This window comes from Vombatus ursinus, unplaced genomic scaffold (genome assembly GCF_900497805.2).
Source record: "Vombatus ursinus unplaced genomic scaffold, bare-nosed wombat genome assembly UNPS02012709.1, whole genome shotgun sequence".
In the NCBI taxonomy this organism is placed as follows: Eukaryota; Metazoa; Chordata; class Mammalia; order Diprotodontia; family Vombatidae; genus Vombatus; species Vombatus ursinus.
Genome location: NW_020952487.1, coordinates 1,021,287 through 1,165,465, shown reverse-complemented (window position 1 = coordinate 1,165,465; position 144,179 = coordinate 1,021,287).

The window sequence follows — 144,179 nt, the reverse complement described above, 5'->3', positions numbered from 1 at the left end:
ACCCAAGGCCATGGGTTCAGTTAATGGGAGAGCTGGCAATCCAAACATTCTTTAGAGCAATCATCTCTCTCCACAGTGAGATGTTTAATTGGTGGGCAGTGTTTTAGAAAATTAGTCTTATGATTTAGTAAGCACACCCAAGTGATACACTCGCTAAAGCCAAGTGTTAGAATAAACTGAATTTAGAACCGGACCTTTCAAATGCTATATGTAAAATGTTAAAGATTTTCAAAAATAGTGAAATGTATTGAATCACATTGCTCTCACACACAAATTATTCATATTAATACAATTAATTGGTACTAATTATTAATAGTAATAGTTGAATGAGTACAAAAAGGCCTTTCATAATATTCATAAGCAAGACAGGGATAGGGCCTGGATCTATGAGTTCATTGGCATAGGGAACTCCCGGATGAGAAAATTTCCTCTACCAATTGAATCTTCCCTGTAATTTATAGTTTTGCCCAGGGTCATTCTGTCACATGAATCCAGGTCTTCCTGGCTCAAAAGAGTTTTATATTTGAGCCTGGAGGTGATGGGTAGCCACTGTCAAAGGTGAAAAACAAAGGAGTTTGTGAGGTACAAAGTCATAGAATCATATTCAATTAAAAGGGTCCATAGATGGCATTGACACACACACACACACACACACACACACACATAGATGTCTTACAGATAAGGCTATTGAGGGTCAGAGACATTAAATGACTCATAATGAGAGGCTTTACATGTAGAGAGGCCTTATGTGTAGACAGGGCTGTCCCCACTGCCCACAGCATAAAGGGGAGTGTCACTGTGTGAAGGGAGGCAGACAGATATCTCTAGCCTCTTCTCCCCAAGCCTTCTGCAAGGGAGACTAATTCCTGCTGGGGGATAGGGAGGAGCAAGAAATTGGGGCTGAAAGACACTCTGCTCTCCTCAGAGAGGATACTAGGCTAGAATTATACTTATCTGCTCTTTGAAATATTGTTAGTCTAGGGGGTATGATTAGAATCAATCTAACTTCTGATTGCTTTGGCATTATTGGGGGAAAAGGGGACCCCAAGCTCTAAATCTAAGGTTGGACCCCCTTCCCACCAAATATCAATTCCACAATGAAAACACACAGGAAATAGTGAAGAAAACCATTTATCCAAATCATAGCGAAACAGAAATCAAAGAAGGTATACACAGGAAAATGTGTGTGTGTGTATGTGTTTGGGACTGTGTATACATACACATGTTAGACAATACAGAGTGAAGGAGGTCTCCCATTGGGAGAGAGATAACTCAGTGGAGAGAGAGTTCCAGATCTCACCCAAAGGATAATTCCCCAGTCTCTAGAGTAACAAGTTGGAGATAGGGACATGATGGAGACTGCCAGCCCCACTCACTTCTTCCCAGAGTCTTTTTTTTCAGCAACTTGAAGTGGGGTTGGCCCCTTCCATTTTTCTTTTGAAGCTGGAAGCCAAAGGCACCCAAAGTTTGAAGAGTTCCAAAGAGGTCTGAGCAAGACTGGAGTTGTCTTGCCTCTCACCAATTCTACCTCCCCTCTCACAGTACAGAGCATTCATCTCCACCAATAAGGAGACAGGCCTATACTAATAGGCCTTGGACCAGGGGTTATAACTCAAGTAATATTAGTATGTAAGGTATGTCTATGTATGTGTTGCTATGTTGCCCATATAGGTTAGGTGTGTCCACATGGGTTTGTCTAACTGGCTTGTAGGGAGGCAGGAATAAACATTTCTACTGTCTCCTCCCCTATTCAAGAAGGGAGGGAAGGGAGAAGGAAGGAAAAGAGGGAGGGAGCAAGGAAGGAAGGAAAGAAAGAAGAAGGGAAAGAAGGAAGGGAGAAGGAAGGAAGGACTAATTAAGGCCCTACCACTTCTTATACAGTTTGAACTGTAAGGCTGCTGAGAGTTCTCCTAACTCTGAAGTTCTATAATTCTTTGATTCCAGCCCTTCTGAAGCCTAAGTTATTGATACAGGATATTCTTTAACAAATCTCATTCAAGGGGCAACTAGATGGCACAGTGGATGGAGTACCAGCCCTGGAGTTGGGAGGACCTGTGTTCAAATCCAGTCTCAGACCAGACACTTGACACTTACTCACTGTGTGACCCTAGGCAAGTCACTTAACCCCAATTGCCTCAAAAATGAAAAAAAAAGAATAAATCTTATTCAAACATATCAGCTTTGTAGATGAGTTTTCTCTTTTTAACCTCCCTAGTGTAGACATTTAATTATTGAATGAAAAAGCATCTATGTTTCAAGCACTGTACTAAACACTGGGGGTACGAATAGAAAAATGAGATAGTCCTTGCTCTTGAGAAGCTCTCATTCTAAATGGGGAGACAACATATAAATGATGTTATAAGTAGATGTTGAATGATATATATTAAATATAAATTAGATATTAAATAAATGAAAAAACCAGGGGTCTGTATTAGTAAGGCAGACTCAGGGATCTGGAGGGTATAGTGGCAGGGCAATTGGTAAGGCCCAATGGTTTTCCATCTTACCAGAAGGACTGTTGTTGGTAACTTCCTGCTTGCCCAAATGGGTTTTAGTAACCATGTCCAAAGAGAGATAGGATAGCTAGGAAGGAATGAAGAAGGAAGGGGATAGAGGACGTTTAAAGGGGGCTGACCTACAATGATTGAGAAGGGGGGAATTAGACCTGAGGAATAGAAGGATTCAGGGTCTGTGAAGGGGTAAGAGTGGGTCAGAATCCAGCTGGGAAGAGGAAAATGGATAGGGATGTTGGCAGAAAAGTTTGGGGTGGGTGAAGAGCTCCAGTTCTTGCTGGGCCCTCTAACCACTCATTTAGAAAGAGGCCTTTGTCATCAAAGATAGGAACAGAAATGAGTAAACTGAACAAACCTCCTTCTCTTTGTAAAATTCCTAGAACTCACAGAAATAGCCCATGAATGGTCCTAATTCAAGGAAATATCTTGTGCACATACAACCAGATTCAAAATGTGTCCAAAGTAAATATACAATGAAAAAAAGGTAATTTTGGTGTGGAGGGAGGCACAAGCAGCTGAGGGGATCAGGAAAGGCCTGAGGTAGGAGGCGGAGTTTGAGTTAAACCTTAAAGGAAGAAAGCTATTCTGAGAGATGGAAATGAGGAAGAAGTGCATTCTAGGTGTATGGGAATCTGGCCTGTGTCTGTGTGGCAATGGAGGTGTACACACTTTTCCAGGATCCCACTAGCAATGCTAGAGTCGTGAACTATATATGAAAGCTTCTAGGATTGTTTGAGAAGAATTCTGAAAGAAAGATGTTGGAAGGAGAAGGAAGAAGAGGCATTTCCAGTGTTTGGGATATGTCTTCATCTTGGGTATGTGAGGAGGTCCTGCTTCCCAGACTTGTTCCTCCAAGCTCTTTTATTCATAGAGACTATGATGATATAGTGTAGTGGTGTTCATAGAGCTCTGAGATGCCAAATTCAGTCATTTAATAACACTGCCCCCTCAAAGACATTTCCCCTTCCCCCACAACCGAGAGAAACAAGGAAACCATTGTATTAGCTACCCTCCTTCTGATGGAAGGAAATCTGTTTCCTGTACCCATAGTCAGAAGTTTAGCACTGGACAGGTTATTTGCAATTGGACCATGCCATCCCTGATCCTCTTCCCCATGTGCATCTTATTTATTTCTTTGATGCTGGATTATTGTTGTTGTTGTTCAGTTGTTTCAGTCATGTTCAATCTTTTGTGACCCCATTTGGGGTTTTCTTGGCAAAGATGCTGGAGCGGTTTGCCGTTCCTTCTCCAGCTCGTAATATAGATGAAGAAACTAAGGCAAACAGGGTTAAGTGACTCGCCCAGGGTTACACAGCTAGTAAGTGTCTGAGGCTATTTTGAACTCAAGGAGATGAATCTTCCTGATTCCAGGTCACTGTACCACCTAGCAGCCTATTGAAGCTGGATATTCCCTACTGGATAGAAATAATTTTTCATATCAACCTGTGTTTGAGTGGTCATTTGAACTATTAGGAATTGGATAAAAAGGTTCTGAAGCCACAGCAGAAGATGCATTAGTTCTCCCCTTCTCCTCAGTAAGAAGTGTGGACGACAGTTACTTACAGACCCATACATTTCTTTACTTTCAGAGCGCACCTCTGGTAGGCTATCACCCCTGATCTGGCCACTCCATCAGAGACAAAGGCACAGATGAGTCTGGCACAGTGGAATGAACATTGTATCTGTAGTCAAAAGATCTTAGTTTGAACCCCAGTTCTGCTACCTGAGTGATCTTAAGTAATTTAACTACTCCAGGCCCCAGGTTCTTCACCTGTAAAATAATATTGGACTACATGATCTCTACAATCCCTTCTAGGTCTAAATTTTAGATTCTGGTAAGTCCAGAGAAGGCTGACTTTCTTCCATTTGGTGGTATCAGATTAACCCTGGGGTAAAATCCCAAAGGTCATGGATCATAGAATGTCATGGCTATAATGGAGGAGTTGTTAACCCAGTGGTTGTCATCCTATGGACCAAGGAGTTATTATAAGAAGCTCATTAAATGACTGAGAATAATAAATAGTAAACTTACCTTCTGTTTACTGAATCAATCATTCCCCACATATCCTTTCAGTAGATCTGTGATCTTATTGATATTGGTATTTAAAATTAGGAGGTTTGAAACCCATCCATATCTACCCATCTAGTGCAACTCTTGCTCATGTCTTTCTGCCAATTCCCCTCAAGGGATTGACCCATCTGCTGGGAGCCTTCTTCTGGTTCTTTTGGTATCTTATTATTTTTTAATATGAAGTGTATGTAGTGTTCAGAAGGACTAGCATCTCTGGTGTGAGGACTTGCCAGGCCCTTTTCAGGGCTGCTCATCCACTTTTGGTCTCACCTGATTCACCCAATTCTCACCTGTGGTTCCAAGAAGCAGTAGCATGTGCAGTAGCCACACCCCCAAAAACAGTCTTGGCAGATGGGCTAAACCAGGTTGAGGGTAACTGATAAGCCTCAAACCTATTGGTGAGTTAGGAGATGTCTACCCCAAGCATGTGAAGACTTCCCCATTAGAATAGGAGGAAGAGAACAATTTGTTTCAGTGGCCATAAAGGTAGTTGAAGTAAGATCTGTGGAGCACTTAAAGCTTGGCTAGTCATCAAAGACACTAAGGTCATCCACTGCATTTTAGGCCATAGCCAGTCATCCTGACTTTTGTCTTGCCACTGGACTTCAGCAACTCAGAAAAAGAGAGTGGGACTGATGATTTTGTGCAACTTGGCCTTGCTTAAATCCAATTCGTGCTCAAGTCAAAATATCATTCATGATGTTGTTGGGTCTCTTCAAAAACAAAGGACAAAGAACAATAATTTTCAAATATATGTAGACACAGTTGTAATTAATAAAAATTTAAAAGCAATAGTGAATTCCTATTAATTTTGTCCCATTTTTTCAATCAATTCCAACAGAGTAACTACTATCATGTTGCAGAACCCATATTTTTAAAATAAAAAATAAATTGAAATTGAAAAATAAAATTGAAGGCTGTGTAATTTTAATGACCAAGCTTAACCCTGGAGAAGAGTTGAGAAAATGGGACTTCTTTACTTTTTTACAAAGGTGGAGGACTATTACATATACAGTCAGATATAGTTAGGTAAACTAAAAGAAAAAATAATATAAAAAAAGATATTTTAAAGAGTTTCTCCTACTTGAAAAAGTCAGAAACAATTGATTTGGTCCAACTCCCATTCATTTTTCAAATAAAGACACTAAGGTCTGAAGTGATGAAGGGGCTTGGCCAAAGTCACACAACAAATTAGTACTAAGACCTGAGTCATTAGACTCCCAGTCTGGTGCTTTTATATGTATTGGCTATATAAGGCATGGACTCAATCCTCCAGCTCTCTCTAGGCTCCCTCTCTTTCTGGGTTAAAGCTGGTTCACTCACTCCAACCTGCTTCAACACTAACAGGTATGATGGTTCTCCAGAGGGTCAGTCATGTGGTTACCCTCTTATTGTGGGGAAAATAAACATACTCATAACTATAGTTCCTAAGCCCCCATCAGTGTGCTTCATGGCAACACCATTAACTCTAAATAGAATTTACTAAGCCAAACATTAACTAACCAAAAAGGCAAAAGCAAGATTAATCATAACATAGCATTTATTCAATAGAGGGGAAAAAACAGGAATAATTAAAAAAAAAACAGTTCACTTACAAACCAGGTTCACACTCTCCAACCAATGCACACAATGTCTGTGGAAGAGAGTGAGTACACACTTACACTGCTAGTTTTCTACCTAGCAATGAGGCACATAAGCAAGGAAAGCCATGTGCTATGTGCTACTCACTTGGTTGACAGGTCTAGCTGACTTTTTGGGAAACAGTCTGCACCATAAGTCATTTGCTCCTGTTCTGAGCTTCTCTGAACTCTCTCTGCTACTGAAGCACCTGTTAAGCCATTGTAGCAGTGTTAAGCTCTTTTAGCTAATATCCCTGATCCTGGTATCTGCAGAGTTTCACAAGCATAATACCTTGGCTAGGTCCTAAGGCACTGACACACTCCTTTAATGAAAAGTAATTCCCTTTAATCCTGGGATCTGAACACTATTTAGGTCAGCTCTCTAAGGGCTTTAAGGGGATTTCCCCTCTAGAGCGAGAGAGCAGTAAAGGATGAGATAGGCAAGACTTGATGGGTATTCTTCTCTTTCAAGCTGTGGATGGTGCTAAAAAGGAAGATAGCCTTTACCTAACCAGCTCTTCACAGAGTATGGGATGCTGCTTTCTCAGATCAGCTCCCAGTATCAAAGCTTTCCTCCAATCAGATCAGGTCCCAGCATCAACTTCAGAGCTTACCTGACTAATCAACTATACTTAGCTCCTGTCAGCTTCTCAGCTCCATTAGTCTCAATCATATTCTCTTAGTTGTCTACTCCTGGCTTCTAAGCCCTATTGGTTTCTGCTTTGTCTTCTGGAAGCAGCTTCTCTTATTGGCTTCTCTCACTAGCTTCAGTTGCCTTCACAGATGGCCCACAAGAGGCTCTTCTGCTTGAAACTGGGGCTTCCTCACGGAGTAATCCAGGCTGAGAAACCTCAGATCCACATTTCTGTCACATGTGACATGAATAATTCACATAAAATTATCCCATAGACCTCAGAGTCCTAAAAACAGTCATACAAAATTAGCTCCTGGGAAACAATGGCCTGCAGTCATCACTACCATCAGTTAGTACCATACCCTCTGAGAAAGAAGCCTTCAGTCTGGTCTCTCAGAACTTTTTTTTTGTTTCTCCTCAACATCTGTTTCATCTGAAGAGTTAATTTTCTCTCTCAGGTTCTCTCATGACTATGTTTCTCCTCAAACTGTTTTCTACGTGTTTCTAATACAAATATCCTTCCACTGCCTTTTTTAGTAAAGAATATGTCCCAATAAGAAAGGTGCAGTGCCTTCCATCCAATATAACACATTGGTCAGTTGCAGATCCTAAGAAATCTTAAACTCTCTCCTGTAATATTACAGTGATTATGACATAGAGATCATTTCTCTTAGAAGCAATACATTTGAGCATTGATTGACTAACTGAAGACTTAGCACACAGAGCCCATGCTATTCTTCATCTTGTCTCAAGATTCATCAGGTGATAAAGAGATACAATAGGAAGGGTTAAGGTTAGACATTGAGAAGGACTCTTTGAGGACTATTCTTCCAGAATGTCAGACCCTAGGGACAGTTTACCAAGAAAATGACGAAATAGTCTTCCCCAGTGAGCCAAAGTGAATGAAAAATTATCTGAAGTAGGCCAAGGGGTGGAAGGTACCTTGAATCACTTCAAAAAAGTCTTTCCATCCCAAATAGACTATAAATCTTTTGACAAGCATGTGTTCTGTGTATGTTTCCTTTCCTGGAAAGGCAATAGAAGGTGAACACATTTGTTCCAAGAAGTATGATGGAAGAGTAATCCAATACTCAGATGGAGTACATCATATTCCTTTGGAAAGAGAGATAGAAAATGGTGACCAAGATACTAATTTATCTCTCATTTTGAGTTATTGCTGTTGTTTTTAAAGTGCCTTCAAGCTTAGAGATCATCTATAACAGTGATATCACTCGAAGACAAACAGAGGTCACTAATTCATACATAGGGATCATTGTAGGCCACAATTTGACTTAGTTTAAAAATACATGTTTTGTTGTATTCTAATTTATTTTGTTAAATTTTTCCCAATTACACTTTAATCTGATTTGGGCTGTAGCTGGGAGGGTTGTGGGCTGCATGCAACTTATGTGCCATGTGCTTTACTCCTCTGATCTAAATAAACCATTTCTCTCTCTTCAGACAGGACTGAACCATCTGAGAAAGATGGATGTTCACTCGTCTCTTAAAGATTTCCCAAGGAGGGAATGCCACAGTAACCTTGAATCAAATCAGTGTCTCACCACCCTTATCACCAGTGTATTAATGTTTGACTTAATACCCACTGCCAGCAGTTTTAAGAGTGATTGACACTGACAAACTGGAGTATCCAGAGGGGGTGACCAGAATATTAAAGTGTCTAGAAAGCATTGTAAACTGGGAATGCTTAGCCTGGGGAAGAGAAAGCATATGTGAAGGATATGATAACTGTCTTCAAATATTTAATGAGTCATCAAGCAGAAGGGAGATTATGTGAACCCAAAGATGGCCTGTGCCACTAACATTTGAAAACACTACCAGTGTGTTTGGAAGTCAGAAGTAATGGAAATATGGTACCACTGGGATTCAAACCCACCAGTGGTGTAGCAGCTATGTTCATGTTCCATGCGTGATACCATGTATGTTCCATGTGTGATACCATGTATGATCAGTGAGGTTCCTCCATCAACAGGACCATTTCACGCCTGGGCCTCAAGGTGCACAGGCTTTACAATCTGAAAGGGTTCTATGTCATCATAGATCCTGAAACTCAGTACAACAAAGACAAAGGTAAGTGGAGAATGAGCAATGAAGATTTGCTTCTGTGGATTCAGACAGTGGCTGCTGAATGCCTGTTCCACCTCTAGGATATTGTCAGAGTGTGTCTCTTCTCCCACTATCTTGGGACCAGGCTCCTTGGTGAGTGTGAGTTATGAGATCATTCCAGGCCTTGAGGACCCAATCACCATATTAATATTCCTTCTCTGCTACGAAGTCTTAAAACTATAAGACATTCTAGGCTACTGGGAAATAAATTAGAAAGCCACAGGGACTATGTAAAGTCATTGAAAGACTCTTGGAGGTGATAGCCACAATCAACTAATTATTCCCCATGCTACATAAAAAATTTCCAGCTCCTACTCACCTTATCCCAATTATCCAAAGTCAACATCTGTGGAGGTGAAACTCCTCTGCCCCTTCTACTCTTGTCAATGGCCTCATCCCCCTCCACTTTAGCCTTAATCCTTCACAATCCATATCATGCTCTGTCTTTGCAGTGCAGTGTGCCTTCTGGAAGCCCTACTCCTTTGTTTTTTGATGAATCAGTGGAGTTAAAATACCTATGTCTCTGCTATTCATAGCTCTGTACTTTAGGTCAAGATCTCCCAGAAAACCAAAAAGAAAGGAAAAAGGGATGTGATATATGTCTTGGCTACCAGAAACCTGAAGTGAAGGAATTATGGTCAGACATATTAGGGATGTCAATGGAAGTGACATGATAGAAGCAGGGTGAATTAGTCTATGAACTGAAGGTCTAAAGCTTGTCTGTCAGCAAGCATTTATTAAGCACATATGTGCCAAGCATTGTGCCAAGCACTGGGGTTACAAAGAAAGGCAAAGATAGTCCCTACTCTAAAGGAGCTCAGTCCAATGGGAGAAACAAAAAGCAAATATTTATAAAAAAGCTTTGTGTAGGATAAACAGGAAATAATTAAAAGAAGGAAGGCACTATAATTAAGAAGGATCGAGAAAGGCTTCCTATAGAAAATGGGATTTTAGTTGGGACTTAAAGGAAACCAGGAAAGTCAGCTGGTAGAGATGAGGAGGGAAAGCATTTCAGGCATAGGGATAGCCAGAGAAAAAATGCACAGAGTATTTATATTTCCATGTGGTTTAATGCTGTTAAAGAACGACACACAACTGGGTTCACTAAAAATTTATGATATATAATTTTGACTAGGGCATCTAGGTGGCACAGTGGATAAAGCACCAGCCCTGGAGTCAAGAGGACCTGAATTCAAATTTGGCCTCAGACACTTACTAGCTGTGTGACCTAGGCAAGTCATTTAGCCCTCTTTACCTTAGTTCCACGTCTGTAAATGAGCTGGAGAAGGAAATGAAAAATCATTCCAGCATCTTTGCCGAGAGAAGTCATGAAGAGTTAGATATAACTAATCAACTAAACAACAACAACAACAACAACAACAAATCTCAACTAGATTCTCACTGATGTATAACAATCATTCTATTACTCCCTGGTTCAAAGCACCCATAGAACTAGAGCTAATGGGGATCTAGAGGCTTTTGAGTCCAATCTCTCATTTTACAGATGAGAAAACTGAGGCACATTGGAGTAGACTTAAGCCCAGTTAAGTAGATTGCCCAGACACAGCTAGTAAGTGTCTAAGATCAGATTTGAACCCAAATCTTCCTGACTCCAAGTCTAGTGTTATATCCATTATGTTATATCCATGTTGCCTCTTCTTCACTATACTCTCCACAGAATCTATTCCAAATTTCTTTCTCTTCAGGTCTGCTATGATACCTCCTCCTCGTCCCTTCAGAAGAGGACCTGGCCTTTACTATCACTGAGAAAATAGAAGCCAGGGCAGCTAGGTGGGGCACAGTGGATAGAGCAGCAGCCCTGGATGCAGGAGGACCTGAGTTCAAATCTGGCCTCAGACATATAACACTTACTAGCTATGTGACCCTGGGCAAGTCACTTAACCCCATTGCCTAACCAAACCCACCCCACCCCCGAAAATAGAAGCCACCTCTTTTCTACCATACTCTATACTTTAAAACCTGTTTTCTTTCCTCATTTGCTCCATGATGAAAATTTATGAAAGCCTATGATGCAAATCCCTTTTCCCTTAAGGAACCAATCATTTTACTGATGCTCGTGATCTCCTCACCTTCTGTCTCATCTGGAAGCTTACTTTCTGCCATTTGTGCCATTATTTCTTTTTTCTCTCATCAACAATTTCTCCTTATCCACTGACTCTTTGTCTTTTAAAAATGTTCCCAGGTCTCTTCCATCTTTAAATCACCTTCATTAACTCTGTCATCCTCTCAAATTATCCTTCTACCCTTCTCCCTTATATAGCTAGAGTTCTGTAGTGTCTGGAGCCACGATTCTGAGATGAGAAAATTGAAAAATAAAGAAAGAAGTGACTTTCTCAAGGTCACATTGTTGATGACACTTTCCATCCATTTCCAAACTATGCTGCCTGCTCTGGATATCCTCCTCTTCCCACCTCTAGAGCCTGGACTCTGACCCTGAGAAACTGGGCTTTTGCAAGTGTGCTTATCTTGCCCAAAGTCAGGGGACTAAGGCACTTCAAAGCAATTTCCAAATCATGCTATTTCTCCTGCTGAAAACATTGGAAGTAGCATGGTATTCCTAGAACCATGGATTCTTCTCTGGCCCAGAAGCAAACCACCATGCCACTTCCTGACCATCACCACACCTCACTCCTTCTTCATTTTCAGTTCCAGCTCCCCTCTATGTATTATCTTGCTGTATTGAAACATTAAGAACTCTGAGGACAGAAGACCATCTGCTTCCATGTTTTCTGTATGTCCACTGCTTAGTACAGTGCCTGACATATCATAAGAGCTTACTAAGTACTTTTTATTTCATTCATTATGCTGTAAGACTGGCACTAGTCATGAAGAACTTCCTGGAAGAGATATATTTCACACGACAATTTAAAAGAAGTTAAGGAATATGAGATGGCAAGCTTTCATCTTGCATTCAACATGTCTGTAATCCTTAAACCATAGTCAGTAGAACTTTATAAGGTCAACTCCATACGGAAGGAGTTGGCAGCCCATAGATAGAATGAAGGTAAGTATGGCTATAAGAGGTGGCAGAGGCCTCCACACCAATACTGAAATTCTACTTTCAAATGATAATCATATGAGTTGTCCCAGGAAGGCAATTAAGTTTTGTTGCCCATTTCTTTTACTGTTTGAGTTTAACTATCTTATTTAAATTCTTTACCATGTGATTTATATCTCTAGCATTATTTGTGTGTGGAGTATCATATAAAGTATTCCCTGTACAACAGGGTAATCTCAGTACAATTTTAACCTTTGTCGTTGTTCAGTCATTTCAGTCGTGTCTGACTCTTCAAGACAGTATTTTGGGTTTTCTTGGCCAAGATACTGGAGTAGTTTGCCATTTCCTTTTCCAGCTCATTTTATGGATGAGGAAACTGAGGCAAACAGGGTTAAGTGACTTGCCCAGGGTCACACAAGTGTCTGTGTGTCTGAGGCCAGATTTGAACTTCAGAAGGTGAGTTTTCCTGACTTCAGGTCCAGCACTCTATCCACTGTATCACTTAGCTGTCTACAGTTTTAAGCTACCAAAGCTTATAACTGCACTACCACTTTTTGGGACACTCTGTACTAGTGGTCAATCAAGCTATGGCCTCCAGAAATGACCACCTAAATCACTTCATACTGAATATGCATGCTAAATGATCATAGGATCATAGACCTAGAGCTGGGAGGGACCTTGGAGACCATCTGGTCTGACCCTTTCATTTTATAGAGAAGGAGACTAAAGCCCAAAGAGATTATATGACTTGCCTAAAGTCATACAGGTAGTAATGGCCATAGGTAAAATTTGAACCTAGCACCTCTGACTCTAGAACCAGTGCTCTTACTATGTATAAATAGGTTTTGAAAAGAATCCTTATAAGTTTGGAAAGACAGATAAGCTGGAGAGTACCCAATACTAAAATATGGAAGAGCTTTGAGCTCATGTCACATGAGGACCAGGTGAAGAAATGGAGATGTTTAGCCTGAAGAAGATCAAACTCAAGGTAGATGTAATAGCTGTCTTTAAGTATTTGAAAGAACGTCACGTGGAATAGGCTAGACTTCTGTTTCACTTGAGAGCATGGAGCAATGCATGGAAGCTGCAGAGTAAGTATCAGATTTAGGAAGGAGAAACTTCATATTACACAAAAGTAAAATGGGGTATCCTGGGAAATAAAAGTTTTCCCTTTACCAGAGGCCTACCAGCCAAGCCTGGATGGCCACTTCTGAGACTGATGTGAAGAGGATATTTGTTCTTCAAGTCTTGTTGGAATATATGGTCTCTGAAGTTCCAATTCTAGATTTTCTCATTCTATTTCTCAGATGGTGGTGGGGAGTGGTTGGGAAATCTGGAGGGCCCCAAAATAATGGTTGCCATGTTGCTGCTGGTAGGATATCATGATGATGCTGAGGGTGATGGGCTTCCATTAGGCTAAATCTAAATGAGGTGGACATGGGAGGGGGAGAGTGTGGGAAGAGGCGAGGCGTCTCATATGATTTGCTTAAGTGGAAATGGAGAGGAGGAGGGTTAGGAATAGCAAGTTTCAAATACCTAGGCCCAACCCTGACTAGAGACTCCAAGGAATTAGAAGGAATTGCTTTGAACACATATGAAAGCTCTTGGATCTCATAGAACTTGTGTGGAACTATGATATGATCAGCTAGCAAAATTCCTCCAAGTAGTTGGAAATCAGACTCTAGAAGAGTACCATAGAGGCCCAGGGCTCAATGTCCATCCACAGTCCTTCTTCTCTTTGTACTTTTCCTTTCTTCTCTATGTGGGTACAACCCCAGTGTCTCCAGTCCCATCTCTATGCCCTGGCTTCTAATGAAGATAAGGCTATCTAAGAAATATTGCACACAGACTGAGACTTTTTTTTTCCTTTCCATCACCAGGTGAGTTTTATTAAATGTCATAGACTTTGTCCCCAGCTCCATAGGTGGTCAGAGTGATGGGATGGGTAGAAAGAGGGAAGACGACAAGAAAGGGACATCATGCCTATGGTCTCTGTTGCCTCTCCTGGGTGTTCCTCCAATTAGACTTCACAAAATCCTCTATGTAGCGAATGATTCGTTCAATGTAGTTTTTTATAACCTTCACAATGTCTGGAAAGAAAACATCAGCAGAAAACTTTATCCCTACCATCATTATCACCTTTATTGTGAAATCTCCTCCAACAAAGGGGCAGGATGCTCCTCCCCCCCCCCTCCAGAATGAGATACCACCAGGTGGCAGGAGAACAGAAAGGGGACAAGGAAGAAGGATGGTGCAGCCAAGATTCAAACCTCAGACCATGACCCTTGTCAACATGACCAGCATACTTTGGGGTGGGGATGGGGGTGCAGATAAGGGATGTATGAACCTGCCCTTCCCTCCCTCCTTTTACCCAATGAAACATGCTTCTTCAAAGTGGGGAGGGTGAGATTAGACAACCTTTGTAGTGCTTCCATTCCCCATCTTGAGGGACCCCTGAACTATGGAAGAAGGTCTCCCTTAGTCACCCCCTTAAACACTCATCCATGTCACATTTTTCTTAGATCAGTCATAGTAGAGAGCCTTGGGACTCACTGTCCTAACCTAGGCCTCATAATAAGGAGAGGCAGAGGAAGGAGGAAGTTCCAAGGACATAGTTCCAAGCTGAGTTCCCTGGGAGGCTTGGTATATCTTGCTTTAATAGGAGCCTGTGCTGAAACCTGAGAAATTGAGGGACTAAGACAGAAAATCCACTCTCCGTGGGTAGACAGATAAAAACATACTGGATGATGAAGTCTCTGAGGTGGTGTCAGGAGCAATGATGGCACTGTCCCTGGCAGTGGTGCTGGTTCTGGCAGAGTCATTGACTATGATCTCTTCCTTCCAGGGAGTGCTGTCCCCTACTGTCTCTGAAGGGACTGGTGAGACAAAAGAGCCCTGGATCAACTCGCTGTGTTAAAGGCAGCAACCTAGTCTTGTTTTTTCAACCTTTTTTTTTCAATTGCATGTAAAAACAATTTTTAACATTCATTTTTTTTTAAATTGAGTTCCAAATTCTTTTCCCCCTTCCCTCCTCTGCCCCCACTTTGAGAATTTGATATAGGTTATACATGTATAGTCATGAAAAATATATTTCCATATTAGTTTTGTTATGAAGGAAAACAAAGACCCCCACTCCCCAATAAAAAATACCAAGAAAAATAGACTATGTAGATATAGATACATATGCTTCTGTCTGCATTCAGACTCCATCATTTTTTTTTTCTGAAGGTGGATAACATTTTTCATCGTAAGTCCTTTGGAATTATCTCAGATCACTGGATTACTGAGAATAGCAAGTCATTCATAGTTGGTCATTGTACAATATTGCTGTTGTGTACAGCGTTCTCCTGGTTTTGCTCACTTCACTTTGCATTACCTCATGTCAGTCTGTCCAGGTTTTTCTGAAAGCATCCTGCTCATCATTTCCTATAGCACAATAGTATTCCATCACAATCACATACCACAACTTATTTAGCCATTCCCCAATTGATGTGCATTCCCTCAATTTCAAATTCTTTGCCACCACAAAAAGAACTACTATATTTTTGTACATGTAGTCCCTTTTCCTTTTTCTTTTCTTTTTTTTTTTGTCTTTTTGGGATACAGACTCATTAGTGGTATGCAGCATGCTTATCTTGAAAAAATGAAAGATTCAGAAAAGCAGTGAGGTCCTCTTGAACTAGATACCAACCATACCTTTGTCCTCTCTCACCTCCAAAAATAATTTGGCTTCCCTCTCCCTTGCCTTGCCCTGCCCTGTCCTTTATTCTGGGATTGATCTAATTTCATTTCTGATGACATTGTCAGATTGTTAACTACTGATGCACAATACTCTTTGTACAGAAGAAGAAGAAGAAAGTGCTTGATCAGGGTCCAAAGTGAGGATCAGGACCTGATATACCCTTCTTTCCAGAAGACAGCAGCTTCTGGAAGTTCATCCTCTTGGAGTGGATGATCAAGGGTTTGTCTTGGATTGTAGTTAGATGTACTCTTGTTTTGTCCTCACTCTTCCTTCTATCCCTTCCCCCTACCAACCTCTCCTCCACCACACACACACATACACACACACACACACACACACACACTCACTCACTCACACTTGCCCAGTAACAGCTTTTGTTTCTGTACTTACTATGAAATCTAGTACCTAGTACAACTCTGAGCCAAGAGACATGATGAAAAGATTCCACATTTGGAGCCAACAGATCTGGATTCAGAAACTGGCTTTTAAATTGCTAGTGTAATCTTAGGTTATTTCACTTCTAGGTCTCAGTTCCTGTCTGCAAAATGCAAAGGTCAGATTCGATTCTTCTAACGTCCCTTCCAGCTCTGTGTCTTATAACTCTAACCACTCATGCAAAGCAAATTTGACTTCATTCAGTAAACGTTTGTTAAGCTCTCAATGCAATTAATAGATGACTTCATCTTTTCCTAAAATCAATGTCCAGGGTTAAGGAACATTTGATACTTTGTCCAGTCTTTAATTATCTTTATTATCAGAAAAATTTGTCCTTCTGTCTAGCTTAAATCTAGCTTAAATCTTTCCATTTGCATCCTATTTCAACTACTTGTCAATAACCATGGAGAATACCTTGTCAGCATCTTCCATCTAATGATCTTCCAAAAAAATATATAAACTCTGCCCCAAAGGACATCAGAGATTAGATCTAGGAGTTCTTAGCCCAGGGTCCATAAACTTGTCTTTTTAAAAATATTTTGATAATTATATTCAATATAATTGTTTTTCTTTGTAGTCCCATGTATTTTATTTTATGCACCTAAAAATATTATTTTGAGAAAGGGTCTGTAGGTTTCACCAGACTTCCAAAGAGTTCTATAACACAGGAAAGTTTTTCAAATCTTTCAAATGATCTAGGCCGACCTCCTCATTTTACATAAAAGAAAACCAAGATATAAAAAAGGAAGGGAAGACAATAAGTATTTTTTAAAGCACCTACTATATGCCAGACACTGTGCTAAATGCTTTACAAATATCATCTCAGTTGATCCTCACAACAACAGTGTGAAGTAGGTGCTATTATTATGCCCATTTTACAGTTGAAGAAACTGAGGCAAATAGATGTCTAAGTGACTTGCCTGGGGTCACTCAGCTGATATATGTCTGAAAAAAGATTTTAACTCAGTACTTCCTGATTCCAGCCTCAGAATTCCATCCACTACCCTGATAACCTAGCAAATCACCTGATCTTGCTAACCTCTACTCTTTCCTTTCATGGTCAAAATTGTAGAAAGAATAGTAGTCATCATTCACTTTCCTCACCACCCACTCCTTCCTTTACCCCTGGTAATATGGCTTATATTCCCACCATTCTAAGTCGGGTCTCTGCAGATATAATCCCTTACCTCGAAGAGTTTAGAAGATGGTAGGGGAGAAGAGAATTGAACATTACAAAGAAGAAATCTGGATAAGATGTGATGAGAAATTCAAGGAAGAAGAGTCCTTTCAGCTGGGGGAAATCAAGGAAGCTTCCTGGAGGAGATGGTACCTGAGTTGGGCCTTGAAGAAAGAAAAGGACTTTAGTAGATATAAGTGGGAAGTGAGGGGAGGGATTGAGAAGCTACTCTAGGCATGATTCTTTGACTGGAGATAGGCACAGCAAGATGAGAAAGGCGAGTCACACATTTTGGGATTAGTATGAGATAAGGCTGATGAGGTAGATTGGAGCTAGCTTTTGAGGGGCTGTGAGTGCTAAGATAATGAGTTTATACTTTGTTAGGCAATGGAGAACTTCTTGTTGTTGTTGTCCTTTCTTCTTGAAGAGGATCAAGACATCATAAGGGTGATTAGAGTACGGTAGAGCTACCTAAGAGTTTTAAGCACAGGAGTGAAGTTATTGGAGCAGTTCATTAGTAAGTATAGGAGTGTAGAGGATGAGCCTGGAAGCTAGAAGACCAGTTAAGAAGGTTATTACAATAACCCAGCTGAGAGGACATTGTTGGCCACCCTCTTTTTCTTTTTTCTTCCTTTCCTTCCTTCTTTCTTTCTTTCTTTCTTTCTTTCTTTCTTTCTTTCTTTCTTTCTTTTTTTCTTTCTTTCTTCAATCAGGGTTAAGTGACTTGTCCAGGGTCACATAGCTAGTAAGTGTTAAGTGTCTAAGGCAGGATTTGAATTCAGGTCCTGCTGACTCCAGGGCCAGTGCTCTATCCACTGTGTCACTTAGCTGTCCCACACCCCTCTTTTTTTTTTAATCCTTTGACTTCTGTCACATTGAACCTATTTGGTTTTCTTTTTACCTCTTTAACTGCTCCTTTTATGTTTCTTTCACTTCCTGTCCCCCTAATGTAAATATTCACAAAGCTCCATCCTTAGCTCTATATCCTTCTCTCTATGTATTGTCTCCTTGGCAGTCTGGTCCCCTACAATTGATTCAACTATCATCTCTCTGGTTGGCTTCCAATCTAATGCCAGCTCCAATGTCTTTTCCAATATCCATAGCTACATTTCCAAGAATGTCTCCACCTGAAAGCCAATACCTTGAACTGAACATATTGAAAATGTTCTCCCCAAATCCTTCCCTTCTTCTAACTTCCCTCTTTCTGTTCATGGTGCCATCGCTCTGCTGACATCACCCAGGCATTAAACCTGGGTCATCTAACTTTCCTCTCCCTCACTTTCTAAAACCATCGATGGCTAAATCCTGTTGATTCTATCTCCATAATATTTCTCATATTTGTGCCCTCTTTTCAGAGTTCTTGTGAGGAAAGAGTTCTACAAATCTTAAAATTCCACATAAGTATGAATTACTATTATTGTTGTCATTAAAACATAGCCACACTCCTAGCTCTTATTATCTTACTCCAAGATGGCTCTGGAGAAGAAAGTGAGGCTGGTGACTTTGCACAGCCCTCCCTCTCTTAAATCCAATTTGCTAGCTTGTCATGGCATCACCTCCCTAATATCATGGTTCTCTTCAAGAATGAAGGGCAAACAGCAATTTTTCTCCTGAATTATGGTAATAAACTTCTGACTGATCACTCTATCTCATTCTCTTCTCCCCTACAATATCTCTTTCACACCACTGCCATATTTTTCTCCCCACTGGACAATTCCAATCACACCATTCTCCTATTCAAAACTTTTCAACGGTTCCCTGCTGTCTAAAGTACAAACTCCTTAGCCTGGCATTCAAATCCATCCTCATCTAGGTCTAACTTACCTTTTAAATCTTTTTCTAACTTTTAAGAGCAACAATAACAGTAATTCAAACTTACCTAGCATTTTAAGGTTTCCTCACAACTCCATGAAGTAGATAAGAAAAGCATTTTAGTACCATTTTACAGATAATGAAATTGAGGTTCAAAGAAGTCATACAGCAAGACCCTGGATCAAGATTCATACCCAAGACTCTGCTGACCCCAGCATGGCTTTCTACTACACTACACTGTTGTGAGGCTTTTCTGACCTCACCTTTCCTCTTTTTGTTGTTGCTGTGCAGTTGTTTCAGTTGTGTCCAACTCTTCATGACCCCATTTGTGGTTTTCTTGGCAAAGAAATGGAGCGGCTTGCCATTGCCTTCTCTAGCTCATTTTACAGATGAGGAAACTAAGGCAAACATGGTTGAGTGATTTGCTCAGGGTCACACAGCTAGTAAGTACCTAAGGTTGGATTTGAACTCAGCTCTTCCTGACTCCATGCCTGACATCAACTTACAATCAGAAGAAATCTCTCTCTATCTTATGTGAGCTCCCATACTGCTAAATTTAATTTATTGGATTCAGATAAGCCCTAAGTGATTTCTTCGTGGATATACAATAAATAAATAGCACAGCCAGAACCAGAACTAGGTTTCCTGACACTTGGATTAGTGGTCCTTTACCTAGTAGATAGAATGGTGGACTTGGAGTCAGGAAGAGCTGGGTTCTAATCCCACCTCAGATGTTTGCTAGCATCTTGTAACCCTGGGTAAGTCATATAACTTCTCTTGACTTCAGTTCCTTATCTATTCAAAGAGGATTAGAAGACCTCTAAGGCCCCTTCCAACTCAAAACCTAAGATTGAATGATCCTTTGATAATCAAAACAATCTTTAAGTTGTACTTCTACCCACTTGGTAACCACTCCATACTCTTCCCTCAGCTCCTGGCCTTCCGAAGCTTTGTTTTTATCTTTCTTCCAGTTAAATCCCTTTTGTTATAATAGAAGGAACATTGGCTCTGGAGTTAGAGGTCCTGAGTTCAAATCCCATCTCTGACATTTACTACCTGCGTTATTGTTGTCCTGGTTTCACATTTTACTCCACTCCTAATTCTTTGAACTCCAGATAGTTGCACTTCTGAAAAAATAATAGCTATAATAATGTCTTAAGGCGAATATGACTTTCTCAGAAAAACAATAAATAGTCTGAAAGAGAGTTACATTTCTAACCAAAGACTGAATGCCTAACTTTTTATAAAAATAGCCACAAATGCCACATTTGATCACTTTGAAAGGGCACAAATGAAACTTTGTGGAGGCTTTATATAATATTGGCTGCCAATTATGGCTCTTTCCTCTTGGGCCTAAAAGCCCCATTTTCCAGCACAGACATACAGAGGATTTCTTCAGAGTGAGACTTTGTGGGAGTTTGACTTTGGGTGGTACTCTATCCATCTATCATCATTTCACAATAACCTTTTCTCTTTGGAGCTCCATACCATCTACTCATGCTACTCTTTCCCATAGAAAGGTCCTAGAGACACCCACATATCCGCAGCAGTATGAGTAACAAACAGAAGAACAAAACTAGAAAAGTCAGTGCTCTGTGACTGAAAAAAAGCTGAAAAAAATGTGATATAGAAAGGTCATGGAATATTTCTGTATTGTAATGAGGAATATGAGGAATTCGGGTAACCACAGGAAGACTGGTATGAATTGATATACCTTCTAATGCCAAATGCAATGATCTATGCTTAGTTCTCAGCTTCTAAGATATCAATGAGCCTTTTAACATAACTGGTCACTATTCTTACTCACTCTCTTTTCCCTCAACTTCAAAAACACTCTCTTGGTTTTCCTCCTACCTTTTAAATCCAAATTCTTATCCTTTTCTAATTCCATTACCTCCCCTTGAACCATTTGTGTGAGTATGCTGCAACAATCTGGCCTTGGCAGTCTTCTCTTCCTTCTTTATGCTCTATCCCTTGGCAACCTCAATCACTCCCAAAACTTCCATTGGCACTTATATGGAGTAATTTATAAATTATTATTTGTACTCTTGACCTCTCTTCTGAACTCTGGTCCTGCTTACTTCCCTCAGTTCATATATGCCTTCACAAGCTTCTCTGTATTCATTATGGTAGCTTTTGAGAGCACAGTAATATTCCATTTATGGACCACAACTCATTTAGCCATTCCCCCATCAATAAGAATCTACTTTGCTTTCAGTTCTTCACTAGAAAAAAAAAGTGTTGCTGCAAATATAGTCTTAGTTAATCCTCCTGAAGTCTCTATGAGTGTAGACTGGTTAAATAATTGGATTTGGTTCTCTGATATTCCTAGCCCAACTCCAACCCCTTAGGGACAAAGCAAGACTGATTTCCAGCTTTCAAAGGCTGGTAGGGGCTTGGAGAGGTTGTCTTGTCTCTGGCCAATCCTCCCATCCAGCTACCTTATAAAGGCTGCTGCAATCTTCCCTTTATTACAGAAGCCTCTGGATGGAACCTGTCTGGACTGGGAAAGGGTGATTCTCTTCTACCTCTACCCTGTCCTGGGTGGGGAAGTAGGGGTGGATGAGGGTGAGGAAGTAAGGGGACTTACAGCTAGAGCCCACAGCACAGGCCACACTGACCAAGAACAGGATGGTGAAGAACTTCATGGTCTTAGAGTTGTGGATGACAGCCTAAGAAAAGCAGGTGATCCTCAACTTGAGGAGAAGGCAGGCCCTTTTAACCATGGCTACATCCAGTGGGAAGTAATGGGAGGGAGAGAGGGGCATGGATTCCAGGAATGGGGCTCAGCAACTCATAGAACAGGAACAAAGACAGATGTGTCTTCAGGCTCTGTTCTGGGAGGGCAAGAGACTTGGGGAAGAGAACAATGGCCTCTCTGTCCACTTAGAGTTGCAAATGGGTAAGAAATGGACTTGCCCAAAGACAATTGGGTGCATTCTGATGATGATAAGCCTGACGGTAGAATTTTCAGGGACTCATCTGATCCCAGGGCCCTCTCCCTGAAGAAGAAGCTCCCCAAATCAGGAAGAGATTTATCTGGGAGTGGGAGATGTCCCACCAATGGAAGTGACTTTAGAGAATACCTAGCCTGCCCATTCCCCTTCTCTTGTCCCATTTTACACAGGAAGGAACAAGAATTTTTGATCTCAGGCCTAGGGGAAGGACTGTGACCCACATCCAGGTAGGGCTCCTGTTTCCTTGCAACCACAACCACTTCTCTCCACCCTAGAATTACAACCCAGAGTTGGGTAATGGTATTGGAGTTGTCAAATGGCACCAGGTCCTGTGTTCACTGCTAGTGCAGGGGTCCCCTATAATCTCTTTCTGACCACAAGTTCAATCCCCATACCATCTCAGGGTACTGAGTGCTCTGAGTATTGCCACTGCCACCACCTCCAAGGACCACATCTGGTGTCCTTTCCCCAACACTGTGGTCCTGGACAGCCCGCACTCCACTGTCTACAAATTTATCTTTCTAACCTCCTAAATTGTTCTGGATTAGAAAAATGACTCACTGTGACTATTTTTTTTTTCAGTTATATTGCTTAGAATTCAATTTGATAGTTTTAAAAGTTGTATAGAAGGGAATGTTGTCACTTGGCAAAAATGCTCACTTTACTCTGCCATCTTGACCCTGTTTTCCATTCCCCCTCCACATACTTCTTGATGCCTCTTGCCCCCAGGAATTCAGATTCTACTTATCCTGAGTCAGTGTGCTATACATGAAAGCACTTTCTCAAATGTAGTGGTCTTTCTAAGAACCATATCCCTGCAAATTATATCCATTTAAGGTCTTTATCTCCTGTTACTGAGTATCACTCTCTCCCTATGAAAGTACTCTTCAATAGGACTCCTTAACATCACTGAATCAAAATTTCCTAATTTCCTTCCTTCATCTCAACCCCTCACTTTGCCAACTCACCCATTTGCCAATATCCCCTCTTCTTCCTGAGAGATTATGAGTTATTTTCCCTCCATTTTTTGCCATTCTCATGATTAGGACATGTCACACATTTTCCACTATCTTTTCCCTCCCATCTCTTTTCTTTACCTCCCATTCTACAGTTTCAAGTAGATCCACAAAAAAAATTAAGAAAGGTATTTTGAGGTTTAGTTGATGGTGTGTCAGACCTATCCCTCCACAATCACTTCTCTTTAAGTTCTACTTTTGCCCTTGTCTCCTTCTGTACTTTTAGAAAGAGATATCTTACTGACCCCTTCGTTATTGTTATTATTATTATTTGTTGTTGTTGTTGTTTTTAATCCCACAGCCATCTTTATATTTCAATTTGTTTTTCTTTATTTCTAGGATAATTTATTTCATTACTTGTGCCTTCCTTGGTTGCTATATTTCTTTACTTTTCTTGTGTTTTTGACATTTGGGGTATTTGCAAGGCAAATAATCAGCTGTGCCTAGTTTTGTTTTGTAGGAATTATTTTAAAAAACCCTCTTTTATTGATCATCCATTCTATTTCATTGATGATTAAGCTTATGTTTGTACAGTATGTCACCTTGGGTTCCATCCTGAGTTTCTTTGCTTTTTGGAATACATTATTTCTGTGTTTTCTAGTAAGTATAAAATGGTCTTGTATCATTAAAATTTCCTCTGTATTCAAAGATCTTTTTTCCTGGTGGCTTGCAGAATTTGTTGTTTTTCTTTGGAAATGTTAAGCTTAATGTGTCTTGAGGCTTGTAGTATAGGTTTTGTTTTGTTTTGTTTTCTGGAGGTGCTCTGTGTATTCTTTGCATTAGCACTTTGTTTTCTGTGCCTAGAAGTTCTGGGCAATTTTCTTATATTATTTTTTGCATTGTGCTGTTCTGGTTCTTGACTTAGCATGTTCTTCTGAAAGACTATGATCCTTAGTTTATCTCCATGAATCATGTCTTCAAGATCAATATGTTTTGCTTGTATGTATATATATATATATATATATAATATATATATATAGTGTTCTTTAAATATATATATATATAGTGTTCTTTAAATATTGGGGGTTTTTTTGCTTCTCTTTTTCTAGATAATCCTTTACTTCTGTGTATTTATATTCCCAATCAATTGTTCTACTTTTGGTTTCTTTGGAGAGACCTGCCGCCATAGCTTTTGTTTGTTTGTTTGTTTGTTTGTTTTGCTTGTTTGTTTTAATTTCTTCTGTATGGTAAAAATTTCTATTTTCATGATTCTTGTTTCTCTCTTCAACCATTTGAGAACATCTAGCTGTGGTTCTATGCTGTCTTGGAAGAGCCTCATCAAGTGTTGATTCATTTTCATTTGACTTGAAATATTTATTTGAGATGTTTGGACTTAGTCAAATGTCCTAAAGGTGGTCCCTTCTGTTATCCATCTTCCCTATCTGCTTATGCTCAAGATTTTAAATTGAGTTTTCTCTCTCCTGAGATCTTTGTTAATTTCAGTTTTTTTTCATTATTTTTTCCTATCACTAACTTTCTGACTCCTTCTTTGATGGAAGATCTCCTGAAAACTGTACCTCAAAATGATCTCAACCTCTTCTCACATTAGGATATTCACTTTTCACCATTCTCAGTCCCTGACCTAAATGACTTCTGGAGGGACTGAAAACTGATTCCAGTTGGATGCTAGTACCCTTTCCTTCAGGTCTGGTAGAGCTCTATACACATATTGGTATACTGTTGCTATTCTTTATGTACTTTAGTTCTTTGGCTGAGCATAACTACAGTGCAACAAGTGTGCTACCATCATGGGCACAGCAAGCTTCCTAATGTACTGTGTCTTTAGCCTATGGAAAGAGTTGTAATTTTTTTTACATTTTGTACATAATTCCTATTTTGGAGAGTTTTGAGAAGTTGTGAATATCAAAGAAAATGTCTAGTCATCCATCTTATTGGTCACATGACTCTCCTTCAAAATGCCATCACTTCATTTTCCTTTAGAGCTCTATCTTTTGCTTATGTTCCTATATTAATTCCTGGTTTTATTGTAGGATGGCCCATAAAGAATATCTTTAACATTTCTGCCTTTTACATTTAGTTTTATATTTTGCCCTGGCACATGATCAATTTTTATAAAGGTACCCTCAATCCTGAGATATATGGGCATTTTTTAATAGTTCCATCCAGAAGATTCCGTACATCTTTCAGATCTATTTTTTCTAGTATCTGTTTGGTTCCACAATTTCCTTTTTGTTTATCTTCCTGATGGATTTATCAGGATCTCAAAGAAGAACTTTATAAACTTATAACTTTCAAGACCGTTTTCTCCTTGTATCTTTATGCAATTGGTCTTTTTTATTATGAATTTAGAGGCTATGCCTTTTAATGCATATAAATCTAATAATGATATTGTTTTATTATGGTACCTTTAGGCATAATGTAAGATAATGGAGGACATAGTCTAGGATAAATTTTCTATTTATCCTCCTTGACAGTGTAAATTTTTATTGTTGTCTGGCATAAAATAGTGAATATGATTCCTGTCTTTTTGGAATAGCATGATAAATAATAAATTTTGTTCTAGTCTCTCATTATCATTCTTTAAGTGTTTTTAAGTTTTGTTTTGTTTTGTTTTTGGTATGCAGGAAATTATTGGCGTTTGGGTTGTTTTATTCATTCCTCCATTCTCCTTTAAGGGGGAGTTCAATATACTCACTTTTTAAGGTTATAACTGTTAGGTTTGTGCTTTCCTCTATTTAATTCTTTACACTGACTTCCTTCCCTCCAGCCCCTCCCCCAACCCCAAACTTCTCTAATTCATCACGTGGTCAGTGTGATTGGTTTTGCTTACCTTACTTAGTCTCTACTCCTACAGGCTCTCCTCCTGTTTCTCTGTATTTCTCCAAGCTCCTTAAATTTATTTATGCAAGTGAGTTGATCATTCATAGACCTAATCAATGAAAAGTGGCTATATCAGGTGGTGTTAAATAGCTGCAAAATTTGCAACCATGCTGGGTGATCCCCTTAAGAAATGTGAATAAATCTCTTGAGTAAATCAAAAAGGAAGCGACAAAGGGTAATAAAAGATGGTCAATGGCTCCAGATAACCTTTAATAGACAGTTCAGGGAATTTAGGAGAGAGACGTTAAGTGAAACCCCATTCTCAGCAAGTATAGGAGAAGATTACTTGGAGTTGAAGAAGAGGAGACCATTAGTAGCCAGTGAGGCTGGCTCCTAAACAGAAACCCAGGCAGAGGCAGCTGTCAGAAAAAGAAAAAAAAAGATTCAGGACTCTGGCTGCAAATCTGCTTGGTCAGACCAGGCCCCAGGGCTTGATTGAGTCAGAAGGTGTGTTGCTGAAATCACTCTGCTCTACAGACCCCAAAGTAGTTATTCTCTGTCTCTGTTTTACCCTTAGGGCTCCTTCATAGATACCTGAAATCATTCCTTCTGGGAAACTCTGCTTACTTTTCTGTTTTAAAACATTTAGTTTGTGTTCACCACAGATCTCTTAGCTAGATTGTGTACTTGTTGAAAATGCAGTTGTAAAGAGGTAATTGAGGGAAGAACAACCTCTGAAAAGAGGGCTAGATTTAACACTGAGGGATTTTTCTAGTGTTTTTTATCTTGGAGAGAGAGAGAGAGAGAGAGAGAGAGAGACAGAGACAGAGACAGAGACAGAGACAGAGAGAGACAGAGACAGAGAGAGACAGAGACAGAGAGAGACAGACAGACAGACAGAGAGAGAAAGAGAGAGAGAGGGAGGGAGACCAAGGACAGAGAGACAGAGAGACAGGCAGAGAGAGAGAGACAGGCAGAGAGAGACAGGGACAGAGAGAGACACACACACAGAGACAGAGACACAGAGAAAGAGACAGAGAGAGAGACAAAGATGGAGAGAGAGAAAGAGAGAGACAAAGACAGAGAGAGAGACAGAGAGAATGAGGGACAGAGAGAATGAGAGACAGAAAGAGAAAGACAGAGACAGAGAGAGAGACAGAGACAGAAAGAGACAGAGAGACACAGAGAGAGATAGAGAGAAAGAGAGAGAGAGAATGAGAGAGAGAGAGAATTATATAGGTCTTTTGATATAATTTCTCAAAGCTGAAAAAAGGAGGAATTTGCTATTGTCAAGGAATCTTCCCCCTCTTTCATTTATAAGAACATCTGTGGAAATGGCTATGCTATTTTTATTATGCACCCCTCTTCCTTTGTATGCACTTTCTCTTTCTTGGACTTACAACAAAGGAAGGTGAAGAACCTCTCTCCTCCCTGCCCTAGGCAATAGTGACTTGGTTGAGAAGCACATGGCCTGCACATGCCTAGGCAAGCTGGTGACATGTTCAAGTCTCTGACTATTGCTTGTTTCTTTCTGTTTTTTTTTAATCTGAGCACAGATTATCAAATAACAATTCTAAGAAATTGATGATACTAGCCTTTACTACACATAGATTAGGAGTTTCTGAATTTCTGATTTGGCCAGCAGTTGATCAGATGGAGGAGAAAATGGAAAGATTATGTTTGTAAGAAGACAGAATGACCACTTTCAGGATCCTTCTGTAGGAGAGAGAAAGAGAAAGGAATCAAGGAAGGAAGGAAGGAGGAATCCATGCATTAGCTGGCCATAACTGATCTGAGTTACACAAACAGTGTAGATCTTAGGTAAATTCAAAATACCTATTCAACAGTCCCACAAAGTTATCTTATTTTCTATGGGAAGTATGACTGCTATGGACTAATTGAATGATTAATGTTTCTTGAACTTGTTCCTCTAGTATTTTGAATCTTGTGTAATTCCTATGGTGAAGGAAATAAATAATTATCATATACCTGATAGTCATATTGTACACTGAGTAACTTTTCTACAAGAACTAGTCATTCAGGTAATGAGGATTGGCATATGTGCAGAGTGTTTCTGCTGTTATTCCCCGCAGTGGAGATTCTGGTGAGTCTGTTATCAGAGGAATCACGTAATGTGGAATGTGGGAAGTCATTGGAACATGTGCAGACATTTTGTGACTGGTTCTGGTCTACTAACCACATGGTGAATGGTAACTTCTTTGGTTGACTTCATAACCAAAAATAAAGGTGTTTTTAAAAAAGATATTAGGGACAATAGCCTTTAACATTTTTTTTTCTTCAGTTGCTCACTCTTAGTTTGACTCCTTCATTGCTGGCAGACAATATTGCAAAGAGGGAAGGATTCATTAAACCTTCTCCCTCATGAGGTCAACACATGGCCCCATGAAGTGGATCTCAGTCTTTCGTCTCTGTTTTTTATTTTTATCTGTTTTAGATGAAGAGATCGGAAACTCTGACCTTGTGGCTTTCCAAAAGTCAAGAGAGAGGCATCCCTGATTTTACAGCCAGCTCAGCATCAAGGCCCCAAGTAGCAAAGTGGACCTTTGAGTTTCAGCCCAATAGGAGCTGAAACAAGAACACATCAGGTAGCCAGCAATGTTTAGACTTGAACTTGGTGGAACCAATGCAATGTAGGAACTGATCCCACTCCCTCCAGAGACAGATGTTTATATTTTTATTACTGTGAAACCCTGAGGGAAGATGCAGCAAACCTCACTGTGGAAGAAGGAGACCAGACCATACTTGCTACATCCCACATTTGAAAAGGACAGGCCATCCCAGGATAGATTCAGATCTGTCTAAGCATTGAGTTCCTTATTATTCTACTTTTCTTCTTTTGCAATTCCCTCTCCAGGTAAGTGCAATTGAGAATCTTCCAAGCCCTGCCCTTCATAATTCACCAATTCATCCTCTTAACTGGAATAAGATTTATTTCCTTTCTCCCAGTCTTGACTTCCTTCTGTTCCTACCTCATTTCTTAACCCATTTAGTCTAGAAATCTACTCTCCTACTCATATACTTACACATCATTTCTTTATTCTTTCTATGTGGCACATGCAAGATATGGCTCTTTCGCTCTGCAATCTGTCCCATTCTATTAGCCCAACTGCAGATCATACTCACTTTTCACTTTTCTGTGTTTTCCTTGATGGTTTTATTTTTCTAAGGACTTTCTTCTGATATACCTACCTCACTTCCTCTGGCTTGTCACCAGTTTTCTGGACCTATGTCTTGCCACTGGACTCCGATGATTGTGGAGGAGAGAGTGAGGCTGATGACCTTGCACAGCTTTGCCTCACTAAAATCCAATTCACTTGCAAGTCAAGACATCACCTTCCTGATGTCATTGGTCCTCTTCTAGGACAACAACAACAACACCTCATTCCCTATGATGTTAATTAATGAAGGGAAAGATCACTATGGTGTTGGAAACTCAGTTTCCTAGCTTACTAGACTTATTTTTTACTCCATGCCCTTACAGTCTCTCCTTACCTAAACTAAGAACAATATATTTTCTGTCTCCCTGACTACCTTGAATGTTGACTGTCCCTGGGAGCTCATAAAACCTTTCTGATTAGATGTTATGTTTTTCTAGGAAATGCAGCCTTTGTTAAAGAAGGAATCATCTGAATCAACTAGTTTCTTTGAATGAAACCCATTATGAGGCACTGACTATTCCTATTCTTCATGGGAGTGTGTACTAATTTATCCCTCAATGAGAAGGAGACATGCTGCCTGGTCTCCAATCCAGGTTTTTTCACTATAGTAATTTGCATTTTTCTCCACATTCTCCAAGGTCCAAAGAAGGAAGGGAACACTTCCTCCTCCCTTTTTAGAAGGTCCAGTTCAGGAATGACTTTCATCACTTCCCCCTATTCTTTCTGCCTGGGCAATTTCCCTCTCATTTATTTATTTGTGTAGTAAGGTGGGTCCTTAATCCATGAAATAATAATTTAATTATTTCTTCATCCCTTCTCATGATTCTTTTATCTCCTTAAAAGCATTAGCCCTTAGTCCCTTTTGGTTCTTGATAATTTCTCTTCTTCTTCTTCTTCTCTTTTTTCTTTTTGGACCCTCTTTCCTATTCATTATCAATTTGGCGAGTGGAATGCTTCTTTCTCTTCCTTTAAAATATTGGGAGTGGGGAGTTCAACACTGCTGAAAAGAGAATAATAAAAGCCATTGCAGACATAGTTTTTTTTATAAAGACTTCTGCTTTCAGTCACTCAGGATTGTGCAATGGGATATGGTTAAGGGATATGAGTTCATCCCTAAGGTCTCTGCTGTTACCTTATATACCCTATAGTCTTATGTAAAAATATTTCTCATTTTATCTTACTTTTACTGCAATTTTAATTACTAAATGTCTGAAAAATTCTTGATTCAAGGTCATGGAATCTGTGAAAAGTACTCTGAACTTTCTTATTCCGCCATATGAAATTAATATGATTTTGTGTAAACAAAATGGATGGAACTAGTATAAAAAGAGAAGCAGCATATCATGTGTATTCATTTCATAGTGATCTGCACCCCCTTTGAAAAGTTGGCAAGCTCATTAATGCTTTGGGGAAGCTTTTCATCTGCTTTAATAGTTCATTTAAATTGTATTTATTTTTTACATCACCAAAATTTCCCACTGGATCCCTCCTTTAATCCTCTCCCAGAGAGTCATCATTTATAATAGAGAATTTTTAAAGGAAGAAGAAAAGAGTCCAGGAAAACTAAATGAAATAGTGACAAACTCTTATGTAATATGCAATATTCCATTCCACACCTGTGGTCCCCTACGTAAGCATAGAAATTGGGGGAAGTATCTTCTAATATCTTTCTTTGGGGCAACCTTAATGAACACAATTTTGCAGTGTTTAGTTTCAATTATGTCATTGCTATTCTTCTTGATTTTGTTTCTGTTTTGTTTGTGTTTGCTTCAATTTACATTCCTGTAGTAACTGCATATATTACTTACCTGGTTCTGCTTATTTTACATTGTAAGAGTTTATATGTCTTCCCTGATTTTCTATATTCATTAATATTCATCTTGTCCTACAGCATAATACTATACTATTACATTTATGTACCATAATTTGTTTAGCCATTCCTTAATCTATGAACATTTACAGTATTAGCAATTCTTTGCTACCATAAAAAGTGTTGCTATAAATATTTTGGTGTTATCGGATCTTTCCTCTTATCATTAAACTTCTTGGGCTATATTTCTAGTTATAGAATCTCTGTCAAAGAAAATAGACATTTTAGTTACTCTCCACACAATTCCAAATTGCTTTCCAGAATGGTTAGACCAATTCACAACTGTATCAGTAATGTAGTCATAACTTTCCATGACCCTTCCAACATTAATTATCTCCATTTTGGTCATCTTTGCTGAATTTGTAGGTAAAACCTCAGAACTGTTTTTATTTAGTGATTTGTAACTTTTTTTCATATTCTTGTCAACAGTTTACAATTCTTCTTTTGAGGATAGCTTGTTCATATCTATTGAATTCTTATCTATCAAGCAATGGCAATTGATCTCATATATTTGTTAGCTATCTATATATCTAAGGTAATAGCCTCATATCAGAAATGTTTGATATTAAAAAATTCTCAATATGCTGCTTCTCTTTTTAATACTAGTTCCATCCATTTTGTTCACACAAAATCACATTAATTTCATATCATGAAACTTATGAGTTTTTTTCTAATGTAATTACCTCTTTCCTTCATTTAGGTAAAAATTCTTCCCCAACTATAGTTGTGAAAGTTATATGATCTGCCTCTCTTCTAATTCTTTATGGTATTATCTTAAATATTCAGGTCATGTATCCATTTTGAATTTATTGTAGTATATGATGAAAGCTATTGGTCTAACCTTAATTTCTGCAATACTACTATCCAGTTTCACCAATAATTCTTGTCAAGTAAAGAGTTCTTTCCTAGGTAACAGGTTTTCAATTATGTTGAATACTATGTTATTGAAATGAATTATTTCTTATGATTCCTTGTCTAATATGTTCCATTGATCTAGTTTTTTTTCTATTTTTACCCAATACTATTTTTGATGATTATGAATTTATAATATGGTTTGACATCTGGAAGGGCTGTTCCGTCTTCTTTACTACCTTTCCTCCCATTATTTCCCTTGATATTCTAGATCTTTTTTTTTCCTCCAAATGAATTTTATTTTTCTTCTGTTTTGGTACAGCACTAAATTTGTGAATTAATTTCAGTGAGGTTGTCACTTTTACTGCATTTTATGGGCAAATCATGAGCACTGGATATGCTATGAATTATTTGTTATTCTTTATATCTCTAAAGAGCTTTTTTTATTATTATTATTGTACCTCTACAGGAATTGCACATACTTTGGAAGATTGACTCTCAGATATTTTATATATTTGGGAACAGCAATAGCTTTGAACAGGACTTTCCTTTTTATTATTACCTCTTTAATTTTGTGCATACATACATACATACATATATATATATAGATAGATAGATAGATAGATATGATTTTTGTGAGTTTATTTTGTAGCCTGAAATTTTAGGAAAGCTATTAATTATCTCATATCAGCCTGTTTGCTGATTCCCTAGGATGACATTCCCAAGATGTCATCAGCAACTAGAGATAATTTTGTTTCCTTTTTACCTATCTTTATGATGATAATTTCTTTTTTTATATCACTATGGCTAGCCCATCTAGATGTGTGTCAAATATAGTGGGGGAAATGGAGCATTCTTGGTTTACAATTATATTTGTTGGGAAACTTCTATTTTCCCTCATTTACTATAATGCTACCTTTTGGCTTTAGATAAAAATTTTGATCATATTAAGAAAGAGCCTTCTATGCTTAAACAGAGTGTCCCAAAAGTTTTAGTGCGGTTTTAAGCTTCTTTGTAAGGTTTTTCACATGATTGAGTGTTATTTGCCAAAAGTTTTTTTGTAACTATTGACATAACCATGTGACGTGAGATGATTTTTTTGGGGGGGAGCACTAGGCAATGGGGTTAAGTGACTTGCCCAGGGTCATACAGCTAGTAAGTGTTATGTATCTGAGGACTGATTTGAACTCAGGTCCTCCTAAATCCAGGGCCAGTGCTCTATCCATTGAACCACCTAGTTGCCCCAAGATTTTTTTTTTGTTTTTAACATGATTAGTTACATTAATTACCTTAGTAATTCAGTTGGTCACCTAGCATATAGATAGTACATAGTATATGCTAGGCACTGTGCTAAGTGCTGAGGTAGTTTTCAGTCTCTGAATGTTGAACCATTCTTAGTTCCCAGGTATAAATTCAACTTAGTCCATTAAAAATGAATGAATGAATGAATTGATTGCTGTAAGGATAGCATCTTCCATCTCAGCATTGCATTTGACCAACTCTTTCATGTTACCCTTTTGGTTATAATGGAAAAAGCTGTGTTTGATGATAGGATGTTGTTCTTACCATTTAGTTTAGTTGTTTCAGTCATGTCCAACTCTTTGTGACCCCTTTTTGGAGTTTTCTTGTCAAAGATACTGGAGTGGTTTACCATTTCCTTCTCCAGCTAATTTTACAGATGAGGAACTGAGGCAAACAGGGTCCATATCTGTAAGTTTCAGGGTCACACATCTAGTAAGTGTCTGAGCCAGATCTGAACTCAAGAAGATGAGTCTTTCTGACTTCAGGCCCAGCACTCTATCCACTGCATCACCTAGCCCTACGTAGTATAGTTAGGGAGATTTAGAACTAGTTGAATGAAAGATTAATAGTACTCATTAATAGGTCTATGTCAACTTGAATGGATCCTCAGCTTTATTCAACATTTTTTTTTATTATGGCTTGGACAAAGGTAGAGATGGCATGCTTATCAGATTGTCAGATGTCTTGAAGCTTGGAGAGATAGTTAAAATGTTGGTTGAGAGTCCAGATCCCAACTTATCTTGACAGGCTAGAACAATGGGCTGAATAGAAAAAAAATACTTTTAATAAATTCTACATGGGAATTCTAGAAATCATCTTCATTACTTCAGGATGGAAGGAGAAATGGTTAGTCAACTGTTCTTGGGAAAAATCCAATAAAAATCAACATTGTGACATAGCAGCCAAAAAAGCTAATGTTATCCTTGTCTACATTGTTAGAGACATGGTCTTCAGTTCTACTGTATTCTGTCCTGATCAAGCTACATTTTGGAGTAATGTGTTCAATTCTAGACACATTTTAAGAAAGATAGAGAAAGGCTACCACATGTCCAGAAGAAAGTAAATAGAATTGTGAGAGAATTGGGAAACATACCATATAAAGATCATTTAAAAGAACAGGGAACAATTAGTATTGAGAAGAAAAGACTTAGAGAGAACCTTACAAAATGGTCTTCAAACACTTGAAAAGGTCTATTGTGGAAAATGTATTTGACCTCTTCTGCTTGGCCTCAGAAAAGAGAACCAAAAGCAATGGGTCACAGTTGCAGGGAGATAGATTTAGTCTTGATGTGAAGAAAAACTTATTAGCAATTAGAGCTATGCAAAATGGAATAGGTTGTCTAAGGAGATACTCTCTTCCCTCTCATTGAACATCTTCAAGAAGCTGATCACTTCTATAATATGCTTATAGAAGAGATTTTTGGTCAAGTAAGGATTGGACTAGATGGTCATTGGTGCATCACCCTTCTCTTATGTTCTAAGATTCTGTAAATCTATGACTCCATGGAGAATTCCAGCCCTTGTTAAAGTAGGCTTGAAGAGAAAGAAGACAGTTTGAAATAGACTCTGTGGAGATTATAGTGAAGGAGAGGCAGCATGAATATTACATAGTGGTTATAACACTGGATTTGGAGTCAGGAAGATTTGGATTCAAATCCTATCTTAGATACTTACCAGCTGTGTAACACTGGGCAATCTACTTAAATGGGCTTAAGTGTACCTCAGTTTTCTCATGTGTAAAATGAAAGAGTTAGATTCAATGGCTTCTAAGTTCCCTATTAGCTCTAGTTCTATGGTGCTTTGAACCAAGGAGTAATAGAATAACTGCCATGCAGTAGTGAGATTTATTGTTTTGTTGTTGTTTAGTCAATTTATTTAGTCAACTAATGTAGTCAAATAATTAGCCATGTCCAACTCTTCATGACTTCATTTGGGGTTTTCTTGGCAAGGTTACCGAAGTGGTTTGCCTTTTCCTAGCTCATTTTACAGATGAGGAATTTAGGCAAACAGGGTTAAATGACTTGTCCAGAGTCACACAGCTAGTAACTGTCTAAGGCTGGATTTGAACTCACAAAGCCTGGTATTCTATCCACTGCACCACCTAGTTGCCCCATATATTATACCTTGCATATATTTTGTATTTATTCTATATGTATGTATGTAGATAGATAGTCTCCTTCAGTAGAATTAACTTTGAGATTAGGGATTGTTTCATTTTGGTGTATTTGTGCTTCCAATGCCTAGACAGTGCCTAACACATAGAAGACACTACATTATTGTTCCTCAGTCGACTGAAAAAAGCTTTAAAGTCAAAAGTATTTATTTTTTTCAGATTTTGTTAATTTATTTATTTTTAATTTTCAACATTCACTTCCACAAGATTTTGAGTTTCAAATTTTCTCCCCATGTCATACCTCCCCCACCCCAAGACAGCATGCATTCTGAGTACTCCTTCCCCTAATCTGCCCTCCCTTCTCTCCCCCCCTTTCTTTTGCCCTCCCCTTGCCCTTCTATTTTCCTGTAGGGTAGGATAGATTTCTATACCCCATTGCCTGTATATTTTATTTCCCAGCTGCACGTGAAAACAATTTTTAACATTTATTTTTAGGACTTTTGGTTCCAAATTTTCTCCCTTCCTCCCTCCCCACCCAACCTCATTGAGAAGGCAAGCAACTCAATACAGGTCATATATGTGTAGTAATGCAAAACACTTCCATAATAGTTGTGAAAAACTAACTATATTTCCCGTCATTCTATCTCACCCCACATTCATTCTATTCTCTCTTTTGACCCTGTCCCTCCTTAGAAGTGTTGGTTTTTGATTACCCCCTCCTCCAATCTGCCCTCCCCTCTAACATCCCCCTGCTCTCTTATCCCCTTGCCCCCTATTTTCCTGTAGGTTAAGATAGATTTCCATATCCAATTGAGTATTTATGTTATTCCTTCCTTAAGCCAAATCCAATGAGAATAAGAAAGAAGCATTTATTAAGTACCTACTGTGTGTCAGGCATTGTGCTAATGCTGGGCATCCCCCCCCCAAAATGCCAAAAATGACAGTCCCTGACATTAAAGAGCTTAACAGTGTCAAATGCAGCAGAAGAGTAAAGGTTTAGGACTGAGAAAAACTGTTAAATTTAGTGACTACTTATTGACCTGAGCAAATGTATAAACTCCTCAGCCAGGCATCCAGGGGTCTCCAGTGTCTGGCTGTAACCTGCTTTCTAAAAAAGTAAATAAATGTTATTTTTTATCATGAGTTTAATCATAAACAAATAAATATGTCAATATACAAATTAAGTGATGGCTCATGGTTGGAGGTGTTTAGTTTAGCAGAGAAACTTTCTTCTTCCTCTTTGAGCACCCCTACCCCTAGATGGGCAGGACTGCTCCTCCTGTCCTCCTCCTGTCCTCCTCCTTTCAGCCATGAGCTCTCTTTTGTTATCAGCTTAAGGGAGGTGTTTCTCTAAACCAGTCCTAGGAAAAGCAAAGGAACTTAGGAAGGAATCAACTCTGTGACCCTACTTACCACAAACTTCTGTATTCATTTTGATATGCATTTTAGAGAGCTTAATAATATGCTTCAATGATGATATCTTTGGTTCCTTAGGTTCCTTCTGTGTATACAGAGCTGACCACTTTCTTACTTGGCTGATTTTACATTTTCCCTAAGCATTCACATGTGACACAACAAATGGTATCTTAGATAAATGGGCTTCTTTTGAGAACATATAGCCATAAAAGCCAACGTATTTTTAAAGAAATTTTAAATGAGATATACTGGCTTAGTTCTAGAGATATAGAGGAAGGTAAGAAACTGGGGAGAGGGGTAGAGTAGAAGTTTCATCAACTGGATTTTCTGCAAACCAAGCCAGTTACTCCATTATTCTGTGGGGGCTCGTGGTAGTTCCCCATCACTCAGCTACAATATCTTCTTCTTGTCATCTACCCTGATATAGAAAACAGCAGCACTGAGGGCTATCTCTCCCTCTTGTTCTTGAGTTTAGCCTATCATCTAGTTGAAGCCTATGTTGGGAGAGAGAGAGAAGCTGAAGTCTCCTTTGCCTACACACACACACACACACACACACACACACACACACACACACACCATCCTCACACAGGAGACATCTGTTCTTCCCCACTCTTTATGAGAGGGGCTGAGATTACAATCATAGTCTATGGCTTTCCAAGCAAACAAACATAGTTGTACCCCAGTTACACAAAGAAGAAAGATGCTTGTATAAAATGTGAACTTATCACATATAAGAATATTTTTTGAGGGGGTATTTTTAAAGAAGAATATTTAACAAGGTAGTAGCAAAACTATTCTATTTGTATCTCCTTCTGCCCTTTTTATTTGTCTTCCGTATATTTTTAAATATTGATACTCTCTTTTTTTCATATCTACCATGTCCTAGAAACTCTGAAATCCAGGCTCAAAACTCCCTGTTATGCCCCAGTCATAAGATTCATAAAGAAAAGCCCCATCACTTTTAAACAAAAGCATCATTCAGTCAACAATCATTTATTAAGTGCTTACTGTATGCTAGGCACTGTACTAAGCTCTGGTATACAAAAACAATTGAAAAGAAATTCAGTCCCTGTCCTCAAGGAACTCGTTTTCTAGTGAGGAAGACAATACATGAAGAGAAGGAGAAGGTATCCAAGGTAGTGGCATGATGGAGAAGTACAATGGATTGCAGCCTAATGAGAAATGAAGAGATGACTAGCTTGAGTGCTTTCTGGGAGGAGCCATCCAATCAAAGAGAAAGACCTTAGGAGCTGAGGGTACTTCTGGGGTGTGAATTTCAAGGCTGAAGTGATCTTCCAGGATGAAGAGGTTTCTGAAGAATGATAGAGAAATCCAGAAAAGTGCAACTTGATGGGAAATGAAGAGGTGGGTGAGAAAAGGAATTTTGCAAGGAGATGGGATGGAATTTGGGCTGTCTTGAAGGAAGTCAGGAAGTGAAGATGAGGAAGGAGGCAATCACAGCCGTTTCCCATGCCTAGAAAGCTCACTCTCTTCACATCTGCCTCTCAGCTTCCTTCAAATCAAAGATAAAATCCCAACTTTCTGCAAAAAGCCTTTCCTGATCCCCCTTACTCCTAGAACCTTCTTCTGTTGATAACTTCAAATTGATTCTGCATATATCTTGTTTTCATGTCACCTGCCTCCCCTGTTCAACTGTGAGCTCCTTAAAAGCAGGGACTTTCTTTTAACTTTCTTTGCATCCTAGGTGCTTAGCACAGTACCTGGCACATAGTAGGCACTTAATAAATGTTTCTTGATTGACTAGCTAAAAAGATAGGGGGCCTGATTGCATCCTCTGCGTCAGTTCACACAAGTTTTTCCATATTTCTCTGAATCCAGCATGTTTATCATATACTCCATCCCATTCTTCAAGTCTTACATATCTTAGTGTGAGAGTGAGCTTATATGGACCAGAGCTGATCCTGTGGGCTGAGCCCCTAAAAACTTCAGTTTCTCTTTTGACTCTTTGCCCCACCCTCCCATGCATGCACGCACATGCCACAAAGATGTTTATTGAACAATATTCCATATATGATAGCATTTATATCATTCCTCAGAGATTAAGTATATAGCCCATCAAGGATCCACAGGAGACCATGAACAAATACAGAAACATAAAGTGTACAAATAGTGCTCTCATTAGTGTTCTCCCAAGAAGGAAATTGAATTGACGGTTGTTGTCAGGGCAACTTTCATCATTCCAGTAAACCTTTTTTTTTCCTTTTTTTCTTTTTCTTTCTTTCTTTTATTTTTGTGAGGCAATTCTGGTTCAGTGATTACCTAGGATCACACAGCTAGGAAGGTCAAATATCTGAGGTCAAATTTTAACTGAGATCCTCTTGACTCCAAGGCCAATTCTCTATCTACTGCACCACCTAACTGCCCCTAAATCCTTATTTGTTGAAGGGCTACCTCAAGATTTGCAGCAATACTTTGTGTTTAAATTCTTCCTGGGAAGTAAGCAAATTCCTTGACATTTGACTTACCCTGTTTGAGTAAGGCAGCTAGGTGTCATATTGATAGAATGCTACCCTTGGACTCAGGAACACATGCACTGGAATTCTGCCTCAGACATTTATCAGATGTGTGACCCAGGGCAAGTCATTTAACCTCTATCAGTCTCAGTTCCCTACTCTGTAAAATTTAAATAATAATAATATCTACCTCAAAGGACCGATGTGAAGATCAAATGAAAAGACAAAACCCTTAACAAACCTTAAAGCACCATATTAAGTGCTAGTTACCACAACCACCACCACCACCATCATCAGTATCATCCTCAACATTATTACTAACTGGCTTTGCCCTCCATGTAGCATGCTGTACAGCGACTGTGAATTATCTCGGTCTTTCTCCAAGGAGTATGATGCATTAAGAAATTATCTCTCTGAGTAGGTGTGGCTTCCAAACCATGAAGTCACCATTCAGACAACTGTCAAAACTGGTGATACCTAGGAAATTCCTGCCCCCACTCCTTTGAATAGAAGGCTAGATTCGAGGCTCACGCTGCCTAGAGAATTCAACATCCCCTTTTTCTCTACAGGTTATAAAAGTTCAGGAACAGTATTCATGCATTCCTTGCTCAGGCACTATATAAGCACTGTCCACCAAATATCTATTCATATTCTGTGGCTATAAGTCACCCTTGGGGGAAGAGGAGGCCAGAAGGAGAAAACTCTTTAGAATCCCCATTCCTTCCAACACTCCAGAGTAAAAGGCTAGGCAAAAGTCAGAGGGAATCCTGGACAAACAGAAGAATCAAAACAATGTGACCAACTTGTTGTTATAGGTCACAAGGAGGGGTAGCTGATGTTCAGGAATTCCTTTCCCTCTCTGTTGCTGCCAAATATTGTCTCACCTTCTCATCAGATAGATTGGGGAGCTCCTCAGATTGATAAGGAAATTTCCTGAGCCACCTCATCCTCTCTTCTACTTATTTCACATTACATGTCACCACACATTTTTAGTCCAGTCAAAGTTCATGACAGATACAGCTGAGGCTGGGGCAGGAGGTAACCTAGTTCAGCCATCCCCCCTTTCCCTCTATACAAATGATAGCTGTTAGAAAAAGCTTTTGACAAAATGCAGCACCTATTCCTATTAAAAACACTAGAAAACATATAAATAAATGAAGCTTTCCTTAAAGTGATAAGTAGCATCTATCTAAAACCATCAGCAAGCATTATCTGTAATGGGAATAAGCTAGAAGCCTTCCCAACAAGATCAGGGGTGAAACAAGGATGTCCATTATCACCACTATTATTTAATATTATACTAGAAACGTTAGCTTTAGCAATAAAAGAAGAAAAAGAAATTTAAAGAATTAGAATAGGCAAAAAGGAAACCAAACTATCACTCTTTGCAGATGATATGATAGTATACTTAGAGAATCCTAGAGAATTGAATGATAGCTGTTCATTTAGTTTTTTTTTTGTTTTGTTTTGTTTTGGCTAGGCAATTGGGTTAAGTGACTTGCCCAGGGTCACACAGCTAGTAAGTGTTATGTGTCTGAGGCTGGATTTGAACTCAGGTCCTCCTGAATCCAGGGCCAGTGCTCTATCCACTGTGCCACCTAGCTGCCCCTCATTTAGTTTTGAACTTCATTCTGCTAGGAGACTGGGGTGGGCAGTGGTTGGTAATGAGCATCTAAAAATGGTTAGGTGTTCAATGCATATTACGGGGTGAATCAAAAGAAACAGAACACAATCACAAACCTTAGGATTAGAAGGAAAGTCAAGATAGCAAGGAGCCAAGGATACTGACAAGCATTTTATCGACCTGTCCAGTTCAGGTCAAGGTGTATGGAGGTATCTGAGAAAGATGTGTGAATTTTGTCAGGCTCTTTGACTGCTCTCTCTCCCTTTCCTGACTGTACAGAGCATTTATAGTACATACCAGAGGCTCTTAAAGGGTGGTCTGGGGACCCCTCAGGACTCCCAAGTTGTTTTCAGGGAATTTATTAGTTCAAAATTATTTTCAGACTAATGCTAAAATAATTTAATTTCTAATATGGTAAATATTGATAGATATAACCCACATAAACAAAAGCTCTTTGGGTTTCTGAGTAATTTTTAAGAGTATAAAGGAGTCCTGAGATCAAAAAGTTTGAGAACCACTAATCTACACCATGCAGTAGGGTTCCTAATCCTATATCAAGTAGCATTTTACTACAACCTATTTTGTATTTGCTTCTGATCACCTCCTCTGGGTACTCCTAAAGGAATAGGATCCTCCATACTTCCCCTTATGTCTCCCCACATGTTCCGCATTGTCATTTAGAAACCCTAGGAAATAAATACTTGCTGAGTAAGCCAACAAGGCAGTAAGCGAGTAAGCTGATGGATGAATTTGACAGCCCTCCTGACCTGCCTTATAAAACTTTGTACCTCTCCTGTGTCCTATATTATGTTAATTTTATTAGAGGTTTTTTTTTCCCCCTCCACACAGTGTCAAGATCTAGAGGAAGGTTTTTTCTTATAAAGGATTTGTAGGAGAATATGTTTAAGAGTCACACAGGATGAAGAGGTACAGATGGGTCACAACATATGCCATTGGAAGGAGTACTTATGTGGGTAAGACCACAGATCCATTGACTCACGTGTATGTAAGGACACATATGAAGAGCTTGGAAAAACTTTAGACATCATTTCATATAATTACCTAATTTTATAGATGAGAAACCTGACACCCAGTGAGGTAAAGTGACTTGTCTAAGGTCACATGGCTGGTGAATTCCAGAGCTGGAATTCCAAATGTATCACTCTTTCTAGTATACCACACTACTTCTCACATTTACCCCTCCTAATAGGAAATAGAATAGAATGGAATAGGAAGGGGCAGAAGGGAAGGGAAGGGATGGTGGAATGGAATGGAACAGGATAATGGAATGGAATGGAAAAAAATGGAACAGCATGAAGAGAATGGCATGAAATGAAATGAAACAGGACAGAAAGAAATGACAGAATGGAATGAAATGGAACAGAACTGAATGGAGTGAAATGCAGTGGAAGGACTGTCAAGCAAACTAAATACTTAAACCAGACCAGTCTTACTCTGATTTGTTCAGTAGGACTTCCTAGCCCCTGTTCTTCCAGAACAGACCATTTTTATCTTGAAGTATAAATGGCAAATTTGATGGAGGCCTGGACTGAAGAGTTAGAAGACTGGTTCAAATCTTTGCTCTTCCCCTTGTACACTTAGTGATATAGACAAATCACTCCACCTCTCTGAGCCCTGCTTTATTGCTCTAACTCCCTCAGAATTTTTGTGAAGAAAAGGCTTTGAAAACTCTAAGGCATCATAAACAGAGGAGTTGTCATGATTCTCTAACACTCAAGGCTTGCCAGTGGAAGAGCCTCCATCCCAAATCAACTGCACGCAGAATCCCAGAATGTTCGAATGGGAAGGGACTTGAGAGCCCCTTGGTCTAACTCAGAGCTACAGAGGAATATTCTCTCCTCATAACACAGAGCCAGCCAGCCTTTGCTTGAAGATCTCTGGTGACAAAAAATTCTGTCTCCTAATATAAACCACTATCTTGTAGACAGCTATACATGTTAGAAGGATCTTCTTTAGATTGAATAAAAATTTTATCATTTTAACTTCCTTCTATTGGTCCCAGTTACATCTCCTGAGATTACTATAACAAATCTAACTCCTCTTCCATATCAAAGGCCACCTGGGATCTGCAACTCATCCTCCCCAAGTCTAGTCTAGGATTCTCTAAGTATACTATCATATCATCTGCAAAGAATGATAGTTTTCCTTCCTTAACTTCCAAGGATGAGCTTACCAAAAGTCCCTGTGCTAATGGGAAAGGATAAGAGGGCTTTGTCAAACACTCTTGCTGAAGCCATCTGCCACCACTATTGTTGTCTAATCCAAAGATATGGTAAGATTCTTAGGAAAGGAAAGGTAAAATTTGGGGTTTTGTAGTAGGCCAATTTGTAGACATGTTGGATAACTGGGCAGACCTTCCAATTGTGCAAATGATCATCTACTTCACCTATGGTTAGGAGGAAACCATCTCTCCTACTGATAGATGAGAAAAAAAGAACTCACCTGATCGAAATTATTTCCAGATTCTCAGGGTTTATTGAAAAAAAAGAAAGAATTTTGAAGCATGTTTGGAAAGAGGGAAGGAGCAAGCATCACGTAGTAGAGTGGCTCTCACTACTAGGTCTGTGGGCTGAGAAAACTATACTACTTCCCACCTTTCTTGGAGGATGGGAGCATCAAACATAATTTGTTCATTTATCAGGTTTGGCCAGGCAAAATAGCAACATATATACACACAGGAGAGAGGGGAAACAAGAACTTCAGAGAAATGAGGTAATGAAGATTAGATGCTTTCAGGAAATTATATGTAGGGCTAGCAGAGGTCATCAGATTCAATCTATCCTGCAGAGGTCAGCAATCACTGGTCACAGTCATTCTTGACCAATCTCAGCTGCATCATTCCCCAGGGCCACCACAGCTGTGCTTGCAACCGCTATCATTCAGTCTTTGAAGAAGAGACTAGAAAAACACAAACCCCATGCTAAGCACTTGCCTCCACAGAGTCTACACAGCCTCAAGATGGGTCCAATCTTCCACTCCAGGGATTGAAACTTCCTCCTCCTCCTTTAAGCATCTTTTTTACTGGGACTGTATGGAAACCAATGCCAGCCACCTTCACGTACAGCCTTCCCAGAGTCTCTGTTTCAGAATATCTCTTTCTATGTATGCTGGGGTTGGTGTGTCTCACAAGGCCAGGCTACATCTAGATCTCCCCCTCTTTTTTTTCCCTCTCTCTCTCCTTTGTTGGTATCACCGTGTTTCTCCTTTCCTTTCTATGTCCTTTTTGCTCTTTTTGTGGTTCTCTTTTTCTGCTTCTGTTGTTTTCACTCTGCTTTGTGTCTATTTTTCTCTCTTTTTGCTCCTTTTTAATCTCATTTTCTCTCCTTTTCCTTTGTATCTCTTTTTTTTGCCTTTCTCACTTTGTTCCTCCTAACCCTGCTTCTCTCCCACACTGCCCATCCATGTCTCCTCTTGACTTCTCAGCTCATTCCTGTACCTTCTTTATCCCTTTTTGTCCTTTCACATGCATTTTCCCCTCTATTTCACTGCCTGACAGTCCTTACCTTCCCTCCCTCCCATCTCCCTCTCACCTACCAGCTATTATTCCCTCAGGCTTCTGGTTCTGGCTATTGACTTTGCATCCAGCCAAACATTTTCCCAGGACTTAACATCAGCATTAACCTGACAGTTGCTCTGGTATTGCTATTGCTGCTTCCTGGGAACAGAAAGGGGTTGAAATGACATGGGTATAGTTTAGAAGTGTAGGTAATGATATTTTGCTCCAAGGCCCTGGAGTTTCCAGCCCCTGGTGGGATCCCAGTCTCTTCTGTCTATAGACAGGCCCAAAGCACTCATCACTGAGTCCTGCAGTCACTGTAGAAAGACCCTAAAGGATCAAAGAAACAAAGGAAGGAAGTGGGAGAACCTCAATAGCATATACTCCTGTCACAAGAGTCCTAAGTACTAACCCAGGGCCATAAGACATTCCCTACTGGGGCTGTTTTACTAAGTCTTCACATGAACCCTGGGAAGGAGGTCTTCTTAACTTTAGGCCCAGGGCTGTATCCACTGTACCAGCTGATTGCCTCTAGGGCCTGAAATAGAATTGTGGTGGACTTGTGAGTGGAGAGATAGTATAGAGATAAAGGCAATAAGATTTACCAACTGATTGGATATAGGACATGTGTAAGTGAGAACAAAGACACTGGGATGATAATAATAGGTAACATTTATATGGCATTTACTATATACCAAGCACTGTGCTAAGTGCTTTATAATTATTATCTCATATGATCTTCACAACCACCCTGGAAAGTAGGTGCTATTATTATCCTCATTTTGCAGATGAAAAAATTAAGCCAAACAGAAGTTAAGTGATTTGCCAAGAGTCACACAACAGCAAGTGTACAAGGTTGGATTTGAACTCAGATCTTCCCAGGCCCAGCACTCTATGCATGCACTGCACAACTCAACTGCCTGAATGACTGGAAAGATGGCTGTGCCCTACAAAGAAAAGTGTAAGTTTGGATGGAAAGATAATGCATTCCCTTTTGAATATGTTGAGTTTGAGCTATCTTCAAGAAATCTAGTTTGAAATGCCTATTAAGCAGTTATTTATACACAATTGGAATTCAGAAGAACAATTGGACCTCTCTCTCATGTAATACTAGGATATTTGAGAGAGCCAAGTACATAGAGATTATAATCAAACCCATGTGAGCTGATGAGATCACTGAAAAAAAAAACAGGTAGGGGGGAAAGAGATCTCATGACAGATTCTTGGAATACACCCACTTTCAAAGGCAAGACATGAATAATGATTTAGCAAACTAAGAAGGAACAGTCAGACAATTAGAAGGAGAAGCAAAAAAAACAGAAAACAAAAAACAAAAAACAAACAAAAAAAACAACAACAACAATAATGTCATTAAAACCCAGAAAGGTTACAAAGTATCCAGGCATAGAGAATAGTCAGCAGCGTCAAGTGCTATAGAAGGACTAGGAAGGATGACATCTTATTAAAAGATCATTGGATCTGACAATGACAAGACCACTGGGTAATTTGGAGAAAGCAGTTTCAGTTGAAGTCAAAAGTCAAATTTTAAGGGGATGAGAAGTAAGTTATATGCAAAACACATTGTCTGGAATTTAGGAGGTGTTTAAGAAATTCCGGTTAACTGATCTGGGAACCTACAAACACCAATAAGATTTCACAGTCTCTGCTCTCAAGGAGCTTACAATATAAACACGGCAATAAGACGAGTTCACCCATGTCTATGTAACCAGTTAGGGCTTTCACTTGGTATTGTGTGCAAATGTTATTGCTTGAACCAACATGTTAATCCCCACTTCTCACAGTTGGTGGCTCATTTCCCCATTAAATTTCCCTCAGGGTTCAAAAGCAGTCTGGGCTATGAATAGACTAAAAAAGTGCTAAAACTGCAAAAATTATCTCTCTAATTGACTCTTAATCCTATACCCCAGCCTGAACTAAGTAAAATGCCCCCCTCCTCCTTTGGTTTGCTTTATATCTCTTAATCTCAAATTACCCACCTGTAGGCTTGGATTAAAATTGTTATCAGAGCCCATAAACTCTAATAGCAATTTCAAAGAGGGCTACAAAAGAAAAGGTATATCAGGTAACAAGAAAACATAACTGGGGATTGGGGAGGAAAGGATTGGATCCTCCTCCCTTTGGAGGAGGAAGAGGAAAAAAGCTATCAGGCAGGTAAATTAAAGACACTCTTCCTAGGCAAGAGAAGACAACTGCTATGGCCTAGATTCTAGTAATCTCACTGAGGCTTCTCATTCGCTCCTTCTCACTGGTATATTCTGTCTATCCCTATCATTTTGTCAGTACTTTGCTTCTGTTCTCATTCTGTTTGTCTATGTTGTCCCCTGCGTTCCCCTGGTCATCCCCTTTTTCTTCCAGCTCAATAAGAGAAACAAGGACCTAGACATAGCCCTTGCTCCTCCTCTCCATTTCAATCCAGTGAGAGTTCTTAGAGGTCTGGTCTCAGAGCCAGGAAGACATGGATTCAAGTCTGACCCCCTACACATACTGGCTGTGTGATCCTGGGCAAGTCACTTACACTCTCAGTTCTCTAGATAACACTGTAAGTCTGTTAAGTTACAGAGAAGGTAATGACTTCCATTGGTAAAGAGAATTTTTTTTTTATCTAGAAGTTCCCTTATGCCCATAAAATCCCAGTTCTTGTCCTTATGCCTATCAAATCTATTACTTGATACAAATATTATTTGCTACAGAGGACATCCATGCTTTATCCTAATCTTATGGGAAAGGTCTCTAGCATTTCCCTATTATATATTATGTTGACCTTATATAGAGTTTCAAATTGTTTCAAATATATAAGAACCAGAGAAGTATTATAATAGATAAATGGTTAAGGAAAAGGGAAAGAGGCAAGAAAAAAGACTAGATATCAACAACCATATGAAAACTATGGGAGAAATGCAAATTAAAACAACTTTGATATTAACACTTGCACCCACCAGATTGACAAAGCTGAAAAAAATAGGATGATAACAATTGTTGGAGGGCTGTGGCTGTGAATTGATCAAACTACTCTGTAAAGTAATTTGAAATTATACCCCCAATATTTTTAAGCTGTACATAAACTTTATTAAATAGTATTTTACTTTTTCCCCAGTTACATGTCAAGAAAATTTTTAGCATTCGTTTTTACAAGATTTTGAGTCCCAAATTTTTTCCCTCCCTCCCTCCCTTCCTTCCCTTCTTCCTAAAATAGTAGGAAATTTGATATAGGTTATGCATGTGCTATCATGTAAAACATTTCCATATTAGTCGCAGTGGCAAAAAAAGAAACAGATTGAAGGGGAAAAAACATAAAAAAAGAATAAAGTAAATGAAAAAAAAGTATGCTTCAATCTGTATTCAGAGTTCATAAGTTCTTTACTTGGACATGGATAGCATTTTCCTTCCTGAATCCTTTGTACTTGTCTTGGATCATTGTGTTGCTGAGAAGAGCTAGGTCATTCAAAGTTGATCATCACACAATATTGCTGACACTGTGTACAATGTTTTCCTGGTTCTACTCATTTTACTTTACATCAGTTTGTACAAGTCTCCCCAGGTTTTTCTGAAATCTGGCTGTTCATCATTTCTTATTGAATAATTATTCCATTCCATTACATTCATATACGAGAGCTTGTTCAGCAATTCCCCAGTTGATGGGCATCCCCTCAATTTCCAATATTTTGCCACCACAAAAAGGGCTGCTATAAATATTTTTGCTACAAATATGTGTAGGTAATTTTCCCTTTTGTATGATCTCTTTGGGATACAGACCCAGTAGTGTTATTTCTGGATCAAAGGCCATGGGCAGTTTTGTTGCTCTTTAGGTATAGTTCCAAATTGCTCTCCAGAATGGTTGGATCAGTTCACAACTCTATCAGTGCATTAGCATCCAAATTTTCCCATATCTTCTCAGATATTTAGCATTTCCCTTTTCCATCATGCTAGCCAATCTGGTGGGTGTGAGGTGTTACCTCAGAGGTGTTTTAATTTGCATTTTTCTGATCAAAAGTGATTTAGAGCCCTTTTTCATATGCACACAGATAGCTTTGATTTCTTCATTTGAAAACTGCTTGTTCATACCCTTTGACCATTTATCAATTAGGGAATGGCTTATATTCTTGTAAATTTGACTCTGTTCACTTACGTATTTGAGAAATAGGACCTTTATCAGAGACACTTACTATAAAGATTGTTTCCCATCTTTCTGCTTTCCTTCTAATCTTGGTTTCACTGGTTTTGTTTATACAAAAGCTTTTTAATTTAATGTAATAAAAATTATCTATTTTACATTTTGTAATGGAGTTTGGTCATGAATTCTTCCCCTCCCCATAGATTTGACAGGTACACTATTCCTTGTTCTTCTGATTTGCTTCTAATTCTAATTTGCTTATGGTGTCACCCTTTATATCTAAATCATGCCAAAGGTCTATCATTTCTGACTTTTTAAATATTCTATTTACTGTCTTAGTTTCTTTCTTGTTTATTTTTTTGGTTGATTTATTGAGTTCTGAGAGGTTACAGTTGGAGTCCCTCACTAGTATAGTCTTGCTGTCTGTTACTTCCTATAACTCACTTAACTTTTCCTTTAAGAATTTGGATGCTATTCCACTTGGTGCATATATGTTTAGTAGTGATATTGCTTCTTTGTCTATGCTACCTTTTAGCAAGATGTAGTTTTCTTCCTTATCTCTTTTAAATAGGTCTATTTTTGCTTTTACTTTGTCTAAGATTAGGATTGCTATCTCTGTTTTTTTTTTAAATTTCAGCTGAAGCATATTAGATTCTGCTCCAGCCCCTTACCTTTACTCTGTGTGTGTCTCTGTGCTTCAAGTGAGTTTCTTGCAAACAACATATTGTAGGAATCTGGTTTTTGATCCACTCTGCTATCTGCTTCCATTTTATGGGAGAGTTCATCCCATTCACATTACAGTTATGATTACTACCTGTGTATTTCCTTCCATTCTATTCTTCCTCCTATCTGTCCTCTCTCTCCTTTCACCCTTTCCCTTCTCACCAGTGTTTTGCTTCTATCACCTCCTCTGATCTGCCTTCCCCTCTGTCAGTCCCCACCCCCACCCCTTTACTTAATCTCCTCCCCTCCTACTTCCCTGTTGGGTAAGATAGATTTCTATATTCAACTGATTATGTATATGATTCCCTCTTTGAGCCAATACTGATGAGTGTAAGGTTCAAGTGAAGCTTGTCATCCACCCTCTCATCTTCCCCTCCATAGTAATAGGTCTTTCACACCTCTTCATGTGAGATAATTTACTCTATTCTACCTTTTGTATTGATTGTACCCCTCTGTTTTTTATGTCATTCTCTCAAATTCAAATTCATGTGACCTGTACCCTCTGTCTATGTATATTCCTTCTAGCTGTACTATTAGTACATTATTAGTGATACAGTTTTTAAGAATTACAAGTATCATCTTCCCATGTAAGAATGTAATTAGTTTAGCTCTATTGAATCCCTTATGTTTCCTTTTTCCTTTTTACCTGTTTATGCTTCTCTTAGGTCTTGATATTGGAGGTCAAATTTTTGGTTCAGGTCTTATCCTTAGGAAAGCTTGAAGTCCTTCCTTTTAATTGGATGACCATTTTTTCCCTTGATGTATGATGCTTAATTTTGTCAGGTAAGAGATTCTTAGTCCCAACTCCTTTGCTTTCCAGAACATCATGTTCCATGACCTCCAATCCTTTAATGTTGCAGCTGCCAAGTCCTATGTAATCCTGATTGTGACTCCCTGATATTTTAATTGTTTCTTTCTGACCACTTGCACTATTTTTTTTTACCTGATAGCTCTGAAATTATAATGTTTCTTGGAGTTTTTATTTTGGGATCTCTTTCCTGAGGTGATTGGTGGATTCTTTCAGTGCCTATTTTGCCCTGTGGTTCCAGGATAACAGGACAGTTTTTCTTGATAATTTCTTGAAAGATGTTATCCAGAGTCTCCTTTTGATAATGGCTTTCAGGTAGTCTAATGATTCTGATAGTGTCTTTCCTACCTCTATTTTCTAGGTCAGTTGTTTTTCCCAAGAAGTATTTTACATTTTCTTCCATTTTCTTCATTCTTTTGAATTTGTTTGATTGATTCTTAATGTCTCACAGAGTCTTTAGCTTCCACTTGCCCAATTCTAACTTTTAAGGTATTGTTTTCCTCAATTAGCTTTTGTACTTTCTTTTCCATTTGGCCAATTATACTCTTCAAGGAATTGTTTTCTTCAGTGGGTTTTTGTATCTCCTTCTTCATTTGGCCAATTCTACTTTTTAAGCAGTTTTCCAAGATGTTGACTCTTTTTTCACAGTTCTCTTGCATCACTCTCATTTTCTTTCCCATTTTTTTCTTCTACCTCTCTTATGTGATTTTTAAGCTCCTTTTTGAGCTCTTTCATGAGTTCTTTCTGGGCTTGAGACTACTTCCCATTTTTCTTTTGGGTTTTGCCCACAGGTATTTTGGTTGTCTTCTTCTGAGTTTGTGTCTTGGTCTTCTCTGTTACCATAATAACTTTCTAGTCAGATTTCTTTTGTTATTGTTGTTATTGTTGTTGTTGTTTTTGGATCATCTTATTTTTTTCTTTTCCCTTTCTTTTATATTTGAGCTCTGCACACAGGGTGGAAGGGCACTGTATCATCATCTTGTGCCAATGGCTGCAGGCTCTGACTGTTGATCTGGTGTTGCCCTAAGGCTCCCAGGGGATCTTTGTGTCTGGTGCTGTGGTATGGAGATGGGGTGGGAGGATGGCTGGTGCTGGTGGAGGCCGTAGGGGTCTGGCAGTTTACCTGGTGCTGAGCCAAGGTCCCAGTGATGATTTCTGACATGTGCTGAGGCAAGTGGGGGCATTTCTGCATTTTTCCAGTGCTACACTGAAGCACATGGAGGTCTGGCCTACTTTCTCATTATGTTGGAAGATACCTGTTTGCCCAGGGCCTCATCAAAGCACATAATGGTTCTCAGAGCTGGAGTCTGCCAGTTCTCTGGGCTATGCTAAGACAAGTGGGGGGCCCTGGTGTTGCCTGCTCCACTACACTGGGGCTCAGGATCTCCCACTATTTTGCTGAGGTGGGACTTGCTGCTGGTTTGCTGGGATGCTTCCTGTCCTGGAATGAACTCCCCCTTTACCCTAGTGAGATAGACCTTTCTTGCCCATCTTACAAGTTTCTTGGCATAAAAGATTGTTTCACCCTGTCTTTTTGCTGGTTCTCCTGTTTCAGGATTCATTTTGGGGTGCTATCTTATGGTTATTTGGGGGTAAATATAGGAGAGTTGTGGTGATTTACTGCTTACTCTGCCATCTTGGCCCCCGGAAGCTATGCATTAACTTTGACTCAGTGAAACTACTAATAGGTGAGATCAAGGACAAAGAAAAAAGTTCCATGTGTACAAAAATATTTATAGCATCACTTTTATCGAAGTAAAGAACTGAGAACAAAATGGGTTCCCATCAAAGGGGAGAATGGCTGAACAAAGCATGATGTATCAAAAAAGAACATAGTCAAAGACACCTGGGAGGACTTTTATGACTTACATGGAGTGAAATGAGCACAACAAAACGAACAGAACCTGGGGGACAGTGTCTACAAAGATGACAACCTTGTAAAGGAAAACAAATTTGAGAGATCCATAATAAACACAGCAACCAAATGACACAGTAATACTCATTTTTGAATCATGCTTCCCATCTCTTTTGATAGAAATGATAGACTAGATGTGCAGAATGACACATACATTTCTAGACATACCAATGTGTAAATGCATGTGATTATTCCTATTTGTTACCAGGGAGGGTTTTTATTTTGGGAAAGAGGTATAAGGGATGGTAATAATGCCACAAGAAAGGGAAGAAAAGAAAGAAAAGAGCACCAATGAATCATTTAAAAAAGGAAAACAGAAAAGAGCAGGAGAAAAACAGATACAAACAAACAGGGGCAGTGTTGGAAGATGTTAAATCTAAAATATGCCCCACAAAAAATCCTTAAGCTGTACATAGTAGAGATTCATAGTTTCATATGCAGGCCTATTTTTCTTTTCTTTACATAGGGAAATGCTCCTGTTTGTTTATCTACTCCAAATTCATAATAATAAAAGGAAAACCTGAGAAAAAAATCTACTTGTAGCCCATAGTGGAGCTAATAGGACTCACAAGTGAATAGGAGAGCCACAATATTGAAGAGACAAGCAATTGGGCCATAAAAAACTGCAGCTGGTGGATTTTCAGATACAGTCCCATATGTATGGAGTCAACTTCGGGTAATTTTCCAATGAGGAAAAAATCAAGTTTCACTTTGTTATTAGAAAATAAGGAAGGTATCCAGGTGGACTTCCTCACTGTGCATGGGAGAAGGCTGTCAGCTTCATGACTTTGACTACTCACCTCACATTTTCAGAGAAAAAAAGTTACCTATGACACCTAGCCTCCTTAGGAATAGCCAAGGCTAAACTCACTGCTTTATGGTTCTAAAAGTCTCGGCCTCCAATCAGACAGAGTCCTTGAGGACTGCACCATCCCCAGAGATGGTAGAAAGATAAAGCCTTCAGAATTACAGTGTCAGAGTTGGGAAGGACCTTAGCCCAATGCATACCTGGACAAGAACACACAAGAACACACTGGACAAGAACTTATATAGGTGGTCAACCAAACTTTGCTTGAGGAACCCACAATCTTGAACAGCAACTCATTCCAACTTGGGATAGCTCTAAGTGACCTAGAAGTGATATCAAGTCAGAGAAGAAAAGTGAGTGGCTAAATTGACAGAAGATGTTAAAGGAGGGAATGATTAGTGAGGCTATCATTACCAGAGTACCTAATTCGCACTGGAGCAAGGCAGCAAACAATTCTGGGAAGAACAGCCATGTATAATAGAGTACATATATCATTGATCATGTACATACTAACCATGAATACCCATTGTGTTCTTTCTTAAGTTAAAGAATTTCTGTCATATGATCCAGGTCTTATTAACCTGCTTATGTGAGATTTGAGAATTCTCTCCTTTCTCTTGTGAAGGCTTAGAAATCAGCCAAATTTGAATATTCCCAAAGGGAATCCTGAATGGAGGCACTAGGTAAGAATCTCATTAATGATTCTAGTCTATGTGAACCCACATCTGAAATTCTGGGTCATAGATTATATCGTGAATCACTACATGTAACTCTTTTAAATATCACATATTAAGAGGTAGTGAGGTGGTAAAATGAATGGAGCACTGGACCAGGGCTCAAAATCATCCTCAGACACTTAATAGCTGTGTGACTGTGGACAAGTTTGCCTATTTCTATAAAATGGGGATAATAATAACACTTGCCTCCCAGGGTTTTTAATGAAGGTAAAAAGAGATATTTGTAAAGCACTTTGCAAACCTTAAAGTACTATATAAATGTTATTATTATTATTATACTACTATGACATGCATCTAGTATGATTTGCAGGGACTTTGATTTTTTTTTAATTGGGATAGCATGTAGCAGAGACTGAAACTTTTCTTTCCCCAATGCAAGGCTGTGACAGAAGAATATTTGCTTCTGCACTCCCTCCACTCATTCCCAACAATTCCACATCCTTAAATTAGAAGCCTAGTTAAAAGGAACAACCTTACTTTTTTGATTTGTGAGGGATTTGAGGCATGTAATGGGACAACTGGGAATAGAACCATGAATTAAAGCAGTTAATCAAACCTTGAGACCCCATCCCAGATGCTGATACTAGCTTGGTATTGGAGAGGTGATGATCTGTTTTGAAGATGCAAAGGGTGGCATATTCCAGACCACTGGTCTCCTTCCATGAGGCTAGAGGTTAGGAAATTATAAAACAAAGGGGATATCCAGAGTAGGGGCCCTTAGTTCGCACTGTCCTAGAACTAAACACAAGGAAGCCAAATGCCTCTAACCAACATTAGGGGTTCCCAAGATCCCTCATCACTGTTAAGACTGGTCTTCACTTAAAAATACATAGTACTTCCATGGCAGAAGGCCCTGAAAGGAATGGCAATGGGGAGCAATGACTGATGCCATCTGCTGGACAGCTATGGCAAAAGCAAAGCTTTTGGCTTAGGAGCAACAATGGAAATCAGTGATCCTGCTGTTTGCTGGGACTTTCAAAGAACATCAGGCAGGGGAAAAGTGGTGCTGAGCAAACAGTTAGAACAACAGTTCTCAGACTCTTTGGCCTTGGGCACCCCTTTACACTCTTAAAAATCACTGAAGACTTCCAAAGAGCTTTTGTTTATGTCATTTGTATCTATTGATATTTACCATATTAGAAGTTAAAACAGATCATTTTTAAAATATTTATTAATTCACTTAAAAATAACAATAGTAATCCACTGTATAGTAACATAAATAACATTTTTATGAAAAATAACTGTTTTCTCAAAAAAAATAGTAAGAAAAGTGTTTTACATATTTTTGTAAATCTCTTTAAAGTCTGGCTTAATAGAAGGCAGTGGTATTCCAAGATCTCTTCTCATTCATATTCAAAGCTGCCAGGTTTGGGGAGATATTGACTCTGATTCCTTGATACTTGAAGTACTTATTTCTAGTTGCTTGCTCTTTGAAGAGGGAGCTCTGGATTTTGGCCATGAGTTATTCTTGGGACTTTTTTCCTTTTAGGGTTTCTTTCAGAAGATGATTGGTGAATTCTTTCTGTCTTTACTTTATCTTCTAATTTCATTTGAATTACAGCTAAAACCTCCCATATGTGTTAGTGAGCTGCTTGAAACTGGGTTTGTCTGACTTTTCTATTTGTGTCTCCAGTGCTTAGCATGGGGCTTTGCACATAGTAAGTGCTTAATAAATGCTTTTCTCAATCATTCATATTTAAAGGCTTTGTATATGTCAAATACCATGCTAAGCAAAGGAAATATGAAGAAAAAGCAAAAAAAAAAAGTCTCTGCCCTCAAGGAGCTCACATTTAAATGGAAAGACACAGTAAATATATCAGAACATACAAGGGAGATACAAAGTAGATGGCATCACTTTATAGGGGAAGACACTAGCAGTTGGAAGGGTATGGGATTGGCAAAGGTCTTCTGTGGCTATTGAGCTGTGTCTTAAAGAAATCCAAGGATTTTAGGAGGGAGAGCATTTGGTCATGGGGTTAGTCAGTACAAAAATGCAGAGACAGGAGATGGAATATTATGGCAAATAAGTAAAAATGGCAAATAGATCAATATGGTTTGACCATAGAGTGTGTGGAATGGAGTAATGTGGTAAAAGATTAGATAGATAGGAAGAGCCAGGTTGTGAAAAACTTTATGTGTCAATCAAGTCTTTCCTTATTTTTTGAATTCTTCATCTTTAGAAAATACTGGGTTTGAACTCTAACACTACTACTTATTACCTGCATGAGCTGGCAAATAACTTTATGTTCTCAGACCTCAGTTTCTTATTCTGTGAAATGCAAGTGTTGGATGACTTGATCTCTAAAATACTTTCTTATTATAAATAATATGATCTTAAGGGATGAAGGGAACTCTCCAAAGAAGGAAATTCCAGTCCGTCAATCCCCTAAACTCCCCCCTCCCCAATTTTTGAATCAGGGCCATGACACTCAATGGACCTCTTGCTGGTGTCCTTGAACTCTTGGCAGTCTTCCTGCTCCTTAAAGAGTGTCATCTTTAATCCCTTTAAGCTATAATTTAATCCTTTAAAGCTGTTCTGTGAATACCTAAAGGACAATTTCCTCATCTAAATGACTTGAGCAAATACAGATGTTTCTTTCTCTGTTGATTTGTGGTGGTGGTGTAGTTGTGGGGAAGAGAAGGCTGGCAAAGTAGCTAGACAAGATGACCTCACTTTCCCTTCTATCTTATCTACACTATCTTTCATGGCCCTCTTACATGTAATCCACATAACTCACAGCTCATCCCACTGGGAGGACTTCTTAGGACCCTCATCCCTAAAGATATATACTGAATGGCCACCAGCATCCATCTATGCATGCCTTTCTAGCAGTGAATAGGTCCATAAGTGAACTAGGCAAAATGGCTTTCTTCAGGAGCCAGACCCATTGGTCTAGAAGAGCCTATTGGGTATCAGGAGAGGGACTGGAGACAACTTTGTGCCTCCACTGAGTGTGATCTGGCATGATAGAACCACGATAAATAGTGCTGGTATCTACCTTATATATTTGACAACCTCCTACACTTTCCAGGAGGTCACTACACCTCACCCCTCCATCCCCAGACCCCTTTTCTGTGTGGACAAAAGTATTTGGCCAGATTGCCATTTGGAGTGGTCCTGATCTTCTACTCATATTCCACCGATGGATCTATCTAGTCTTCCATGGCAATGTGGCATGGAAGACCAATAACTAAAGCCTGCTGTCACACAGGTGGGACTCTGCCTAGAAGCAAGATGAACCTGACATAGGCTGATCATAGATCATGGAGAGGGACAAGATTAGCTCTAGCCCACCAAAGCCCTCTGTTTTAGAAAGTTTACCCCCTTACTTGGTGACACCCCATTGGGGAATTGATTAAGGGGTACACACCTCTTGGGGGCCAAGTATGGGCATCCCCTATTTTAGCCACCTAAAAAGGGACAAAAGACAATCCCCATTCACCCACTCTGTTTAATTCACTTTACAAAAGTCAAGCTTTGTGAGATCACTAAGCCAGTGGAATTCAAGGACTCTGAATTGTTCTTAGCAACCATTGTTTCAATAACTTTAAACTTCTGCCACTCCCCAAGTTACTTGATGGTAAAAAACAAAACGAAACAAAACAACAACAACAACAACAACAGTGGGGAAAAAATAACCCTATACTCTGACCTCCTTTGAGGAGGAATCCACTACCCCAGAAGCAACAGGATTAAGTCTGAAGTTCTTCTAGTAACAAGATGGATTCCCACTCTTTATCCTCAATTCCACTCCCATTCTCTTTCTTTAGAGTCATAATTTTAGTGGGATTCAACACAAATGGTAGGTGATCTACCACTCTCTCATTTTGTTTCAGTTCCACTGGCTTCACTTAGTAGGATTCAACTGGGATTTCCAGTGAGACCTCTGGGTCAAAGACCTCATTTTCCAGTCATGGGCTGTGACCCCCTGCTCTCCACCCCCACTAGTATTGTCCATTTCACATTGCCATTACTGAGTCCTTGAGTTAACCCTCTGTCTTCAAGGCATGGCCCTTAGAAACCAAGAATTTTATCCCTACTTCCTGAATGTACATGAACAGTTTTGTTTTATTTTGTTTTGTTTTCCAAATGCTAGAGAGCCAGCTCTTTTAAGATCATTAATAATACCCAAAGAACAGTTGCCTTGGTTATATCTTTATCCTATGTCAATATCCTTTTATACCCACTGGGCTATCCCTTTCAGGTTAGTGGGGACCCTCTCTGTGTTCCATTGAGAAGATTCTCTGTATTGTGGCCAGAAGTGCAGCAGCCCCAAGGTGACTGACTGCAATAACCAGACAGCCAATTGCCTTTGGCTCTCCTTTCTCCAAAATACCCACCCCCACTTCAACCACAAGGCAAAGTCATTCTTATCCAATTTTCCCAAATGACTTCATCTGTTGTGGGCCAAACCTGACTGGCTAGTCTGGTGATTCATATTTTGAATTGAAACAAAATGAGACAGTGGTAGATCACCTACCTTTTTTTTTTTTTTTAAAGAAGATCAATCAATTAACAATAGCATGGAAAGAATATTTTACAAGGATACAACACTGGTTTAGGTATCATCTCCACATGGAAATGTTTCTGGTCAGAAATATCAGTCAGTTAATAAAGATTTATTAAGCACCTATTATGCATGAGGCACTGTGATAAGCATTGGGAACACCAAGAAAGTGATAAAAGACCATCCCTGCTCTCTTGGAGCTCATAATCTAATGAGGGAAACAATATGTAAACAGCTATGTACAGACAAGCTATACATAGGATAAATTCGAGATAATCAACAGAGCATCATAAGTTATAAGAAGATTAGAAAGATGGGAGAGGAAAGGGCTATAAAACAAAGAATTAAGCATTGGCAAAGAGGAAACAAAATTATTGATTATTACAGTTTATGTGATTTTCTTTTTTTTTTTAGGCAAGTGGGGTTAAGTGACTTGACCAGGGTCACACAGCTAGTGTCAAGTGCTTGGTCTGAGTCCGGATTTGAACTCAGGTCCTCCTGACTTCAGGGCCAGTGCTGTATTCACTGCGCCACCTAGCTGCCCCTAAGAAGTTTGTCTTTTTTTTTTTTTGGCTAGGCAATGGGGTTAAAACTTGCCCAGGGTCACACAGCTAGTAAGTGTTATGTGTCTGAGGCCGGATTTGAACTCAGGTCCTCCTGGATCCAGGGCTGGAGTTTATGTGATTTTCATAGAGAACTCCAGAATCAACTGAAAATTAATTGAAAACAATTTCAGCAAAGTTGAAAAATATACAAATAAATCCAAATAAATCATCAGCATTTCTGAATATTTACCCCCCCCAAAAAACTGGAAGAGATAAAAAGAGAAATTCAATTTAAAATAAATATATAAAATATTTGAGTATATTTACCAACACACACACATGGGAACTTACGAAAACCATTATAAAACATTCTTCATAGAAATAAAGACATCTAAATAATTGAAGGAATATTAAGTGTTCATGAATAGACCAAACTTTTATAATTAAAATGACACTGCCTAAATTAATTATTCAGTGCCATACTTATCAAAATACCAAGGGATTATATTACATACTCAGAACAAAATAATGGAAGAACAAAAGATTGAGAATCTCAAGGGAAACAATGAAAAAAGTGAGAAAGTGGGGGTGAGGTCCTACCAGGACCAGATTTCAAACTATACTACAAAGTAGTAATCACCAAAATCATACAATACTGTTTTGTTTTTAAATAAAAAAAGACAATGAGTGGGACAGATGGGGCATACAACATATAGAGGGAAATAAACCTAATTTCTTAGTGTTCAATTAACCCGAAACCCAAAGTATTATTTTTTTCTAAGGTTCCATATGTACCTATTATGGAGTTAGTCTCATCTTCTAGGTTTATCTCAGGTTTCTCTTAACTCATAGTATTTCACCACTGTAATCAAACTTTTTTTTCTTGTGTAATCCTCACTCTAGCACTTGCTCTTAGATTAGGACTTTGCACTAAGGTCAAGCTGTGCCCCCTCCCCACACTCTTAGATGGGATGGGATGACTTTTTTTTGGTCGTGTTCCTCTCTGCAGTCTGGATGCCCTGTTGATCCACATCTGTTGCCCTGCCACAGTTTTGCATTCAATGACTGTATCCTGGCACACCACCCACCCTACCCTACCCCCACCTTCTTACACAGTCCTGGCCTAGGACAATATTCTGGGCCTGGAGAGGGCCCTGTCCACTGGATAAATCTCTGAATTTTGCTTCCATGTCCTAGTAGTCCAATATGAGCACTGGCCTCAGCCACATAACTCTTTCTATCTTTTTGCTCTCAAGAGAAGTCCAGTCAACTGGTCCAGATTGGATATTAGAAAACCTCACTGATTTTCTCTGAGGCATTTTTGCCTATCTCCACCTCTTTAACAGCCTGGTACACCCACTCTATATCAGAAATCACACTGGTTTCAGGCCTTTTGGGCAGTCTTTAGGCACAGGTTACCCATAAGCTGCCTTGTCATGCCCCTACCTACCAGGAATAGTTTGTCTATTTGTTTTTGTTTTTGTTTTTTCTCCTGAATCTGTTTTAACATAATATTGAAGATCAAGCTGGCCTCTGGACTCTTGAAAGGTTTTGACAATGCATGCATGCATGCATACATGGTCTAAGCCTTCTCCATCTCTTTGCATAGTGACCTAAAACAACCAGCCTTCCTGGAATTCTAACAAGCCAGAAACAAGATCCCATATCTTCAGGTTCCAATACCAAAGGTCATGCTGGTTTAAGGCCCTTGCTTGAATATCCCCAAACACAGTGTCTACAATTTTCTGGCTGTCTTTTTGTGTAGTCCTGGAATTAATGGAAGTACTTACTGGCGTTTCCTTTTGGTTTTACTCATCCTTATTTCATTTGATATTCTTTCAAGTCTTTGCTGGCAAGCTCCTTAGAGGAATTAACTCTGCTGTAAATTTTCATATCACCATCTTTACCAGAAAACCATCCTTGACTTTTTAACCACCAAATCCAGTCCCCATCCTTTTTGACATGTTGGTGATGTTTGATTAGGAGATCACACCTTCATTCCAGATATTCTCTCCTCACTGGTGTGTGTGTGTGTGTGTGTGTGTGTGTGTGTGTGTGTGTGTGTGTGATGGTAATCTGTCATGGTTTTCCTATTGTTTTAGCTAGACTTTTTTTTTGGTCCATGTGCAGCTGTAACTACCTCAGAATTAGAGGTATTATGATTCCCTTCACATTTCTAGATACAACTGATATATAAAGGGCTACCATAGGATTTCAGCAAATGGATGGACCAAATCCCTTCATTTTTAACTTGCTGCACACTGAAATCACTAGGGTAGCTCTCATGTTGGGAGACTTCTTTCATTAAATGAAAGAAATATTTGAAAGAAGTGCAACGAGTGAAATCCTCTTTGTTTTCATATTGAATTAACAGATCCCTTTGAGTCATAGTGACTTACAGCTTCACATTTTGGTTGCTAAATGTTCAACAGTTTTTCTTTTCCTTTGCAACTTTTGTAAGAAGCTGAGTATGTTTTGACATATTTCCCTCCACCACCACTACCCTCCCCCATTCTAAGATAGTGACAGCTTCTTCCAAGTTTATTCTTTGATTAATCCTCCTAGAGATAACAACCACTTCCTAAGATCACTGAACGTGTGTCATCCTCCAGCTAATTATGAAAAACTACCCATTATAGGTATTTTTCCAGAAGTATAAGTTTGTGAGAAAAGAAGTAGAATAGAAAAAAGAACTATAGATGGAAAATTAAAATGACATGGATTAGAGATGATTCAAAGAAGATTGCATCTACTTCATTAGAAGTAGATAATAGGTTAAATTTGAGGAGGAAATTTTTAGTAAAATATGGTGAAATTGAGTACTTAAAAACTTTTTTTAAATAAATCCTAGCATGTATTCTTCAATGAAGTTGAAGACTTACCTATATTAAAAAAAATAGCTTTAGCCACACATTTTTTTTCAAAATTAAAATGGTATTTTCTGGCATCTGACAACATCCAGCTAACCAATCCCAGTACTCACCCATTTATTCAGATATACAAATGTATTCTAATTAAAATTGTAGTGATGGACAGATATGAGTGGTTATTATATTATTGATACAAGGCTTTTTACCTGTTAACAATGCTATTTTTGAACTACATTGTCTCAGAACACATTTTTTACCAAATATGATATGGCAAATTCAGAACTAGACAGACAGGAATAAAATCACTAGAAAAAAATGTGCAAACAAATAGTAATAAGTTATCAAGTCATTTCTGAGTGGTTAAGGATTCCCCCCCCCAAAAAAAACCCATGGTGTTATTTTCAAAATTTAAATTGCTAAACTTTCACGTACCATTAATTTAGAACAAAATTATGCTGAGTTGAGTATTTTCATGCTAATTTATTTTAGGCTGCATACTCATTCCTCAGTACTCTGTTTGACTCTCTCCTGTGTATTCTCACTTACCAATCAACAAATTAATCAAGTTATTCAAGGACATACTATAGGCAAGTTTATCAATTTCTAGAGAGAGGCTCAAAGTCATCTTGATTAGCTAACCATTTTCACAAGATTTGTTAACCAGTTTTGGATTTTGTTTTATGAGAATTACCATTCCTTATGGTAGAGAATAAAATTCATTGGCCATTACATTATTTATAAAGTTCCAGGCCACCTGATTTGTTTGGTATTGTTCCAACATCTGCAAAAATACAGCAAACTACATTTTCAATGCTTCTTGTATGAAATTTAAAAAATTATATTTTTTCCAATTACATGGAAAAATGATTTCAACATTCATTTTTTTAAATTTTGAGTTCCAAATTATTTTCTTCCCTCTTTCACCACTCTCCTTCTCAATAAGACAAGCCATTTAATACAGATTACTGTATAAAATTTTTGATTCTCACTGTTTCAATACCATTTTTATTTGAGACTCATTTATGTTTTTCTATGAATTTCTGAATAGTAAGCTACAGGGCACTGGTGCAGCTAGGAAGTGAGGGAAGAATAGGTGTGAGGTCACAACCCACAAATTCCTAACAGATAGCAGCACAATCTTCTACCAAAATGATTAAAAAAAAATGAAGGATAATAATCTCCAGACCCAGATAATGGTTCAAACTCAACTTGCAGGTTGAAAGAAGTACAGGATAAAGGAAAATTAAGGATTAAACAATAGAACCTAAAGAAAGAAAAAGAGGAGGTAGTTGGCAAGATAACTAAGAAAAGGTCAGTAGAACAATTAGAGGTAAAGCAAATTGATAGACTTGATAGTGGGTGAGGCAACTTGAAACATATAGGTATAAGGCTGAAAGGGAGGTATGTGATACTGTAAAGTTGTTGACACTAAGGAAAAGAAATTGAATGAGGCTGTGAGGTTATCAGGGAATGATAAATAACATGAATTATATCTGTAATAAAAGTTCTAACTTGGTACTTAGTAATGATATACAAATGCCAACAAATAGGTGTTTTGTTTTGTTTCAGTGCTGAGAAGCTATATGGCAAATAAGGGAACATGATCAGTGGCTTGCACCATATATGATTTCTTTTTTTTTTTTTAAATTCTTCCACAACCAAGCTGTCAAAGTATCTGTGGTCAGGTCTTCTTCCTGAAGGAGAAGGAGAAGAGATTTGAAGAAAAAATTTTCTACATTCTAGGTTATTAGGGAGACTAAATTTTTCCAAAAGGAAATAAAAAATGAGCCATCAATGGAAAGTATACCATAGACCATCTATAAAAGATGGAAGAAGAGTTCGAGAAACAGACAAAAGACCTGGGCTAAGTGTATTATATAGTTATAATGAGATGTTTCTAGAGATCTCCTGTGGTGTTTCTCTCTCTCTCTCTCTCTCTCTCTCTTCCTCCTCCTTCTCCTTCTTCTTCACTATCTTTATAATAATTTTATCCTTCAAAAGTTGAAGAAAACAGGAAGGGGAAAATGTATTCTGGATCAGATTGTTGCCTAGAAGCAGGAAAATTTTGCCACAGTGGAAACAATGGGAAACCTGGGCAGGTGGGAGGAAGCATGGGGAATAAAGATTCTCTCCTAGACAAAAAAAAAATAAAATTTGGCCATAGTCTGATATGTACCTATAGACTAAAATGCTACAGGGGAAATTGACCCACAAGGGATGGGAGTTGCTTAAGAATGAATTTCTTGAGACACAAAGGGAAATTATTCCAATGAGGGAGAAAAATCAAATTTGCCTGAAGAGACTGATGTGGATTCCCAGGGGCCTTGCCAGCCAACTTAGATTTTTAATAGAAATAATACAGAAGATGGAAGAAAAACCAGATAACAGCTGGTGAGCATAGGAACATGCCATGGCTTTATAGTGTCAGCTATGCTGGCCCAGAAAGAGCCAAGGCTGGCAAGGAAAACTACAGGTAACAAAAAAAAATTGAGTTTTGCTAAGTTATATTGAAAGAAAAAGAAAGGTTAAAGAATGGATGGGGCACTTGCTCAGCTCTGAAAGCAGCAGCAAGAGGGGCCTGAAGCTTGGGATATGGTACCCTCTCCTTCACGGACAGAGTCAAACTTTAACATAAAGTTATAAATCAAGAAACAGGCTGGAAAAATGAGCAAACAAACAAACAAACAAACAAAGAATCTGACCATAGATACCATGTTGGAAAGTATTCTGGGAAGATGGCAGAATAAGTCAGAAAATTCCAAGCTCTCCAGATTTCCCCCACAAACAAAACAAAATAGCACCTCAGGTGCATAGAGAGATAAAAATAAACAAGATTTGGTGCAGAACAGTGATCTTCCTGGAACAACCTGAGAAGATTCAAAGAAAAATCCCAGGCCCAAGGTTTGGTCCCTGTGAAGAATAAACACCTCCAGGCTAGTTCTGTTGAAACAGTAAATGGTGAGCTCTGGAGCTAGCTGGGTTGGGAGGTAGCCTCAGCCCCAATCACAGGAATTTTCACCTCCCAGACAGTGTGGGGAGTTGGGTATCTGAGTGGGGAAGATTGAGGGAGACTCTGCTGATAAGTGATACCAGACCCAGCTCTGCTGCCAAGACATGGCCCTGGGTGAGAAAGGACCAGCACACATGAGTGCATGCAGAAGCAGTGAGGTGGGAATGCTGCTGGCTATGGGCACTTACAGGAGGTTAGAGTTCTTGGCTTCAATTCCAGTCTGGAGGGGACAACTTAAGGAGGATCTGAGGCCAGAGACACCATCCCCTATACCTCAGGACTAGAGGTGATAGCAATAAGCTGCTACAAATTGAAAAAAAAAAATTTTAAAAGAGCACCCAAAGGAGAAAGAACTCAATTACAGAAAGTTACTATGGGGATAGAGACTGGGTTTATCTTCAGAGGAGGATAATGAAGCAATAAAATCCTTTTCTACCCCAAAGATTAACATCAAATGATAACCTGTACAAAAAGAATGCATAGAACTTTTAAAAGACTTTAAAAATCAAATGAAAGACATTGAGGAAAAACTTTAAAAAAAAAAATAAGAACAATCCTAGAAAAACAAGATTATGAAAAGAAAGTCAACCAATTAGAAAAGGAGATCCAGAATGTTAAGAAAGAAAATGACTCCTCGAAAATCATAACTGGGCAAGGGGAAGCTAGAGAAGTCAAGAGTACAAGAAATAATAAAACAAAATATAAAGAATGAAAAAAAACAGAAGACAATGTGAAACATCTCATAAGAAAAACAACTGATCAAGAAGAGAAAAAAATAAGAATAATCAGATTATGTGAAAGCTATGATAAAAAATAATCTTTTTTTATTTTTTATTTTTAGGCAATTGGGGTTAAGTGACTTGCCCAGGGTCACACAGCTAGTATGTGTCAAGTGTTTAGTGTGAGGCTGGATTTGAACTCAGGTTCTCCTGACTTCAAGGCCAGTGCTCTATCCACTGTGCCACCTAGCTGTCCCTAAAATTCTTTTTTTTTAAATGCAATTGGGGTTAAGTGACTTGCCCAGGGTCACACACCTAGTAAGTGTCAAGTGTTTGTCTGAGGCCGGATTTAAACTCAGGTACTCCTGACTTCAGGGCCAGTGCTTTATCCACTGTGCCAACTAGCTGCCCTAAAAAAATAATCTTGATACAATAATAAAAGAAATAATGGAAGAAAATTGTCCTGGAGCATTAGAAAAAGAAGGGAAAGTAGAAACAGAAAAAAATCCATTGGTTACCACCTGAAAGGGATCCTAAAGGAAAACCCACAGGAATACGCTAGTCAAATTCCAAAACCCCTAGCTCAAATATAAAATATTGTGAGAAACAAGGAAAAAAAATTTAAATATGGTGGTGCCACAATTAAAATCATACAAGACCCAGCAATAGTGACACTAAAAGACTACAGGTCTTGGAACACTATATGTCAAAGAGAAAAAGAACTGGGCTTCCAACCAAAAATATAATACCCAGCAAAGCTAAGCATAATTCTGAATGAAAAAAAAAATGGACATTTAATGAATAGTCAGATTTTCAGGATTTTTGTTAAAAAAAAAATCCTGAACTTAACAGATTTGACATACAAGAGCCTAGAGAAATATAAGTACATAGCAAAGTCAAATTATAAGGGACTCAATACAGACAGACTGTTTATCTTTATGTACGTAAATGTAAAATGTATGTCTAAGATTGTTATTTGTAATTAAGCAGTTTATAAAAAGACTGGGGTAGACCTGAATATGATAGTAAGACCATTAGGAACAGCTAAAAAGAGTAATTATCTTATACAAATGAGCTGTGAGAGGAAGAACTGACACAGAAGAATTAGATGGGAAAGGAGGGCTGGTAGTTCTGAAAGCCTACTTTCATCAGGAATGAGTTCAAGAGGGAGATATTTATATGTGTATGTATGTATTTATGTATGTATGTATGTACAAAAGTCTTCTAAATTCAGGAAAAATATAAATGCTAAGGGGATAGGGAGGGGGAGGAATATAGGGAAGAGATTTTTAGAGGGGAGGGTGAGGGAATAGGTTAAAGGGGAATATAGAAGGGTGTTTAGATTAATGGGAATGGAAGGATAAGGGAGAGATTCTTGGAGGAGGTTAAGTTAAGTAATAGGAAGGTAGTGGGTAGAAATAAAGTAGAGGATTCAGGAGGCATGGGAAGTAAGAGATATGCACACACATAAAATAAAGATCAGTAGTAGAATTTGTTAGGGAAAAAGGAACAGGGATGGTAATCATGATCTCAGACAAAGTTAAGGCTAAAATGGATTTAATCAAAAGAGAAAACCAGGGAAACTAAACTATATGTCAGATATATTTATAAGCATTGTTTTGGACTATTTAAAACAATTAAACAGTATAAGGTGGGAATATTTCTATGATGTAAGAAATGACAAGTTGGTGGACTTTGAAAAATATGGAAAAACTTGGACTTATGAAGGAAAAGGTTGTCCACCCTCAAAGAAACAGAGGATAAAGAAGTATAGCACAGCCTTACATAGATGCACATGAATGTATGTGTATGTGTATGTGTATACATATATACATATATATGACTATGATTATTGATATCTAAGTATATGTATGTGTAAATGTATATATGTATGGGTGTATGTGTGTTCATATATATGTATGTGTATATATGCATATATGTGTGTGTATATTAAATATATATATATATATTTGTTGGCACTTAATTGTGCCTTTTGGTGTGGGTAGTGAGGAAGGGGGGGGAAAGAACAAAATAAAAAGTGCACAGCACTACAAGGAAGCAAAGAAAAGATGGACACAATGCATAGTACTTGTTATATAGGCTTTCTTGAAATGGAAATTTATTGCTGTATATTTTGAATCTTCTTTTATGTTCTGCTATGCTTGGCATGACATGACATGGCAATGCTTTTTTTTCTTTTCTTATTTTGTGTTGTTTTAGTATTTGTTTCTTTTTTCTTATTTATATTTAAGTTTAAAGTAAAAAAAATACAAATAAAAAGAAACAAAACAAAGTCAAAAGAATAAAAAAATAGAACAAAATGTGAAATATCTCATTGGAAAAACAACTGACTTGGAAAATAGATCAAGGAGAGATATAAGAATTATTGAACTTTCTGCAAGCAGTGAACAACAACAACAAAAAAAAAGAACTTAGACATCATATTTCAACTGCTCCGATATCCTAGAACTGGAGGACAAAATAGAAATTGAAAGAGTCCACCAATCACCTCTTGAAAGAGATCCCCAAAAAGAATAAATTGGACATGATCAACATTAGAAAGCCATTAACGTTGAGTAGGATTAGAAAGATCTTTTGTAGAAGATGGGATGAAGGAAGACAGGGAAGTCAGGAGACAAAGATTTTGAGGAAGGAGAGCATTCCAAGCATGGAGGACAGCCAAAGAAAATGCCTGGAGTCTAGAGATGGAGCATCTTGTGCAAGGAAGAGCAAGAAGGTCAGGATCATTGGATTGCAGAGACCATGGAGAGGAGTGAGGTATAAGAAGACTGGAAAGGTGGGAAGGGACCAGGTTATAAAGGGCTTTAAGAGACAAACAGAAGATTTTTATATTTGATCCTGGAAATAATAACAACAAATACCTTCATTAGAACATTTACATGGAGCTTTAAGCTTGAAAAGAACTGGACGTATGTTATCGCGTAAGGAGTCACTGCAGTTTGTTGAATAAGGAGTTAAGGAATTTGTTGAACAGGGGCCAAGACAGCGAGTATGCTGGAGCCAACTGGGAGAGGTTCTTGAGAGCCAATCATTAAATTTGCAATGTCAGCATTTATACCTAGGAGTTGGCAAACACTATAAATCATGGTTTATTGTTTTGTTGATTTCTAGACTTAAGAAAGTGATAGAGAAAATGTTAATCATATATATTAAACTTTAAAGTGTGCTTGCACACATTTTTTTTTTTCTGGAAAGCTACTTGTTAAACATTTATCATCTCCGTTCCAAGAGGACTAGATTCTCTTGGATCCAAAGAACAGAAAACTAAAGAATACTCCATAGGAATAATAGAAGGAGTCAGGATAACAAGAAGGATGGCTAGATTTAGATTCTGAGGCTAGAAACACTGCTCTGAGAAAGACCTGTGTGAGAGACATAAGGAAAAAAAAAGAAATCCTAGGAACAATAGCAGGTAAACAGCAGCTGAATGGTGAGGGAGATGGTGGTGACTTGTGGGAGAGGACCTAAGGCCCAAACAGAAAGAGGAAACAAAGTCCAATGGAAAGAGTATTGGACTTAAAGTCAGGAATGACTTAGCTTCAAATCCTAGCTCTGATACTGTATGAGTAACCATTGGAAACTCACTTAGTCTCAGTAGGCTTCAAATTCCACATGCATAACATTAGTATTCTAATATAACCAACATCCCAGGGTTGGTGAGGATCAAATGAGATAATATATGAAAAATGCTTTAGAAACCTCAGGGTGCTATTCAAATGTCAGCTGATGATTTTGTTCTTTAGGTTGCAGGGAATCTCTCAAGAGGTGAATTAGACAGGACCAGTGTGATGCCACTCATCATCAGGTGGGGCTCTAGATGACTGGGACATCAGCAGGGACTTATCAAAGCCTTAAACTTCAATCAAGGGAAATGATCACATGAACCTGTACACTGGGGCAAGAATTACAAAGGTGAAACGAAGCAGGATGGGTCGGGTAACTGAAAGTCCAGGATTCTATCTTCACTAAATCAGGGGGTAGTTTTTCGGTGACCACCCAATGGGAAGTACATGAGGGAGAAAGACACAATCCACACTTTCAGGAGCCCAGCAGGTCCCCTCCCCTAGTAGTACAATCAATGCAGCCTACCCCACCCCACACCAAATCCCCAAATCCCAAGAGGAAACAAAGAGAGGAGTAGCAGAATGATAAGAGAAAACACAGTATTCAGCCAACAAGAAAGAAGTACTCCCTTCTAAATTTTGTGGTCTTAGATCACAGCCTGATTACTTCACCCTGGTTATGGCTTCTCTGTGAACTGGACTCAAGTGACGGAGTAATGGAAAGACGTAATGTTGAACAAGCAGTATAAATTAGCTATAATCAGCAAAAATATAAAGAAAGGTTCCATATGTACCAAACTATTCATAGCAACACTTTTGCAGGTAGCAGAGGACTGGAAACAAAATGAACACCTATCATTTGGGCACTGGTTAACCAAGTTGTATAATATGAATGCAATGGATTATCCTGCACTGTAAGAAATGATGAATATGAAGAATTAATAGAATCATGTACTTATGGGAACTGATGCAGAACCAGGAAAGCAACATGTTGTTATTGAGTCATTTTTCAGTCATGTCTATCCACTATGGTGTCACCCAGTTGCCTAGACTCAGGAGACCCATGTTCAGTTCTCAGCTCTATTGCTTCCTAGCTTAGATATTTAACTTTAGGCAAGTCTCATTCCCAAACTTGGCCTAATTTCTCTATCTATAAAGTTCAGGGTTCAGACCACATGATTGAGAAACTCTCTTCTAATTCTAATTCCACGAAGTCTTTCAGTCAATTTCACTTGGACCTTATGTACAATGGGGTAGAGTAGATGAATTAGAAAAGGGGCATTACTGAAGAAGAGGAGAAAATGAGAAAGAGGCTAGTGTTGGTGGTGTGGACATTAATACACATGGCTTCCCACTGCTACTCCAGGGTGATTGCAGCAAAGGAAAATAAGGAGTCTACTCCATGTCAAAAAAAAGGACTCCATCATTTATCCACTCAGGAGAATAGCATGGTCAGGAAAGTATTTCCTGAGGCATAGCCTCAATCTCTCCTATTAGAGAAACAATTCCTCTCTTCCCTATTATAGACAGAGAGCAATTCAAAGCCCTGGCTCGGCCACCCTTCAATACTAATACTTCAAAAAAACCTTGTATTATTGTCTCTTCCTTTTTAGCTCTAGACAAGAGTTGACTAAGGTAGACAAAATGTTGATGTCATGTTCTAAGTTATGAGAGCCCCCAAGAATCCCTGCTATAAACTGAGGGGACAGGAAGTGCAGGAGTTGAAGGTCTGGGACATAGGGGCTATAAAGCTTGGGTGGCCCATACTAGGGCACTATGATAAATTCCCTGTCCTGAAAACTACAGAAGCAAAAGCAACTAAAATTCATTTAATTTAATTTAAATTGCTTTTAAATGGGGATGACAGTTCAGGGTAGAATAGAAGAGGGTAGTTGGATCCATCCCTTTGCTTTGAGACAAGATTGCTTTATCACATCTTTCCTGATGGCATCTCCCTGGAAGATACCTTCCTATCCTCAGTAGGCACCCCCACTTCTGTGCCTCTCCATTTGTGACCATAAAGAACCAAAGTATGTAAAACCTTGGAGCTAGAACAGGCCTTGGAGATCTTCCAGTTCAACTTATACATGGAAAGAATCTATTCTACACTGTCCCTGACAAGTGATCATCCCATCTCTACTACAAGACTTTAAATAATGGGGAGCTCATTACCTGCTAAAGCTTCCCATTATAGTTTTACATGGCTCTAATTGTTAGGACAATTTTCTTTAGTTTGACTTTCCTTAAATCTGAAACTTTCAATCTTTCCTCCTAATTCTGCTGTCTAAAGCCAAGGAAAACAAGATTAATCCCTCTTCCACATGAAAGCCCTTCAAATATTTGAAGAGATAAATCTTATTCCCCCTATGGGATAAACATTCTCATCTTCATTAACGATGTCTTATATTACATGATTTCAAGACTCCTTATCCTCCTTTGTAACAATAGTTCAACTCACCAGTTGCCTTCCTTATCTCTATGGGAGTAATTGAACATGATACTCCAGGTGGGTCTAATCACTTCTGAGTACAAGATCTTCACCTTCCTTGTTCTGAACTCTTTGCTCTTAGAGAACATTCACTTTTTGGTCTACCCCAGCTATTGACTCCTAACAAGCTTGTAATGCCCCTAGATTCCCAGGTTTTAGTTTATTATCTAGCATGGGACTACAAGATCAACAGTATAAGCAAAGGCTTCAGAGAAACAAAGGCACCATGAGGTTTGAGAAGCACATTAATGAGAGAGAGATTCTGGGATGTGCCAGGAGAAGAGAGTCAGTCCCCTGACAATGTGAATGACCACCATCAGCTGGGCTTTGAAGAATACTGTGGAAAGTGAGGGTTGAACAAAGCAAGATGACAAAAGTGTCACAACATGAGGAACAACCAGCAACAACTGTGTGAATCATGATCTTTGATTTAGATCTTTGAAGGGACATTAGAGAATGGCTAGTCCAACCCTAGGGCAGCTGGGTGGGGTAGCAGATAGAGCATTGGACCAGGAGTCAGGAAGACTCATCTTCATGAGTTCAAATCTGGCCTCAGAAGCTTACTAGCCCTGTGACCCTGGACAAGTCACCTAACCCTGTTTGTCTCAGTTTCCTCACCTGTAAAATAAGCTAGAGAAGGAAATGGCAAGCCACTTCAGTATCTTTCCAAGAAAACCCCAAATGAAGTAGTGAAAAGTTGGAAATGACCAAACAACAACAACAAAAACGTCTAACCTTCTCATTTTATAGATGATGAAAGTAAGGGTCACATAGGTAGTATGAGCTAAAGACAGAATTTGAAACTAGTCACTCTGATTCCAGAGCCAAAGTTCTTCCCAATGCAGACCTCTTCATTGTCCTTGGGTAGTGTGATTCTTGAGGGTCTCTTATGTGAGTTCTATCTGTTCACTTGACCTAGAAATAAACCTAGTCTGCTTTGAGCTTCGTGAACCTGTCAACTTCTAAAGGGAATTGATGACTATATCCTGGAAATGATGTGCAAACTTAGACATAAAAGGTCACCACACAAACAAATCAGAGGAACAAGGAAGAAATTTCCTTTTGGATCAATGGATAGGGGAAGAGTTCATGACAAAAGAAGAGATAAAACAGATCACAGAAGATAAATTGAAAATTTTTTATTACATAAAATTTAAAAGTTTTTGAACAAGCAAAACTAATGCAGCGAAAATCAGGAGGGAAACAATTAAATGAGAAAAAAATTTTTGCAACATGATTCTGTGATAAAGGTCTCATTTACAAGATATATAATAATTTGATTCAAATTTGTAAGACTAAGAGCCATTTCCCAGTTGATACAGAGTCAAAGGATATGAAGAGACAGTTTTCAGAGGGAGAAATCCAAGCTATCACTAGGAATACAAAAAAAAAAATGTTCCATCACTAACAGTTAAAGAAATGCAAATGAAAGCAAATATTATGTACCACCTCACGCCCATCAGATCAACAAAGATGGGGGAAATGGAAAATAGCAAATGTTGTAAGGGCTGTGGGGAAATGGGTACATTAATGGACTATTGTTGAAACTGCAAATTGCTCTAGCTATTCTGCAAAGCGGTTTGAAACTATGCACAAAAATTGTGCATGCCCTTTGACCCAGTGATACTACTATACAGAGAATGGTCAATGAGATCCCCGGCCATCAGCAGGCCTCTGAGGTTTCTACCCTAAGGCAATGAAGCCTTGGGGGACTCAACATTGGTCTGAGCAAAACCTTTGCTGGGAGTAAACATAAAATCATAAATGTCACAGCGAGATGGTATTAAAAGAAAATCCAGTCCAAGCCTTTGGTTTTCAAGATGAAGAGATTTAGACCAAGAGGAGAAAGAGATTTACTAAACTCATATATCTGTTTAGAGGCAGTGTCAAAGATAGAAGAAGGGCTCCTGACCCCCAATCATTAATGGCCTTTCCCACTAAAGCCATGCTACTTCACTTTCCCCTATGAAGAACAAACAAAGATGTGGTCAAAACAATTTTATGAAGGCTGCTTGGGCCTTTTCTACATCTTCCTCACAGCCCTAACACTATCAGGATTGTTGAAAAGAAATCAGTCAATAATAAACAAATTGCCTTAAAATGTAATTATTAACTGATAATAGATAATTGGTTGCATATGAATAATTCCTCAGGCTTTTGTCTGAGGTGGCCTTCACTGAAATGCCTGGACCTAAAACTTCTCACTGGCAAATTTCATGAGATTTGGGAGCTAGAAACCCCCAACCCACCCACCCACCCATAGCATGCACCATCACCAAGGAATAACAAGGCTTCCTGGTGCTTTGGTACAAGTCAAAGATCAAGAGAACATTTGAGCCTGTTCTAGTCTGAATGAGATTATAGAGGAAGTAGTCAAGATCTGATCCCTTGATGCCCAAACCCAATCCTGATTTCTCAGGGAGAGCTTCTAACTCCTTTTCTCAGTCTGGAATAAAAACAGGGAGTCCCATTAAAATTCAAGAGCTAAACAATTTGAACTCTCAAAGCCATCTTTCTGGCCTCTAGAAAGATTCTTATGCCAGTGGACCTCCCATTATAACAGTGACAAGTGGGCAGTTCTCCCCCTATCTATAACATTTGGGCCTAGCTACCAAAATTAACTTCCATGTGCCAAGTGTACATGAGCTTTGAAACAGGGAGAGACACCAAAGACACAAGGAAGAGGAATAGCCAAGAAAGTTAGACACCTGCCCCTACCCTACCCTTGTTGACTTAGCATGTGACACTTGAAAGGAGGGGGTAGGTGAGGGAGCAGAGGGAGGAGAGGATCCACCTCTCCAGCCTGATTCCCATTGGCTGCTGGCATCTTTAAAAGAATCCAAGCATACGGGTAGCTCATCAACACCTCTTTCTCTGGCTCAGGAAACTTCTCCATATCTCTTCTGCAAAGATGAAGTTCTTTGTCGTTTTCATCCTAGCTGCTCTGGCTGGTGCACTTGTCTGTGGCCGTGAGTATGACCTTCTTCCCAGACCCTCAACAATGATCTTGGACCCCAAAGAAACCTGAGACTCAGCCTTCCTCAATTCCATCTTCTGTGTGAGGTGGCAACCTTGTCAATGGTCATATGAGCATTCACCATGCTTCTGCTCCTAAGACTGATTATTGAGTCATAAAAGGAAAAAGATAGAAGGGACCCTAAAGCCATCTGGTTTAGTACAGTAACCTCTTAAAGCTGAAATAGTATATGAGTTCTGTAATAATGGTGCTATAGTCTACACACAAGTCATCAAGCAATGACTTGGTACCATTGTCTTTTCCATTTACATTTTTTATAATTAGAGTGTGTATTGTTTTCTACGTAGCTCTTAACCTTATTAAGACTGAGTGGTCCCTGAGACCCCTAGGCTGGCAAATAACTAACGTGACCAAGGGAAAGAAGATTGGATAAAGCCTAGGATCAAGGCCTGGCTAAGCTACTCACTAGCTGTGAAATTTGAAACATCATTTAGTCATCAGTTTTATGCATCAGTTTTCTTCACAGTACAATTGGGCTAACACTGTGTTGCCTAGTTTCAGGGCTGTTAGAAGTATTGAATGACATAATTAACATAAAGCTCTTTTATCACTGTAAAGTAGCATAGAAAAGTCAGTTATTAAATGAAGCTTTCCTTACTGTCACTAACTCTATCTAGTCCCAAGTCTTTGATCCAGCCCAGATCCTCAGAGAGGTCTGATCTAAGTCTACTTTAACTCTCTCTCCTCTCCAATCCATGAGCCATACAGGTATCACAATGATTTTCCTCAAGTGCAGATCTGACCATGTCATCTTCCACCCCTATCTTTACCCCTGTCCCAATAAACCCTAATGATTCCCTATTGCTTCTAGGATAACTATATATACTTTTCTGTTTGGCATTTAAAGCTTTTCACAAGATGTCCTAAACCCACCTTTCCCACTCTATTATGCATTATTCTACCATCTAGCTGAACTTGCTTCTTGCTGTTTCTCATAAATAATAATCAATCTCCTCTCTCCACGCCTTTGCCTTGGCTGTTCCCCTGGCCTGGAATGCCTCCTCACCACTGCCTCTTAGAATCCTTTGTTTCCTTCAAGACTCAACTCAAACACCTTTTTCTACTTCCAGCCTTTCTTCATTCTACCCTCTCCAACTCCTAACATCCATCCCTCCTTTCCATGAATGTATTTTTTCAGATATACTGTACATATTAAATTATGTACATTGTTTCCTACCATAGAATGGAAACTCTTTGAAGGACAGTTATTTCATTTTGGTTTTGTATCTTCCATGTCCAGGACAAAATAAGTGCTTAAGAAATGTTTATTGATTGATTGATGAACTAGACCCTTTGACTCTGTGGTCTGAGGCCCCTGGTATAGAGGCAGGAGGTCTGATGTGGAGTTTGTTCTGTGACTTAGACCCACAGTCAGGGTCTTGCAAGGACTGTTTTGTTGTTCAGTCATTTTAGTCATGTCTGACTCTTTGTGATCCCATTTGGGGTTTTCTTGACAAAGATACTAGAGTGGTTTGCCATTTCCTTCTCTAGCTTATATTACAGATGAGGAAACTGAGGCAAACAGGGTTAGGTGATTTGCCCAGGGTCATATAGCTAGTAAGTATCGAGGCCAGATTTGAACTTAGGAAGAGGAGTCTTCCTAACTCCAGGCTTCGTGCTCTATCCACTGCGCCACCTCACTGCCCAGCCAGGGGAGCGTATGCTTTTCCATACATTTCCACAAGGCTCCTCTTTGAAAAGGTATGATCCCAAATCAGAAGAATGCCACCTCTCATAGGGCTGTGCAACCCCAAGGGTAGCTTAGCTATGGTGAGAATGTCTCCCAGGGTACAATCAGTAGGTTATAGGTAACATCTCTTGCCTCCCTCCCACCTTTCCAATCTTTTTATACCTTACACCTCTACCATCTACTCTGTGACTGAGTAACACTGGCTTTTTCATGTTCGTCCTTCCAGATACTCCATCTCCTGACTCTAGACAGTTTCATTGGCTGTCTCCTATGCCTGGAATTTTCTCCCTCCTCATCTCCTTCTCTTGACTTTCCTCGTTTCCTTCCAACTAAAATCCCACCTTCTAAAGGAAGCCTTTCCCAGGTCTCCTTAATTCTTTCTCCTTCCCTCTGTTGATTATTTCCAATTTATCCTACATCTAGCTTGTTTTCCATAGTCCATGTTGTCTCCCCCATTAGACTTCAAGGTCCTTGAGAGCAGGGACTGTCTTTTTCCTTTCTTTGTATCCCCTTTTCTTAGTACAGTGCCTGGCATATAGTAGATGCTTCATAAATTATCAACTGACTACCTGCAGGTTAGATATCAGGCAAAACTTCTTGGCAAACAAACATGTGACAGACAGGAGGATTATGATTCCTTCATTCACTTCTTTGTTTCTGATATTTTTCCTTCTGGTCTGCTCTTCAGTCCAAAATGGAACTGATCCAGTTCCCTCCTTTGTGATTTTTGCTTCTGTTTCTTTTTTTGCAGAAGAGACTCCCTCTGACCCTGTGGCTGAAGAGCCTGTAGACAATGGTGAGTCCCTTCTTTCCTTTGGACCTGAGTCCCTGGGGAGTGGTGCCAACAAAAAATCCAAGGAGAGCAAGAGATTGGCTCTGCACTACTGTGGCTCTCTGACACTGATAGAGAACACACGGTCAGGATCCAGACCCAGGAGTGAGGACAGAACCAAAAGATCCTAGATTGGGCAGTAGACTTCAGAATTGAGGTTGGGTGAAGGTGGGAGTGGGAACAGTTGGGCTGAGAAGGATCACTTAGTAAAAGGCTCCAGTAAGAGGGAAGTATCCTCCTAAAGAAGAAAGGAGGACAAGATGGGGTGGGAATCTCAGCAGATCATAGCATGTGAAGGTTAGGTGTGGGTAAGGGTGAAATGCCAGGTGGAAAGGAAGAGAGATCAGGTTTGTTTGAATGTAAGGAATTGGAAAGAGCACAAGATCAAAGAAGAGAAGTTAAGGCACCTGCAATGACATTACTTCCCTGCTCAAATATCCTCAGTGGTCCACCACTGTGTGCCCCTATAAAGTCCAAACTCAATAGTCTGGCACTAAACAGCCTTCTCATTTCCTCCCTATTGTAATTTTCAGGTTGTTTTTTTTTCCCCTACTAGACCCCCTAGATATGACCTACAATTAAGCAGGACTAGAAAATTTGCAATTTTCCAAGCTTAGTGAAATGGACCAACCTTGCCCCACCCCCTACCATCTCCACCTAAAAATCCTACCCAGTATTTAAGGTCCAACCAAAATGGGACCTCCTTTCTGAAATTTTCCTTGGCCTCTTCCTCCAGCAGTGAGCCTCCATTGTCTGTACTCCCACCATGCTTTCTTTGTACCTCTCTTGTGAGACCATGTAGGACAGTGGAAAAGCACAGGACTGGGTTGTCAGGAGATTCAAGCCTTTCTCTGCCACTCATTAGTCCTGTAATGCTGGCCAAATCACACCTTCTCTGAAGCCTTAGTTTTTCCATTTGTGAAATGCGGATGATAATGCTTGCACCACTCCGTTCACAAGGTTGCCTTCCACAGAGTAGCTTCTCAATGAGTGTCTGTTGAAATGCTACATGAATGAATGAAGGGATGAATGAACACCCTTTGACCTACAGCAACAGGCATAGTGAACAAAGTGCTAGGCTTGGAGTTGAGAAGACTCCAAATCCAGTCAAGGAAATTTATTGGCTAGACCTTGACAAAATCTCTTAATCTCTATGTGCCTCTAGTCCCTCTCTAGGCTTTGTGTACAAATCATAAACTAAATTAAGAATTGGATCTCAATTGGTATAGGGAGTTCTCATATTAGAAATTTGTCAGATTAGTGAAAATACAGATCCTTTCCATGTTCCAGTAATACAGGGCAGCAAGAGGAGAGAAGGCAGACCCTCCTCCTGATATTCCCTGACATACTCCTCCTGCCTGTCCTGCAAACAATCCAGATCTTCCCTCCATAAATCTGGGCCAAGTTTTGGTCCCCATTGGTCCAAATCCCCCAAAATCAAAATTCTGCACAGATATCCCTACCACTGGGAGCAGCCAGACTGGTCTGCTCCTCAACCCCACTCCACTGCCCAGCCTTCTCCCAACCCCTGCCAAAATTGGGGAAGACTTGAGTTACCCAAAGTCAATGATTCAGAGCTATGTTTTCAGCTGGAAGTACCTCCTGTGCTCCTTTTGAAATAGCAGCCAACCCAGAAGCCCCTGCAGAAGTAACCTCAGAGCCAACGACAGCCCCTGCAGAAGCAAGTTCAGACACTGCGCAGACAACTTTAGCAGCTGAAGAGTCAGCTGAGAATCAAATGGCCACTACTCAAAGTAAGTATCTGACTGTCAAAGACCCATGTCCCTGAATTAGTCTTGGGGAGGTGTCTCTGGGGATGGGTCACACAGACATATAGAAAAACACATTTTTATATGTGGTCCCTGGAGCTACAAATGGCTACTTCTGATGCCACTTGGCTCACAATAGCAAAAGTCATTACATGAATTATCTCATTTGAACCTCACAACAACTTCTGTGATGTAGGTTCTATTGTCCCTAGTTAATAGGAAAAAAATGGGTCTCAAAAAGTCTGAGACCTGCCTTTAGTCACACAACTAGCACATGGACAGGAAGGACTAGAACCCAGGTCAATGGCCTCCAAGGTCCCTTCTTGTTCTAAATCTATGTTCCTATGGCTATCTCTCCTGTGTCCTCCAAACTATTTTGTATTTTTTCTCTTTATATTAATTCTATGTGTGTTGCATGTGTGTGGCACCCACCCCCAACCCTCTCCATCCCTCTCTTCCTGGGCTGGTGCTGGCTCACTTGCCCCAGGCTGCACCCACTTGGCAGGTTGGACTTGTTCTCCAGAAGAAAAAGTCATGGCCACCACACTGCTACAACTCACTCTCGCATAGTTCTTTTATGGAACAGGTATACTATATGTTCTCTGCTGGATGGTATCATTCCTCTTTTGGGATTCTCTGCTCTCCTGCTCAAGGAAGTTGATTCCCTGCTTCTCCTAGGGTACTGAAAGGGTGTAAGCTCTTTTAGCAAAAAGCACCTTAAGGCTGTGATCTGCAGAGCATCCTAGATCTGCCTTCTTGGTTGGGCACTAAAGCTACATAATGCTCCTTCATTTAAAAAGAGTTCCCTTTAAACCTAGGATCTGCAAAAGTATTCTGGTATCTCTATGGGTTTTGAAGGGTTTCCTCCTCTCAAGCTCAGAGATGGAAATAAAGGGTGATGTAGGTGAACCTATGAGGGGTGTCCCCTTTGCTAGGAGCCATGGACATAAAATGAGGGAGCAAGGCAGCCTTTCTGCAGCAGCACTTCAACAGCATAGGGTGCTATTTTCTGCCATCAGCTCTAAACATTAAAGCTTTCCTCCAATCATATCCATTCCCCACAGCAACTGCAAAGCCTATCTGTCTTATGTATCTGGTCTCAGCTTCTCAGCTTCGTAGGCTTATGTGTTCTGATTTCTGGTGTCTGATATCTCAGTTTCTGTAAACAGTTTGTCTCATTGGCTTATCTCTGTCTAATTAATCTGACTTCTCATCTTGTTTCTAAATTCTAGAGTCAGGGATTCTTCATATGGAGTGACCCATGTCTCTCTGATGTTGAAAAACCTCAAATCCACATTTCTATTATATTTGACCAAAAAAATTCTTAATATACAACAGTCCCACTGGGTGTAATGATACGCACTGCTCCTGGGGAGGGGGAGGCTGGTGCATTGAGCTGGTGCACTTGAGATTAGGAGTTCTGAGATGCAGTAGGACTGAAGCTGGTTAGCTGTCTGCACTAAGTCTGGCACCAATATGATGAGGATCTGAGAGCTTGGGGCCACTGGACTCACTAAGGTGGGTCAAATCAGCCCAAACAGAGTAGGTCAAAGCTTCCATGCTGATCAATGGTGAGGTCCAGCCCATGAGCGGCTGCTTCACTTCCAGCCTGAACCAGATAAGAAGACTAAGTCTCTCTCTCTCTCTCTCTCTCTCTCTCTCTCTCTCTCTCTCTCTCTGGCTAGGCAATGGGGTTAAGTGACTTGCCCAGGGTCACACAGCTAGTAAGTGTTATGTGTCTGAGGCTGGATTTGAACTCAGTTCCTCCTGAATTCAGGGCTGGTGCTCTTATTTACTGCACCAGTTAGATGCCCTAAGACTGTCTCTAAAAACAAACAAGAATCCCATGGTCCCTAACTAGTTCTTTGGTTTAATTTAGAGTTTCCTAGCATTAAACTGCCAAGTGCTAAAAATAGTCATATGTGTATTAACTGCTGGTAAACAATGCATTGCAATCATCTTTCTCATCATTCAGTAAGTCAATCAGTCAATAAACATTTATTAAGCACCTACTATGTGTCTCTGATGGGCACCCTGTCATTCTGTTCCTTTCAGAACTTTGTGTGTCTCTCCTTTTATCTGAGGAACAGATTTCTGCCCTCCCCCAGGCTTCTCAAAAAGCTGTTTTTCTCTGTATTTCAGACAAAAGTCCTTTTTTCTGCCTCTTTCAATAAATAAATTTGTCTCCTCTCCCTTAAACTCTTAATTAATTATTTCATTCTTTATATTTGTACCCCCAGGACCTAGCAGATCTCTTGCACATAGTAGGTGCTTAATAAATGAGGTAGAAGAACAACATGACATAGTGGTAAGATTGTTGGACTTGGAGTCAGGAGAGATCTGGGTTCAAATTCCACCTTCTATACTTACAAGTTGTGTGATCACAAGCTCATCACTTAACATCCCAAAGTCTGTTTCCCTGTCTGTAAAATAGAAACAGTAATTGCAAAAACTTTTGTGGAGATCAAATATTATGATGTTCATCAAATTCTAGGACAAGCACACAATTATAGCTGCAATGATTATTATCACTGCTATATCTCCAACTGGGCCACAGGGACAGTTTTTCAAAGGGTTCTGATGGGGTTGGAGGGACATTTTTATCCATGGATAAGCAATTCTACTAACACAGTTTCTTCAATCAGAAGCGGAACCCAGTATCACCAGATTAGCATTAATTAAGCCTTTTGCAACCTACGTGAAGAATAAAATTGAAGAGGCTGAAGGTAAGTACATTCAAAGATACCCAATATGAACCTCTATATGTTTTTACTCTAATGCTTCCAACTCCTCCCTAAATCCATATGTAAATATGGATAAACACACATATGTATGTATATATACCATATATGTATATATTATGTACATATTTGTAGCCCCACTTTTATTCTATTTTTAAACATTTTATTATTTTCATTTTTCAAGTAATAAGTTTTTTTTATTATTATTCTATCCCTTCAAGTATTCTCATTGGACATTTTTTTTAAATCCTTTAATTCATAGCTACATAGTCTATCAAAACAAATTCCCATGTTAACCATGTCCAAAAATGCATGTTTCTTTCTTTAAATCCACCATCTCTGTTACAAGGTTAATAGTGTGCTTCATCAGCATTCTTTTGTACTTCTGTACTTTTGTACTATTGTATATTGTTAGCAGAGTTCTAAAATCTTTCAAAGTGGTTTTTCTCTACAATGTTGCTATCATTGTATTAAAAGTTCTGCTAGTTTTACTTACTTCACTCTGTACCAGTTCATATAAGTCTCCCAAGTTACCCTAAAATTGTCCATTTCATTACTTCTAATGGCACAATAATATGCCATTACCTTCATAAGCCGTGCTTTGTTAGTCATTTTTCAACAGGAGGAATAACAAAACAAAATTTTATCTACCCTGAAAAAAGCTGTTATAAGTATTTTTGTACATGTAGATTTATTTCCTCTTTCTTTGATTTCTTTGGAGTACAGGCCTAACAAGTGGTATAACTGGGTCACAGGTTATGCACAGTTGGTTAACTTTTTTTTTTTGGCTAGGCATTGGGGTTAAGTGACTTGCCCAGGGTCACACAGCTAGTAAGTGTCCACCTAGCTGCCCCATGGGTAACTTTCTAAGCATTGTCCTAAATTGCTTTCCAGAATGGCTGGACCAATTCACAGGTCCACCAAGAGTGCATTAGTGTAACTACTTTCCCATAGCCCCTCCAATATGTGCCATCTTTCCAAGTCTGACTGGTGGAAGATGGAGCATCAAAGTTGCTTTAATTTGCATTTCTGCAATTATTAGTGATTTAGAATATTTTTATATGATTGTTGATTATATCTCTTCTTTGAAAATGTACTCACTATTTTTAAAGGAGAGAAGGATGGGGTGGGGTGTAAAAGAATATCTCAGTATCTCCCCATTCCAGTGTTTTATCACCTGAAGCACTGGAAAATCACTAAGGTCCCTTTTAGTTCTAGAATGATTCTAAGCCTATTCTTTCTGTGCCCTAAGCCTCAGGGTAGGAGGACAAGTTCTTCCAGAGTATCTAACCTCCATCCCTTCTGGTATAGTTGCCTACCTCCCGCCCCTCTCCCTGGATTCATGGCAACAGCTTGGGAGTAAGAAGGTGTGGGTTTGGTGTGGCCTATATAACTCTGATCGTCTGTTTCTTAAACAAATTTTGCTTCCTGTTCCCCTCACCTTCCTTCCAGAGAGAATCAAGACTAAAGTGAGTGCAGCAGTTAAGAAGACTCCTCGTAAATATGTCCTTTTCTCCTGAGCAACCTGAAGAAACTGGCTAGAATTCAACCTTCAAAGGAATTACAAATATTGTATACATGGTCCAGGGCTATTAAACTGAAGCATCAAACGTGGTGTGTGTGGGTGTGTGTGTGGGTGTGCTGTGGGGGCTTTCAGGGCAGAGACATAGAAGTCTGATCTGGCATCCAGGTGGGGTGGGGAGGAGGCATGATTGGTTCTTCTTCACAGTCACAAGAATGCAAATACTCAAAAGCATGGAGACAGAGACGCATATAAAGAAAGATAAGTCAATGCACCATTTCTATAAGCAAAGTAATGTTGGCCAACATGACCAGATTGATTAGATTTTTCCATCATTTTCTCAAGTGCTCCCAGATCCCAGATAGTGAAAGGACAGGGTTTTTTTTTGTTGTTGTTCTTTTGTGGATACCAGTCTGGGTAAAGTGTGACCCATATCCCCCTGAAAACAAACTAGAGAGAGCAAAAAAAAACTTTGAGAACAGCTTTGGTCAAGGAGAAACTACAGGAGGAACCTGGAGGATCAAAGTCAGTCTAAGAACCGCAGCATCTCCAAGTTGGAAGAGGTCTCAGAGCTCTTCTAGTTTAATCAGTACATGTAACCAGTTATGTGCTTAATACAGTAGCTAGCACATAGTAAGCTCTACATAAATGTTAGCCATTGATTAATTGTTTTATTACTATTATCAGATCAATATTCATCCAGCCTCTATCTGAAGGCCTCGTGTAATGGGGAACTCACTACTCATTCATGTATTCATATGACAAGCATTTATTTAGAATCTACTCTATACAGAGTCTAGATGGAAACACAAAGTTTCAATAAGTTATTGTCGTTCCTTTTCTGGAACTTACAATCTAATTAGAGGGTAAGCGAGTGATATTGGCAACTACAGAACACAAACTAGAGAGTTGGTATCATCCTAAAAAGTGAATCCATAGTCAAAACAACTATACATACATATATATATATATATATATATTTTAATAAAGTCTGTGAGTGATAGAGACATTGGGAATGTTTTTAAACCAAGTGGGAACAGAGAGAGAAGGGAAAAGCAGAGAAGAAGGGAAAAAGCATTTATTAAGCATCTAGTATATACCAGGCATAGTGCTATATATTGTACAATTGTATCTCATTCAATCCTCACAACAACCCTGGGTGTGCTATTATATCCCACTTAATAGTTGAAAAAAATTGAGGTAAACATAGGTTAGGTGACTTGCCCAGGGTCTCATAGCTAGTAAGTGTCTAAGGTAAAATTTGAACTCAGGTCTTCTTGACACCAAGCCCAGTGCTTTATCCACTATGCCACCTACCTGCCCCTAGAGAGGACCAAGAACAGAGCACATTTATAAATCTCAGCTAGGAGGAGGCATGAGGGTCAACTTGGGTGATGTTCCTAAAGTAGACTGTACACAGGCATGTTCCATGTTAGTGTGATATTAAATGGGCAGGTCCCCGACATGTAAGATTTATAAGGGAAAAGTGTTTTCCTTTAATGGGGACTCCCACTGGTCACATGGAGTAGGTGGTGGCAAGCAGAAACAGGACTGGTAGCCAGAGCTCCTCCTCTTCACTCATCAAGTACGTAAGGAACCTAACAAGTTTCCCAGGAGACTTCATAGAAAGGTACTCCTAACTTGTGTTTGCCTCTATTGCTTTGGGGACTTCCAAATTGAATCATTTCTTACTTTTTCTCCTACCTCTTACTTCTTCAATTAATACAGGAATGTGATCCTGTCTCTCTACATAGATCAAAATGTCTCCTCAAATATCTCCTTACTATTATCATTAATTATACCAGATAATGATATGGCAATTGCTAGATTTTTTTTTTTTGTAAAGGGGAAATATATTCCCAGATTATAACAATAGTGATAAGCAATTGGAAAACAGCTGCCTGGACTGACCACATTAAACAATGAGATCAGCCGCTTCTGAGCTCAGTCCTCTCCTCAAAAGAGAGGAAATAATCCACAAGTTTAATAGGTGGGTTGGGGGGGGGTGTTGTTTGTTTGTTTGCTAGTCGTTCTTTAACAATGAATGAAAAATTAAACTCTCTTCAGCTATTCTGCAATCTCACCAACATGCCTCATCAGTTCTCAGCTGAGGCTGAAAGAGAAACATTTGTCCTTTTTGATTTATCCATGACAGAAGCCTGTAGAATAGCTCAGAAAGGAAGGGGAGGAGGGGAAAGTCAGGTAGTTAGTGACTATCCATAAACCACTTGATCATACCTCCACACTCTTTCCTACAAGGTAGGAACCATGACTGAAGATCTTCTGACTTAAGATTTCTCTTTCCCAGAATCCCTTACCTGAGAGTGTTCTGCCCAAAGGGAAGGTACATTTTGATAGCTGAAACCTAACTACTTATCTTGGGTTTACTGGCTAGATTTCTTTCTCAAAGACCATGCCTTAAACCAAATTCACTCTGAATCTCATTGATTGAACAACAATAGGTCCCTGCCCAAGTAACCACTTAGTGGTTACTTCTTGGGCCCTCTTGTCTCAGAGTGAATGTAAATAATAATTGTTTCTCTTTCATCCAACAAGCTTGAGGATCTTCCCCTTCTAGTTTGATTTTTTTTTCAGTCAAGGGCCATCCTTAGACTCACTTTTTCTACAGGCCTATTCACTGAATGGGTATTGCCTCACTCAAAGTGAGAACTCCGAAAGACCTTAGCTTAAAAAGGCTAAGGTCTCCCACTGCATCTGGGGCCATCTCTAGTCTTCCCTGATCTATATCTGGCCACTGGACTAAGATGAGTCTGGAGGAGAAAATGAGGCTGGTGACTTTGCACAGCTCTCCCTCACTCAAATCCAACTCAATACAAGTCATGTTATCATCTCCCTGATTCCACGGTCCTCTTCCAGAATGAAGGGCAAACCTCAACACAACCCAAAGCAATCCCAGAAAGTCAAATTCAAAAGATGTCACTAAGCTGGTCCACTCTGAGTCAGTATCTACTCGACTGTCCTGACTTCCTAATAACACTTGAAATGCAGGTGCTATATTATGTACATATATAAATATATGTAGCCTTTGCTCTTTGCTCACTGTGGATGTCAGAGATCCTTCATCCTTCCCAGTTGTGATGGTTTCTCGGTTTGCAAGTACTATGGATTGGATGGACCAGTGTGTTTGTTAGTAGATATACCCTCTCTCCCTCCCTCCCCTGACCACTTACTTTCAGTTACTCCTTGGTACATTCTAATGGCAGAGAAAGCCTGTTCAAAAGAGACGTGTCATACAATAGAATACAGGAACACGTTTCTTTACTGCCATGAATCTGAGATAGGAGTATGGGGGAACCTTTTCCCATCCCTTCCTTATAAAAACAAAGGTATGCATGAGTTGGGGCTGTCTACTGTCTGCATTGAAGACCTAAAAGAGAGGAAAGCATTCATTACAAATTAACTTACAATGGAAGAAATTACCAGATCTATGGATAAGTGAAGAATATATGACCAAACAAGAGATTAAAAAAAAAAGATCCACAGGAGGTAAAAATGAAAAATTTTGGTTACATGAAATTTTAAAGTTTTTGCACAAACAAAACCAATGTAGCTAAAATTAGAAGAGAACTAGGATATTGTGTGAGGGTGGGAAATCTATGCAGCAAGTTTTTCTGATAAAGATTTCATTTTACACACACACACACACACACACACATACACACACACACACACATACACACACACACACACACACATACACACACACACACTAAACTGTTTCAAATTTAGAAGAACCATCCCCCAACTTACAAATGGTAAAAGAATATGAACAGGAAGTTTTCAGAGAGAGAAATTCAAACTATTAATATCCATATAAAAATGCTCTAAACCACTAATAAAGAAATGCAAATAAAAACAACTCTGATATACAATTTTATAGCCATCAGATTGAAAAAAGTTGACCAAAAAGGAAAATGGAAAAAAGCTGGGATGATTTTGGGAAAGTATGTACATTATTAATGCCCTGTTGGTGGAACTGTGAACGGGTCCAATCATTCTGGAAAACAATTTGGGATTATGTCCAAAAAGCGATTAAACTGTGATTCCTTTGGTTCAGTAATATTAATATGCCCCATATTCCTAAAGAGAACAAAGAAAGAGGAAAATGACTTATATGTACAAAAATAGTCATAACAACATTGTTGTGGTGGCAAAGAATTGGAAACTGAGAGTATACCCATTAATTGGGGAATGAGTGAACAAGTTATAGCATAAAAGAGGTGGAATACTAGTATACTATAAAAAAATTATGAAAAGGATAGTTTCAGAGAAACCTTAGAAAATGTGTGTGAACCAATTCAAAGTGAACAGAACCTAGTAAACAATTTCTGTAATAACAACATTATTTTAAATACAAACAACTTTGAAGGACTTAGGAACATGGATCAGCAAAATGACCAATAGCAATTCCAGAGAACTCATGATGAAACCTACAATTCATCTCTAGATAGAAAGGTAATAGAATCAAGTGTGCATTGTGGCATTTTTTTAATCTGGCTAATCATTAAAAAAAAATTTTTTTTTTGCAAAGCAATGGGGTGAAGTGACTTGCCCGGGGTCACACAGTTAGTAAGTATCAAGTGTCTGAGACCAGATTTGAACTCAGGTCTTCCTGAATCCAGGGTCGGTGCTCTATCATTATGCCATCTAGCTGTCCCTTTATATGGCTAATGAGGGAATTTGTTTTGCTTACTATAAATGGTTGTAACAGGTTTTGGTTTTTTTGCTTTCTCAATGGTAAGGGGAGTTGGGAGGTAGAGAAAATAGAGCTTCAAATAAAATTTCAAAAAACAAATGATCTTACTTTTTAAAATTTATTTCCATTTTATTAATACTCAAGTGATCATTAAATGCTTATGCATCAGACTCTGAATGCATTGAAAAGTGAATCAAAAGAAATTTTTCAAGGGTAAGGGGCTCAGCTAGATGTAGATGTATAATTTAATAATTTGAGCAATATTCCATTTCACCCCCTAAATCATATTGGGACCTGACCAGTGAGGGAGGTCTTAATCAAAACTATTTTAGAGACATCACCATGTTGGCTTATAGGTCATGGAAAAGTTAAGGAATTTTCAGGCTGAGCACACTTTGCTGACCAGCAGGGATACTGTTCTACCTCTTAGGAGAGAGTTATTGGTCATATATACACGGCAGAGTAATTGGAAAATTCTGGACTAGAGCACTACTGGAAGGATAATTCAGATACTGCATTCAGCTTATTAAACTTACTTTCGGTATAATTAACGCAAAAGGAAATCCAGGCAGAAGAAGATGAGAGCATTTAATAGATGAGCATTTTATAGATAAGAGCATTTAAATAAAGATTCATTGAGACAAAAACAGATGCTCTTTTTCTGCCATGACAAAGTAGTTAACACTTTCTTGACTTGACTTAAAGAATTTCATCCTTCAAAAAGTGGAGAAATAAAGGAATCTGATATTATCAACAAGGAGATATGAGTCCCTAAAGTAGAAACGAAGGAAATCTTGGGGAAAATGAGCACGCCCTTTTGTCAAATGTGTCAGAGAGAGCAAAAAAAAAAAAAAAGCCTCTCTTTCTCTCTCTCTCTCTGTCTCTCTGTGTCTCTCTCTGGGTGTGAGTGTGGGCGTGTATGTGGGAAAGTAGATTTCAAAGTCTTCATAAATAGGATAATCCTGTGGGCTATCTCTGGATTCTATAGGATATGTCAGACCAGAAGGCTCCCAAAAATAACTATCCTGAAGACATCAAGAAAAGCATTTCCTATGAGAAAAAAAAGGGAGATTTTTCTAAACAGTCTATTGTTGATGCACAAACTACTTTGATTTTTAAAAGACAGACTGAAAAGGGAAGCATGAGATATCCAGTCAGGTATGAAAGGGTGGTATGGTCCTATATGAATGATATGAGAAGCACTAAAACTCAGAATGAGCTGAGAGTATCAAAGGAAACTAAGAAGAATTAAAGAAGTTGTTTTCCGTAACAGAAACATTCCATACCATACAAACCTCATTTTCTTTTTTGACAGTTACTAAATGGGAAGATTCCCCCTGAATTCTAGTCCCTTCACTCTGAAATAATCTCTCATTTATCATATATGCCATATACATAAATAACACAATATAAGCATGTATATGTGTATATGTGTGAGTATCTTGTTTGTACATAGCTGTTTGCATGCTATTGTTCACATTATACTTTAAGCTCCTTGAGAACAGAAACTATTTTTTTCCCCTTTCTTTGTATTCCTTGCACTTAGAACAGTGTCTGGTCATATAGAAGGTACTTAATAAACACTTGAATTCATCAGGAAAAATGTTGTAGATTTCAGCAAAGGATGTGGCAAAGTCTCTCACATACCTTCTGTCCACAAGATGGACAGATGTGGGCTACATGATGGTACATTTGGGTAGATGCAGAACTGACTGAATAGCAGCACACACAAAGGAGAGTCATTCATTAGTCTATGTCAAGGGTGGGGAACCTGTGGCTTTGAGGCCACATGTGGCATTCTAGGTCCTTGGTACAACCTTTTGACTGAGTCCAGGTTTTACAGAACAAATCCTTTTATTAAAGGGATTTGTTCTGTGAAGTTTGGATTCAGTCAAAGGGCTGCACTTGGGAACCTAGAGGGCCCTGAGACTACAGGTTCCCTGCCCCTGGTCTATGTCAAAGTCCTGAGTGAAACATTTCAGGGATCTATGCTTGGCTCTGTGCTGTTTAACAATTTTAACAATGAACTAGACAAAAGTTTGCCAAATATATTGGTTAATGGATTCACACTCTAAAAAGCTCTAAACAGGTTAGAACTTTGGGTCAAAACTAATATGATAATAGCATGGGATTGGCATAATGATAAAGTCTTATATTTGGGTTCAAGTCATTAACCTTTTAAAGTGTGAGGAGGACATGAGCTTTGCCCTGGAGAGCTGGAAGAGGTTTCCAGCTTTTGTTCCTCCCACCACCCAATGTTTCTATTGCCTTTTTCATACTTATTGGAGCTCCAAGGCAATTTGCATTGCCAGACCCTAATTATGGGGGCATGATAATAGCTGAAGATGCAGTTACAAAGAGGCATAAATATTTATCCTCAGGATCAGTAAGTCACAGTACGAAATAATGACTGATAGGGGATATACTTAGATTAAACAAAGCTAAATGAGTCTTGTCCCATCACATTTATCATAGGTCAGTCTTAGAATTTTCAGGATGAGGCCTGAAAGAACAATTTTGATCTCAGATCATCTCAAGATCATCTCCAATTCTCAATTTTGATGTCACTTCCACCATGTCCCACTGTCTCATTTCAGGACAAATTTTTATGACTTTGGTAGCAAGACACAAAAATGCCTTGTGGCAGCTTTTCACTTCATTGTCTTTAACTCTGCTCAAGTGAGAGGACTACTCTGAAAGGGGAAGGGGAGTAGGGCCTACCTCTCCTAGGCCATAGTTCTCCCCACAAGAAACAAGACCTCCTGAGACTGTTTGTCTGTTCTTTTCCATTGTGCAAGGAGCTCAAGTTACAAGAATATGGGAGTTAGAATCCAAGCCCAGTGTTACAGCAGCCCAACACCAATGTTCTAAAACATAAGCAGCAATATTTGAGGGTGACCTTTGGGATCTCAGCTACAACGGTCTTCTGATATCAATGCCGCCTTTGGAAGTGACTTTAAGTGAGGCCAGTTCTATGGAGGAATGGGAAAAAAAAGTGTTGACTTCACTCCATCCCACCCCAGACTGAAGTGATGTAAGAGGGATTATGCCCCCAGGGTATTGAGGAAACTGTTACATTTGCTCTTGCTGTAACTGTGAAGTAAATAACCCTTTGTAAAAGGGGAAAAAAAAGCCTTATAATGAATCTTAGTTGTCCCTACTACCAAGTTTCCCTGAGTTCACAATGATGGAGACACCAAGGTAGAGAGAAATCTTATCACTTGTATTTCTCCTGTTTTCCATTTGTATGTGCCTAAATGTTATTTCAGGGACTGTCACCCCATTCCAGAGAACTGAAGCCTATTAGACACCTTTGTTCAAGAGAACTGATGATAGCAGATGGGGAAATTTCAGAAGGGTTGTATAACATACAAAAAGATTGAACAAAGGGTCTCTCTTGATTTCAGACATGTAATAACTTCTGCCTGAACCCTGCCAGTGAAACTCCCTTATGTGTCCTTACATGTTGTATAACATCCCGGTGCTGGACCATTGATATCTGTTATGTAAGCTCCAATTATGGAGCCAGTTCCCAGACAAAGAACTCAATTTCATCTAAAAAGTATTGCTCTGGTCTGGCTCGGTAAAACTTCTACCCAGATCAGACTCATGATGCTAAAACTCCCCCTCCAGCTGGTCCACTCTGCAGGGGTTTAATCAGGGCCTTCTCCTGCTTTTAGAAATTTAAACTCCACCACAATCCCTATCTTTAAGCTGTTTTTTAAAATTACCATTTTAATAAACTAATAAAATGACATCAGTAAAGTTATTTTTGTTAGTGTTATAGCTTTCCTTACTTTGTTGCCATGATCCCCAAACTTAGATCCTTCAAGGTCAATAGATGCTCAACACATATTAGTAAATGATTAAGAAACAGGAAAGAAATCGCATCTTACCTCTAGTAGGAACCTTAACAAATCACCTGCCCTAACCCCCGGCTTCAAGGAGTTCAGGTATTATTCTCTCCATTTTGCAGTGGAAGCCCAGAAATCAATGTGACTTGACCAAGGAGGTCGTGATGGAGAGCCCGGGCCTCTCACCACCTAGTTCAGTGTTTCTTCCATTATACCATGCACCTTCTCAAAAACTAGCCCACCACCCAAGTAGCCCTCCCTCTCATCTCTTCTATCTTGTTTTTACCTTATGATGGGGGAGCACAGGGAGAGCCACAGGGAATGCTGAGCGTTCTTCCTTCTATTGAAACTCAAAGGAGGGTATTGACAGTCAAGAGAGAAAGACAGTCCTAGAATGTTAAAGTGGAAAGGAACCTTAAAGACTACCTAAGATCATAGAACCTGTTAGTTATAAGGGGAGGTTGTAGAATAGGTCACAGGTCTATCCTGTATAGATTTACAATTCAGTTTGGAGATTGCAGACAGATACACACAGAGAAGCACATAAAAGTTATTGTTGTTGTTCAGTCATTTCAGTCATGTCTGACTCTCCATGACCCAATTTGGGGTTTTCTTGACAAAGATTCTGGAATGGTTTGCCATTTCCTTCTCCTGCTCATTTTACAGATGTGATAAATAGATATATGTATGGAGTCAGTTAGTCAACAAGCATTTAAGTACCTTGTAGATGCCAAGCACTATATGCTAAGCACTGGGAATACAAGGAAAAGCAAAGCCACAGGCCCCACACTCAAGGTGCTTATATTTTATTGAGGAAGCATGATAGAGTCAACCCCTGAGTTCGGTCTAAGAAAGATAAACAGAATTAGGTTGCATGCATATTTATTTCTCTTAAATGGGTGGCATGCATGCAGAGTTGCAGGCAGAACTGAGCTCACTTTGGGATTAGGCTGCCGACTATAAAGACAAAAAGAAAGCAGAAAGCCGGGTGGGAATGGCCATGTCATGGCCCAATTAGGTACTGCCAAAATGGGTTTGATTTTCCCCATGAAGAGATTGTTTCACAGAAGTCATGAGGTGCCCCAAGGTACACAGAAGAAGGAAGAGGATCAAGATGGACAGTCCTCAAGGCCTGGAACTAGAATGCTTGGCTAGTTCTGTCCATTAGAACTGATAAGAACTGGCTTAAGTCAGTTCTGTGGTTGCCTGCAGAGCAGAGGGAGTTTCAGGGTTCATCAAGTAAACACTGCAAAGAATCTCTGGTATATCAACCTCAAGGGCTCAGTCTTCCTCTTGATTGACTGATTCTGATTCCCAGGTCAATCCAGCCTCCTCTGGATAGTAAAGGAGCTCAAGCAAATCAAGGTGGTTATAACCATTCCATTTCCACAATAGGAATACAATTCTAACTCCTCCTGCCCATATAAAATTAGGCTAATTTTTCCTTAATAGGAACAGAAACCAACCACAAGTCTTGTTTGGACTAAAGGTCCAGACTGTTGACATCACTTCCTGGTCAAGCAACATGGTAAGTGATTGGGACCCTCTGGGAAAGTGGACTGGTGTATCATAATGAGCAATTCAAGGGAGCTTCCTTGGTGAATCAATTTAAGGTGCCCTTAATGCCTATCCTTATTGAATAGTCTTCTCCTACGTTGACTAAGTAAATCTTTTTATTTACTGTTCAATTATCTGTGAGTAACTCATTTTGTTCTAATACAGAACCTAAACTAAGAAGGTACTGGCCTTAATGAGGACCAGGCCAGAACAGAGAAACAACTAAGGGCTTGCTAGTACCTGTTAACTACTGGCTTGAGGGAGAGGGGACAGAAAACCAACTACACACTTTAAGTTTAATCTGAATTATTAACATTTCCTTTATCACTTCTGTCTAGACAATCAACAAGACAATAAATCAAACCTTGATCTGTAGCATTTGCTGATTTCCAAGGCGTAAATGCTCACACTGAAATTTATAAGATCTGTAGAGACAGTTCAAGTTGCCTTCATAAAAACCCCTGGAGACAACATACAAATATCTAAGTATGTACAGAATACACACACACACACACGCACACATGAAATGGAAAGTCATCCCAGGGAGCTAGCAATTGGTGGGAGAGAGGGGAGGGAGACCTCCTGCAGAAGGTGGGATTTTGAGTTTTGAGTTAAGAAAGTTAATGAAGGGGAGGTGAGTAGAAAGTATTTTAAGCATGGGGGACAGCCAGCAAAAAGTACAAGTTTGAAGGCTGGAATGTTTTGTATGAGGAATAGCAAGATAAATGTTACTAGATCATAGAGTCCATGAAAGGGAATACAGTGTGAGAAAACTGGACAAGAAAGAAAAAGTCAAGCTTTAAATGACAAACAGAAAGATTGATCCCAGAGGGTAATGGAAGCTACTGGAATTTATTGAGTAAGAGGAAGCAACGTGGTCAGACCAGGACTTCGGGAAAATCACTTTGGCAGCTGAGTGGAGAATGGATTGGAAACAGGAGACCAAGCCTGGGTAACTGGGAGGATGGTGCCAATATGGAAAAGAATAGGAAAGCTGGGGAGAGAGAAGAGTTTGGAGGGAAAGATAATGTAATAAGACGCCAAAAAAGATAGCAAGCTTTCCACATGTAACTCTGTGAGACTTGCTGTCCAACCAACAAATGAAAAAGAAGAGAAAGTTTCTTACTCACTAACCACTGTCCTGGAGCCCGGTGCCTGCTGAGCCTCAGCCCCAAAGTGATCTGAGAGTCAAGCTATGGGTACCCTGGGGACAAGGGAATTTTGCTCTAGCCTGCCTGGGAGCGGCACCCTCATCTAGATTCCATTATAACTATTCTGAGATGGTTATGTAGGAAATGTTGGCAGCTAGCAAAGCTGGGGAAGGTCAGCTTTGGGAGGGGGTGGGTTGGATTGGATGTGTATTGAGTGAAAGTGGGTGATGGTATTGGGGTTGTGTTGGAGTCAAAGCCTTGAGTTTGATTTTCAGAGTGGGGATGGGACCCATCTTTTCACTTTCTGTTTACCCCCTTGGTGTCATGCCACAGCCCCTTTAGGATGAATCCATATCCCACTGAAGCATGGAGCCCCCACTTTGGAGATCACTGACCTATGTGAGCTTGGGAAAGCCACTTTTCTTCTCTGAGTCTCAGTTTCCTCATCTGCAAAATGGATATAATAACATCCATACCATCAGCTTCAAGGGATATAGAAGCATTATGAGGATCAAATGAGATAACGTATGTAAAAGCCCTTTGGAATTATAAAGCACTATAGAAATGCAACCTATTAAACTAAGTATTCGTTGTGAAAAAAGCTCTGTCTGGTCCCAAGTTTAAGTCCTTACCATGTCTACATTTTTCCTGAAGTCTGCAGAATTCTTCCTAACCCAGGAGCTTCCTCCTTCAGCTCTCTCCCTCTCCATCCTCTATTTCTAACTAGGACCTGGACCTTTTAATCCTTTGTTCAGTGGGGGCCTGATGCACCTCCTGGCCCAGAGACAAGAACTCCAATCTATAGCTAAGATGCATAGGCTTGCTCCCCGCTCTCACTCAGAGGTAGACTTTCTTGCAAAACCTCATACTGAATTCAGAGTACCTTTCCGGGAAACAGAAGCCAGGGAAAGATTACGCAGGGATAGCTTAATTCTAAAGAGATTCAGAGTGTACAGATGTACGTATTTGGTTTAGACATCAGAAAAATGTTGTATGGCAGACAGGCACGTGTAACAAATAGGAATGAACTGAGGTTTGAGAAGCTATTCATCTTCCCCACAATTTATCACCAAAAACTCCCTAAATCGTTTCTTTTCTTTTGTTGGTGGCCATGTCTAAGAAACGTAAAAAAGAAAAAGAAAACACAAACCTGTATTTGAAGCCAAATCAATCAGGATTAAATTTTCAGGCTGTCAGATAGTCGTTTATCTCAAATAGAAAGGGCTGCTGAGGGGCTCCAGAAAACCTTGGTTTGGGGTATGTTCTTTGGGGGAAGGAGGGGAGGGAGGATAATTAGTTTTGAATTCCCTGATCATCCTTATAGGTTAAACTGCTAGCAAATATATATATAAAATCCTAAGAGTTTTCAGTAGTCCGTTTAGTCTTCCCTAATATTAAAAAAAAGTCTAGTTTCCTCTTGACCAATGGGAGGTTCTTAAAAGCTTTTTCCTGCTCCCAAGATCATATGGGGCTTATCAGGTCAGAGGCCAACTTTATAGCAGTTCTTGGGCTCAAACTATGCTAAGACATTCTGCCCACAGTCCCTGGATGAGAGGATTTTTTTTCTTTCAGGCTCTGTCTATAAATTCATAGATTTTCTCAAATAATATCAATGGATTAATCTTAGCTATTCAGAGTGAGGTTTTCCCAAGGGTGTCTCAAAAGTCTTGGTACAATTTTAAGTTATTAAGATTATTTTTATATAATATTATTTAAACTATTAATATTATCTATGTGTGTATGCATACCCACATATGCACACATATGCATTGTTGTTGTTATTCAATCATTTCGTCATGTCCAACTCTTCATGATCTCATTTGGGATTTTCTTGGCCAAGGTACTGGAGCAGTTTGCCATTTCCTTCTCCAGCTCATTTTAGATATGGGGAAACTGAGGCAAACAGGGTTAAGTGACTTGCCCAGGATCACAGAGCTAATAAGTGTCTGAGAACCAAATTTTAACTCAGAAAGAGGAGGAGTCTTCCTTACTCCAGGCCTCACACTCTGTCCATTGCTCACCTATCTGCCCCACATATGATAGATAGATAGATAGATGGATACGGATATTTATACATAAACAGTCCACATATTTAATCATATATCATGTATCCATAAGCTTAGTTTTGACTATCACAGAGATGATAGATACTGCTACTGCCTCTCCCTTTGCCTCTTAAACTTATTGTATATATGTATATAAATACATACAGACATATATGCATGCAAGATATGAACACCTCTCCAGACCATTGTGAATCCCTATCACCTGAGAAAGGCCTAAAACCTGGATGGGCCAATCAGGAAAAAGACATTTTTGCCCACTCTGAGCTTAACCTACCTATGCTCTGGCATAACAGACATGCTATGCTTTGCTCCCTGAGTGAATCCAAAATGCTCCTTCCTGTGCCTGCAACTACAAGGCCAGATGAAGCTGATCAGGAGCATTCTTCTATTTATGACTATCCAGGGCAGGACGCCTTGAACCAGACATTATCTTGAATAATGAGACTTTTCTTATGTTAAGTTATGCTATATATAATCATGTTAATGATATAAGAAACACAGACATCCTAGATCTACAATTTCAATTGACACTTTGACACTTCTTTTATCTTATTGTATTTACAATCTATCCAATTAAGAAATTCCTTTCTCATATCATGGTTAAAACATATGGAGACTATAATTTTGGCTGTCATTGGCATCATGAGCAAGTAAGGAGGGAGGGGTAAGAGGGAATTACTCTGAACATATAAACTCCCCTTTGTCTATCTATCCTTAGGCTCATTTTTTCAATGAGCTCCCATGCATAACTCTATTTGCCTGTTCCTCCAGCTTTGAGAGAAATAAACACATACATGCAGCCTAATTTTGTTTGTCTTTCTTAGAACAAACTCAGTAATGGTTGACAAAACGCAGTTATAGTTACATGCAACCAGGTTTGTGAACTGATTTCCCCTGTGGCCAGGGAAAAGTCCAATGCCTAACTGTGAATCATGGAAACTGTAGTTCCAGAAAGAAAGTGTTCTGTCCCTGCCCTAGGAAAGACTGAGAAAAATTACAAAGAGCTCAGAAAGGAAGATGTTGAGTCAAGGAAACTGAGGGCAAAAGTTTGAGAAAAGGGTTGGGTTTGGAGGAGCAGTGGTGAGTTGGTGGGGGCTCTGAATGGAGATTAATAATGGGGTATTGATGTGACTGGACCTTCCTGCTTGCCATAACCCCTATACCAGAAGGATGAAAAGTTAAGAGTAACTTGAAGGACCAAGCTGCATCAACTGAACACGGTACATTTGCCCACACCAGAGACAGTAGGATGAAAAATTTTGTTTCAAAGTGAAATGATAAATCCACTTGTTATTATTTTAATTCAAAGTTCAAAAGAGAAATTCAAGGACCTGGCACTTAGTAGTCACTTAATATTGTCTATTGACTGACTGATTGGCAGGTGCCCTCTATGATTTTCTCTATATCTTTAAATTGTTTCTATTTCCTAATTTTGTTTCATATAACTCTAGTTGATCATAACCTCTTTGTAATGTGTATTTGCATATTAATTATGTGCAAGGTGGATATCAGTGAATTACTGGAAATACACGGAATTCAGAACTGTACAGGGCTCTGAAACTCAGTCTAAAATTGTCATGGCAAAATCTTGCCTTAGATACTGAGTTGTAATCATGAGAGACTTTGGGTTTTATTAATAACTTTTTAAAATTCCTAGAAAGCAGAGATTGATGAACTTTGGAATCCCTTCACTCCAAGGTTAAAGGAATCACTGACAAAGCAGATTCAGGTGGAGTCTAGAAGGCCTAGGGCCATGTCCAGCTTCCAAATCAAGGAAGGGGTGGGGTGGGGGAGAGTGAGTTGGAGAGTGGGGGATTGGACTAAAAAGGAAAGTTGTGCTTCCTGTGAAGCTCAGGAGGAGGAGAAAGATGTGGTCTGGGAAGAATCTCTGCCCACATCCTTTCAGTGGGAGGAAAAGCCCTTAGAGAGGCAAATCTTGTAATCCCTCCAGGTTATAAATATTCCAAATCCCATAATCACACACACATATAAAGAGTTCAAAGCCCTCACAATCTGGGTCCCCTACATTTCCAGAATGATTATATATTACTCCCCTTCATGTATTCTACAAATGAACCCAACTGGGCTTCTTGCCATTCTACATCCATATGCTGCCTCCATGACTTACAGCCCTTCACAACCTGGCATCCTTGCTGTTCCTTATGTTGGATACTCCAATATCTCGTCTTTGCACTTTTACATTGGAAACATGCCTGCCATGCCTGGAATGCACTTGCTCCTCACATTTCTTAGAAACCTTAATTTCCTTCAAAGCTCTACTCAAAAGCCACATCCTCAGATGCTAGCATCTTCCCTGAACCACCTCCCCCCAAATCAGAGACTTTCATTTTTAACATCATATCCTTAATGTCTAACACATAACAGGTGTTTAATAAATGTCTGTTGACTAATTGATTATATATCCCCTCACCATTACCAGAATGTTCATTCAATTTTTGTCTTTATATTTCAGTGAGTTATTTTGCTATCACTATTTAAAAATCTGCACACAAAATCACTGAACACTTCATTTGATTGGATAATTATAGTATTTTTTTCTTTTATTGTACATGTAGGGCAATTTCTGTCTTTCAGTAGGGATAAATTACTCTAAAGAAAGGGATCCTAGATATTTTTCCCTTCTAGTCAAGTACCTTGTTTCTTAAATAAAATTCTTGTCTAATTTTTTTTAAAGGAAAGTATATGATTGTGCTAATGGTGGCAGGAGCCAGAAAGAGCTGTGGAGGCAATGGAGTATGTCACCACCCAGCATTTACTAGGTACCAGGTACCCTGTTTATGGCTAGGAATACAAAGAAAGGCAAAAACAGTACCTGCCCTCAAGGAGCTTACAATCTAAGGGAGAGATCACACATAAATGACCACAGGTACTCATAAGATGTAAACCTGATAGATAGAAAGTAATCTCAGAAAGGAAGGAACTAGAATATTGGGAAGGGGAGGGAAACAGGAAAAGGATTCTTGTAAAAGGTTAGATTTGAGCTGAGTCTTAAAGAAAGACAAGGAAACTAAGTAGTGTAGGGAGGGAGGGAAGGAGGGAGAACTGGATGTTCATTACAGGTATGGGGGACAGTTAGTACAAATGCACAAAGTCAAGAGATATAGTTTTGTGTGCAAGGAATAGCAAATAGGTCAGTATGGTCAGATTGGGATTATAGAGTGTGTGGAGGGGAGTGAACTTAAGAAGTCTAATAAGAAAGGAAGGAGCAAAATTGTGGAGAGCTTTAAATGCCCCAAAGAGGACTTTTTATTGCTCCTGGAGATAATAAGTAAGCCACTAGAGTTTCTTGAGTGGGTAAGGTGAGCAGTCAATCCTGCACTTTTGGAAAATCCTTTTGGCAGCTGAGTAGAGAAGGGACTTAGACTGAGGAAAGATCAACTAGAATGCTATAATAAATAGTAATACTCCAGGCAAGAGATGGTAAGGACCTGAGCAAGGGTTGTGGCTGCATGCATAGAGAGAAGAGGAAATATTTGAATGGTGTTGTAAAGGAAAAAATTACAAGATTTGGCCATGGCTTGGATATATGGGGTGAGAGTGAGTAGTCAAGGATGTCACCAAGGTGGCAAGCCTGGGTGACTGAACAGATGGTGGTACTCTAGACCAGAGGTGGAGAACCTGCAGCCTCAAGGCCACATGTGGCACTCTAGGTCCTCAAGTGTGGGCCCTTTGACAGAATCCAAACTTCACAGAACAGAGGATTTGTTTGGATTCTGTGAAGTTTGGATTCAGTCAAAAGGCCCACACTTGAGGACCTAGAGCACCACATGTGGCCTCAAAGCCACAGGTTCCTCACCCTTGCTCTAGACAGCAATAGAGAAGACTGGAAGAGGAAAGAGTTCATGGGAAGAGATAATGTGTCTAATTTGAGAGAAGTAGCTAATAACTACAACACAGGCAGAAGGAAGACAGCCTTAAAGTGGCAAGCCTCCAAGTCTTTATGAGGGCAGATGCAAGGCACAGGAACAAGGAAGTTCCTGGAACATTACAAGGAACTTTATAAGATGGGCCCGAAGCATTGAGACACAGCCAGAAGGAAGAGTCGTAAATGTTGTGGCAAGAGGGATACAAGAGGCCACCAAAAATTGACATTTTCATTCATGTAAAATTTAAAAGTGTGAACAAAATCAGCACAACTAGAATAAGAAATGGGCAGCTAGGTGGCATGGTGGATAACGCATTGGGTTTGGAATCAGGAAGACTCATCTTCATGAGTTCAAATCCAGCCTCAGACACTTACTAGCTGAATGACCTTGAGCAAGTCACTTAAACCAGCTTGTCTCAGTTTCCTCATCTGTAAAATGAGCAGGAGAAGGAAATGGCAAACCACTCCAGTGTCTTTGCCGAGAAAACCCTAAAATGGGGTCATGAAGAGTCAGACACGGCTGAAACGACTCAACAGCAATAACAGAATAAAAAGAGAAACTATGGGGAGCAGGGGGGAAGGTATGTGACTGGGACCCATTCACCAGAGTGAATTAACCATAAAAAGGCAAAACAGTGGAAAGCACCTTTTGCATCTGATAAACTCTAATCATAGTTCACAAGGATAATAGTTCAGTGATACATTGATCTTTAATAGTCAGCAGACATACTAATGTATTGTTGGTGAGGCTGGGAATTGATAGTCATTATGGAAAGCATTTTGGGATTAAATAAAGTGATTAACACATCTATGCCCTTTGACTCTATGCCCTTTGACTCAGAGATTCCACTGTTAGGCATATGCCCCAATGGGATCGCTTACAAAAAGAAAAGCTCTCCGCACTTCAAAATATTTATAGTAGCACTTTTGGGAGCAGGGAAAAAAACAAAAACAAAAACAAAAACAAAAACAAAAACTAGAAATATGAGATTACAATCCATGGAGGAATGGATTAACAAATGGTAATACATGAATTAATGAAATCTCGCTGTGCTGTAAGAAACAATATACATGATGAACACAGGGAAGCATATGAAGAATTACATGAAATGATAGAGTGAAGTGATCTGATAGACAAAATGCCTAAAATGTAAATGGAAGGAAGAAGAACCACCAAATCATCGAAAGTAAATGTTAGAAAATTACAAAGAAAAAGTCTGGCCCCAAAGAAGAGATGTGGGAAGTCCACAGGTTTGCAACATTGCAATTTTTTCCAGATTCTTTTTCAATGTATTGATTGCTTTTGTTGACTTTTTTCCTCTTTCCTCTTTTTCTTTTTTTCTTATAAAAAAGATTCTTTTTTATATTGCACAGCTCTATGGGAGGAGGAGAAAAATATAAGCAATATAACAACAAAAGATCAATAAAAATCATTTTAAAAATTTTTTTAAAATTTATTAAGTACCTACTGATGAGGTCTAGATTCTTGGGGTTCTGAGACCCCGAAATCACAGCACAGCGGGCCCTGCCTGAATGAATTCAACCCAAATCTTCTTTCAGCCAGAAACAAAGTTTTTATTAGAGATGGGCCATACAGGCCAGACTCTTAAGGAATCTGAACATTAGTAATGCCTATAAGGACCAGTGGGCATGAGGAAATCTCAGGGTTTAAATGGGGGCCAGGGTGGATCTTATATACAGTCAAATAATTTTGGGATATTGAGAGGAGGGCCTGGGAAGAGGATCTGGGTGACTGGGAGTGGCTACGAGGTTGCAGAGAATAGACAATGAAGGGAGCTAGAAGGAAGAGGTTTGAATGGGGTCTGGAAAAGATCAAAGGTGGGAAATATATTAGCTCAAAGACTAAGCTTCTTTAGGTTTTCAAAGGGAGATAGGGACAAGAATAAGAGATAAGAAAAAACCAGTGGAGTGGAGTACAGCCTCAGGCAACCGTTTGAGACCAAGTAGACGAGTGAGGTCAAAGAAAGTTTAAAGGTTTTCTGGGGCCAATAGACAAATGGGACCCAAATTCTTTTTGGGGACGGGGTACCCCATCACCTACCATGTGCCGGATATTATACCAGGTACCAGAGACACAAATACAAAGACTGAAATATTTCTGCTCCCAAGGAGCTTGTGCTGCCGTGAGCATGCTTTGGGATAAAAAGTCAGGCATTCAGTAGCCAGAAGCACAGAACTGATTTGCTTTTTCTTCCTTGAGATTCAGATTTCCTGATAGCCACATAGGCATCTGGGGTCATCTGACTGTATTGTAAATGAACATGCTCAGTGCCATTGGGGTATGTATCTGTAGTCAAGAGGCAGCTGCCATAAGACTATTATAGATTACAGTACCTACAACCTGAGACTCCCTTGGCCAGAAACAAGGATTGACAACTATTTCACATCTTTTTAGGATGGTTACAAGCAAAAAGGAGGGACAAGTTGCAAATACACTTCCCTTCCTGGCTTTCCTTAGTGTATTAGATTGTTTTATTATTATATATGCATCATTTGTGATAAAAAGATAAGGTCGACAGTGCAAAGGAACAGAAACAGATGAAGTGTTGTATGGGAAGGACTATAAGTCCACCAGTGTGGCTGGATAACAGGGTTCCTGAAAAGGAGTAAGATACAAGGAGGCTGGAAATGTGGAAGGAACCAAGACATGAAGAGCTTTAAATGCCAAACTGTGGACTTTCTATTTTATCCTAGAGATGACTGAGAGCCATTGGGGTGGCCTTTTTAGGCTTAAAGGAAGCAGCAAATGAGTCAGGTTGGACTGCTTCTCCTACCCAGTGCCACAAGGATCACTCGAAGGATGAAGTAGCAGCAGCAGTAGTGGCGGTGGCAGTGGCAGCAGCAGCAGGGGTGAAGATGGCACACGGACTTGGGACACAGCCTGTGCAAATTCATGGAGAGAGGAAAAAGAGTGCACCAAGAACAGCAGGGAGATGAGATCAATTGGGATAGAGAGTGTTTAAAGTATAATCTGGAGAGACCAGAACCAGATTCTGAAGTTCTTTAAATGACAAATTCACATCACATCCTTTGGGCAATGGGGGAGTGAAAGAGACGGCCTAGTGCTCTAAGAATAACAACCTAGCAGCTATGTGCAGGATGGATTAGAGAGGGGAGGGCCTAAATGAAGGGCAACCAATTAGGAGGCTCTTACACCCAGACAAGAAAGCATCTCTCCCTTGTATGGAAGGCCAGAGAGAGGTATTGCCATGGCAACATTTCTCGCTTTCTGTATCTCCACCCCTCTTATGTATGTATATACATCTATATGTCTATATCTACCTATTTTATCTATAGATACAGATAGAGAGATAGAGAGATAGATAGATAGATAGAGAGATAGATAGATAGATAGATAGATAGATAGATAGATAGATAGGTAGATAGATAGGTAGATAGGTAGGTAGGTAGGTAGGTAGGTAGGTAGGTAGGTAGGTAGGTAGGTAGGTAGATAGATAAATATTTTCTACTCTCCATCTTTTAAGGAAGGCCACAAAGAGATGTTGCCATGGCCTCTCTCAGTCACCTGATCTGATGTTTCTCTGTCAGAAAGGGATGCCATCTAGCAGTTTTTATGCCATAGCCCAAGGCCATTCCCTCTAACTGAGCACTGCCTCAGTGAGACTGGAGGACCCTTTGTAGTGTGATATTTCAGAGTCATGAAGTTGCATACTCACCTGCTGCCTCACTTGCCTTCCCTTCTCCAACATGGATCCCCCTTGTGCCTTCAGCCTTTCCTCTTCAGACCATTCTCTTCATCTGTTCTAATTATGAGTTACCTCTGAGAAACCTCTAAAAGCAGAAAAGCCCCAAGTGAGACCTATTTCTCTCTCCTATGAAGCTCCCCCCAACAAAACAAAAACAAAAAAATAAAAATAAAAAAACTAGTTAATTAGAAACTCTGTACACATCTCTCTCTATATACATACATGTACATGTATGCATATATACATATGCATGTACATCTATACATATGCACACACATATACACACACATTTATGCATATATACATATAGGAACGTGCATACATGTATGTACATGTATGTAAATATACATACAAATGTACATGTATGTATATATAGATGTATTTCTATCTTTCCTAGTCTCTTTCTATCTTTCTTTCTTTGCATCTCACTTTTTTCTATGTCTCCCCTTCACTTTTCTCTTCTTCTATCTCTACAGTATTCTACGCAAAAAAGACAGGATCCTATATACCCTAAGCATAGGACCCCTGCCCTTAGGATTGTCCCAGGCTGTTTCAAATCTTCTCCCTCAACCCAACCTTCCTGCCTAGAATCTTTTGAGAAGGATTTGAACTCTGCAGTTAATTTTTTATCTGTATTTGCAAATGGAAAAAAAAAAAAAACTCCTTTGTTCTTCAGGAGGGAATAAAAGCTATCCATCAGAAACCACAACAGAAGCATTTGTCCTGTACATGACCTAAGACACAGCCATACCTAAAAACATCTCTCTCAGTCCCAGCCATGGGCTCCGGGTTGGTGGTAGAAAAGCAGTCTAGGCATCTGTAAGCTGGGTTTCCTCTGTAGATCATGGAGATAACTGTCTTTTATGATTCTGTCTAGACACCACCAGGCCTGTAGCTCATATAGAGCACCACCTGGTGGACAGTTCAGGCTCATTCCCTCCTTCAATAATATGATGTCATGCTGCCTTTCTGGGCTAGTCAGTCAATAATCATTTATTAAGCTCCTATTGTGTGCCAGACACTGTGCTAAGCATTAGGGATATAAAGGCAAGATCAGACCCTGCTTCACAAGGATTGTACACTCTAATGAGTAAGTCAACATGTAGATAATTGATTCATAAAAGATATTGTCACTGTTGTTGTTTGTCCTTCATTCTTGTCAAGGATCAATGACATCATGAGAGTGATGTATATACAGAGTAGATGGAGGAAATCTGCAAATTTACATTAACAGCAAAAGTTCCCTGACCTCTGTCCATCAGGTATCTCTGGAATAAGACTGTGCTAATGATGAGGTCTAGAGGTTTAGGGGTGCTGGGACCCCTAGATCACAACATGCAGGCCCTCCCTTAATGAATTCAACCCAAATCTTCTTTCAGCCAAAGAAAAAATTTATTAGAGATAAACCATACAAGCAAAACTCTTAAGGAATCTGAACCATTAGTCATGCCCATAAAGATGAGCAGGCATGGAAAAGTCTCAGCATTTAAATGGGGGCTAGGGTGGATCTTCTATACACTCAAGTAATTTTGGGTGACCAGAGGAGGGGCTGGGAAGAGGAGCTGGGTGACTGGGGGAGGATTTTAGGGAGAATGGGAGTGTCTGGATAGGGTCACCCAGGAATAGACAAAGAAGGGCTAGGCTTTTATTCAGGGTAAAAAAGAACCAGAAGGAAGAGGTTGATAAGATCCAAGGTGGAATCAAAAACTAGGCTTCTTCCTTAGGATTTCAAGGACAGATAGGGAAAGATCAGGATAAGAATAAGAGATAAGGAAAGACCAGTTGAATGAAGTATAAAGGTTTTCTGAGACCCATAGAGAAATGGGAGCCAAATTCTTTTTGGAGAAAGTGGCAAAGGTCTCAGTTTGGGCCCATACCCCATCATTAACACATACTCACACATACGATCTCTGGGGGTAGACATCTAGCCACTTTGGATACCTCTTAGCTTTTTATCTATGCCTTGCCTCAGGGATGGAATACTGGGGCGGGTTTGTGTGTGTGTGTGTGTGTGTGTGTGTGTGTGTGTGTGTGAATGTGTGTGTAAGTGTACTTTCCTTGCCTCTCCCTTCCAGAATACCTAGGTTCCTTCAGAACACATTTCAAATGCTATCTGCTACATGAAGCCTTTTCTAATCCCCTTGCTGCTAGTGCCTCCACCCTCAAAATCATTTTATTTTGTGTATACCTGTATGGATTCAGGTTATCTCCCATAAGAGAACATAAAATCTTTGAGGGCAGGGATTATTTATTTATTTTTTTCTCCTTTGTACCTTCTGTATTTAGCGTAGTATTTGATAAATAGGAGGCATTTCATAAACGTTTATTAATTCATTGTTGAAGGGAACTAGTGTCAGGGAATAGGCTGACTTCTGTGAACTTATAGCACTTTTAAAGTGTGCAAAACCCTTTTCAATAGTACCTCTTTCTAAGCTTTAGCACTCTGGACCTTATTCTTGCATTATAGTTATCTCTTCCACATCTCAGGGGTTAGGAGGACAGCACCCCCACGATCTAGAAAATACACGTACGATTTTTTGGCCATCCCTTCCTACCAAAGAAAAAGTCTGATTTTTTTTTCTTTTTCTTTTTGGGGTGTTTACAATACCTTATTGTAAAATTTGGGTTAATTATTTGGTCATAGGCTATATTATACAATACTATACATATATGCATTTCTGAGTTTCTAAACTTTTTCTGTGTCATCTGTTGGCCTTTGTGTATTATCTGTAACTTTGACAAAACTCCCCCAAAGTTCCTATTTAATTTCTTATGCTGACTTTCAATATAGCCAAACCTCCATGGGGAAAATTGAGATGTGGAAGGCATAACTATAGACAATAAGCTGCCCTAAGGCAGGCAGGATGTTTGCCTTTCTTTGAATCCTTAGCACTTAGGACAGTGTCTGCCACACTGTAGGTTCTAAATAAATACTTGTTGACTTGATTTACAAGATGTCATGCTTTCTTATTCCTCCTCAGTTAACCTCCCTCACTTCTGCACTTCTGCTGTTTGCTGCAGTCCCCCATTCCTCACCCCCCATCCCCCCCACCCTGACAACCACATCAGTTTCATTAGACAAATTCTCCTCCTTTTCATCAGAATTGTTTCTCTGATAAAATTAAAGGGTGAGAGAGGATTATAAGGAGAGGAGAAAGGGAGAGGTAGAATGAGGTAAAGTATCTCACATGAAATAGACAAGAAAAGGCTTTTACATTGGAAGGGAAATGGGGGAAGGTGAGAGGGAATGAGTGAATCTTATTCTCATCGGATTTGGCTTAAGGGGGGAATAACATACACACTCAATTGGGTATGGAAATCTATCTTGCCCTACAGGAAAATGGGGGGGGGGGAGGAAGAGAGCAGGGGGATGATAGAGGGGAGGGCAGATTGGGAGAGGGGATAATCAGAAGCAAACACTTCTAAGCAGGGACAGGGTCAAAAGAGAGAACAGAATAAATGGGGATTAAGGGAAATATATTTAGCTTTTCACAACATGACTACTATGGAAGTCTTTGGCATGGCTACACATGTATAACCTGTATCAAGTTGTTTGCCTTCAAAATGAGGGTGGGTGGAGAGGGAGGAAGGGAGAAAATTTGGAGCCCAAAGTTTTAAAAACAAAAGTTAAAAAAAATTTTTGTCACATGCAAGTGGGAAATAAGATATACAGGAAATGGGGTATAGAAATCTATCCTGCCCTATAGAAAAATTGAATGAGAAGGGGATGAAAGAAGGGGGGGGGTAGAGATAGAAGGGAAAGAAGATTAAGGGAAGGGGTATTCAGAATGCATGCCATTTTGGGATGGGGGAGGGTCGAGATGGGGAGAAAATCTGGAACACAAAATCTTATGGAAGTGAATGTTGAAAACTAAAAATAAATAAATTAATAAAAAGAAAAAGAAAAAAAGAAAATTGATCCATTAATTAGAAAAAAAAATTGTTTCTCTGTGTCCTCAGACCTTCGTCCTTCCTGAGATGACTTCCTCAGTAGTAGGTTATTATGCAACAACAAGCCAGCTATGCTTTTCCCGAAGCCTATGAAATTTGCTCTCTGGAATTTTAAGGGGCATGCCAGATTTTATTTGACTCCTCTCCTGTGTCAGAGATTTTACGATGCACTGATCACTTCCTCCCAAGGTTCCTATCATTCCCACCACAGGAACCATAGAATCTGAAACTCAGAGAATGTGACTGATGGTAAGTCTTTGATCATATAGCTAGTAAGTGTCAGAGAGGTTTGAACTTAGGTCTTTCTGCACTCAATTCTATACCTCTCTCCACTACCTCATATAGTCTCTCAGAATAAGAGAGCTATTTCCTATTTCTTGGTGAAAACAAGACTTAGGATAGAACATAGTCTTGTTGGTTGGGTTTTAAGGCCAGGGTTCTTAATCTGGGGTCCATGAGCTTGTTTTTGTTTTAATATTTGATAACTACATTTCAATATAATTGGTTTCCTAGGTAATTCAATGTATTTATTTTATACACTTAAAAATATTATTCTGAGGAAAGGCTCATAAGTGTCATCAGACCGCCAAAGGAGCCCAGGACACAAAAAAAGGTCAAGAATCTCTATTTTAAAGGACAAAATTAGCATTAGGTCAAGTCAAATAATGACTTGGCTGTTGGCAGAGTTCTTTGTTTTTTGTCCTTACTCCACCTCACAGATGTCTGAAGGACTTTGCATACTGCATGGCACATGGTAGGTTCTTGCATGTTTGCTTATTGATTGGAAATATGCCACTCCTGCACCACCACCCCATTCCTGATGGTCTCTCCAAAGGAGACCAAACCATTAGTCAAAGTGTTCAGGTATTCTAGCTGTCACTATTCTCTTCCTCCTGGGTAAGTCTTTAAAGGGTAAATTTCTGCTCCCCACCCAGGTTCTGGACAAAGGATCCCTTGGCAATGGAAACATGCTTGCTTAATAGCCCCAAAGCTAATCAGGGCCTCCAAGTATCTCAGCATCTCTCCCTCTCTGAAAGAACATTCAGATCAGTTTAACCTTCACACCTAATGACAATTTGATTTGAAAATTCCTGGTGCCAGGGCCAAACAATTTCCCTCTCTGAATTGGGAAGTAGGTTGACTATGTAAAAAATGATTTGCCTTGGTAATCTGTGTCTGGGACACGCAGCTTCCCCCCCCTTCCCCAGCCTTCTGTCCAAAGTTCTTCAGGAGGACATTACAGATAATGAGATTGCATTGAATCTTCTTATCTTGGTCAAACTCCAACCCAGGCCTGAATTAATTTTATCCTACCCAGGTTCTGGTGGAGACAGATTCCCAAGACTGTGGGTGGTATTTCCTTTGATGGTGGGTGATAGCAGCCCCTGTGGACTAAGTGATCTAAATCAAGTACTCAAGACCTCATTTTAATATAGCCCACTTCCTAGTATGTCGACCAATCACAGTTGATTGGCACTCTTTGGGAACACCTACTCTTCGAAGGGCATATAACTCTGTACCCAAAAATCCCAAAAAAAGCCAGTTTTAAACTGGCCCCCTTAGGGGCCAAGCATAGCTGGCTTGTTGTGGCATAATAGCCTACTACTGAGGAAGTCATCTTCAGTTTGGACTGAACTCCCACGCATATCAAACCAGCTTGAGAAAAATTAAATTGTGGATACATGTACCCTAATAATAAATAAATTGGAGTTCAGAACTGATAGGAGCTATGTTAGCCTATAAACCCTTCTTGGCTTTTAAGCCTTTTTGAGATTCAAAGGACCTGTGTCAATAGGACTCCTCTACCCTAGTAAAGCTCCCTCCTAACACCCCTTCCTTTTCTGGAATCTTCCATGGTTAGAACCTTCTTTCCTATACTCAACTGGGCCTTGACAGACAATCTCGAGTGTTTTACTTCCTGTGAATGTACAGGTAAGAAACCAATCAGACATGCCTAAGTGAGATTGTGTTCCTTATTATAAAACCCTGTTTCAGTGCTGCCCATATTGTTTGGAGAATCATAGAACTAAAGCAGCAAGGAAACTCAGATACCATCTAGTATAATTCCCTCATTTTTTTTAATATGAAGCAATTGGGGTTAAGTGACTTACCCAGGGTCACACAGCTAGTAAGTATCAAGTGTCTGGTCTGAGACCAGATTTGAACTCAAGTCCTCCTGACTGCAGGGTTGGTGCTCTATACACTTCCCCACCTAGCTGCTGCATAATTCCCTCATTTTAAAGATGAGGAAACTGAAGTCCAAAGAAGTTAAATGACTTACCCAGGGTCATATAGGTAATGAGTGGTAGAACCTGGATTTGAACCCAGACTCTCTGATTCCAAATCTAACTCTCTTTCTACGGTACCACCCTTCCTCTTAGTCTACTCAATACTGCCCCACTGTGTAGGCTGTCTTGATGTGGCTATAGTTTTGGCACGTTGCCCTTTGCGGGGGGAGGTATAATTTTGGCTTGTAGACTCAGTTGTAACTAGGATGAGGTGAATGGGGCTTTGTTTCAGAGAACTGAATCTAAAACGTGCTAGATTTAGAAACATTGACAGCCTTTAAATTCTTTCATCAATCTAAAAGTGATTGCATTTAGCTCAGTTAGCATGAATAAATTAGGTAAATTGGAAGCTACCATAAATTAGATTGGTATGAACCCTTATTCACAAAACTATTAAATCTCCTTCTTGTCCTTGACCTGCCCTGATCAAACGAAGTGCAGATGGATCCAGGAATCCTACTTACTGAACTAGGAGAAATATCAAGAGGTTGGTGTAATGATTCACCAAGTTCAAGGATCTGCCTCTTGCAGAATCTATATTGACTTCCTCCTCTCATTGCCATGGCCTGAAGACCAGCATACTTGAGGCTCTGGTGAAATCTCCAGTTATATCCTTCTCTATCTTTCTTAGTTTAAAGGTCTCACCTACCACCCCAGACTGGGGGACATTTCTGTTGTTGGCCTGGTCTCCCCCTCCAAGATCTTGTGTGTCTCAAGTTGAGTTACATAACTATCTGCTATGTGACTTCTCACACATCCAATCAATTTGTTTTCAGTATTGAATGGTCAGTCTAATTCTTTTACGAAGCCCACTATAAGTCCCCTATAGACTGGAATACTTCTAAGCCCCAAAATGAAGCAAACAAAGTTCAGACAGAGTCAAGTGGTTTTTCTCCCAATACACATACCCTAGCAAGTCATATCTCTCATCAAAAACAATGCTAACCTACTTCATGCACCAAGTGGGATACTGGGGTGATCTGGTTTGCACAGACTCTGTGCTCAATATGTTTTTGTAGGTTATTTAGTCAAAACAAGTAGAATAAAATCATAAATCTTAACTCTGGAAATTATCTCAAGAGATCATCTGCCTTCAAGTAGGATTTTACATACAAAGGGAACTGAAGTCCAGAAGGCTAAAAGTCAGTGAGTAGTGGTTGAACTGAACCCTCCTATGACCTAATTCAGTGTTTTTGACATGATACCATACTATTTCTCAAATACTAGCCTAGCCTTCAGGCAGCTTGCCCATTCCTCCATCTCTTCTTTCTTCATATTACAATAACCACCTTGGGAAATAAGGGTACATTCAGTGAAAACATTTCTTAAAGCAAAAGACAAAACGTTGCTTAAGACAAAAGGTTTCTGCCCTCAAGAAGCTCACAATCTAATGGGGTAAGACGACATAAAAAGCAGCTGAAAGGAGAGTAGGGGAGGGCATGGTATAATTGGAGACTTAGAGCAGGGTGGGAAATGATGACATAGTTGTACAAGATCCCCACCTTAAATGGAGGATCTGAGTGGACCTTTCTGATGTCCATCTTCCACCCTTTCCAATTAGAGGGAGGTAGGGATCCCAGGGCCAGGGAGAACTGAAGAAGTGTGAGTTTAGAGTTGTTGCAATCTTGCAGGAAGATGAGGGCGCAGGAAAGAGCACCAAGGATTTATTCTATGTTATTGATGCAACAAATACACCTCAGAGAAGGGCAATGATTTGTCATAGCATTATAGAATGTCTGAGCTGGAAAGGACCTTAGAGATCACAGAGCATATTAATGGCAGAGCAGGGAGCTGAATCCAGATCTCTCCATATTACCTTAACTCTCCATTTGGAGAGATTTCAAACATACACACAATTCAATTCAACAAGCACTTATCAAGAACAAAACAACATTCCAAGAAATAGGCTTACAAAAAAATCAAAGGGGAAAAAAAAATTAGTCACTGACCTCAAGAAACTTCCTTTCTACTGGGGGATGCAATGGTGCCAATAAATACAAGCTAATTCAAGCTGTAATCACTTAATGCTCATGCATTAAACACTGGAAGGATAAAGCAAAGCATCCCAAGGGGATGGAATCTAAGCTGAACTTTGAAGGAAAGTGGAGATTGCAAAGGTGGAAGTGACAAGAGAGTGCACTGCAGGGCATAGGAGACAGCCCATACACATGTTCAGAGATGGGAGATGTAAGGCCAAGTTGGGAAAATGGCAAGTCAACTAGTTTTACTTGGACATAAATTATATGAAAGCGAATAATAGTGTTGGACATTCAATAGTGTTGCCAAGCTAAGCAATCTGTATCTTATCCAAGAGTCAATAAGAAGCTACTCAATACTTTTTCTTTGTTCTCTTTTTTTTTTAGTCAATTGGGGTTAAGTGACTTGCCCAGGGTCACACAGCTAGTAAGTGTCAAGTGTTTGGTCTGAGGTCATATTTGAACTCTGGTCCTCCTGACTTCAAGGCTGGTGCTCTACCCACTGTGCACCTAGCTGCCCCTACTCAATGCTCTTTAGCAGAAGAATAATGTGGTCAGACCTGTGCTTTTTAGGAGGATAATTTTTGCTTCCATATAGAAGATGGATTAGAAACAGAAGAAACCAGAAGAGAAGTAGGGACACTCATGATAGTCATTAAAGGCTTGAACTAGGGTGGTAGCTATATGAGTGTAGAGAAGGGGAGGGATGGAATAAATGTGACAGATGTAAAGCCAATACTGCTTGGAGATTGGAGGGACCAGTGAAGAGAAAATGAAATAAGTAGAATCTGGGGGCTGGAGTCATGAATAATCAGGAGGTTGGTGTCCTGAACAGATAAAGAGAAGATTAGAGAAGAAATATGTATCAAAGTTAAAATGAGTTTCACACAGAATTTACTAGGTTTAAGTTGGTGATTGATGTTGGATGAGTATGAGGAGGTTGGAAGAAGAAGGAAAGATTTTTAGTTGTATATTTAGGGAAATATCAAAGAGAAGAAAGAAGGGAGGGAGGAAGGAAGGAAAGAACGAAGGAAGGAAAGAAGGGAAGAAGGAAAGAGGAGGGAGAGAGGGAGGGAGGGAGGGGGGAAAGAGAGAGAGAAAGAGAGATTAACAATTTAAGTAACTGGGTAGTGCAGGAAAAATGGGAAGGGAAGAGAACCTCTAGGACTAGACTACCATTGGAATAGTATAAGCAAAACAAAAGTCATAGTCATAAACTGCTGATTTGAAAGAAAAAAGGAATAAAAATCTATATAAGAGAAATAAATGGAGAAAAACACAAGCTACCAATCATACTCTTAAATGTGGATTAAACAATACAGTAGAACAAAAGAGGGTGACAATAGATAATAATTAAAAAAAATTTACTACATACAAAAAACACATCTGAAGAATAAAGACACGTCCTGAATGAAAATGAGCAGCTGGAACAAAATTGACTAAATGTTGGGTGACTCCAGAAAAGTAAGAGTTGTAATTATGTGATAAATCAAAATAAAAGTAAAAACTCATAATATTAGGTGAAATAAACAATGAAACACTATGCTCAAAAGTACTACCAATAATGAAATAATATAAATATTAAACATATATGTCCTAAATGACATAAATTTATAACTAAATTACCAGAAAAAAGGGAAATAGAAACAAGATAATCATAAGAGGTTTGAATGTTCCTGTTCAAGAGCTGTATGAATGTAACAGAAAGAAAATATAGAGCTAAGCTGGATAAGTTAGATCTGAAAGACTTGTAGTGACTTCTGAATGGGAGTATTAAATTATGTGAGTGTGTGTGTGTGTGTGTGTTAATTAAATGTGTGTGGAGAAGAGTGTTTGTGTATATACGCATATATGTGGAGAGCTTAGAGCTTGGTCCGACATCAAAGATTTCAGGGTCATCCACTGCATCCCGGGCCATTGCCGGTGGTCCTGACTTTTGTCCTGCCACCGGATTTAGTGACTGTGAAAGAGAGAGTGACGCTCATGAGTCTGAGCCACTCTGCCTCATTTAAATCCAATTCATATGCAAGTCAAAACATCACCCGTGATGTCATTGATCCTCTTTGAAAATGAAGGACTAACAACAACGTCAATAACAAGACCCCTGTTCTCAGGGGTTTACCTTATCAGTCCTGGACTAAGAGTGGTCACCCAATAAGTTCAGTAAACTACATCCCAGTATAGTCACAGACCTTTCTGGGTCTGGAGTCAGGAAGAGCTGAGTTCAAATTTGGTCTTGGACAGTTACTAGCTGTGTGACCCTGGACAAGCCATGTAGCCACGTTTGCCTCAGCTTCCTCATCTGTAAAGGGATCCGGAGAAGAAAATGGAAAACCCTTCTAATATCTTTGCCAAGAAAAGCCCAAATGGGGTCACAAAGAGTTGGATATAACTGAAAAGTGATCAAACAAGAACATTTCGGAACTCTCAAGCTCAGTTGATCCACCAGCCTTAACCTCCCACACAGTAAGAACTACAAGCTTGTGATAATACACTTGGTCAAATGCATTGAAATAAAGATGTAATTTTTCCCCCATTGAAGCTTATGGATCACCTTGGGGGCCCATGAATTGCAGTTTAATAACCCTTATGAGAATATCTCTGATAATCCAGCCTCCACTTGAGAAATTTCAGTGACAGGGAACTCATTACCTCCTGAGTAAGCCTAATCTATTTATAGGCAGCTATCCATGGCAGCAAATTCTTATTAATGGGAAAGAGATCAACATTTATATACACAGCACCTCTGTGCCAGACACATAATATTATCTCATTTGATCCTGACAACAACCTTATGAGGTAGATGCTATCATTACTCCCATTTTGTAGTTGAAGGAACTCAGGCAAACAGAGATTAAGTAACTTGCCCAGAGTCACACAGCTAATATCTGAAGATGGATTTGAACTCAAGTCTTCCTGGTTCTAGGCCTAGTGCTCTATCCACTAGTCCACCAGCTGTCTTGATGGCAAGGGAAATTTTGGCTTGCTATAACTTCCAACTATTGACTTTAATTTTCCCCTCTGGAGGTAGAAGAATAAGCCTTACCTACCACCTGATAGGACATATAGTATCTGGATCTCATTCCTCTAGTATTCATCTCTCTTCTTCAGTTTTCAAGGAAATAAGTTTCCTAGTCACATGAACTAATTGGAGCCAGTGTGCTAATGAAATGGGTTGGAATGCTTTTCTTAGATGCATCATTTAGGCTGAAGATGTATAGGCGTGGTGGTTCTGATAAGATTCCAATGCCAAGAAGAAGGAGAGAGACATGACAGGGAAGGAGACTTTGTGTAGCATGTTGACTTTGTGTAATCCCTATGAAGGTGATTAGGGTGAAGCCATCTTTTCCTATTACCAAATGAAAAAATGATAGTAACTGGGTTTTATGCAGATCATCCAAGATAGAGGCATCTATGTGGGAGATGGCAAGGGCTCATCTCTAGGAGAAGGTATTGCATTGCCATGGGAGTGGGAGCAGCCTCTTTCCTTTGGCTGTGTCTTTAAAACTACCAGATTGGGAAAGTCTTTTTCTCTTTCCAGCTGCTCCAGAAGTGAAGGTCTTGTTCACCTAGAGCAGGGGCACCATGCACTCAGCTAGGTGGAGAGAAAGTGGACCTCCCTCTTCCTTCCTTTAAGCTCTGTGGCCTTGAGAATAGGGTTTGGAGTTTGGATCTGTTTCAGTTCTTTGTCTTAGGACATGAGAGCTCAATTCATGACCTTGAAAGAGAATGGAGAGGGGAATAAACATTTATATAGCATCTAAAATGTGCCAAGAGGCAGCGAGGTGGTGCAGCACATACAGCACTAGGCTTGGATTCAGGAAGACCTGAGTTTAAACTCAGTCTCAGAAACTTCCTAGCTGTGTCACCTTGGGCAAGTCGTGTAACTTATGTTTGTCACTGGAGAAGGAAATGGCAAACCACTGCAGTATCTTTGCCAAGAAAACCCCATGGACAGAGGTCCACAGGGTCACAAAGAGTTGGACACGATTGAAAGAGCTGAACAATAGCAACATGTGCCAGATATCATGCTAAGCACTTTATAAAGATTATCTCACTGGATTATCTTATTATATTATAATCAAAGATTATCTCTTGGAGCCAAGATTCCAAGCCAAACATTGCTTCCAGCCCAGCAGGGAAAAGAATCCAAGACTTTGGACTGGACCTTGGTGGGATTATGCTATAAAGGAACTGAATTAAGTTGTGAATCCAATCTCTCTGCCCTACCCAGAGAATGAAGTGGTATAAGAGGGGATAATGGCATTCAGGTATTGGGGATGGATGGAGGATTTTTGTAGGGTTGTTCTTGCTATAACTTTGAAGTAAATATTCCTTTGTAAATGCTAATCTGACTAATAAATGGTCAAATGGATTTGGGGTGCTGGGGACCCTTAAAATTAGGGGAATACAATCAGTGAGGGCTTGAGCCACTGGCAAGGACTAAACACTTCCCAACTCCCTTCATGGTTCTGGAGAATCTTGGGGGAGGGATGAAATGTAACATAGCTGACCTTTAGATAGTATGGACCAGAGTAGTCACTGTTACACAAGGAACTGACTGGATTGTGATGAGGCCTTCCTAAAAAGGAAGGAGTTTGGATCCATATTTGAAAGTAGGGAAAGAGAAGATGGGACAGAATGTCAGCTTCCATCTTTGGTTTGAGGACTGAGGAAGCTATGTTGATTCCCACCACTCTCTTTGCAACTTTGTCTCATCTTTCTGTCTCTTCCTCTCCTTTCTGTCTCTCTATGTCCTTGTCACTAGGTGTCTGCCTATGTATCTATGTCTTTCTGTGCCTCTCCATTTTCCTATGTATCTTCCTCTTCATCTTTCTTTCTTTCTTTCTTTCTTTCTGTTTTAGGCAATTGGAGTTAAGTGACTTGTCCAGGGTCACACAGGTAGTAAGTCTCAAGTGTTTGTTCTGAGGTTGGATTTGAATTCAGGTCCTCCTGACTTCAGGGTCGGTTCTCTATTCACTGCACCACCTAGCTGCCCCCTCTTCATCTTTTCCTCAGTGTGTATGTGTATGTGCTTCTCTCTCTTTATATTTCACCTTCTCTAGGTCTCTCCTCTGTGTCTTCACTGCTATTCTTCTGCATCTGTAGCTCTTCCTCCTCATCTCTCCCTCTGTGAAATTATAGAATGGATGCATGAGGTGTACTGAGAATGTAATGTGGACAAATTCCAAAACTTTTTGAAGGAGCTAGAGCGACATTGATTTTGTTTGTGCAAAGGCTTTTCAATTTTATGTAATCAAAATTCTCCATTCCATCTCCCTTCAGTTAAGAATTCTTCTGTTAGTCATAGTTAGGAAAAAACCAGTAGTTTCTCTTCTCCTCTGATTTATATGACCTTTTAAATTTAGGTTATGTATCCATTTAGAGATTTTAGTGGCATATGGTATAAGCTGGCAATCAAACACTAGATTCTGCCTGACTTCTTTCTAGTTTTCCCAGCCATTTGTGTGGAATATGGAATCCTTACCTACAGGGCATGTTCAATTGCTTCTGGATTTTGTTTACCCAGTCTATTCCATTCATCAACATTTCTATTTTTTCACTTGTTCTGATATATCAAATAGTTCTGATGATTATTGCTTTATAGTATAATTTGAGATCTGATACTAAGTCACCTTTGTTCCTGCTTTAAAAAAAATGATTATTTCCTTTGAGATCCTTCATCTTTAGTTCTCCCAGATGAATTTTGCTATTATCTTTTCTTATTTATAGTTCCATAAAGTAACACTCTGGTAGTTTAACTGTTAGAGCACTAAATTTGTAAATTAAATTGAGTAATACTATTACTTTTATTATATTGGCACAATCCAACCCTAAATAATAAATATTGTTCCAATTATTTCTCTTTCTTGAATTCTATAAAGTGTATTTTATGGTTGTATTCCTACATCTAGTGTGTCTCTTGATAGCTTAACTCCTAGATATTTTATACATTTTGTGGTTATTTTAAGTAGAATTCCATTTGCTCCCTTCCTGCTGGGTTTGGTTAATAATATATGGAAAGGCTAATGATTTTTGTGGGCTTATTTCACATCATGCTTCCTTATTGAAATTATCAATTGATTCAACTAATTTTTAGTTAAGTGCTTAGCAGATCATCATATCATCTGCAAATAGTAATCAATGTGTTTTCTCTTTGTCTTTCTCTTTGTCTAAGCTTATTCTTTCCATGTCTTTTTCTTGCCTTAATGTTGTAGCTAGCAAGTCCAGAATTATATCAATTAATAGTGCTGACAATGAACATCCTTGAACTATCCTTAATATTATTGAAAAGTCCTCCCTCTAGTTTTTCTCCATTATAGATAATACTACCATTGGATTCTAGATAGACTATTTACTATATTAAAGAAAGGTCTGTTTATCTCTTCACTTCTTAGTGTTTTAACAAATAAATTATAATTTGTCAAAAATATGTACTAACAACAATGTGATTTTATTGCTTTTGTTATTGATAGTATCTATTATGTATATAGTATTCCTAATGTTGAACAAACCTTGCATGCTAGGAATAAATACAATTTAGTTATACTAAATATTCCGAATATGTTGCTATAACCTCTTTGCTAACCTTTTTTCTAATGTTTTCATTGCTGTTCACTAGAGATATTGGTCTATATTTTCTCTCTGCTTTAACTCTCTCTGGTTTGGGTATCAGGACCATATCTGTCTCAAAGAAAGAGTTTGGTAGGATGCCTTCTTTTCCATTTTTCAAAAAAAAAAACTAGAGCTAATTATTCTTTGAATATTTGGTAGAATTCACTTCTAGATGCATCAGTGTTTGTGTTTTTTTTTCCTCCTTTGGGGGTTTATTTATTGCTTCTTCTTTTTCTGATATTAGGTTATTTAGATGCTCCATTTCTTGTCCAGCTAATCTGGATATTTTACATTTTTGTAAATATTTATCCATTTCATTTATCAGATTTGTTGTCATATAATTGGACAAAATGGTTTCTAATAGCTTCCTTTATTCCTGCTTCATCTGTTGCAAATTCTCTTTTTTTATTTTCATTTGGTAATTTGTTTTCCTCTCTTTTTAAAATCAAATAGAAAACGGTTTCATTTTTTTTAATCTTATATACACACAGACACAAACACACACACACACACATACACACACCAGCTTCTATTTTTATTTATGAGCTGTTGTTGTTGCTTTAATATTTTTGTCTTCATTAAGGTTTAGAATTTCTATTTTTGTGTTCTAATGTGGTTTTTTACTTGTTGATTTTCTATTTTTTTACTTGTATATCCAATTCATAAATCTCTTCTTTTTACCCATGTTATTTAGAATTATATTATTTAATCTCCACTTGAGTCTGAATTATTTCTTCAAATTCTCCTTTTTAATTATAACTTTATTTTTTGTTCCCAGCCAAGGATGTGTTTACTGCCTCTATTTTTTCATATCCATTTATGAAGTCTTATGTTGTGACGTATGGTCAATATTTTTAAATATGCCATGAAAACCTTTGAAATATGTACATTAATTGTTCTCTTCAATTGTATATGTGTGTATGTACATATACATATATATAATCTATCATGTCTAATTTGATAAAGGTTTATCACAGCCAACTTTTGTAAAATTCTATTCAGGTCATTAATTTTTTTCATGTCCATCTTTTTGCTAGATTTGACAAGGTCTGAAAGGGGTACATTGAAATTTCCCAACAATTATTGTTTTGCTGTCCATTTCTCCTTATGGTTCAGCCAACTTTCCCTTTAAGTAGTTAGAGGTTCTACCAAATGGTATATAGCAATACTAAATATAGATATGCAAATCTATATTTTTTGTTGTTGTTCAGTCATTTCAGTAGAGTCTCATTCTTCATGACCTCATTTTGGGGTTTTCTTTGCAAAGGTGCTTGAATGATTCACCATTTTATTCTCCAGATTATTTTTACAGGTGAGGAACTGAGGCAAAGAGGGTTAAGTGACTTGCCCAGGGCTATAGCTAGAAAGTGTCTAAGGTCAGATTTGAACTCAGGTCTTCTTGATTTCAGATCCAATGCTCTGTCAACTGTGTCACTGAGCTGCCCCTACATATCTATATCTAAATCTAGATTTCCATCTAGATCTAGATCTATATAGGCATAGATATAGAGAACCATATATTTTTTTCTTTTAGTTTTTATATTATTTCATGATCTATGGTGTCTTTAAGAATAATGTAGTTTCCCTGCTTTTCTCTTTAAATCACATCCATTTTTACTGTTGCTTTCTCTGAGATCATGATTGCTATGCTTTCTTTTGGGGGGATTTATCTGAGGAATAATAGATTCTACTATGTACCTTCATTTTAACTCTGTAAATCTTGATGTTTCAAGTATGTTTCTTCTAAAAAGGCATACCCTGCTTTCTCATCCATTCCATCATTCTCTATTTCATGGATGAGTTCATCTCATTCACTATCATAAATGTTTGTTGTACTGTCATTATATTTTATTCTAATGTTTCCTTTCTTTACCCTCACCTTCATCTTTACAGAGAAAACTAAAGTGGACAAAGAAAGAGAATTAAAACCAATAATCAATAATTGGAGTGGTCTGATCCTATTCCTCTACCTTTCCGATCCTCACTCAACCCAAACTCAGATCAGTAGCACTTATATTTCATTTCTGTCTTTTTAATCATCTCTTCATAGTTGAAGTTTGTTTTGTTTATCACTATTCTATTCCCATTCTTATTTCCATTTCTATTATTTCCTCTTTTAAACTCTCCCTTCTCCTTTCCTGCATCCATATATTTCCCTGTTCACATTAATATATTTATACAATAAACCCTAAAAGGAAGAAAATAAGCATTTATTAAATGTCTTCACTAAACACTTTACAAATATTATCACACCTGAGACTCAAAACAACTTTGGGAGGTAGTTACTATTATTGTCCCCATTTTACAATTGAGGAGACTAAAGCAAACAGAAGTTAAGTAACTTGCCTAGGAGAACACAACTAGTAAGTGTCTCAGACCAGATTGGAATGAACTCAGGTCTTCCTGACTCCAGGTCCAGGGCTCTATCCACTGCACCACTTAACTGCCTTGGGTGTATACATTTGTGTGCTCAACCTTCCTATACAAGGTTCAGAGAACAGTGAGGTTCATGAGATAACTGCTCTTTTACTTCCATATGTTTCTCCAGTATTTACTTTTTCCAACCTTCTTTATTTATTCTCTCAGAACAAACAAAAGGGAATAAAACTATACCCAGGCCCTAAATTTGTCTCTCTTCATAACTTGCTTTACCCCTGAAACACAAGAAGATTCTGAAGAGACAATGTTCTTTTCTCTTCTTCCCCTTATTAGTATGTAAACTCCCAATTATCATTTAACTCCTTCTAATTATTTACTGCATTTGCCTTTCTAAGTTTCTCTTGTCTCCTGTATTTGTGTTTCAAAAATTTTATCCAACTCTGGTTTTGGTAGCTGTTAATATATATATATATATATATATTTATTTTATTTTATTTTTTTGCTGTGTTCTTTTCCTTTCCCATCCCTCAACCTAACCCGAGTCTGACTCAGGTAAGAACAAGGCTCATGAAAGCCCCACTTACCACTCCTCTGATTCCATATTTGCCTAATTCTCTTATCTAATCTTTCCACTGATTTAGCAGAATGGAAAATTCTTCCCTACCTTCTTGGTTCCATCCTGTTTGCTGGTGTGAGTGTGTGTGTGTGTGTGTGTGTGTGTGTGTGTGTGAGTGTGTGTGTGTGTGAGTTTGTGTGTGTGAGTGTGTGAGTGTGTATGTGTGTATGTTTAATCAACCAAGCCCCTGAGTTTGTGTACCTCTGTTCCTTCATCCTGACTCAGAAATAGTAGGCTTTCTCTATTGTTTTTATTCAGAACTTGTGTACTTTCGAAAGGTTTTTCCAGATTCCTTTCTAAGTTCTTCTCCTTCCAAGTTCTTCCTCAATAACTCTAATTTCCTTCCTTATCTCTTCTTTTTGTCTCACTCTTCACTTTTTTGTAGACTTTCTATCCACTCTTAGGGCCCTTGTGTCCAATCCATTCTCTTTTCTGCATTTCTACTTGTAATTATTGCCAAATTATTCTCCTCTTATGGAGGTTAATCCTCAAATTCTCCACTTCATAGTATTGTATTAGAGGTATTTTCTATGTTTACTCATGACTTTAGCTTCTCCCTTAGGAATATGTTTCCAAACCCCTGCTCATATTCCCAAACCATTTCTTTCTTCTGAATTTCTCTTGCTCCTGAAACAGCTGGAGTAACTTTCACACTAATCCCTATGTGTTCATTACTTTATTGAAGCCCCAAAGGCTATGAGCAAATCCCTTGGCCAATATAAACAGACCTCTGTTAACACCCAGAGAGGTTGGTGTCAGGGCCTTATGCCTACTGAATTGTGTTTTCACCTGATAAATCCATCAGGCATAAAGGGGGAAAGGTGATTTTGACCTTACCCTTACACTTTATTACCTAGTTTGAACAGGAATGATTAGAAGTAGAATCAGTTGCAGCATGAAAAGATATGAGTTGAGAAAGAGAATGATGTAGTAGAGTGACGGTTTGGGGGTCAGGAGAGATGTGGGTTCAAATTCTACCTGCATCACTTATGAGTTTTGTCAAGATGGGCAAGTCACTTCATCTCTCCGAGTCTTGATTTCTTCACCTGTGAAATGGGTGTAATGATGTTTATATTACTTCCATCACTGAGTTGTGGTGAGGATCAGATGAAGTAATATATATTATGAGACTTAAAGCACCATCAAAATGTTAGATATTATTAGCTGACCTACTAATATATAAAACAACCTGAAAGACAAGGTAAAGCCCCCAAAATGCAATGCATAACAACCACTTATAAGTGGATTTATAAGTTTATAACAACTTATAAATTCATAACTGCTTCTAGGCCCAGCAAGGAGACAAAGAGAACAATCAAATGAACATGAAAGTAGGAAAACAGAAGAGTTGAGAAACTGAATCCTAAAAAGGCTTTATCCACAGTTGCAGTTGGAAGGCTTCTCCAAAGGATGCATGGTACACATGGAGTCATGCTGATCTAAGATTCTTAAGAGGAAAAAACCAAGTCTGGGACCACCATTACAGAATGTTAGAAGGCTACAAGGGTTGCTTCAAATGATAGAAGGCTTCTGCCTGGACAGGAGGATAAATCTGAGTTATCATCCCAACGGGTCTTTTCTGTTGGTGGTCTGAGGTGGCAAAGATTACCTATGGTACCCAACCACATAAAAGGCAACAGACAGCCCTGATCAACTCAGTCATTTGTGGGCCCAAAACTTGGGCCGATAGCTAATGTGCACCATTTCCCCCCATTCTGAATGACAGAGCATTCAAAGTCATAGAATGTCCAAATTGGAAGGGCCCCAATGGTTGAAAAAGAATTATCTCTACAACATATACAAGTAGTCAACCAGACTTTGCTTGAAAGTCACTAAAGAAGGTTAAAGACACCCTTTGTCAGGGCAACCCATTCCAATTAAGTGGCTCTGAAGTAGAAACGAGACACAACAGAGGTGCTAAGATTTTATGTCCGTTGAGTAAGCTGAGTGCACATGCCTCTGCAGGAGTGGGGAATCTGCAGTCTCAAGGCCACATGTGGCCTTCTAGGTCCTTGGGTGGAGCCTTCTGACTGAGTTCAAGTTTTACAGAATAAAATTTTTTATTAAGGGTATTTGTTCTGTGAAATTTGAATTCAATAAAAGGGCTGCACTTGAGGACGTAGAGGACCACATGCAGCCTCGAGGTCGCAGGTTCTCCACCCCTAGGTAATAAGCTTGTATGTCACCAAAGTAACATAAAAATGTTTGTTGAAACAGTTATGTTCTAGGAAGGTTGACCAAAAAAAAAAAAAAATTAAGGGCTCTTAAGGTCTACTGCAGAGGTTTTTAACCTTTTTCTTGTGTCTTAGTGAAGTCTATGAATCCCTTTTCTGAATCATGTTTTGAAATGCACAAAATAAAATACAGAGAATTTCTAAATAAACCAATTATATTGAAGTACAGTTATCAATTTTTTTAATAAACAAGTCCACATACTCCAAGTTAAGAACTCTTGGTCTACCACATGTGACTTTACTTAATTAGTACTGACCAAGTTTAATCTTCAGAGACTTTCACTAAGTATTAAGACTTGTGACCCCTGTTCTCTTTGGGGACATAAGAATTTGGTTTCCTTTCTAAGTCTCCAGAACAAATGGAAAATAGTCCTTGGCTCCCATTCAAGTACTTAGGTTAATGATACATTGAATATTGGGCAGGTTTTCTTAGATGACAAAAAAAAAATGCAGTTTCCACACATAGTAAATATGGTAGACATTGGCTAGGCTCTCCCATTAAGCCCTGGCTGCCCAAGGGAGTAAATGAAATTGTAAAAGTGATAACACATAGCTCTTTGCAAGGTTTGGAGGCTTAAGATTCATAACCTTCTGCTTACATTTATGACCATGTCTGTAATGCTGCCCTAGTGTTCGTGACATTATTTGAACAGCCCTGGGGCTGCCATGGCACTCAGAGCTTGAGGGGGCATTAGTAGCAATTGCTAGGAGAGGGCCTATAGGCTCTTCTCAACCTAGAAGACTCACTTTTGCTCAGGCTGCTTCCATTTGGATCAAGGACAATATCTCGAAGCAGCCAGAGGGGCAGAGGGAGCCTCATCTAATTTTCACCATGGCTCTTTGATTGCTAATGTTCCTATGTTCTTTATTTATCTTGGTGAAGGTGTAATTAATACCATTGTATCCAGGTTCATTTGTGCTGAATCCTAAATCCAGATAACTCAGCATTAATTAAATAAATTCTCAGGTTGTAGGCCAAAGAGTTCTTAACTTGGAGTCTGTATACTTGCCAGAGCTACTCAGGAAAGTATGGGAGAGGTATCAGGCTGCCTACCAGACTGAACATCTACAGAATCTTTGTGCTGACCTCATTGTGAAATTTATACAGTCTGAATCACTTCCATTTGAATTGTCTTAGGAAGATTCTGAAGATCACCTGGCAAGATAAGGTACCAGACATTGAGGTCCTTTCTCAAGCTGAACTGCCAAGCATTCAAACGCTGCTTTGTTCAAACACCAAGTTGTTCAAACACCAAATGTACATTTGCCTAAAAGACTATGTTATAGAGAACTCACAGTGATACAAGGACCTTCTCAAGGTCTCTCTGAAGAATTTTGGGATCAACTGTGAGATATCAGAGAAACTGACAAAAGACCACCCAGTGCCCACATCAAAGAAGGTGCTATGCACTATGAGCAAAACAGAAGCTCAAAAGAAATATGAGATGCACAAATTCAGAGACATCTCCACCCCGAATGTTCACATGGACTATTTGTGCCTGACTTGTGGTAGAGCTTTCTGAGCTCATGTTGGTCTGATCAGTCACAGTCAGACACACTGTACTTGACTCCAACATAGTGATGTCATTTTGGTACTCTTTCAGAATGAAGGACAGTAACTATCACTATAATTCTTGGCCATGTATGCTTCACGTGTTATACATAATCTGAGGCACACATATGCATGTAGTATAATCTGCAGAATCAGACATTGTTTACACTGGGGAGAGATTGTGTCAGGGATTGCAAACTTTTCTCCTTCCAGGGTACTTGTTTTCCCTTTCGCTGCCCCCTATCCTTTATCAATCTTACTCTGAAAGGCACAAGAAGCAGGCTCAGGTCATTTGAATGAGCCTATCCATTTTATCTGAAAAGGACTTTTGTAGCCCAAGGGGGAATTTGAAGTTGGAGGAAGACTCAGGAAGCTCGTCCAAAAAAAAAAACCCTAAGACCTAGAGGAGGGCCTGACACAGGTGGCAGGCACTCTGTCAGGCTATTGAGAGAGAGAGGACATCAGATTGTGAAACAAACCCCGAACCAATCTAGTGTTGAAGAGAGAGAAGCTTTGGGGATTTGCAAGAGACAGAATGTTCCTGACAACTGGGATGATTTCATTATCCTAAAAGTGAGGAGAACTGTAGTGGTACAAGGGAGAAAGCAAGAGCAGAGCACCTTGTTTGGCATCTTTCTGTGAGACATAGAAATGTTCAGTTTCTCAGGCTAAGGCAAAGGAGTTTATGTCCATCCCTCCTAGGAGTGGTCAGTGAAAGAGGGTTTCACCTGAGGATCCTTACTACTGAGACCATGCAAAGAACCCCAATGGGAGGCAGCAATGCGGAGCGATGGCTGACCTCATCTGCTAGAGAACTGCAGACAAAAGGATGTTATGCATGATGGTAGAAGAACCTTAATCAGCACTGACAATGGAGGGGGTGATGACCCTAACATCTGTTGTGACTTGCACAGAACTCTAGGAAGAGTGATGCTGTGCAGAAAGGCAGAACTGTGACAGGAAGCAGTGATAAAGAGTTACCACTAGAACCAATGCTGGTCCTCTTGAGTCACATAGTGAGGAGCCATACTATCAATGAATCAACAAACACTTCTTGAGCACCTACTATGTGCCAGGCACTGTGCTAGGATCTAGATAGCACTAGAGAGAGGCAATTTAATCTGCTAGAAGTCATGTCCAGGGCATGACTGTAAACAGTTAAAGCCATATAGACTTCTCAGAGAGAACTACTCATAGGAAGGTAGGTGGCAAAGTGGATAGAGTCCTAGACCTGGAGTCAGGAAGGCCTGAGTTCAAATTCAGCCTCGAGTATTTACCAGCACTTGTCAAGTTACTTAAGTTCTGTCTGCCTCAGTTTCCTCAACTGTAAAATGAGGATAATAATAAAACTTATCTCACAAGGTGGTTTTGAAGATCAAATGTGATAATATTTGTATAAAGCACAGTGCTTGTATTTATACTTAGGTTGGTTCTCTTGGGAGTATTACTTTTTTCTTTGATCTCTAGATAAATCTTGTGAATTGCAAACTTACAAGCCCATGGACATTTGTATCCTCATAAAAAAAACTAGTAGGACTGTCAAATGAACAGGAGTATAGGAATATAGGAGAATTCAGGTCTTACAAAAGCTCTAACCACCAAATGGTGGTAGGATGGTTAACTCCATATGGAACCAGCCTGGACCAAGATTTGGATAGAGGATACTAAGTCTGGGGCCATCATTAAAGTGCATGAAAGGGCTCACAAGAAGTGTTGCTAACAATACATTGGGTCTTGTTAGAAATGAAATTTCCATATTATCTGGATAGTAGCAAGAAGCCCAAGAAGTGAAAAGCCCCCAAAGTGTACCTTGTCCCTTTGTACCTGGTAAAAATCTCTGACACAGGGCTTCCAAATGAATGAATGAATGAATGAATGAATGAATGCAGATATCTGAGTCTCTATGGATGTTAAAGTCTTTCTCCTTACATTACGGGTACGCCCCTCCCAAGTCTCTACTTGGGAACTGATTGGGAAGATAGAACACTGCCAAGGTAAAGGATGGTTTGTCACAATCCAAAACGAAACAGTCTCCTGGAACATCTTAAATCCAGGAAGGGGACACGTGAGGTTACCTTGTCTATTGTTCTTTACCAGCCCCCTCACCACCACCATAAATCAACAGAGAAAGATTCCTATTTGCCTAAGTTATTTTCATGAAGAAATATGCCCTGAAGATAGTCATAAACTATGAAGTCATGCAGCCTATGGAGATTTAGGAGATGCTTATAAAAATGGGGTGAAGAGAGCTTCTCTTTGCCAGAAGCCTTTTTAGCAAATGTGGCATTATAGAAATTAACTTTACCCTTTAGTATCATACCATTTAAACCTAAAAGGGATGTTAGAGGTCATCATGTCTGACCACTTCATTTTGCAGAAGAGGAAACCAAAGTCCATGGAAATGACTTGCCCAAGGTCACACTGGTAACAAGTAGCAAAGTGGTAGTTTAAACCCATAATTTACAAATATGAAGAATTCAAAGACATGTAGAAAGGGAAGTGGGGAAATCAAGGGGGAAGAAGAATTTATAAAGCACTTACTATGCAACACCTACAGTGTGCCAGGCACAGTGCTAAGCACTTTTACAAATATTATCTTATTTGAAGGATTTTATAAAGTGATACAGAATAAAGAAAACAAATCCAAAAGAATAGTATGTGGAAAGACTTGCACAAAATAATGAAGAGCAAAATGAGCAGAACCAAGAGAACATTGTATAAGTAATAGCAGTATTGTTTTAAGAATGACTTGGAGTGAATAAGTCATTTTCACTATTATACATACCCAAATTAACTATAAAGAACATATGAAGAAAGACACTATCTGCATCCAGAGAAAGAATTGATAAATAGAAGTACGTATTGAATAATTTTACATATACACTTATTTGTGTCTAATGGTGGACATCTCTAGGGTGGAAGGACAGGAAAAAAAAGAAATTTACGGGAAAACTTTATTATGTATTTAAAAAGAATAACAAGTTTTACATAATAGACTTGCAGTTTCATGTGAAATCATCTATTTTATCATACTGTGTTATGGAAATGCTTGTTTTATTACATAAAAGAGAAGAAATAGCATATGGAGTGATTACAACTCTAGAAGACAATAAAGAACAAAACTCACATTCAATACGATATGTGATGATAGTATCATACATTCTGTCTCATTAAACTTACTGCATGAACCTTCCTTTCTGAACTTCTGACACTGGAATATCTCTCATCTGAATTTCTCAGCCCAGGCTTCCACTAGGTGTCAAATACTCAACACCCAGCTCCACAGTACTATTCCAATCAAGCTGATCCACAAAAGTGAATCCATTACTGTTCCCTTCTCATCCCCTCCACCCACACCCCCCTGTCAAACTCATATACACGTGTTTACACATCTTCCACAAGTGGTCATGATGAACTTGTCACCCTGAAAGCAATGACACTCTCAAATACCCTCACTACTCCTCTGTCATTCCTGATCTGTTATCCTTCCTAACCCTATTAAACTATCTTTATTTTTCTCTAGGAAACCTTCTCTGATGAAGAGCTCTTCTCTCCCTAAACTTCAGGGCTGATGGCTCATAGTCTCTGGGCACCACTAAATTCTAAGGAACTTATTTAATCTGAGATTTCCAACTTTAAATTTCTCTCCCCAATTTTTTCTATATTTATCTTCTTTTCTTTGTATCATAGTTATTAGTGTTTATTTTCCCCTTCATCAGATTGCAAAGTTCTTCAGAGTAGTATCAGAGTCCTATCAATCTGGTACAAAGTACAAAGGAAGAGAGAGAAAAATTTGGAACTCAAAATCTTTCAAAAATTGAATGTTGAATATTGTCTTTATTTGTAATTGGAAAAAATCAAATGCTATTATTTCTTTTTTTAAAGAGTTAATGCAGGGGCAGCCAGGTGGCACAGTGGATAGAGCCTTGGCCCTGAAGTCAGGAGGACCTGAGTTCAAATCTGGCCTCAGACCAAACATTTGACACTTACTAGCTGTGTGACCCTGGGCAAGTCACTTAACCCCAATTGCCAAAAAAAAGAGTTAATGCTCTTACCACTGTGGGACAGAACAGGGAGAACCTGCAGAAATGGAGAGTTAACATTTCTGATGAGCTTTCACTCTTGAATTCTTGGCAGGAAGCTATTTCAATATTGTGGAATGATCACACAACCAGGAGTCAAGAGACCTTGGTTACAGATATGGCTCCTTCCCTTGACTTGCTATGTGATCCTGAACATTTGTAACATCATCATGAGGAAAAGATGTTCTTCCCTTTTCTGGGCCTGGCATGTAAAAGAAAGGGGTGGGATTCCACAATCTTTAAGGTCCCTTGAAACTCTGAAGTTGTGCGATTCTGTGAACAACTTCTTGAATCTGCTTACAACTCACTCAAGAAAATCAGGCTCATGACCTTGCAGTACACATCACTTTTCTGATCAAAACTGTTGTTCCCTAGCTAAACCCTCTTACTTTACTTATCGCTCTTGGCTTTAGAAGGCTTTTAACTGTTTCCAAAACTTAAATCCATCTTCATAAGAAAACATTCCATAAGTCATAGCATCATAGGCTTGGATTTGGAAGAGGCCACAAAAATCAGTACAACCATCTGGTTTTATTAAGAAGGAATCTGAGGATGATGGAGAAAGTAACTTGGCCAAGTCATAGAGCTAATAATAGCAAAACCAGAATTCAAATCAAGGTCCCCTGGCACAAAATCTGATAGACTTTCCCCTACATCACAAGTCCTGGTTGTGTGTCCTCCCTCCCACTCCCCAGTAGCCTGCATGTTCTCAAGGCCACCTCTGTATCCTCCTGAAGTTTCTGGTAGACGTAGCAGAACAGTGCCCAGAATACCATCCATCCTCCTGCATGTACAGAGGACACCCCTTAATCCAGCTCAGACACATGAAGGCATCTTCTCTTCTTAACATCCCCAGAGAAAGAGATGCTATTTCAACTCTTCACTAACTATTCTGTGTCATCCTCCCTTATACATTCCTACACAGCTCCTTTCTTTGGGGAAAGTTGAGGACAGGCCTCGGTGAATGAGTTAATAAGTTCTATAGAACCAACAGTGTCTCTTATTACTGAGGCCAATAACTCACATTTATATAGAGAATTAAGATTTACAATGAAAAGAATGGCAAAATACTCACAACCACATGAAAAAAAAATGTTCCAAATCACTAATAATAAGGGACATGGAAATCAAAATAACCCTAAGGTTGTACCTCACAATCTGAAAATTGGCAAAGATGACTGAAAATGGCAATATTCAATGTTGGAGGGATTGTAGACTAATAGACACACTCACACATTATTGGTGGAGCTGTGAAATCATAAAACCATTTTGGACAGCAATTTGGAATTATTCAAATAAAGTGATTAAGAAAAAAATATGTACAAAAATATTTATAGCAGCACTTTTGTGATAGCAAAAAACTGGGAACAAAATTGATTGATCAAACAAATTGTGGTACATGAATACAATGGAGTATTACTGTGCTGTAAGAAATGATATGTGTGATGAATAGGGAGTAGCATAGAAAGATCTATATCAGAGGTTCCCAAACTTATTTGTCCTATTGCCCCCTTTTCAAAAAAAATTATCCAGTGCACTCCTGGAAATCTACTTTATTTAACTTTTGATTGATTGATTGATTGATTTATTAAATTTACAACATTTCAAAAATATGAAATCATTATTTTCTTTTTTTAAATTAATTTATTTATTTTTAGTTTTCAACATTCACTTCCACAAGATTTTGAGTTCCAAATTTTCTTCCTATCTCATCCCTCCCCCCACCCCAAGATGGCATGCTTTCTGAATATCTCTTTTCCTAATCTGTCCTCCCTTCTATCTCCACCCCCTTCTCTGATCCCCTTTCCCTTCAATTTTCCTGTAGGGCAGGATAGATTTCTATACCCCATTTCCTGTATACCTTATTTCCCACTTGCTTGTGACAACAACTTTTTTAACTTTTGTTTTTAGAACTTTCCGTTCCAAATTTTCTCCCTTCCTCCCTCCCCACCCAACCTCATTGAGAAGGCAAGCAACTCGATACAGGTTATACATGTGTAGTCATGCAAAACACTTCCATAGTAGTCATGTTGTGAAAAACTAAGTATATTTTCCTTAATCCTATCCCACCCCCCCATTTATTCTATTCTCTCTTCTGACTCTGTCTCTCTTTAGAAGTGTTTGCTTCTGATTACCCCCTCCCCCAATCTGCCCTCCCCTCTATCATTCCCCTGCTCTCTTGTCCCCTTCCCTCCTATTTTCCCATAGGGTAAGATAGATTTTCATACCCAATTGAGTATGTATGTTATTCTCTCCTTAAGTCAAATCCTATGAGAATAAGATTCACTTATTCCCTCTCACCTTCCCCCATTTCCCCTCCACTGTAAAAGCCTTTTCTTGTCTGTTTTATGTGAGATAATTTACCCTATTCTACCTCTCTCTTTCTTCTTCTCTCTGTATAATCCTCTCTCACCCCTTAATTTTATTCTCCAGGTATCACCCCTTCATCTTCAACTCACCCTGTGCCCTCTATTTATCTCTCTCTCTCTCTCTCTCTATATATATATATATCTATATATATGTGTGTGTGTATATATGTATATACACAAATATAATTTTTCCCTCCAACTACTTTAATACTGACAAAGGACTCATGAGTTACAAATATCATCTTTCAAAACAGAATGTTTTTTTAAAAAAAGAACATCTTAAATTTAATAATTTATTGTAAATTTGAGGTGTTTTTCCTGCTTTGAAATTTTGAAGATCCGATATTGCATCATGTAACCATATAGTACGATACTATAAACAAGTCATTACATGCACATGTGCCTGCCTATGTATGCTGGACTTCTCAACAATGCATGACACTCTCACCTGCCAACATTTTCTTGTTAAGAGCTGCCAGCAGACATTACGATTGATGTTATAACTTGCATTTTGTGTGTTTACTTGAAAAATGATGTAATCACTACGACTTTAAGTCTGTTACACAACAAATGAAACATATACAAATTTTTTTTCAAAATATTCTTCTCTTCTTTCTTTATGCTTCCACTGCCCCCGTATTTTTATTCAACTCCCCCCCAATTACACTCCAGGCTACACTCCTCATCCTTCCAGTACCCCCCAAAGGGTGGTATCCTTTACTTTGGGAATGTATGAATAAACTCATGCAGTATGAAGTAAACAGAGCCCAAAAAACCAATATACACAATAACTACACCAATGTAAATTAAAAATACAACCAAATATAAAAAAAATTAAAAGTTGGTGTGACAAAAGTACAAATATCAACCTTGACTCTAATGAAAAGATATGATAAGTAACAGCCCCAACCCACCCTTCATGGAGGTAGAAGATCCACAGGTGTTATACATTGTACATGTTTTCAGACTTTTTCAATATAACTATAAGTTATGCTGATGTTTTTTCCTCTTTTAAAAAATTTTGTTTGTTGTATGGGATGGCTCTCTGAGAGAGGAAGGAGAAGGATACAGGAGATAGTCATGGTGATAAATACAGCAGAAGACAGCAATAAAATTACTTTTAAAAATTAAAATTTAAAAAGAAAAGGAAAATTGTTTTACAAAATATTTTCTTCACAACAACTCAATAAGGTAGGTAATACAAATATTATTACCCAAATTCTGTAGATGAGGAAACTGAGTCCCTGGTGATCTCCCATTCTAACCCCATTTAGACATCTGGCAATTCAGAGTTGAGGATAGGAAGCAGGGAGATTATGGTGGAGAGGCCAGTCACATGACTGCCCAATTCCTGGAGTACTAAAGGCCAACTTCCTCATAAAAAAATATGTGCAAATAGCAACATTGTTGATTTTTTAATGTTTAGCTTTTATTTGCCAGGAGTATGTGGGATGAGGTCCAGAACAAGTTCAACCTTTCACACAGATGAAAGCAAGAATAGTTCCAGGACTTAACCTCATCACCTCACACAGTTTTCTACTTCCTTTCTTCCCTCTTATCCATCTCTTTCTATATTCTTTTAACATTCCCATCCCAACAGCTGAGAAGAAAAACTAGATCAAGAAACATCATTCCCCTTGAAGTGTTAGAGACTTACCTTGTACCCATTCCGAAAGAGATCCAGGTTTTTTCCCCCAAAACTAACTCAGTGGATGAGGCAGCAATTAACCATTACTGAATTCATTACTAATGGTAGAACTTTAGATACCGTTCCACCTGCCTCAAGTCATGTCATGTCACCTAGCATTTATTAAGCACTTACTATGTGCCAGGCACTATGCTAAACACTGAGGATACAAAGAAATGGGGAGGGGGGAAGCCAGTTCCTAATCTCAAGGAGCTGACAGTCTAATGGAGAAGACAACATGGACACCATTATATACAAGCAAGATATATTCATCAAAAAAAAATTTGATAATCTCAGAGGGAAGACACAATGAAGAAGGAAGGTTGTGAAAAACTTCTTGAAGAAGATCAGAGTTTATCTGAGACTTGAAGGAAGCCAGGAAATTCAGGAGGCAGAGATGAGGAGGGAGAGCTTTCCAGGCATGGAGGACAGCCAGTGCAAATGCCCAGAATCAGGAGATGGAGTGTACCATCTGAGAATCAGCAAGGAGGTCAGAGTCACTGGTTCATGTGGAAGGGAGTAAGATATAAGAAGACTAGAAAGGTAGGAAGGGGCCAAATTAAGAAGAGCCTTAGGGGCAGCTAGGTGGTGCAGTGGATAGAGCACTGGCCCTGGAGACAGGATGACCTGAATTCAAATCCAGCCTCAAACACATAACACTCATTAACTGTGTGACTCTGGGTGAGTCACTTCACTCCAATTGCCAAACAAAACCAAAAAAAAGAGCCTTAAAAGCAAAACAGAGAAATTTCTATTTGATCCTGGGGATAACAGGGAGCTATGGATTTTATGGAATGTTAGAGGGGGAGATTTGGCTACCCCTGTGCTCTAGGAAGGTCAATTTTGAATGAAGGATGACCTGCAGTGGGGAAAGACAAGGCAGGGAGACCAACTGGCAAGGTCCTGCAATAGTCCAGCTGTGAAGTAATGAGAGAATGGACCAGGATGGTGGCAGTGGCAAAAGAGAGGAGAAGTATAAAGAGAGATGTTATGAAGGTAGAAATGGTAGAATTGGACAATGAATTTTATATAGCGGGGGTGGAGTGAAAGTCAAGGATGACACCTAATTTGCAAGCTTGTAGGACTGGGAGGATAATGGCCCCTTGAAAGTAATAGGGAAATTAGGAAGAGAAGAGAGTGGAGGGGTGGAGTGGGGAGTGAAGATGATGAGTTCAGTTTGGGATATTTTGAGTTTGAGATATCTATGGGAAAACAAGTTTGAGAATGCCATTAGGCAGTTGTTGATGAGAGATTGGAAGTCAGGAGAGAGGTTAGGGCTGCATCAATAGATCTGAGAGTCATCTTCATAGAAATGATAATTGAATCCATGGGAGTTGATGAGACAGTCAAATGAAATAGTATTGAGGGAAAAGAGAAGAAGGTCCAGGCCAGAGCCTCACAGGACCCCCCAGAGTTAGTGGGTGTGATATGGATGAAGATCCAGCAAAAGAGACAGAGAAGGAGAGGCCAGACAGGAGGAAGGAGAACCAGGAGAGAGTAGAATCATAAAAACTTAGAGAAAGAAGAGAATCAAGGAGAAGGGAGTGACCAATAGTGTCAAGGGCCCCTGAGAAGAACTTGGAGGAGTGACAGGGCCATGCAAATCTCTCTATGCAGATGGCAGCCTACTCTGCTAAGGGCTAAATTCATTATGACATCCGTTGAGGAACAAATTCTAAGTGAGGAGGTTAAGGTAGAACTTCCAGTCCCCAGCATGTCAGATTAAAGGCACGAAGACTCATAACTAAAAGACGGAGAGGATAGCTTCTTGTTCCAAATGTTGAGGACTGGGGACTTCATTGAGAACGCAACAGATTAGACCCCAACATAGAACATGAGAAATTCAGACCTCATCTCTACTGCTGGATTTGTAACCAAACAATGTACCTAGTTCTAACCTGGCTTTACTGAGTGGAAACAGGACCAGTGTTCAGGGAGAAAGGCTTTGACCTTTTCATCCTCCTCCTGGAAATGACCGAAGGGCTAGGCTATGAACCCCAGAAATGGAAATATCCATCTGGCCTCCTGGAGAGAAATGCTCTGCTTAGGGGTTTAATGTCATTGCTCTCCATACACATACACACGCACGCACAAACACACACTCACGCACAGTTTGTTGTTGTTGTTGTTGTTGTTTTTCTGTTTACTTCCTTTCACTCACACAGGTTACCAGGTCATTCAAATTAACACAAATTCTGACCAAAACTTGGGGAAACCAAGGCTCAGGTTTCACAAAGCAAGTAAGCATAAAAGGGATATGAACCCAGGGAAGAAGGGTTGGGGACCCTGCAGTATCCCTAGCCCTAACTGAGAGCTAGGCTGGTCACTGTCAGATGGAAACCTTGGGCCTTCCTTCTTCCTGTTAACAGACTGAGCAACTGATCACACTTCAATAAAACTCATCTCGAGACTTATTTGTCCAGATGAACGTGGGAATAAACCAGGCAAAGTTATCCACAGTCCTTTATTTGACCAATAAGGTCTTAGGGTACAGTCTCTGACACAAGAACAGAACCAAAAAAAAAATAACAAGAACATGATAATTGATCTGCTCTACATAATCAAGTTTATAAAGGTAGGCACTATTTTCACAGCCCCTGTTCCCTTTTACAGCATTCTACCCCATCCGTTGTTCATCCTGCTCTCATAACTGCACTGGGGAATAGGGAAATGAGTGGATTGTTATTTCCAGGGCAAATCCAAGTCCAGTGAGGGGAAGTGATGTGACAAAACTTCAAGTCATGGTCAGGGCCAGGATTAGACCTAAGAGTTCCAAGGCATCTCATGATTTCCACCATGGAACTTTGGATAGTGAACACCAGACTGACAGGAGGAAAAACATATTGGCAAACACTGATCAGCTGCACTGGCCCCCATCCATTACTGAGGCTGATTTCTGGTGTTGACAGCTTGTTACATTCAAGTATTTTTCCAAATCATTTTCCTTTATTTGTCACCTTAGACAATCTGATGGATGTGAACTGCTACCTCAGATTGTTTCAATTTACATTTCTCTAATTTTGAGCATTTTTCTTATGTTTACTAATAGCTTCAATTTGGTCCTCTGAAAACTGCCTATTTATATCCTTTGACTATTAATCAATTGTGGAATGGCTCCTGTTCTTGTAAATTTTATTCAGTTATCTGCAGATTTTAGAAATGAGACTTTTATTAGAGAAGCACATTGCAAAGAATATTCCCCAGTTTCCTATTATTCTTTTCATTTTAGCTGCATTTATTTGTTTTATGTGTGCAAAAACATTTTAATTTTATGCAATCAAAATTATCCATCTTACCTCCTGTGCATCTGTCTACCTCTTGTTTGGTCTTGAACTGTTGCCCTATCCATGGATCTGACAATGCTCTATTAATTTGCTTATGACAGCATCCTTTATGTTTAAATCATGTCTTTTTTTTGTCTAGTATATACTATAAGATGCTGATCTATGTAAGTCTACTTTGCAGTTTCTCCAACAGTTTTCATCAGATAGTGAGTTCTTGGCCCAGTAGCTAGGATTTGGAGCTTTATCAAACTCTAGGTGACTGTGATCAGTTTATTATGCATATTGTATACCTAATCTGTTCCACTGATCAACCTCATTTTTACCCAGGACCAAAGTGTTTTGACAATTACATTGTAGTATAGTTTAAGATCTGTTACTGTTAGTCCCCTTATTATCTTTTTTTTCCCAATGCTTCCCATGATATTCTTGACCTTTGGCTCCTCCAGATGAATTTTATTATAATTTTTTCTAACTTTATCATGTTGTTCTTAAGTCATTTGATTGGCATGGCACTGAATAAGTAAATTAATCTGGGTAGTGTTATTTTTTTATTATGTTGTCTTAGCTTGCTCATGAGTAATTAATATTTCTCCAGTTATTTAAATCTGTCTTTATGTGAAGAGTGCTTCATAATTCTAGCCATATTGGTCTCTTGTGTGTCTTGGCATGGAGACTCCCAAGCATTTTAAACTGTCTGTAGTTACATTAAGTAGAATTTCTTTATCTCTTATTGTTGGATTTTAAAGGTAATATGAAAATATGCTAAGGATTTGTGTGGGTTTATTTTACATATGGCAAATTTACTGAATTTGTTAGTTGTTCAGATTGGTTTTTTGGTTGACTTTCTAAGAGTCTCTAAATAAGCCATCATATCATCTATAAAAAGTGACATTTCAGTTTCCTCACTGTCTGTGGTATTTCTTCATTTACTTTTTCTTGTCTTATCACTATAGCTAGCATTTCTAGTACAATATTGAATCATAATGATGATAATGGACAACTTACCTCACCCATGGCCTGATGGAAATGCTTCCAGATTTTTTTTTTTGTTCAGCGGTGTCCAACTTTTTCAGACATCATATGGGATTTTCTTGGCAAAGGTACTGGAGTGATTTGCCATTTCCTTCTCCAGCTCATTTTATACAAAAAACTGAGGTAAACAGCATTAAGCAACTTCCCTAGGGTCACAAAGCTAATAAGTGTTTGAGGCCAAAGTTGAACTCAGACCGTTCTGATTCAAGGTCTAGTGATCTATCCACTGGGCACCTACATGTGGATGTACTCTTTGGTTGAGTTGGTCTTCAGAAGAATGTCTGGCTCTAATGGCTACGGCTGGGAATTTTTATGGGGCTGGGAGATATGTTGGGATGGAGTACAATTGGAGTATGGGATAAAAGAAAAAGAATTCCCAAAATATGAGTCATCCTCCAAAGAATACCGAATCTCTCTTGCACCCAAGGAACAGAGCTCAAGGGAGCATTTAGCTCCTTGCCTAGCAGGGTAGGGATATGTAACAGTTGATCACCCTGCAATCAGACATGATACTAACTTCCTTGAAAGACTTTTTTTAAATTTATGGAATAAAACAAGCATTTTCATAATGTAGTATAATAAAAAGATGATTTTATATGAAACTGCAAATCTATTGTGTACAACTTACTATTCTTTTTAAATATGTAATAAAGTTATCGTGCAAATTTCTTTTTTTTTCTTTTTTTTCTTCCCTCCCCTCTACATCCTAGAGATGGTTACATTTAGACACAAATAGATATAGAGAGATATACAAACAGATAGATAGATAGAGATGCAAAATCATTTCATAAATGTCTATTTATCAGTTCTTTCTCTGGAACACTCTAGAATACTTTTCTTAGCCCAGCATTAACTAGAAACCAACCTATCCAGATTCAGGGAATTGGACAAATTGAACTTCCAAAGCCCACTTTCGGAACAATGACCAGGATGTTTTGAAGGTCCTACCACTATAGTAATATCAAATGAGAAGGAGGTCTCTATCATCCAGTGCCCTTGGGCCTAGCTGCTCAGGGCAGCCCTCTCCCAAGGCTAGTTTTGAAAAAAGACATTATTGGACACCAGATGAAAACAATGACAATTGCCACACTGTTGGCCATGACCACCCTGCCAAAACATCAGTTATCTACCCCTAACCAATCCTTGTTGACTTAGCAAATGGCTTTAGGCAAGAGTAAGAGGAAGTGATTGCCGAAGAAGGAAGGTACACAACGCTCTCAACTTCCATTGACTTTTGTCATCATTATAAATGCCCAGGAAGGCAGGTGACTCCATTAACTTCCCCCTTCTCCTCAAGAAACCTCTCCATATTTCCTCAGCGAAATGAAGTTCCCAGTTCTTCTCCTCATGACTACTCGGGCTAAAGTTCTCATCAGTGCTAGTGACTATGGCCTTGTTACCCAATCCCTCCCTCATCAAAGGTCCAGGACCCCCAACAAGGCCTGATTCCTACAGAGTAGGACAGTTAGCCTTCCTAGGGTCATGTTAGCCTTCCCTAAGACTAAACATTGCTTCATAGAAAGTAAGATCATAGTGTTGTTCTGTCATTTTTCAGTCATGTCTGACTCTTCATGACCCCATTTGGGGGTTTCTTAGCATAGATACTGAAGTGGTTTGCCATTTCCTTTTCCAGCTAATTTTATAGATGAAGAAATTGAGACAAACAGGATTAAGTGATTTTCCCAGGGTCACAGAGCTACTAAATATCTGAAGGCAGGTAGATTTGAACTCTGGAAAATGAATCTTCCTGACTCCAAAACTGGTACTCCAGCATCCTAACGAGCTAAATGAGACATAAACAAATCTATTAGGTCAGGAGTCAGCAAGCTCTAAAAGGAAAAGAATTATTTTAGGAAATGCCTTAGAACATAACTTTATTTTTTAAGAGCTACATTACATTTCATAGTAAAATATCAATTTTAAATTATATGCATTTAATTTATTGAAATGTAATCATAACTGACTATATTATATACTGAAATTGTACACACACACACACACACACACACATATACTTCAATTGATGTCAGAGAGATTTTTTATACCAACCTCCTCTCTGCTGGGTTACACATTTTATGAGTTTATATATTGACACAGTACTATTATCAAAAAACCAAACATAATTCTTCTTTGTCTCCCTTGATGTGACATTCCTATATCCACCCCCATAAGCATATTAGAATAAAGAGTTTATTAGATAAACTAGGTGTCCTTGTGAAAGAGATGCCAGGCCAAGACTTGAAAGAAAGAAATATTTGGAAAGAAGTATATCATGAGGAGAGAATTAGGTGGGTAGAGATGTTGAATGAACCCACATCTAGGGCAAAAGAGGCCCATCCACTTGATAAGAGCTCTCTACTTGGTGGGGTGGGAGGGAGAAGATTAAGAGAACTCTAGGCCTGGCTGAGCTCTCCTGGCTCTAGTTGGCTGAGAGGGAGGCCAGGAAGACCAGGGCAAGTAACCTCGGGCAAGTCACCTGTCCTGTCGATACTCCACTCAATGCTCTAAGAGAACATGTTGCCCCTTACCTGTCCCCCCCCAAAAGTGTTGAACTGCATTGAGAAAAAGTGAGAGAAAGAAACAGAGAAAGAGAAAGGAAGAGAGAGAAAAAGACAGAGAAAGGAGAGAGAAAAAGAGAGAGAGAAAGATAGACAAACACAGAGAGAGAGAGAGAAAGAGAGAGAGAGAGAGAGAGAGAGAGAGAGAGAGAGAGAGAGAGAGAGAGATGAGAACCCAGGAGATGGTTTTGAGAAAGTCCTGAAACTGCAGGTGGAACCTAGGGAATTAAAGTCGTTTAGATGTAACACAGACTACCCTGATCCTCACTGCCTTAAGCCCATGGATGCTATATTTGACTTCTCCCCCAGGTTTCTCCAGTATCCTTAAGAGGGTTAGGGATATCTCAGCTCTCTGAAAATATATCCAACCATTTGGAATTTGGTGTTCCCCCCAAGTATATGAAGGTCTCCTGAGACCCAGTTTCATTTAGCCACTAAGAATTAAATTAGCTTTTATAAAGAAATATTTACATCAAAAGGTATAATCACAAATATTCAGGCTATTGCCCCAACATGAGGAACATAATCTTCACATACACACGTGCACACTTCCACTCTGCACCACCTCAGTAGCTATGGAAGGGAAGGGGAGTAGATACATAGGTGAGCTCCATTCCTATACAGCCCCATCCCAAGATCCAAGTTCCATACTCACTTTGGGCTCCAGTCCTAGGCACTCTGGTCTTTCTTGGAGTCTCTTCTGAATTGGATGGCTATAACATTCTACCTGGAATCTTGCCTCTAAGATCATCAATAACTCCAAATACCTTAATTAACAGTCTTAATTTTCATGAACCAAATAATTTTAGCTGAAACGTCCCATAAACAGACAAAACTTAGAAATTTATGATTTCTTACATTACAGTACTTCAGAATATTACAACATAATGTCAGATAGAATGGCGTAACAGCTTCCTGACCCGTTCATTTTCTTTCTAACAGTACACTTCTTAATCTAACAACATCGAGATCATAAGAGTAATTGCTTTTCTAACAACATAGGTGATACAATTGTTTACCAAATTACACAATACAAGAAAATTTAGTAATATGACAATACCATAAACAATTATCATGTATTTAAACTTGAAACAAAATCAATTAATTCCAATCAGGTGACCTTAATTTAGTTAGATGTGCTTCCAAATTGTTTCACACAGAAATCATTCATCTCATCACCATTGGCATTGTACTGATGACATCTAAAAAAAAAAAATAAAAAGTTAGCAAGTATGAAACAATTACAATTAATTTAAAGTTAACATTCAGATAGCATTTGTCCTATACCAAGCACTTTACAATCATGTGATCCTCACAACATCCCTGGGAAGTGGGCTCCATTATTATCCCTTTAAAGAACAGTAAACTGATGTAAATAGAACTTTCTTGGGGCCATGCAGTTAATAAATCTCTTAATGCCAAATAATAACTTTTTGTACTTAATCCTGATAGGAAGAGCACTCATAGATGCTGTTCTTATTCCTTCAGGACATATTTTGACTTAAATCAAATCAAATCTCAATTTATAATTGCTAATTATAAGCGTTTTAATTTTTTTTAAAGTCCAATACTCTTGGTCCTTTAAAAGAAAATATCCACAAATTCATATATTCTCTTAAAAAGACACATAGTGAGGGGCAGCTGGGTGGTGCAGTGGATAGAGCACCAGCCCTGAAGTTAGGAGGACCTGAGTTCAAATCCAGCCTCAGACCAAACACTTGACACTTACTGGCTGTGTGACCTTGGGCAAGTCACTTAACCCCAATTACCTAAAAAAAAAGAAAAAAAAGACACATAGTGAAAATTCCCAGCTATTTCCTCTATTTCACTGAAGAGCTGAAGTCTAGTCTCCTTTTTTAGGTTTATCAGATAAAGAGCAAGCTGCCCTAAGCATTCCACCTCCCCATTCCCATTTTCCTGGGAATTTCAGTCTGTCTATACTAGGGAAAGTATATAAAGTTTTACAAATAGTTTGAAATCACAGCTAAAGGTTTTGGTTCAGACAAAAAGAACTAAGAAATTTTATTTCGTGCTGACAGGGTGGGGTTGGTTTCCCCAGACAGAAAACTCCAGAGCTTCCAGAGTTAACTTAATTAATCGAACAGTACAAGGAAACATTTTAAGATTTTGTATAATGATCTCAAATCACCATAACCAATGTCTTCACCATAGTCAATATTTATGTAATGTTAGATTTAATAAGGCCTTCCTACAGATTTATCCTGAAAGGTAGGTGGACATAACTCCTTCTAACCCTCTATACCTTTGTCTATTAGTTTTCCAATCCAGCTACAAAATTTTCATTTTCAATCTTTCTACTTGAAACAAACTTCCTCATACCCTGTCAACATGTTTACCCCATCTGAAGCTGGCCCATGGGCACCCAGAACAACTATCCAAGGATGGGGGAGGGGGCTCAGAGCACATGGTCTTGCTGCTGTCCACCCCCATCTGTCCCCAAACCATTTTTTTTTACCTTCCATATTTTCACTCAAGCCCTTATTTCTCTTTCCTAATCTTTCAAACCCATTACTCAGGCTACCTGCACTTTCCTTTATATTCTACCATATCCCAGACTGCACATGCAGTGGCTTATGTTCACATTGGAACATAAGAGGGGGATTCTGGCTACTCCCAAACCTCATTAACAGATGACAAAAGGTTTAACTGCCTAATTACACAGTTTTCCAAATTAAAAAAATCATACCCCAGTTTTGTTCTACTTATCTTCACCGTTTAGAATCTGAAAGGAGTTAATGCTTAATAATTTACAAATCAAGAGAGTTTTATTTCTCTCATATTATGCACTAACAGCTTTTGTTATGTTAATATGCATTTTAAACAAATCATGGAAATCCTAAAGTGATCACATTTAAGATTATGATAGAAAAGCCCTGATAAAAGTGTCTTAAAAGACAGAAAAACCCTTATTGTTGTAGTTTTAAACACATTACCCTGATATCAGATACACTGGCAGGAGGGGTGCAAAGACAGTTCTCTAGATTTCATTTAAACATCATCCACAAACTTTAGCTTTAGGATTTAATTAATCTTGAATTTAAACTCTCAATTTTTATCTCTCACTTCTTGCTATATTGGGCTGCTTGGTCTAGAGTCTTATCAGTCTAAAGCTGCTGCTAGCTGATTCCACCTTCCAACTAACTCCAGGGAGGGTCTTACCATGCTTTTTCTTTTCTTTTTTTTTTTCAGCCAAAGACAAGGTTTATTAGAACATCCATCATATTGGGCAGACTCTTAACAAGTCTGAACATTAGTAAGCTATTGGCTAGATTATAAGAATCTGACCAGCAGCTAGATTATAAGAATCCCAGCCCTTACCATGATTTTTCAATTCCATTACTTGTTATCTAACTTTATTCTTGTGTCCCAACTTGGCCAGTGTTGGGACCCCCCATTGAAAGCCTAAGGTGAGAGTTATTTCCAAGTGTTCTCTCTAATTACAGACTTTGGAAGTTCCTTAGAAGTTTTCCTGGTTGCATTTGAAATCCTTTACCACAAATATGACAGTCATTTTTACAAACAGTGACACAGACAGAATGACAAGACAGAGTGACAAGACAGAGTACACACAAATCTCATTTTCTTGTTGGCTTTTTAGGCTTTGTTTTTAAGATAAACCAATTTAGAATTATCACTTTAGATTTTTTTTTTTTAGAATTAGGCTGGTCAAAATCAGAGTTATCTTTAGTATATTAATCTGGACTGGTCAAAGGAACCCCAATGGGGCCAATTAAGGATTATCTTTAGTCAATTGACACAAGCACTGGCAACATTTATGGTCATCACATTGATAGTGAAAAGTGACAGTTTTGTTTCCCAGATCCCCAATTTTGGATTTTAACTGACCCATAGCCAAATGATAGCCAAATTATAAAGTATATTCTTAAC